Genomic DNA, 144179 nt, shown 5'->3' with positions numbered 1-144179 from the left:
ACTCACTTAAAGTTAATACTTACCAAGACCAAGTCATTACCATGTCATTTTGACATATTTATGTGAGTATTGGCCCACCATCACTCACCCCTAGTTACAGTGGCAGATACGTGCATAACAACATGTCGAGACAATAAATTAAATAGATTATGTTTTAGTTTCTGTTCATTAGGCTAGTTGTTTATAGCCTATTACATCTTAAATCTCGTGTTAATGTGTAGATTTATACCTGTTTCAAAATATTTTGTTTGTGTTTGGCAAGAATCATAAAAAATAATTAGAAGCAGCATTTAGCCTCAAGCCTCAGGGAAAGATTTTAAGGGACACGTCCCTTCAAAAATAATGTCCTCACTGACTGATCCAAGAGGGCAAACATGCTCTGTGTTTGAAGTCCTCTTTCGTTCTTCTTGCATCAATTTAATTCGATTTTTTTCATTTTCCTGATTGTTCAGGTATGGTTAACTCTAATGTACAGTGGCATCTTAACATCTTTCTCTGTGTTTTTTGCAGTCACAGTTTAGTTGAGTTTTGACACAGTTTTGTGCTCCGACACATGACAAACCCTAAACTTCAGTCAGATCCTTTATAGGCGATGAAAGGTTTTCTCTGAGTGCACTACTGTGGATAACCCAATGCAATTGCTGATTTATGATTAATTAAATCAAAGACCCGAAAGAAGCAATTAGCCTTGCTCATTTTTGTTTTGCTCATGCTAGTTTTATTGGCCAAAGGCTGTTTATTGTCTTTCTGTGTATATGGTGATTGGGACAGTGTATTTTCTGTTTAAAATAACCGTCACAGCTGTGCTCATGAAAAGAGGCAGTATTGGTTTCCACGGCGACCGTGTGGAATCTCATTACCCGAGGCTGATTGTAGAGCCATGAGGCAGACACACTATGATTGACAGGGTACGAGATCATGTCACATTTCCCATAGACACATAAACGCATATGTTCCCTGGAGGTCATGAGGTCTGGGATTTGTTCCATGCTACCTAATTAACCAGGTAGTTAGGTAAAATAGAGAGCACATAATGTGCATCATTATTAGTTTTTTTTTTAGCTGCAAATTATTGGCTTTGGATTAAATACATTCTCTGAGATGCATTAGGAAAGTTATAACACAAGCTAAAGGAAATCTGTTTCTTTTGTTTGTTTAACTGCAAGAAGCAATACTATGAGCTTATTGCAGATCACTGGATAGCACATCTTGTAGGATTAACACGTTCATTTCACATGTTTAAAATCATTACCTTATACTAGGGGTGCTCCAATTGATCGGCTATACCGATCACTAACGGCCGATAACTGCCTTGCGATGTTTGATGGGTTGTCTCTAAAAAGGCCAATCTCAAAAATCCGATCTCAAGCTGCCGTGAGAGGATTGACAGGACATGCAGCGGCACCGTCTCAGGCCTGTTTCACACATGCTCCGTCTGCAAGTCCATGTGCGTTACGTATGCAGTGCAGAAGCAACATATTGTGGACTCATTGTGCTTTCACACAGGACGCGTTTGCAATCCGCAACATTTATCCAATATTTTGATTTCAAATCCAAACGTTGTTAGCCTATACTGAAAGTGTTTTTTCAGCATTGTGATCCTCTTTTATCACAGTACAGTATACAATTCTTTCATAGACATATTCACGTTTAAACTCAATTAATATAAACAACGTATTAAATGCATTTGGCTATAGATTTGTATATTATGTTAGCTTAAGCAATTGGAAACACATTTTAACACAGCATATAGCCTACTTTTCTTGTGTTAGGCTTTCACAAATATTTTAAATTAAAACTTACCACAGACAGAAACAGTCGGCTCTTGTGCCTTTTACATTTAAATCTTTATTACAAACAGTCCCGCGGGTCTTAAAAAAAACTTTTTGTACTTTTGTAGGACAAGAGTTTAATTCAGTGCGTGCAGCACAAAAATACTCGGTGCGGAAACCGCTGCAGGCGCACCGCTCCTGGAACGCACTGCCGGACCGCAACCGCATGCAGTGTGAGCGCTTTAATCCGTTAACATGGGTGCGGGAAAAAATACACGCCGCAAACGCATTGCAAACGGAGTATGTGTGAAACAGGCGTCAGTCTCTGTCCGGTGCGGGTGAAATAATTATAATGCTGGACAATTCATATTTCTTCATTAAATAACTTATAAAAGTAATTTGAAAAGTTTCTGTGAGGCATAATTTCACAAACAGCGTGAGAGAATCACTGCGCGCACTCTTTCTCTATCTCTCTCTCTCAAAATGCGTAAATGGCTTCAAATGACATCGCTTCTGCACTAGCCTATAAGCGAGCTGCACAGTTGACACAGGACTTATCACTTGCACAATTAAGGCAGTGTCGCATCATCACTAAAGTTTATAATTTGCATTTCTTTTTAATTTTTGCCAGTGTTTCAACCATTCAGTGCTCCTGGAGACTGCGCTCATGCACACTCGCAGCGCACACACATAATGCCATGCAGGTACACACACACACCGTTTGCATTGCGTATGCGGTGCGTATTTTTTCTGCGCTCATGTTAACGGATTAGAGCATTCATACTGCACATGGTTGCGGTCCGGCAGTGCGTCAGCAGTTTCCGTTGCACTTGCTGAATTAAAGTGACAGCGCATTGTTCTTTATGAAAGCCTCCATACCATAACGTGAGGTAAACAGCAAAGATAACATGCTTTTCAAAACTAAAACAAAAAAAAAAGTAAAACTAAACGGACAGGACTTGCATGTTTTTTTCCACAAGAATACCAACACGTTCACCTTCTCTGGTTTAAGAAGCGGTCTTTCATTTTAGTTTGAAAACCAAATCCTCTGTTGCGCTCAGTCCGGTGCGCACACCTTCGCGCAAGTGTTCCCAAAAAGACAACTCACTGTCTGGGCAACAGCTGACTCTTTTGCGGGTTAATGATCAACCCGAGGTGCTCTAAGTGGCTGAATTACAACACTTTGTAAGCAGCCAACTCCCGTTCTTACCTGGCTAGAACAGTCAGTCATCGAGGTAGTTCAAAATACGGATTCCCATCTGTATCAGAGGGGAAAGAGGATCTTTGTGAAAGTGCGCGGGGCCAGAGACCGTCCAACCGAAAGGACTGTATATTGATAGGCCACTCCCTTGGTGAATCTCAAGAAAGGTCTGTGATGGGGGGGCTATGTGGATGTGAAAGTATGCATCTTTCAGATCCACTGTCAAAAACCAGTCCTCGGGGCAAACGTGCATGAGGATCTGCTTGATAGTTAAAGGGGCGGTCTAATGGAATTTTTTCGAAGGCTTGATTGTGTTTATGGGGTGCACAGCAACATGTTCATGCTTCGTTTTTTAAAAATCGCATTATTTTTCACATATTTTACCTGTATTGTACACTGCTTTTCAGCTAGCATAAAAACGGCCGGTTGATTTCCTGGTTCTGTGAAGGCCCTCCCTCAGAAATACACAATGGGCTCTGATTGGTTAGCTGGCCCAGTGTGTTGTGATTGGCTAAACTGCCTCTAATGCACATCTAAACGTCCCACCCCTCACCTCAGCGGCATATGCTCCGGTTGTATTGTAAACAATGGCTTCAACTATATTCTGTCTGAGCCCGATTGAGACGCAGAGGATATTAGTGAAGAGGATCACGCAGAACCTGTGCAAGCGCGGCTTTTAATGATAGGCCTATGTTTTTTGTTTGTTGTTGTCTCATACTTTTATATACGCTGTTATTATGCTACTGCTTATGTTAGCTTTTAATATACGGTTTTATCATGATTTAAAGCTTTAATACAGTACAGCAACCGCATGTGCGTCCATGTTTAACGCTTGTCATAGCTATGTGAAAATAAGTGTGTAAATGGAACAGTTCATTGCTGGAGCTGAATGAGAGAGAGAGAGAGAAATGCAGAGCAGGGCGACGCAAGGAACAGGATTGAGAACCCCTGCTTCAAAGTTCTAAAGTGCTTTAGAACTTTGATTCTAAAACTTGTGAATCCATTAGAGCGCTTTGTTGTCCGGAACAGAAGTAATGCCTCTGAAGCGAGGTGGCCTGCGAGCGAACTGAAGCGAGTAACCTCGCTGAATTGTTTTTAAAACCCAACTCAACACTCCCGGAATGGCTGCCCAAGCCGTGAAACGGGAGGCGAGAGGGTTTATTTTTGCGAATGAGAGCTCGCCAAGAGAAGGCGGGGAACTTGCATTCACATGAGTGTGTGAGAGAGTGTGAAGAGGAAATTTGCTCTTTATTGTTTGTGGGTCCGCTATCACAGCGGTAAAACATTCGGGTACACACTGCACCTGCAGGATGTGACCCACTGGAAATGAAACTCCATGCTCAGAGGTGCTCCGTGGAGGGATGGAGGCTGAAAGCGAGCTGTTTTGTCGGGCGTTCCGGCCGAGGCGAGAACAGAGCCCCACCTCTTCCTTTCTAGCACATCAGGACGGCTTAGGCAGCTTGGGGTCCCGTGGGCGGGGACCTTGACGCTACGGAAAGGGGAAGCATTTTGCTGTCCGGGGGCGCTGCTGCAGCCCAGGCTCAGATTTCCGTTGAGGCTGAGGCTACGCCGGCTTTGCAGGCTGAGTAGCAGGGTTCTTCTCGCGGCCCGCAGCCACAGGGCCAGGGCGTTTGGGAAGGAAGCGTCTGCGACGTCTTCTGAGTCTCTGAAAACCTTTCAGCAAACCTGTCCACAGTGGGCCCGAACAGGCCCTTCGGCGACACCGGTGAGTCGAGGAAAATCCCTCAGCGTCTCAGCGACCCTGATCTCAGTGAGGTTTAACCAGAGGTGGCGCTCCAGCACCACCAAACTGGCCATGGTCTTGCCGATCACCTGCGCCATTTCTTACGGGCTCTCTGCTGGAACCTCCCCACTCTTCTGCATCAGACGCTGCCATGGACATGGAGTCGTCTGCGATAACGTCCTCGATGATGATGTCCTCTTGTGCCGAAAGCGACCAAGCCAGTCGCAGCCGAAGAGGGGCGCTGGTTTTCTTGTGTGAAACACACCAGCCAGACGAGAGGACGTGGAGAGGGTGGGGCACATGGGTGCTGATCCAACTTGACACCGCTCGAACCCGCTGAGAAGGACCCGCTGTTCCTTTCTCTTAGGAGAGAAAGGAAACGGGAGAGCTGAGCAAGGGGGACCACCTTCATGAAAAAAGGTGATCCGCGAGCAGTGACAGGAAAGACTCATACTCTCGCAATGGGAGAATGAGCCTTCAGTGAGCGCAGGCTCTGCGTTGGTGCTGCCGAAACAAACAACGCACTCCACTGTCCAGGGGTCCTTGCATGAGCCACACTCGCGGCGTGACATTTGCAACAACGCACGCTGAAATTTGCTGTTTAGGAAATTTGCTGTCTGGCTTGCTCTTCATGCGCCGAATGGCCGCAGGGAATCCTCGCTGCTTGGGCATCTTCGACGGCAGCGTGCAGAGCTGGAGCTTCTTCTTTTCGGCTTCTTCCAGAGTCAGTGAAGAGATGAACCTCGTTTCTGAAGGAGAATGATCTGATGAATGGCACTCTGAGCCGACTAATATAGGGGTCAGCTCCTCCCTTTCTGGCAGGCTAAAGCGCCATTGGTTTGTGCAGCTACACAAATCAGGCTTCAGTACAGAGTAAAACAGGAGTTTTCCCCATATGCATCTTCACGCAACGGGAGAGACCGTTCGAAAGGGAACCTGACACCTGCTTCCTGAAACGTGTTACCTGAAAATGTTAGTTTTGTTGGTTGACATTTGAATATATAGTAGTTGTATCTCTTAGCAAGGAAAGATATGTCCCAATGCCATTTACAGTGACGTGGTTGCCACTCTTGTGTAATTTGATTGTCTTTTTAGATTAATGAAAAGATTTCACAATGAGCTGCAAAAAAAAATACATTAATTTCTGAGAAGTGAAACATAATTTTTGCTATTGGAAATGTAATTGAGCAAGCGTATTCAGTTTTAGTATTCTGCTGGTAAAGTACAAAAGTCCTGAAATAAATAAAGTATAATTACTCGTGTACTTTACACCCCTGCCCCAATTTAAATGTCTGTTTTTAGGCATCCCATAGCTCCTAGAAGCTTCCGCTCCAAGTGCAAGTGATTCATGTTGGGTCAGTAGTGATTTAAGAAAAAAACAGCATGGAGGTCCTGGTGTCAAATGATCCGGGTGATGCTTAGAGAAAGAAACAGAGGCGTTATTGATGTCTTGGTCACAGACCACCCATCTTCTCACCTCCCTTCCACCACCTCTTCCTCTCTGAGCTGTTGAGAGTGATGGAGGAAGAGCAGAAAGTGCCACTCCAGCAGAAAGAGGAGGCTACTAATCACAGTGTGAACACTTCGGCTCCTCTCGCACTAGAGATTAATGCTTCCTTTCGGACAAAGCCAAACTTGCTGACTGGACTAGTCATTCAAAAGCAGTTTGAGTCAAGGTTCAAGATGAATATGTTTCTGTTCTTTCCAGAATTAAAATGTTCCAGAGGATCTGGCTGAGTGTAATAGACTTTGAGGAGCAGCATTTTTCTTCATGTTTTTAGGAATGTTCAATTAATTTTTAGGAATTAGGTTTGACAAGAATGTTAACTGAAGCCAGCCACAACAGTTTATTTAGTTAGTTTACAAGTCATGTTAGTTTTTTTGCACATTTGCTGAGTTGCATTGCAGAACACTTCTGACTCTCTCTCCGTCTTTCTTTTAATAAGCTGAAAATATATATTTAGCTTGGGTACATGTATCTTGACAAATTATCTACTATAGACTGAGCACCTGCTCAGTGTTGACCCTGATGAGATGCGGCTGAATGCAGAAGTCCTTGTTTTGTGATCCATATGCAGTTACATAATATTGCATAACACCATCTCAGCTCTGAAGAGTTCTGCTTTTAGGGCATATGAGTTTTATTTAAAGGGCACCTATTAGTGTTGTCACGATACTGGAATTTCTAACTTCGATACGATACCTGGAAAAATATCGATACTCGATACCATTTTCGATACCACGGTGAAAAAAACTGCCACAATATTAAGGGGGTAATTTTTTTAATTTAAAGATAAATGTAACAAGTCGAGAACATGCGGTATATTTTACATGAACAAAAAAATGTCTTGAGGTACTGCATTTGTTGATTTATTTATTAATCTTTTATTAATCTTAGTTAAATGTTAATTGAAACTAACGTTTACTAATACATGTACTAATTAAAATCCAAAGTTCTATTTGTTGATATTCTCATTTGCTTCATAACCAAAATATTTCCAGATATAGGGCCCTATGAAATCCGTTTTATTTTTCCCCAAATTCAGTTTTATTTTTTTCTACATTCTATTTTTTCCATTTAAATTTTTCTGGATTCCGTTTTTTTCCGTTTTAATTTTTCTGGACTCTTTTTTTTTTAATGGTCAAATTAAATGCTATTAATCTAAAAGCATGTCTAATTCATTAAAATCATGAAAATTATACAATTTAACATTTAATTTATTAAAAGTGTAACAAAAATGACACGTTTAGGGCCGTATGAAATGTTTTATTTTTTTCTCACCTTATGTTTTATTGTTACCAAATTCTGTGTTTTAGCATGTCTATTAGGCTATTTGAATGCATACAAACAATTTTTATTTATTCTTACAGTAGCCTTATGAAATGTGTTTTCCCCCTATTCTTACAGTAGTGTTTTCCCCCTATTCTTACAGTAGCCTTATGAAATTCTGTGTTGTGTATTTAAATTTTACTGGATATCAGATGAAGGCATAAAACAATTTTAATTCATTTATATTTGAATTAATGAAAATTAAACATTTACATTTTTGGCAAATGAAGGGGATTTACTATTAAAATTAAAATATTTTGTGATTATTTCTTTAAAAAAAATTAACAGTAGTAGTAAGTAGTAGTGTTATGTACATTCTACTAAATAATAGTAATATAGCCTATTTCTGGCACACGGTCTTGAATAAGTTAAGCCGAACTTTTATTTTGACGGGTTGCCGTGAATACTTCTAATGTTCTGTGTGTGTATGATATGATGCTAGTTTTACTCAAATTAAATGGTAAAATGCTCGTAAAGTGCATTTCAGATCAGTTCTGGAGATATTGTTGATGTATTTATGTCCTCATTGGGACGGCAGACGCTGAAATCACCGCGAGCGCCACATTAGTAAACAAAACCGCACGTGCAGCACATTCACACAGAGACACGCAGAACATGCAGGATTCATATTTAAATCCACTTTTGCAGCTTAATATTTACAGATACTAGTCCATATCGCGATTTGATTTAAGTGTAATGACCTACTTTTGATTAATTCATCCACACTTTGACAAATTCCGTGACATTCCGCGTTAAACTGTAAATTCCGTGTTTATGACTGGATTCCGTGCGCGTTCTCTGCATCGCGGAGATCATAGATCCCTACAGATAGCGCTCCTGCTGTGTTCTTTAACAACTAGAGCAGTCATCTTTCTATTCACTTCACTTTTGCTATTTAACCAGAGCGAAGGAGACGAGTGCGGTCACGTGTGGTGCTTGTCCACGCGCCTTTGGAGAGAAGGGAAAGTGACAGCTCGGCTAGTATCGGTGTATCGATACTTCGGGAAATTAATATTGGTACCGTTCAGATATTTCAGTATCGATATTTATCGAAATATCGATATTTTTGACAACACTAGCACCTATTATGCTTTTTAGGGCCCAAGCCAGTAAGGCGCAGGGCCCTATTGTTCCCCTAAGGATTATTAGGGCCCAAGCCAGTAAGGCGCAGGGCCCTATTGTTCCCCTAAGGATTATTATTTTTAGGGCCCAAGCCAGTAAGGCGCAGGGCCCTATTGTTCTTCTAAGGATTATTATTAGGGCCCAAGCCAGTAAGGCGCAGGGCCCTATTGTTCTTCTAAGGATTATTATTTTTTTTTTTTTTTTTTTTTTTTTTTTTTTTTTATTTCAATCATCCGGGCACTTTTGGGGGCCTTAACGTGCCCGAAAACTCTCGAAAATTGGCACGCACGTTGGAACCTGCGGCCATTAGGACGCCGCTGAGGCTGGGACCCGGGCGTGGCACAGGGGCTCTACGGCGCCCCCTGGAAAATTGTCAGAAAGCTTGATGTATAGCTCACACATACTTGCACGTATTCATATGAAACTCGGTACACATATAGAACTCATTGAGCCGAACAACTTCCGCGCAGCATGTCATAGGCTCCGCCCAACAGGAAGTCGGCTATTCAGGGCTGTTTAAAAAGCGCATGCTCTGGAATTTGATATACTCCTCTGAGGATTTCCATACGATTGCCACCAAACTCGGTGAACATGATCTCAAGACATTGGGGACGCTAAATTGCGAAGATATTTTTGATATGTCGAACGGTTTGCCCGTGGCGAGGCGATGAAGTTATGGCGAAAAATGAGACCCAGGAAATGCCTAATAACGTCCACATACATTGTATGATGTTGATCAAACTCCAGTGGTTTGTTCGTTGTATGATGCCGATCGGATAGATGTGACTATTATGACTGAAAGTTATAGCGCCACCAACTGGCTGCAGGAAGTGTGTCGTTTTCAAAATTATTTGAATTCAGCATCTTATTTTTACTCGATTTGCTTCAAACTTCACCAGAATAATGTCAAAACACGGCCGATGTAAAACTGTGAAGGGAATATTGATATCTAAAATTATGTTGCCATGGCAACGTGTCAAAGTTGAAAATTCGTTTCTGGTGATTTTGAGGCAGATAACATGTTTAGAATGTCATGAAACTCAACACACATATCCATTTTAATGATAGTTAGACACTGGAAAAACCTCATAAACGGGCGTGGAAGAGGCACTCTATAGCGCCACCTTTTGTCAAAAATGGGGGGGTTAGTTTTAGCTACAGACACCAAACTCGGTACATAAATTGTTCTTATTAATCCGGACAACTTTCTAATTTACAGTCATTAGCTACGACCAACAGGACGTCGGCTATATTTATTTTAATGTAGGTTTTTTTTTAAAACGGGCTGTAAACAAATTCATACTCCTCAAAGCAGAAACACGTAAATCACACCAAACATTTTTTCTCATGATGCCAAAATACTGAAGATGCTAAATTGCGGACGGATTTAGGATATCTTGAACGATGATTTAATGGCAATTTATTAAAGTTACAGTAAAAAAGAGATTTTTTTTTTTTTTTTATCTTTTAAGAGCAGCTTCCAAACACTTCATAAAAAATTACATACACAGAACAATACAGTCTGAGGATATGTGATTAATTTCATGAATTTACAATACACTATGCAGAGGAGAAAATTTAAAAACTATCAGACAGTTGTTACAATGCTTCTATGAGTGAGAGTTCCCTGTCAGCCTGCAGCTGAGTGAGGGGGTGGGGGTGGGGTGTGAGTGACTGTGTGAGTGACTGTGTGAGTGACTGTGTGGATTGAGGAGCTGGGTGAGAGAGAGAAAGAGAGAGAGGGTCTGTTTTTTTTAAATCTTTAAAAAATGCTTATAAAGCATTAAAGGTTTTCATAACACTTTATAATTAAGTCTCAATTGTTAACAGTAGGGAATGCATTAATTAACATGAACTAACAATGAAAAATATAATTTTTTACAGCATGTTAATTCTTCATTGATAGTATGAACTTACAATGAACTAACAATGAACAAAATATTTTTAATGTTAGAAAAATAGTCATGTTCAAAAGAGAAACTTTAAAATTTAATAATATATTAACACATTTTGGAATTAATATTGATCAACATTAAATGGAATATAATTATTAATGATTATATATATATAATGATAGCTACAGACACCAAACTTGGTACATAAATTGTCCACATTAAGCCGGACAACTTTCTAATTTACAGACATTAGCTACGACCAACAGGAAGTCGGCTTTTTTTTTTTTATGTGTTTTTTTTTTTCAAAACGGGCTGTAAACAAATTCATACACCTCCAAGCAGAAACCACAAATTCACACCAAACACAGAACAAGACAGTCTGAGGATATGTGATTAATTCCATGAATTTACAGTACACTATGGCGAGAAGAAAATTTTAAAACTTATCAGAGATATCCTGTCACTGTGCTTCTAATGTGTGCGGTGGGTGACTGGGTGGGTGACTGACTGTGTGAGTTCAGTGAGTGTGGAGGGGGAGAGAGAGAGAGAGAGAGAGAGAGAGAGAGAGAGAGAGAGAGTCTGTTTAAACTTCTCAATAAAATCCTTAAAAAATGCTTAAAGCATTAAAGGTTTTGATAACACTTTATAATTGAGTCTCATTTGTTAACAGTAGGGAATGCATTAATTAACATGAACTAACAATGAAAAATATATTTTTTAAAGCATGTTAATTCTTCATTGATAGTATGAACTTACAATGAGCTAACAATGAACATAATATTTTTAATATTAGAAAAATAGTCATGTTCAAAAGATAAAACTTTAAAATTTAATATATTAACACATTTTGGAATTGATTTTAAACATTAAAACATTGATTTCAACATTAAATGGTATATATTTATTAATGATGTAAATTAACAACAGTTAAATAATGTTGTTTTTTAACATTGGTTAATTCACAAATAACATTAAATATTAACAATATATTTTTTACTTTATTCATTTGTGTTAGAAAAAATTATTCATTTTAGTTAATGGAAAAATAAATCATTAAAAAATGCTTATAAATCATTAAAACCTTTGGTAACTATAATAATTTCTCATTTGTTAGCATTAGTAAATGCATTAACTAACATCAACTACCAATGAAAAATATATTTTCATAGAATTTAAAGTTTTATATGTTGTTCTGTGTGTGTGTGTTTCACAGAGTTGATGGTTTGGATTAACCCTTTAATTGCCGTATCCCTTAAAACCAAACTGCCAGAGGGTTACTGTGATGCTTGTGCTCGCTGGGCACCGTTTTATCGATGCCACCGGGGTGGCGTATGCTGACGGCTTGGGCCCGTCATCGCTGCTCGCAGCTATATTTTTTTTTTTTTTTTTTTTTTTTTTTTTTTTTTTTTTTTTTTTATTTCAATCATCCGGGCACTTTTGGGGGCCTTAACGTGCCCGAAAACTCTCGAAAATTGGCACGCACGTTGGAACCTGCGGCCATTAGGACGCCGCTGAGGCTGGGACCCGGGCGTGGCACAGGGGCTCTACGGCGCCCCCTGGAAAATTGTCAGAAAACACGATGTATAGCTCACACATACTTGCACGTATTCATATGAAACTCGGTACACATATAGAACTCATTGAGCCGAACAACTTCCGCGCAGCATGTCATAGGCTCCGCCCAACAGGAAGTCGGCTATTCTGGGCTGTTTAAAAAGCACATGCTCTGGAATTTGATATACTCCTCTGAGGATTTCCATACGATTGCCACCAAACTCGGTGAACATGATCTCAAGACATTGGGGACGCTAAATTGCGAAGATATTTTTGATATGTCGAACGGTTTGCCCGTGGCGAGGCGATGAAGTTATGGCGAAAAATGAGACCCAGGAAATGCCTAATAACGTCCACATACATTGTATGATGTAGATACAACTTCAGTGATTTGTTCGTTGTATGATGCCGATCGGATAGATGTGACTATTATGACTGAAAGTTATAGCGCCACCAACTGGCTGCAGGAAGTGTCATTTTCAAAATGCTTTGAATTCAGCATCTTATTTTTACTCGATTTGCTTCAAACTTCACCAGAATAATGTCAAAACACGGCCGACGTAAAACGGTGAAGGGAATATTGATATCTAAAATTATGTTGCCATGGCAACGTGTCAAAGTTGAAAATTCGTTTCTGGTGATTTTGAGGCAGATAACATGTTTAGAATGTCATGAAACTCAACACACATATCCATTTTAATGATAGTTAGACACTGGAAAAAGCTCATAAACGGGCGTGGAAGAGGCACTCTATAGCGCCACCTTTTGTCAAAAATGGGGGGGTTAGTTTTAGCTACAGACACCAAACTCGGTACATAAATTGTTCTTATTAATCCGGACAACTTTCTAATTTACAGTCATTAGCTACGACCAACAGGAAGTCGGCTATATTTATTTTAATGTGGGTTTTTTTTAAAAACAGGCTGTAAACAAATTCATACTCCTCCAAACAGAAACACGTAAATCACACCCAACATTTTTTCTCATGATGCCAAAATACTGAAGATGCTAAATTGCGGACAGATTTAGGATATCTTGAACGATGATTTAATGGCAATTTATTAAAGTTACAGTAAAAAATAGATTTTTTTTTTTTTTTTATCTTTTAAGAGCAGCTTCCAAACACTTCATAAAAAATTACATGCACATAACAATACAGTCTGAGGATATGTGATTAATTTCATGAATTTACAATACACTATGGAGAGCAGAAAATTAAAAAACTATCAGAGAGTTATTAAACTGCTGAGTGAGAGCTCCTGCCAGTCTGCCTCTGAGTGAGGGGTGGGGGTGGACTGTGAGTGACTGTGTGAGTGACTGTGTGAGTTGAGGAGCTGGGTGAGAGAGAGAAAGAGAGAGAGAGGGTCTGTTTTTTAAAATCTTTAAAAAATGCTTATAAATCATTAAAGATTTTGATAACACTTTATAATAAGGTCTCATTTCTTAACATTAGGAAATGCAATAATTAACGTGAACTAACAATGAAAAATATATTTTTACAGCATGTTAATTCTTCCATGATAGTATGAACTAACAAAGAACAATTTTTTTTAAAGCATTTATTAATCTTTTTAATGTTAGAAAAATAGTCATGTTCAAAAGATAAACTTTAAAATTTAATAATATATTAACACATTTTGGAATTAATATTGATCAACATTAAATGGTATATAATTATTAATGATTATATATATATAATGATAGCTACAGACACCAAACTCGGTACATAAATTGTTCTTATTAATCCGGACAACTTTCTAATTTGCAGTCATTAGCTACGACCAACAGGAAGTCGGCTATATTTATTTTAATGTGGGTTTTTTTTTTAAAACGAGCTGTAAACAAATTCATACTCCTCCAAACAGAAACACGTAAATCACACCAAACATTTTTTCTTATGATGCCAAAATACTGAAGATGCTAAATTGCGGACGGATTTAGGATATCTTGAATGATGATTTAATGGCAATTTATTAAAGTTACAGAAAAAAGAGAAAACTTTTTTTTTTATCTTTTAAGAGCAGCTTCCAAACACTTCATAAAAAATTACATACACAGAACAATACAGTCTGAGGATATGTGATTAATTTCATGAATTTACAATACACTATGCAGAGGAGAAAATTTTCAAACTTATCAGAGTTCTCCTGTCTCTGTGCTTCTAATGTGTGCGGTAGGTGACTGGATGAGTGACTGACTGTGTGAGTTCAGTGAATGTGGAGGGGGAGAGAGAGAGAGATAGATAGAGAGAGAGAGGGAGAGAGAGAGAGGGTCTGTTTAAACTTCTCAATAAAATCCTTAAAAAATGCTTATAAAGCATTAAAGATTTTGATAACACTTTATAATTAAGTCTCATTTGTTAACAGTAGGGAATGCATTAATTAACATGAACTAACAATGAAAAATATATTTTTTACAGCATGTTAATTCTTCATTGATAGTATGAACTTACAATGAACTAACAATGAACAAAATATTTTTAATGTTAGAAAAATAGTCATGTTCAAAAGATAAAACTTTAAAATTTAATAATATATTAACACATTTTGGAATTGATTTTGATAAACATTAAATTGTATATATTTATTAATGATGTAAATTAACAACAGTTAAATAATGTTCTTTTTTAACATTGGTTAATTCACAAATAACATTAAATATTAACAATATATTTTTTACTTTATTCATTTGTGTTAGAAAAAATTATTCATGTTAGTTAATGGAAGAATAAATCATTAAAAATGCTTATAAATCATTAAAATCTTTGGTAACTATAATAATTTCTCATTTGTTAGCATTAGTAAATGCATTAACTAACATGAACTACCAATGAAAATATATTTTCACAGAATTTAAAGTTTTATATGTTGTTCTGTGTGTGTGTGTTTCACAGAGTTGATGGTTTGGATTAACCCTTTAATTGCCGTATCCCTTAAAACCAAACTGCCAGAGGGTTACTGTAATGCGTGTGCTTGCTGGGCACCGTTTTATCGATGCCACCGGGGTGGCGTATGCTGACGGCTTGGGCCCGTCATCGCTGCTTGCAGCTATATTTTTTATTATTTTTTATTTCGACTATCCGGGTACTTTTGGGGGCCTTAACGTGCCCGAAAACTCTTGAAAATTGGCACACACATTGGAACCTGCGGCCATTAGGACGCCGCTGAGGCTGGGACCCGGGCGTGGCACAGGGGCTCTACGGCGCCCCCTGCAAAATTGTCAGAAAGCTTGATGTATAGCTCACACATACTTGCACGTATTCATATGAAACTCGGTACACATATAGAACTCATTGAGCTGAACAACTTTCACGCTGCATGTTTTAGGCTCCGCCCAACAGGAAGTCGGCTATTCAGGGCTGTTTAAAAAGCGCATGCTCTGGAATTTGATATACTCCTCTGAGGATTTCCATACGATTGCCACCAAACTCGGTGAACATGATCTCAAGACATTGGGGACGCTAAATTGCGAAGATATTTTTGATATGTCCAACGGTTTGCCCGTGGCGAGGCGATGAAGTTATGGCGAAAAATGAGACACAGGAAATGCCTAATAACGTCCACATACATTGTATGATGTAGATCAAACTTCATTGATTTGTTCGTTGTGTGATGCCGATCGGATAGATGTGACTATTATGACTGAAAGTTATAGCGCCACCAACTGGCTGCAGGAAGTGTGTCGTTTTCAAAATGCTTTGAATTCAGCATCTTCTTTTACCTCGATTTGCTTCAAACTTCACCAGAATAATGTCAAAACACGGCCGATGTAAAACTGTGAAGGGAATATTGATATCTAAAATTATGTTACCATGGCAACGTGTCAAAGTTGAAAATTCGTTTCTGGTGATTTTGAGGCAGATAACATGTTTAGAATGTCATGAAACTCAACACACATATCAGTATTAATGATAGTTAGACACTGGAAAAAGCTCATAAACGGGCGTGGAAGAGGCACTCTATAGCGCCACCTTTTGTCAAAAATGGGGGGGTTAGTTTTAGCTACAGACACCAAACTCGGTACATAAATTGTTCTTATTAATCCGGACAACTTTCTAATTTACAGTCATTAGCTACGACCAACAGGAAGTCGGCTATATTTATTTTAATGTGGGTTTTTTTAAAAAACGGGCTGTAAACAAATTAATACTCCTCCAAGCAAAAACACGGAAATCACACCAAACATTTTTTATCATGATGCCAAAATACTGAAGATGCTAAATTGCGGACGGATTTAGGATATCTTGAACGATGATTTAATGGCAATTTATTAAAGTTACAGTAAAAAAGATAATTTTTTTTTTTTTTTATCTTTTAAGAGCAGCTTCCAAACACTTCATAAAAAATTACATACACAGAACAATACAGTCTGAGGATATGTGATTAATTTCATGAATTTACAATACACTATGCTTAGGAGAAAATTTAAAAACTATCAGAGAGTTGATATAATGCTTCTGAGTGAGAGGTCCTGTCAGCCTGCAGCTGAGTGAGGGGTGGGGGTGGGGTGGGCTGTGAGTGACTGTGTGAGTGACTGTGTGGATTTAGGCAGTGGGTGAGAGAGAGAAAGAGAGAGAGGGTCTGTTTTTTAAAATCTTTAAAAAATGCTTATAAATCATTAAAGATTTTGATAACACTTTATAATAAGGTCTCAATTCTTAACATTAGGAAATGCATTAATTAACGTGAACTAACAATGAAAAATATATTTTTACAGCATGTTAATTCTTCCATGATAGTATGAACTAACAAAGAACAATTTTTTTTAAAGCATTTATTAATCTTTTTAATGTTAGAAAAATAATCATGTTCAAAAGATTAACTTTAAAATGTAATAATATATAAACACATTTTGGAATTAATATTGATCAACATTAAATGGTATATAATTATTAATGATTATATATATAATGATAGCTACAGACACCAAACTCGGTACATAAATTGTTCTTATTAATCCGGACAACTTTCTAATTTACAGTCATTAGCTACGACCAACAGGAAATCGGCTATTTTTTTTTTTATGTGTTTTTTTTTTTTTTAAACGGGCTGTAAACAAATTCATACTCCTCCCAAGCAGAAACCAAAAATTCACACCAAACATTTTTTCACATGATTCCAAGATACTGAAGATGCTACATTGCGGACCGATTTAGGATATCTTGAACGGTGATTTAATGGCAATTTATTAAAGTTACAGTAAAAAAGAACACTTTTTTTTTTTTTTTTCTTTTAAGAGCAGCTTCCAAACACTTCATAAAAAATTACATACACAGAACAAGACAGTCTGAGGATATGTGATTAATTCATGAATTTACAATACACTATGGCGAAAGGAACATTTTAAAACTTATCAGAGTTCTCCTGTCACTGCTTCTAATGTGTGCGGTGGGTGACTGACTGTGTGAGTTCAGTGAGTGTGGAGGGAGAGAGAGAGAGAGAGAAAGAGGGTCTGTTTAAACTTCTCAATAAAATCCTTAAAAAATGCTTATAAAGCATTAAAGGTTTTGATAACACTTTATAATTAAGTCTCATTTGTTAACAGTAGGGAATGCATTAATTAACATGAACTAACAATGAAAAATGTATTTTTTACAGCATGTTAATTCTTCATTGATAGTATGAACTTACAATGAACTAACAATGAACAAAATATTTTTAATATTAGAAAAATAGTCATGTTCAAAAGATAAAACTTTAAAATTTTATAATATATTAACACATTTTGGAATTAATTTTGATCAACATTAAATGGAATATAATTATTAATGATGTAAATTAACAACAGTTAAATAATGTTGTTTTTTTAACATTGGTTAATTCACAAATAACATTAAATATTAACAATATATTTTTTACTTTATTCATTTGTGTTAGTAAATTATTCATGTTAGTTAATGGAAAAATAAATAATTAAAAAATGCTTATAAATCATTAAAACCTTTGGTAACTATAATAATTTCTCATTTGTTAGCATTAGTAAATGCATTAACTAACATCAACTACCAATGAAAAATATATTTTCACAGAATTTAAAGTTTTATATGTTGCTCTGTGTGTGTGTGTTTCACAGAGTTGATGGTTTGGATTAACCCTTTAATTGCCGTATCCCTTAAAACCAAACTGCCAGAGGGTTACTGTGATGCTTGTGCTCGCTGGGCACCGTTTTATCGATGCCACCGGGGTGGCGTATGCACTGACGGCTTGGGCCCGTCATCGCTGCTTGCAGCTATATTTATTTTTTTTTTTTATTTTTTTTTTTTTTATTATTTTTTATTTCGACTATCCGGGTACTTTTGGGGGCCTTAACGTGCCCGAAAACTCTTGAAAATTGGCACACACATTGGAACCTGCGGCCATTAGGACGCCGCTGAGGCTGGGACCCGGGCGTGGCACAGGGGCTCTACGGCGCCCCCTGCAAAATTGTCAGAAAGCTTGATGTATAGCTCACACATACTTGCACGTATTCATATGAAACTCGGTACACATATAGAACTCATTGAGCTGAACAACTTTCACGCTGCATGTTTTAGGCTCCGCCCAACAGGAAGTCGGCTATTCAGGGCTGTTTAAAAAGCGCATGCTCTGGAATTTGATATACTCCTCTGAGGATTTCCATACGATTGCCACCAAACTCGGTGAACATGATCTCAAGACATTGGGGACGCTAAATTGCGAAGATATTTTTGATATGTCGAACGGTTTGCCCGTGGCGAGGCGATGAAGTTATGGCGAAAAATGAGACACAGGAAATGCCTAATAACGTCCACATACATTGTATGATGTAGATCAAACTTCATTGATTTGTTCGTTGTGTGATGCCGATCGGATAGATGTGACTATTATGACTGAAAGTTATAGCGCCACCAACTGGCTGCAGGAAGTGTGTCGTTTTCAAAATGCTTTGAATTCAGCATCTTATTTTTACTCGATTTGCTTCAAACTTCACCAGAATAATGTCAAAACACGGCCGATGTAAAACTGTGAAGGGAATATTGATATCTAAAATTATGTTACCATGGCAACGTGTCAAAGTTGAAAATTCGTTTCTGGTGATTTTGAGGCAGATAACATGTTTAGAATGTCATGAAACTCAACACACATATCAGTATTAATGATAGTTAGACACTGGAAAAAGCTCATAAACGGGCGTGGAAGAGGCACTCTATAGCGCCACCTTTTGTCAAAAATGGGGGGGTTAGTTTTAGCTACAGACACCAAACTCGGTACATAAATTGTTCTTATTAATCCGGACAACTTTCTAATTTACAGTCATTAGCTACGACCAACAGGAAGTCGGCTATATTTATTTTAATGTGGGTTTTTTTTAAAAACGGGCTGTAAACAAATTAATACTCCTCCAAGCAGAAACACGGAAATCACACCAAACATTTTTTATCATGATGCCAAAATACTGAAGATGCTAAATTGCGGACGGATTTAGGATATCTTGAACGATGATTTAATGGCAATTTATTAAAGTTACAGTAAAAAAGATAATTTTTTTTTTTTTTTTATCTTTTAAGAGCAGCTTCCAAACACTTCATAAAAAATTACATACACAGAACAATACAGTCTGAGGATATGTGATTAATTTCATGAATTTACAATACACTATGCTTAGGAGAAAATTTAAAAACTATCAGAGAGCTCTTAGACTGCTTCTGAGTGAGAGATCCCTGTCAGCCTGCAGCTGAGTGAGGGGTGGGGTGGGGTGGGGTGTGAGTGACTGTGTGAGTGACTGTGTGGATTGAGGAGCTGGGTGAGAGAGAGAAAGAGAGAGAGGGTCTGTTTTTTAAAATCTTTAAAAAATGCTTATAAATCATTAAATAAGGTCTCAATTCTTAACATTAGGAAATGCATTAATTAACGTGAACTAACAATGAAAAATATATTTTTACATCATGTTAATTCTTCCATGATAGTATGAACTAACAAAGAACAATTTTTTTAAAGCATTTATTAATCTTTTTAATGTTAGAAAAATAGTCATGTTCAAAAGATAAACTTTCAAATGTAATAATATATTAACACATTTTGGAATTAATATTGATCAACATTAAATGGTATATAATTATTAATGTTTATATATATATAATGATAGCTACAGACACCAAACTCGGTACATAAATTGTTCTTATTAATCCGGACAACTTTCTAATTTACAGTCATTAGCTACGACCAACAGGAAGTCGGCTATATTTATTTTAATGTGGGTTTTGTTTTTAAACAGGCTGTAAACAAATTCATGCTCCTCCAAACAGAAACACGGAAATCACACCAAACATTTTTTCTTATGATGCCAAAATACTGAAGATGCTAAATTGCGGACGGATTTAGGATATCTTGAACGATGATTTAATGGCAATTTATTAAAGTTACAGTAAAAAAGAGAAAACTTTTCTTTTCTTTTTTTCTTTTAAGAGCAGCTTCCAAACACTTCATAAAAAATTACATACACAGAACAATACAGTCTGAGGATATGTGATTAATTTCATGAATTTACAATACACTATGCGGAGGAGAAAATTTAAAAACTATCAGAGTTCTCCTGTCTCTGTGCTTCTAATGTTTGCGGTGGGTGACTGGGTGGGTGACTGACTGTGTGAGTTCAGTGAGTGTGGAGGGGGAGAGAGAGAGGGAGAGAGAGAGAGGGTCTGTTTAAACATCTCAATAAAATCCTTAAAAAATGCTTATAAAGCATTAAAGGTTTTGATAACACTTTATAATTAAGTCTCATTTGTTAACAGTAGGGAATGCATTAATTAACATGAACTAACAATGAAATATATTTTTTACAGCATGTTAATTCTTCATTGATAGTATGAACTTACAATGAACTAACAATGAACAAAATATTTTTTATATTAGAAAAATAGTCATGTTCAAAAGATAAAACTTTAAAATTTAATAATATATTAACACATTTTGGAATTGATTTTGATCAACATTAAATGGTATATATTTATTAATGATGTAAATTAACAACAGTTAAATAATGTTGTTTTTTAACATTGGTTAATTCACAAATAACATTAAATATTAACAATATATTTTTTACTTTATTAATTTGTGTTAGAAAAAATTATTCATGTTAGTTAATGGAAAAATAAATCATTAAAAAATGCTTATAAATCATTAAAAGCTTTGGTAACTATAATAATTTCTCATTTGTTAGCATTAGTAAATGCATTAACTAACATCAACTACCAATGAAAAATATATTTTCACAGAACTTAAAGTTTTATATGTTCTGTGTGTGTGTGTTTCACAGAGTTGATGGTTTGGATTAACCCTTTAATTGCCGTATCCCTTAAAACCAAACTGCCAGAGGGTTACTGTGATGCTTGTGCTCGCTGGGCACCGTTTTATCGATGCCACCGGGGTGGCATATGCTGACGGCTTGGGCCCGTCATCGCTGCTCGCAGCTATATTTTAAAATTTATTTTACCGTTTGTTCATGTAAACAGTCTGCTGAGTTACAAAACACAAAGTCCTTGCCAATAGGTGTTCATCTCTCCAGCAGAAACACTTGCCTGAAACACTTTGTTTGTAGTCCTGCCATTATTTACATGACTTAGCTGCATCACCCTGTTACACATTTGCATAATGCACCTACTGGTTGATCCATCCTCAAAGAACAACTTGGTCGAGGATACGCTGTTTTTTATGCTGTTTTTTTGTTTGGACTTCCAAGGCCAACACCTGGGTTATCGTAGATATAAACTGTTCACAGCTGCTAATGAAATATCAGTAGTTGAATTAGTCTGTTAAATAAGGTGCATTTTATAATCACAACATACTGGGGTCTGCGGACCAATCAGAGTAGGTTGGACTTTTCGCAAAGATGGGCGTTAAAGAGACAAGTACTAAAACAGAGCGTTTCAGTGACTAGAGGTGCTGCAACAATGTAAAATATGCACAAAAATATTTTTTTTTACTTGAATCATGTAAATTTATTCTAGCAGACGCCATAAAAAAATAATGAATTCGTAAATAAGTATAAATAGGCTTTTTTAATTCTGGGCTGTGATTTAAAGAAATTACCTCAGAATGAGTGGAAATTAAGCAGTCAGTCATGTTTACATTATTTAGGATATATAAGCATTTTTTTGTAGACGGTTTGATGTTGAATATTCATCCAAATTATGGTGAAAACCAAATTATTTGTGTGTTAAAATAACATTTGTGTGTTCAAAATGTAAAGAAATGCTTATATTACTACACTGGCCATCGGAGCGAGCCAACCCCATGACATCACACACTGTGGTACTGCAAGATGGCGGCGCCCTTGCTCCAAAAGCTAAAACAAAACAACCTTTTTTCTTTAAAATGGTTACATTAATCATGTTTGTTGTATATTTTTTAATCAAAGTGGAAATTACTTGACTAAATAATGTAAACTTAACTGACTGCTTCACTTCCACTTTAAGCTTCTGAAGCAAAGGTAATGCAGTTGTTTGTCAGATGTAGGGTGCAGGTGTCTGTCTGTGTGTTAGAGCATGATGGAAAACTCTCTGCAGTGCAGAGTATCCAGAACTTCAGATAAGCACTGACCCAGTTTTGGGTCAGTACAAAAAAAAACACAGACACTGCAGTGAGACAGAAGCAACTTCTTGTGAAAGGCCGTCTGGCTCTCACTTCATAGTTACTTTTCTGTTTACAGCCTTTCAAGACCGTATTTGCTTAGTTAACAGAATATATTCATCCAGAAATGTCTTGCTTGAGTAAGTTGCATTTTGATATAGATAATATATAAATTCTTCTAATCACAAACATCTAACAGGTTTACTGAACAGTCATGTTAGTTTAATTGATAGCATCCAAGACAATCTAGCTGGATAAAGGTGTGTTTTTCCTGTGTGAAATTTGAGCATGCTTTCGTTTGTATTTACATTGAGGTATGTGCTCATGCATATGAGTGCTAAAACATGAGGAACACAAATGGCAAATCTATGCGGTGAGGACACAGCTGGGCTCCAATCCCTTTAGCTTCGTTTATCAGAATGTGTGTGTGTTGTGTTTACATTTGAAGTTGAGCCTCCTGTCAAGATGTGTTAGTGAAGACTTCTGAAGCTTGGCTTGTACAGTGTGCTCTGTTTGACTGTAAAGATTACTGTCAGAAATATAGCAATCATACTCCAGTGGTATGCAGCTATAACTGAACGCTATGCTTCCTCCTCAGTGTTTAGTATGGACAGTATGCATTTAGTATGCAAAATGATTATCAATCCGATACTCATACAAGTAGCCAGGCACAAAATATTTTTGTAGCATTTCAAATATTTTGAAGTAGTGCTGCACCTTTTGACAAATATGTGACTTTTATATTATATGACTATATGACTTTAATTCATGACACCCTGAACAGCATAAAGAGTTAAATTACCTAATTACCCAAGTTTAATTTCCAAAACTTTGTTTCAGCTAAAAAATTTAACAGAAAAAGACTTAACTGCTAAATTAGACACACACCCTCCTTACAGAACTTCGCCCTTTGTGGATACCATTGTAATATTGCAAGTAGAAAAATAACAACTGAAAAATGCATATTGAGCTCCCCTGTGACATGCAAAGTGATTGATTGATTAATTGATAGTCAGAAATATTTCAGTGATACTGTCGGGAAATGGGGATTTTGAATGGCATTTCATACAAAAATCACTTGCAGCACCTTCAAGCTTTGCAGTAGTGCAGAAGGCTTCATTTCACTGCAGAGCACTTGCTTTGTGATGGATTACTTCTATAATGTTCGCTGTTACTCTTCAACAGGCCCCATTCCTGCACACCACAAACCACAATGATTGGCCGCTGCCTGCCTCAATCAGCCAACTCCTAGTTCTGCTGCACCTGATTGGACGACTGCCTGCCTGAGAGCTGATGGTTGCTACAGTTGCCATGACTTAGAGACACTCCTGATACAGAGATGGAGAAAAAGAAACCCTGTCCACGCCTCTTGGACTACCTGGTGGTAGTTGGAGCCAGGTAAGGGAGATTGTTGAATGGTATGTAGGCGTGCTTGTGTGTATATGGCTCAGACATAGGTTCTATAGGTGCTTAAGTAAATTGTTGACAGGAGAATTGAATCACAGGTGAAGTGATTGTGTGTTTTGTTTGTATGCGACCTGTGCAGGTGTATTCCAGGCATCCAGCCCCTGGTGTACTCTGTCAGTTAATGTTAAATGGGATTGTATGTTATCATGAGTAGTGTTGACAGCAGATGACAATATAATGAATAAGAAAAGGTGGAACTTGGGAAATATGTTTGTGTAGCAGCCCTTCTCAAACTTCCAGCCTTAATTAAGTCATTCCAGTTCCCTACTCCCATAATCCTGGGAGCTGCAAGGAGTTTGTGAGATTGTTATAGAAATATTAAATTAAACTATTCAATTAGTTAAATACTGAATTATAGACCATTTATAATTAAAATGAGGTCATTTAAAAAGTAAATAATAGTAATATTTCAGAAGTGAGAACACAAAGTTATAAAATTATTTTCATTTCATTGCAAAGCTGAATTTTCTACAGCGATTATTCCAGTCACATGATTCTTTTTATCAATGTTGAAAACTGTTGTGCTGCTTAATATTTTTGTAGGAACTGTTACTTTTTTTTCAGGATTCTGTGATGAATAAAAAGTTTAAAAGAACAGCATTTATTTGAAATAGAAATCTTTTGTAATAATATACTCTTAGTTTTGATTAATTTAATCCATTCTTAATAAAAGCATTAGTTTCTCTTAAAAAATACCAATCACCAAGCATTTGAACAGTAGTGTATACATAGCCATTGTGCAATACTTCACACAAAGAGCTGGGGCTGAGAAAAGCCCGAGATCTGTCTTCCTGTCTCTTACTTCAGTCTTTTTCCCTTAATCAGGCAACCCAGCAGCGACAGCGTGGCACAAACTCCTCAGCTGCTGAGGCGCTATCCACTGGAAGACCACAATGGCTTCCCACTGCCCCCTGACGTCGTCTTTTTCTGCCAGCCTGAGGGCTGCCTGAGCATCCGTCAGCGCCGGGTCAGCCTTCGTGATGACACCTCTTTCGTCTTCACTCTTACCGACAAAGACTCAGGTCTCACTCGCTATGGAATCTGCCTCAACTTTTACCGCTCCTTCCAGAAGGGCCACCACCGCTCTCGATCTGAAGGAAAAGGTAAGAGGTCATTTTAGAACAGTTTTATGAGGCAGAACCATTTTATCAACTGATTAGTGGCCTGGTGTTGACGTTCATAAACCATCTGAAGCATCAAATATGTAGAGTTATGTTTAATAAAGATAAAGAAGATTTTATATATATATATATATATATATATATATATATATATATATATATATTCATAGAGCACTAATAGATTATTTAAAAATTCAAGTTTTATTAATTAAATTGATTAAACATCCATTTTAATTATTAACATTTTATTAAAATGGATTAGTTAAAATGGAATCCATAAAATGTAAATCAGAAAACACCAAATTTGTGAACAAAATTAAACGGATTTCAAAGGGGCCTTACTTAATTTCTCCATAATATTGTTTTTTAAACAGGAGAAAAGGCCCCTCATACAGACTCTGCAGTGGAGGCAACAGAGAAATCTGACCCCTCCACATTGACTCTTCCAGGGGAATCTACACTGCCCCCTGCAGGAGATGGGACTTTTCCACCAGGCGAGCCGGGCAGCAGCGGAAAGTCTCCACGATCCAAACGCACTGGTCGACTGACACCACAGAACCGGAACAGCACGTTAACCTCTCTGTGCATTCTGAGCCACTACCCCTTCTTGTCTACATTCAGGGAGTGTCTATACATCCTCAAGCGCATGGTGGACTGCTGTAGCCAGCAGCTCAACCAGAGACCCGGTGCTGCCAAGTCCACACAGCGGTGAGAACAATCTTTTTTTTTTTTTTTTTTTTTTTGTGAAGTATGCCGATATGTAACGTTACTCTGAGATTCAGCCAGGTAATACTTGTGCACGGAAGTGATGTCTAATGACTGCAAAGTTTTGTAATATCTTACAGTAGATGTGTAATTGTCAAACACTGCGGTGCTGCTAGAAGATGCTATCACAGCTGACAACATTCTGCCTCTCTGTTTACAAATGCTCTTACTATCTCCATTTTTGTTTATTCCTTTGAGTTAATTCTTGTAGTGCAATGAAAAAAAATTATTGACAGAAACCCAACATTCTGCACTCACTGCGTCGAAATCCAAAAGCATTTGTTTGAAATTACTATCAATATTAAATAGGGTCCATAAATGGTTTAAATATTGTTACTGTTATTGTTAATATACACTGACACTGGGTAGTCAATGATAATCAATGTAATACTGATCAACGTATGTTTAATGCAAATGTAAATTATTTGCATTCGCATTTAAATTGAGTTTAATGTGTTTATTTCTCTAGTCATTAGTGAGATTGATGCATGGTCACATTTGCTGCCCATGTGGAGTGCTGTTTGTGCATCTCCTCACCCATCATGTGTATATTTCCAATATCAAGAGAACATCATATGGTGTTTACACTGAAACATAATAAGTCATAAATAAGTCACCAAAGAAAAAAAATATTCTCTGGTCTCACTCATCATACACACTTTTAAACCTGGCATGTCTTGATATACAAGATATACAATGGTGAGAGAACCAATTAATTTTTTTTTCAGTTTCTTCTCTTCCTTGTGTTGATATTACACTGAAACAAACAAATAGCTCTTGACTTGTTCATAATCTTGCAACATGAATATGAGTAGACAATGAGCGAATTCTGATTTTGGGGGTGTATTGCGTCTTTAAATATGTTACGCTGGGAATGCCAGAAGGGTTTGACATTGTTAGATCCTGTAGTGTCGTGGCAGTGATTTAATTGACAAGTAACATGGTGCTGATGATTTTATACAAGGAAGTCACAAGTGGAAGGATGTGTGATGATGCTTGTGACTTAGAGAGAGGGACGAGCGAAAAGGAAGTAGTGTGAAGAAGCAAGTACTTGTGACAGGGTCTGGGATTGTGTGAAGGAGAGAAGGGTTGTGCAAGAGGTCTTGCAGTGTGGTGCTCCACACAGGAGAGGTTTTAACTAGATCGTCTTCACATATCTCAGTGGTAATGGTAACTACATCCTTGAGTGTATATTGGTAAACAATCTGCACGATAACACTCTGCTGCAGATCAATAAGCATTGAGTAGAAGGGGTTTTTTATCTCTGTGATTTCCTCAGCTGAGTCTATTCTTGCGTAACCTAGCAACCACATCCACCATGAGCCACATTCGCATTTGCAGACCTCAATTTGTTTGCAGTTGAATTGCCCTGCCAAGCCCCTTTTATTTGTTCGCAAGTGCGGAGAATAATTTAACCAGAATAGCAGCCTGTGTTGAGTGTTAACACCGTAGACTGTAAAAAAAAGATGGACGACGCGTCTCTGCTTCCTTCCACTATAGAAAAGTGAAGCGAATACATCTCAATATGGCCGCTGCCATCTTGAGTAAATGACGTCATTTGGAGACCGAGCAGTAGTGTCGTGAGGTGGAGCCGCGGAATCAAACTCCCGCAGACCCAATCAACCATAACGACACGCCCCGTTTTTATAGCATCAAATTACTAGCTAAAATCAAACTTACCACAAAAACGAATAAGTGAACCTATATCAGCGTGATAACAACTATATTAAATGACCAAAACCATATTTCGGAAAATTGTATTGGAAGTGTAATTCATTTTTTTTATTTTGACTGAAGTCCCATTCGTTTATATGGAGAGGGCGGGGTTTATGACCTGTACTGCAGCCAGCCACCAGGGGGCGATCAAAGAGCCTGCAGCTTCACTTTTAGGGGCGAGTGAGACACACCCGGTTCAGACCTGAAGTAGTTCATATATTCCATGTAGATGCAATTTTTCCTCTTTTTCTGTTTTTTTTCTATTCAGTTGAATCTTTATCATCTCCATTTGAATAAAAATTGACTTTCTTTCTTCGATGGAGGCTTGAATGACATTTACAGTGATGAGATTCAGGATGTGTTCTTTTAAATGTTGTTCTTTTTATACTTAAAGGAATAGTTCACCCAAAAATGAACATTTTCAGGTCATCCAAGATGTAGATGCATTTGTTTCTTCATTGGAACAGATTTGGAGAAATGTAGCATTACTTTACTTGTTCACTATTGGATCCTCTGCAGTGAATGGGTGCCTTCAGAATGAGAGTCCAAACAGCTAAAAAAACCTCACCATAATCCTCAAGCAGTGCATGAGACTGTAGTCCATTAATTCATGTGTTGCAAAGCAAAAAGCTACATGTTTGTTAACGGTGCATGACCTGTGCAGATTTCTCTCTTGATTTAGACGAGATGACTTTTTTACTGGAGAAAGCTATTTTATGGATTATGGACTATATTTTAGCTAAATTTAAAAACATCTTGATTAGGGATTTAACGATTCACTCAACTCACGATTCGATTCATGATTTAGATTTCTCGATTCGATTCATGATTATTTTTTTATTTTATATTTACAAAATGAGATTTAAGACAAATTTTAAATGAAATGTGTCCTTTTATTATTTCTTGGACAAAAAGCTGCACGTTTCTTTGTAAAATTGAAATATAACACTATACTAATATAGCACTTGCACATTATTTTGATCGCTTCTATTCTCCTCATTTGTAAGTCCCTTTGGATAAAAGTGTCTGCTAAATAACAAAATGGAAATATAATATAAATAACAAAACTAAATTGAAATTTGAAAAACAAGCTCCAAATCAAATACGTAACACAAATAAAAGAAATCTCTTCATATAAACAAAATAAGGCTTTGTCTGTGCTCTTTCCATTTAAAATTAGAGGCAACCACTGCATTTTAATCATGATCCAAACAAAGATGCTTCATACATGCAACATGAGCAGTTTTTAATCTAAATTAGATTGTATAATTTCTAAATTTGAAGCAAAAACAGAATGGTCTGACAGACTTCAGTTTTGTGAAACTACTGTATACATAAATATCTGCATGAAATGAAAGATATTTATGTGATAGAGGGACATCTATCACTATTGCACTCGCTTTCTCGCAAAAGTGTAGTTTATTCTTGCTTAAGTACACCCTAACTTATTGTTTTAATTAGTGTGCCTACCTATTAGCAGCCTCAAACATATGACCTTATGTTACATTACAGTGAAAATTTCAAATAGAATTTACTGTGTGTATATGTGCCTTTGCAGTGAATGTGTCTTTAAAGGCCATTTCTGACTCAGTCATCATGTTCTCACAGTACTGCAGTGACCTTGGCTTTACCCACGTTTGTAGCCTTTCAGTATGCACGACTCAACCTTGTAATGACAAACCATCATGCGTCATACTGCTCTCATCTGGGCTATTCTGTGTGAGAATAACCATATGCCAGTCCACTGGCCTGATGACCAAACCAGAAATCAGTTTTCACTTTGCCAGCACACTCAAACCACTAAAGCAACTTAGTTTCACTTTTGATGTCCACATTTTATGAAATGCAGGACATCCATGGTCATGGAAATCCAGGAAGGTTTTTTTGTTGTTTTTTGTGATTTCCAGGAGTAATGAATATACACAGTAAATACATTCATACTACAAAACATTTCTATTGGAAGTGAATGCTGTACTTTTGAAATTTCTATTAATGAAAAAGAATCCTGAAAAAAAATTCTCACACAACAGCACAATGGTTTTTAATACTGATAATAATAATAAGAAATGTTTCTTGAGTACCAAATCAGCATATTAGACTGATTTGTTATCACAAGAATAAATTACATTTGAAAATAAATTCAAATAGATATAATTTATTTTTAATTGTAACAATATTTGACAATGTTACTGTATCGATTTGATTAAATGTTTTGATCAAGTAAATGCTGCCTTAGTGAAAGCAAAGACTTCTTTCCAAAACAAAAAATCTTACCAACCACAAACTTTTGAACCGTAGTACATGTTTCTGTTGATGCTCAGCTTAGGTAGATTTTGGCTATTTTATTTTTAAGTATATAAGTAATTTGAATGACAGGAAAGTCATGAAAAAGTATGAAACTTAAGATGCAGGAACCCTGAATATAATGATTAAACTATTTTGCACATAATGATATTAAATTAGCATCATCGTTTTTCAGTGCAGAACTGTGGTTGGCTAGAGAGTCGATATGCATTAGCATTTGTGTCCCTAAAGAGGCCTGTGTTCATTTGCAACAATTTAAATACGCAGCAACAACACAATTAATGAAGACGTCTCAGTGGTTTTGACGACACAATTTGACAGCAGAAGGAAAAAGACAGGTAGAGTGTCAGAGAACAAAACATGTTAAGAGATGGAACGAGTGTGTGGAGCTGGTGGAGACGGGCTGTATGACAGATTGAGACCACTGACTGTTCTCAGAGAGCAGCTGTGAGAAGTGGGAGTTCTCAGATGAACCAATTACTGCAGCACCTCTACTCAGCCCACACAACCATAGTCTGGCCTGTCTGGATCTTAGACGCTGTGCTTGTGTATTTGAGCTCCAGTGAATTGATATGAACTGTTTATGGCATTTATGGCAAGAAATCATAAAGATTTATGCTGATATTATCCAAAACCCCTTTTTGCTTTGGGCGCTTCTAATCTTTTGGGGAGCACTGTACTCATTTTTGTAGAACTGGTTTGGACATTGTCAGAAATAATACTTGATACCAGTGATTCTCTGTTGCTTTTGAGTTATACTGAGAGTATTATTGAGAAAATGTGACCCTGGACCACAAAACCAGTCTTAAGTGTCAATTTCTCAAAATTGAGTTTTATACATCATCTGAAAGCTGAATAAATAAGCTTTCCATTGATGTATGGTTTGTTAGGATCGGACAATATTTGGCCGAGATACAACTATTTGAATATCTGGAATCTGAGGGTGCAAAAAAATCCAAATATTGAGAAAATCGCCTTTAAAGTTGTCCAAATGAAGTTCTTAGTAATGCATATTACTAATCAAAAAATGAAGTTTTGATATTTATGGTAAGAAATTTACAAAAAATCCTCATGGAACATGATCTCTACTTAATATCCTAATGATTTTTGGCATAAAATAAAAATCGATAATTTTGGCTATTGCTACAAATATACCCCAGCGACCTAAGACTGGTTTTGTGGTCCAGGGTCACAAATATTTCCTAGACAATTACAGAACTACCACCAGCACCTTGAATGGTTGAAAAGGCAAGATGGATCCATGGATTTGTGTTGTTAATTTCTGACCTTACCAATCTTGTACTGTCCAATTTTCTAGACAAACTAGAGATTGCTGTATGTGAAATTCCCAGAAGATTAGCAGGTTATTGAGATACTCAGCCCATTCTCTTTTTTTAAATTAAAATCATGTTAAAGGTTAAAGTCATGTAGATAACATTCCTTCATAGAGTTGCACAGTGCATCATGATTTTGTTTTTTGATAAAAATTGTGATTGTAATTCAAAATGTGTAAAGAAAAAAAAGTTCCAGGTTTGCTGTGCTTGTTTGTATGAAAACAATGCCACATTTCACTGTAAGACACACAGCTTATATATTTATCAAATTAAAGCATAGTATTTGGATTTGATAGTTTTATTTTGATTAACCGTGCAACCCTATTTTCTTCCAAATTCTAATGTTTGGTTTGCATAATTCAACCAATTGAATATGATTTAATTATGCACTGATTTGCTGCTGCATGAATGGCCGATTAGATATTTGCATTAAGAATGAGAATATATGGTAATGCAAACAGTAAGTGACCACTGTTGTGTATTTTATGGTGTAGTCTAGTGCTTGTAGAGCTTTTGAACTGTGTGCCTGTTCACTGCTGTGCCATTTTACTTAAAGTGATTAGTAGTTTAATCCTGAACAGTAGAAGCCAGCTGCCACTGTTTTTGTGCTATTTCTGTTTTTTGTGTAGATCCTAGAAAAAAATCATTAAATCAAGACAATACCTGAATGAACTGGACAGTTCAAAAACTAGTTAACGAACAATTAAATAAATAAAAAAACTGAGCAGCGGTATGAACAAAGACAGAACAATGGAAAGAGAGCTTGTCATACTTGTTCGTGGTTGTACTTTTGAACCCGAACCCTGATACTAATCGAACGCTTTAAATGTGTATGTGTGGGTTTTTCTCCCTCAGGGACACAATGTGGCGTGTGTTCACAGGCTCTCTCTCCGTCGAGGAAAAGGAAAAGGGCAGTCAGGTGCTTCAGGACCTGAGGGAGATCGAGTCATGGGTGTATCGGCTGCTGCGCTCCCCGGTGCCTGTTGTTGGTCAGCGGCGTGTTGACGTGGAAGTGCTCCCCCATGAACTACAGCCTGCTCTGACCTTTGCCCTTCCAGACCCTTCCCGCTTCAGCATTGTAGACTTCCCTCTCCACCTGCCCCTGGAGCTTCTGGGAGTCGATTCTTGTCTGCAGGTCCTGGCCTGCATTCTGCTGGAACACAAGGTATGGATGGCCAGAGGAACACAACCACAACTCTATCAGATGGCAGAGACCCATAAGGGCTTTTCACACTTGAAATTGTTAACCCTGGGTCATGCTAAACCCTGGATAAATGTAAATCTGGGTTATCTGTAATCACGTTTCACACTACTCATACTATACTTGGGGTTAACTGTTAATCCTGGGTATTCATTAACAAACGTTTCACACTGTACATTCCTAAACCCCTAAAAAAGTGAAACTTTCATACATATTTTACATTCATAACATGTAAAGTAAGGTATTTCAAAAGTTTTTTTTGTTTTCATTTTGATGATTAGAGCTTACAGCTCATGAAAGTCAGCAGCATGACATGCATGCGTCATGGTACTCTCGTGAATGTGCATCAAAGACTGACACGGAAGAGAAGAAATTGTTGAATAAAGTATTCTCTTAGTTTCATAAAATTCAGGTTGAAAGAAAGATGTCACATGGACTATTTTAACAATGTCTATACTACCTTTCTGAGCCTTGAACATGGTAGTTGTGTTCAATTTTCATTTTTGGGTGAACTATCCCTTTAATCACTATTGGTCAATATTGGATGTGCAATTTATTACAATAAGATTACCTTTGCTGTCCTTTAAAGCTCACTTAAAGTTTTAAAAACACTAATCATTTAAAAACGGTTTAATGTAATCTTTTTGCAAATTATTTATATTAGCATTCATTTGTAATTTATTTAGGCAAAATATATCATATAACATTAATAATATTAGTATTTTAATAAAAAAAAAAAAGATTAAATTTAAATATAAAATTTACATTTTGATCATTTATCATATTATGTCCGGTGACATGAAAATGATTATCAGGCAAATATTTAATACTGGTATATGTGTGTGTGTATATATATATATATATATATATATATATATATATATATATATATATATATATATATATATATATATATATATATATATATATATATATATACATACATGCATACATACTGCATACATACTGTGTATATATATATATATATGGTTAATGAGGTTAATGGTTGTCCATAGATCTGTTGTTTCTAATGAAGCTAGTCTTCATCATTTTGCCAGTGCAGGTCACGCTGATAATGACAGGGAGTCTTACTCTCACCCTCTGCTGTCTGTAGGTGGTACTGCAGTCCCGAGATTATAACGCCCTCTCAATGAGTGTCATGGCATTTGTTGCAATGATTTACCCCCTTGAGTACATGTTTCCTGTCATTCCACTTTTGCCCACCTGCATGGCCTCTGCGGAACAGGTAACACAACTCAATCTTTTTTGAACAGTTTGTGTATAAACAATGAAGCTCTCTTTATTTGTCACACGCCTATCTTCTTTTTCTAGCTCTTGCTAGCACCCACTCCATATGTCATTGGTGTGCCTGCCAGTTTCTTCCTGTACAAGTCTGATTTTAAGATGCCTGATGATGTTTGGTTAGTGGATCTGGACTGCAACAAGGTACATATATCTGTAGCTACCTGTAATCCTACTTTGTGGATTCTACCATGTTGTAAAGCCTTTAACAATTAAAGCTGCAGTCCGTAACTTTTTGTTTTGGTTAAAAATTATCCAAAATCAATATTTGAGCAAGTACATAACCAGCCAGTGTTCAAAACTATCGCCTTACTTTAGCCAGATTCACAATGGTTAGCTTATAATAATGTTTTCTAATTTGAGTGGTACGGGTAGGATTTCGCGAGAAATTCGAGCATGCTGCTTGCGTGATTGTCTGTAAACATACCTCAGTTGGTCAGAACAAGCATGGCAGACTTGTTACTTGTTCAGATGACAATATACAGTGAAAATTCTTATTTGGGTCATATATTCCAAGACGTAGGCGAGAATCTGTAATTACTAAGTATAGGATTCACACCAGTGCGGTGACTGACAGCCACACATTCACCTCGAAACATTAGATTCATCCGTGCTGGAGCCGTGCCAACTCATAACCCCACACAATGAAGATAATTCTGCAAGTAACTGCAATTCTAGGTTTTCAAACAGAGATGGCGACAAAGAGGCAAAACTTACGGACTGCAGCTTTAATTATGTATGTACTATAGTGGTCTTATGTCGCTTCTACATCTTTATCAATGTAGGTCATTGTTCCAAGCAACGCAGAATTGCTCCCTCCCCTTCCTGAACCTGAGGCATCTGAGCTTAAGAAACACTTGAAGCAGGTAAGTGAACCAGATGTTCTCTTTTCTCTAAGGAGCCCTACCATTACCTCTGAATTGGAATTGGATACTAACTGGATTCTAGAAGAAAGGCATAGTAATTATACTGTCTTCTAACTGCTGCTGTAAACATGGCCAATTCTATTTGCATTTAAACCAAAGAGAAGGCTGATAATGTAAATATATTTTTTTAACCCTGTCATTTGAAGCCAAATGCAGACATAAAATTAGACATTTTCCAATGTTTCTAGGGTTTATTCTGACGGATTCATATTTATATGATTACTTATGTATTGTAATGACTGTATATTCTCCCCCTTTTTTTGTTCCAGCTCTTGGAGGTAATAAGTTTTGAGTTTCCCTATCTCTAGACTCAATAATGGTTCTAGTTCTCTCGCTTAACCCTTTAAAATCCCAAATAGACCCTTATCTAGAGCTTCTGACCTGATTCTGGCACCTCTGAGCTTAATCAAACCCCATTAATATCAGCTGTTTAAACATTTCACTGTGTTGTCATGAATCATTGTTATATACTGACCAACTCTGTTTTTCCTTGAGGTCCTTGCACACAGAGTCCAAAACTTTTCTATGCGTTTTTCTGGTGGTGTTGGTCTTTTTTTTGCAGAAGCGCATAAAATTGAACCTGTTCTGAACCTCCTCCTTTTTTTTATTTTTTTATGACTGACAAAAGTTTTGGAGGCAGTGTGTAAATGTGATTGACACAACTTGAGATTGTATTTCTTTTTTAACTTGCGAAAATTTCAGACAAGAATTTCGGACTCAGTGTGCAAAGACCTTTATGTCTTTTTAATAGAGATGCATTTAATTTGGTCACAATCTGTTGTTTTTATTTTCGCTGGTCTGCAACAGAATTTCTCAGCCAAATTGATTTACCATTTTGTTTCATCTTACATCAAACATAATTATTATACTGTCATTGTAATAACTCAAGCCAAAATAGTCAATACCCTGAATCATCAGTTGTGTCTCACAGACCATGAGTCATGACCCTTCATTCACCATTATAAATCATCATGAGTCAGGTCCTCATCTTCAGATCATTATTGTTCTAAAAGCTGATTTAGATTGAAGGTCATCTTTTTCAGTGGTCTGTAGATGTACAATATTGCCCTATCATTCATGAACCACACATAGTAGTTCAAGAGCTCCATGAGCCAATATGGAAATCATACTTTTCTTGTGATTGTCATTCAGTTCTGTTTCTCACTCAGTTTAGCTTTAGATTTTAAGAAAATGTTATGCAACATCCTTAACGTCAACATGAAATCAAAATTCACTCTGTTCCTTCCTTAATGCACATTCATAGGAACAAAATGTCATAATATTTCCACAAAATCTCACTCGAATGTCGCTTCGTTTTGGGTAACGTCACCAAAAAGAAGAACCTGTTTTACTTTTTGTTTGTTGAAAATCCTGTTTCACTCTGAAAAGCATCACATTGATGAAGTATAGCTAAAATAGGTTGAGAATGTAATTTTGTATTGACTAACACCTACCAAGTAATGTTTGCAGTCAAGTTTTGAGATTTGCACACATTCTCCAATGACAAGTTTGTGTGAGATCTGCTTCCCTTTCCACCTGATAACCCACTGGTTTTCTTGAGATTGGTGTGCTTTATATCCTGTGTGCACTCATACGGTCCAGTTCATGGTGTGTTGTGTCCTCGCTCAATTTATCTCTCTGTGGTTTCTCCCCATCCTTGAATTGTCTCCACTCATGTTTAGTCACATGATTTCCCAATCTTAATCTCAGTGACAGGCAGTCATGTGACATTTCCTCCATGTTTTCTTGTGTCCTTCAGTGTCTGGTAAGATTGACTTTGATCACCCAAAAGCAGATCTTCACCTCTGATTCCAAGGTTCACAAATCTTTGCATTTTGACTGTGCACGGAAAATCTTTCCCCCTTCATCAACCCCTGTAGCCCTACACTCTCTGCAAACTTAACAAATACTGAAGCCATACAGATACTTCTTTATTCCACACCCTTTGAATAAACAAATTCACAAATGCATACACTACTGACTCTGTTTGCCTCTATAGCCTCTAACTCTTTGCACTCTTCCCTCCCTTCTCTTTGTGCGATGAAGGTCCTACAGAAGCCCCCTGTATCTCATAGCACTATGTTTGGCTTGAGCATGTTTCAATGCAACATTTCACTTACATTATACTCATAACCCAAAGCAAAAAATCATAGTAAGCAGCAGAAGCAGATGATGCGATTGGTTTGGTAGCGTGCCGGCCAAATGGTGTGGCGAGAGCAGGGTCTGATGGAATGCCAGCTAAGAGGCATTGAGTGAGCAATGGCAGAATTCCCAGAGTGCTTTGTTAATGGCTCTATGTGATGACCGCACCCTTCCCGCTAACATGTTGACTATTAAAATGTTTGATGCAACACCGTCGGTTCAGGCAATAGCTTTCTCTCTTATCCCCATGTAACCTTTTCTGAATTTTAAAGGGATAGTTCACTCAAAAATGAAAGTTCTGTAATCAGTTACTCACCTATATGTTGCGCCAAATCCATAAGATGTTTGCTCATCTTCGAAATGGAAATGAACACAAATTATTTTGTTCCCTCCATTGAAAGTCCATTTGTGATCCTGGACCACAAAACCAGTCATAAAGGTCAATTTTTTTTAAATTGAGATTTATACATCATCTGAAAGCTGAATAAATAAGAACATTGATGTATGGTTTGGGCAATATTTGGCCGAGATACAACTATTTGAAAATCTGGAATCTGAGGATGCAAAAAATTTAAATGTTGAGAAAATCGCCTTTAAAGTTGTCCAAATGAAGTCCTTAGCAATGCATATTACTAATCAAAACATAAGTTTTTATATATTTATGGAAGGAAATTTACAAAATATCTTCTTGGAACATTATCTTTACTTAATATCCTAATGATTTTTGGCATAAAAGAAAAATCAATAATTTTGAGCCATACAATATATTGTTTGCTATTGCTACAAATATACCCGTGCTACTTAAGACTGGTTTTGTGGTCCAGTGTCACATTTGACCAAAACATTGACAATAAAGACATTGTAAAAGTAATTCATGTGAATCTTCAGAAGAGACATAATGGCTTTATATGATGAACAGATTTATATTAGATTTATTTATATGATTCATCTATCAACACTGACATAGAGCTCATCAAATATGGTGCTCAAATGTACTTGTTCAATTAGGGTTTGTTCACGTTTGAGCTTCTGCTTACCAGAAATCAAGGTGTGTAAATTATGACAGAATTTACATTTTTGGGTGAACTATCCCTTTAATCTAATCATGCGCAATCTTATTTAAAGAAAAGTAGTGACTATGATTTTATCTTTGCCATTCAGTAGATTTTTAGACAGAAGTTGGTAACCGTAGGCCTCCAATGTGAGACATGATTGCCTGAGGCGATAGTGTTCTTACATCAGTCTCCCCTGTCAGGATTCATTGTTAAATTGATCTCTCCTGTATCCATCTTCCTCCTCCACCTCTCTCTCTTTTTCTCTCTCACTCTGTGTCATCGACTCCTCTATGCAGGCTCTGACTAGCATGAGTCTGAACACGCAGCCTATTCTAAACCTGGAGAAGTTTCAGGATGGACAGGAGTTGTCTTTATTGCCCCCTGGTCGTGACAAAGCCTCCCCTTCCTCCACTGAGTTCAACCCACTCATCTATGGCAATGATGTGGACTCAGTTGATGTTGCCACAAGGTATGAAATATTGTATGCTGTATCAAATGTGACTTGAATTAGTGACATAGAAAATGATTTTGGTTTCATTTGAAGTAACAATTGGAGCTTTAACAAACAAATCATGATTCATTAATAACTTTCATACTAAAATAATTTTCTTTAACGAAAATGTATTTATGAAAAAAGAAACTTCCTAAATTGTTTGGGCATATAAAGTACATAATAGAAATGTTTTATTATTTCGATTTTGCCATTAGGGTGGCGATGGTGAGGTTCTTCAACTCTCCAAATGTGCTGCAAGGGTTCCAGATGCACACTCGCACTCTGCGTCTCTTCCCCCGTCCTGTGGTGGCATTCCAGGCCACATCTTTCCTGGCCTCTAGGCCACGCAGGAATGGATTCACTGAAAAGCTCTCACACACCCAGGCAGTGGAGTACTATGGAGAGTGGGCTCTCAACCCCACCAACCTGGCTTTCCAAAGGATTCATAACAGTGAGAGACATAGATATACCTCATCCTTTGACCTTAAGTTGCTATTTCTTTGACCCCCAGATTTGACTGTCACAGTTTGCTCCCCTAGTGGCAGTTGTGATGACCTCTCAATTAGTTGTCAATTTAAATTCGTGAAGACACTGACAGTAAGAGAATTTACCCTGTTTTTATTGACCATGGTGGAAAAAATGAATAATGGATGAATAGTTGCCCATATAAATGATCGCCAACACTTTTAAAAGGAACCTATCAAGTCCTGCATCTTCAGAGAGTTAGAACTCCACTCCGCTCCATCTTCAGTTGTGACTTCCAGTCTGTCTGCTGTTGTTTGTTGCATTCTTAATGCAATTTTACACTTACCTGCATGCAGTTTCACTATGAATACTGTCCATTGTTTTTCCCATTTTGTGTGTAGTTGGTAATTTATATTGTGTGTGTGTTTCAGATGTGTATGACCCCTCTCTAATAGGCGATAAGCCTAAGTGGTATGCCCACCAGTTACAGCCAGTGTTCTACCGTGTTTATGATGGGAACTCTCATCTGGCGGAGGCGCTGAGTGGACCCCTGCAGGATGAGACCAATGATTCAGACCCAACAGATGACAGGTTGAAAACACCCAATACACACTTATACTTGCAGTACTCATTAACACACATCTTTATACACATTCACAGAAACTCATGCACAAATGCTATTTATTCTTTTTTTACATATACATACACATTCAAAAGTCTGGATTTTTTTCAAGAATTGAGATGAAATAATTTTATTTAGCAAGCATATATTTTCAGTTGTTTAGAAATTAAAGACTATTATAGTGTTACAAAAAGTTTTCTATTTCAAATAAACGATGCTGTTGTGAAATTTCTATGTCAAAGAATCCTGAAATGTTTTTTACAGAAAATATTAATCAGCACAACTGTTTTCAACATTTATAATAATAAGAAATAAGCACCAAATCAGAATATTGGAATGATTTCTGAAGGATTATGTGACATTGAACACACTTGACTATTTTTGATCAAATAAATGCAGGCTTGGTCAGCATAAGACACTTCTTTCGAAAATATTACAAATTTTTTTACACCCATGCATTTTTGTTTAAACTGTTTTTGTCTATTAAACTCTATTATTTGTTGCTGTTTATTTCAGTGGCAGTGACAGTGAAGCATACGATGACTCAAGTTCTTCCTACTCGTCTCTTGGAGACTTTGTGAATGAGATGATCAAAGGGGACATACAAGGGGACACACCAAGTTAGCTTCTCCATTTTTAATAACTTTCCTGAAAATAGATTCTTCTTCTTACCTCTTCTTACCAATTATGGCTTCATAATTGTTGTGTTTACACTCTTTCTAGATGTTAACACCCTGACCCATGCTGCGCTGGGAGATGCGAATGAGGTAGAGATCCATGACTTCCAAGAGTATAAGGGTGACAACAGTGACCCAGATCCAGAAGGCCCCCCGGAAGCAGCAGACAACCAGCCACTGCGCTCCAGCTCCAGCACGACGGCCAGCTCCAGCCCCAGTACAGTCATACAGGGAGTCAACCATGTCAGTGCTCAAACTACATGTTATCTGAATCTAGAGGTAAGCATCATGTGCTGTGATCTCTAAAGTGTGTGTGTTTGTTTGTGTAGGAACAGAAGGAACCCATTGAAGTGGAGGCGACAGCAGGCATAACCCTCCCTAACTCTGTCCCAGGATTGGGTGCTCCACCTTTTACAAGACCCACTCCTGATCCGGTCCCTGTTGACCCAACCAATAAAAAGAGAGAGTATGATAATCCCTATTTTGAGCCACAGTATGGCTTCCCTTCAGAGGAGGATACTGAAGCAGATGAGCAGGAGGAGAGTTACACACCACGATTCAACCAGAATCTCAATGGCAACAAGTATGTACTTGGAGATAATCCTACACAACCACTCAGAATCTATATATCTGCTGCACAGACCAGCTCTCAACATCCTCTCCTTGAATTGTGTGTGTGTGTGTGTGTGTGTGTGTTTAGACCGTCTCGTCCATTGAGACCCAGCAGCCTGAAGCTTCCGGGTGAATCTGATGGGGAGGGAGACTCCAGAAATAGCTCTCCGAACTCCACCATCTCCAACAATAGCAGCGATGGCTTCGGGGGACTCATGTCCTTCGCCAGTGAGTGGCCAGCTTAACATAACCTCTATTCATTCCTTAGTAGCTCATGCTCACATTGCAAATTTGGACATAAAAATACTGAAATCGCAAATGAATATTTGAAGATGTTTGCTTGATTTTTTTTTTTTTGACACGTTTTCTGTCTAGACTTCTGTCTCTTTTAAATAAATTTTTAAATCATTTTAAACTTTTTTTTAAATTTCTGGTTTTATTGTTGTGATTATTTATTTATTTATTTTTTATGATTATTTTACTTCCTTTTATTTAAAGCATTTTGAATTACCATTGTGTATGAAATGTGCTATATAAATAAACTTGCCTTGCCTAGACAAAAGCTAGAAATAACGAAGAATTGAGAAATACTAGAAGGTTATATGGCATTCTTTCAACTTTAATATTTGTTAATACGCTACTGTTTAAAAGTTTTGGATCAGTAAATTTTTTTAAATGATTTGATAAAAAAAACAGTAAACAAAAGAAATGTTTCTTGAGCACCAAATCAGCATAATAGACTGATTTCTGAAGGATCATGTGACAATGAAGACTTGAGTAATTGCTGCTGAAAATTCTGCTCTGTCATAATAGCAATAAATTCAATTTTAGTAGATTCTTTTATATTGTAATATTATATTGTATGTATGAATTATTTCTTAATAATTTTTACATCATAATAATATTTCACAATTACATACTATGTGTGTGTATGTATATATATATATATATATATATAATATTTTTGATTAAAGGAATGCAGATTTGGTGAGCACCTTATTTCCAAAAAAAAAAGCTTTGAGTGGTAGTGTAAATTAATATTCAGAATATTAATAAATTAATAATCAGAATATCTTCAGTGCTATTTTAGTTTTGCTAAGGGTATGTTTCCTGCTGTACATCTCACCTTAATCGTGTGTGCGCAGGTAACCTGTATAAAAACCACGGCACCAGTTTCAGTCTGTCCAGTCTGGCTCTGCCTAATAAAGCTCGAGAGAAGAACACGCCATTCCCCAGCCTCAAAGGTACATACATCCCCTCGGATCTCTTCATGCAACCTTCCTGCTCATCCACCCATTCCGTCCTGTCTCATTTTTCCAGTCTAGTCCAGTTATCTTCTATTCTTCTTCTTCCTCTCCTTTTCTCCAAATCCTTTCCTTATCTTTCCTTTCCCTGCTGCTTTCTTTTTTTACCTCTGGCAATACGAAGGCAGTGTGACTAATGGTTGAATCACTCCAATTAGATTGAACTTGTTATATAACTTCCACTGAATTCAACTAATTTAAGGGTCAAATAAGTAGATGTTAATTATACTACAGTAATTCTGTAGTTTAAGGAAGAGTCACACCACATCTGTTTAGAACAGACATTAGGTTTAGAAAGACTCCAACCTCAGCTGTTTAAAAAGAATATTTCTTAGTTGACTAGTTTTCATTGTTCTACTTTTTCTCTTCTTCCTTTATGATTTGTTGTATTTCTTTTAAAGAATATTTTAATTTTGATTTAACAGAGGATACAGATCAAGGTTTGTGGGAATGTTGCCTGATTTCTTTGCCCCACATGTCTTTTATCCAGTGTTGCTGCCCTGAAAGTGACGAATATCTTGCCTCCTTTTTGCACTGTGAAGAAACTGATTTAGTGGAAAATGGTGGCATAGACATATAGTCACTTTCTAAGCTAGCAACCACAGTTCTTATAGCTGTTGTTGTTATTGTTGACTTTATTTTCTGTTTGTTTATGATTTTGGATGATTGTATTGCTCAGACGATGCTGATGACAGTCCTGAGAGTCCTGGTATGTTTCATATCTGTAGCCTGCCCTAATGATAAAACCAGTTGCTGTTTATAGTAATATAGACCCTTTGAGTCCTGAGAGAATGAGAAACTCTGCCCACTTTTCTCTCGTTGAACCTGACTGACAGACTAGCATTGGTTCCTAACTCCTGTCCTTGATGCTTCCTTTTACACCCCTGAATCTCAACTATAGCGCCAAACAGCACCTGTCATGAACTGATAATCTGTGCTATTTCAGAGTTGGAAAGTAAAATCTTGTGGGACAGCAGTTCGGAACCTCTAAGATAGAGGATATATCTGTACTCACATATATCCACTATGGCTTTCCTCCTCCTTGTTCCTACTGTGTGATTGTTAGTAATGAACATAATAATGGTGGCGCCTTAATAGATAACTGCCAGTTGTGGTTGCATTTCAAAACCTTTTTCTCTCTGTACAGAAAGGATGTTTCTGTAGGAATGGAATGATGTGATTTTTGACTGCTCTTCGTGTTGTGTGCGGTGTTTTTGAAGTGATTTTTCCTTTATTTGTGGGTCATCTCAGTTGGAGACTGAGTTGAGGTCTGTTCCATTTCAATTCCACCTGAACTCTTTGGGTGAATTGAAGATAACAAAACCACGCTGGGGGAAGTGCAGCCACTCAGTTCATTTCAAGCTCTGACAGCTTCAGAACTGAAATGTGTTTTCCACTAAACTTGCTAGATGGGTTTCCACTTTGAAGTCTGGTGGTTGTGTAGGTGTTGTAGGGGGGATGGGGCTTGGTTCTGTTCATTGATTGTTAGTTGGATTTTAAGAATAATGCAACTTGCAGTCGATTTTGTTATGTTTAACTGGACTAAATGATTAGAGAAGTCTTGCTTGGTCACCTAAGAGAAGGTTTTTTCACCGAAAAATTTAGTTAAGACATTTGATTAAAACTATTTAAAAATGTAGAAATTAAAACATCCACAAATGAATTGTTCAAGTTAAGATGTATAACATACATTTACAAAATAGAGTGAAATTTTTATTTTCATGGCAACTTTAAAAATAAAACAAATATTTCAATTAATTTATAAATTATTTTTAAAAGCATAATTTACTTATTTAGAGCTGAAACATTTTTTAAATAATATTTCTGTTTATTATATGCCATGGTGTCTGTTTAGTTGTTGTTCTTTTTAAGAATGGAGTTTTGTAGAATGGCTTCATTCTATGATTAATCGCATGTAATCACAATTAATCAAGACTTCCCAAATCACAAGCTATTCTGACCAAGTGGAAGTCTGAAATGCTTATATATTTCTGATTTCAGTCTTTCTCTCTATTTTTCTCTCTCTTTTTCATATTCCATGCTCTCTGCTGGTTTTCTCTGTTGTATATGTACATGTGGTTGTGGGTTGATGTTTGGACTGGTTCTGTCTGGGCCGGTGTTGTTCTCTGTCCCCTCTTTGACCCCCTGCACTAATTCTGGCTTCTGTGTCCAGTATTTGGGCTAAATTCTCTTATGGAGATTGTAACAGAGATCGGCCCGGGGAGCGGAGAAGGTGGGTTCCGCCCTTTGCTGCGTGAGCTGCATGCTTCTCCAAAGCCAGTCAGCTACATCTCCCAGCATCCTGTTCCACCATTGCTTCCTCATTCCTAATGTCAGATGTCAGTCACTGTGATTGTAAACGTTTGACTCTTTTGTTTCACATGTCATGTGTTTTGTTGATGGACTGGGATATGTTAAATTGAAAGTTTGGGAAAAGTGCAGGTTAGAGAGATTGATGATCTTTGACGAGAAATTGGGGCAGTCGTGGCCTAATGGATAGAGAGTCTGACTTGCAGGTCAGAGTCTCAGGTCCAGCAGGAATTGTCGATACCACGACTGAGGTGAGACCCTTGAGCAAGGCACCGAACCCCCAACACGCACAAACGGGCGCCGCAGCATTGGCTGCCCACTTCTCCGGGTGTGTGTTTACGGTGTTCACTGCTGTGTGTGTGCACTTGGATGGGTGCAGAGCACAAATTCCGAGTATGGGTCACATACTTGGCCACACGTCACTTCACTTCTAAATGTCCAGAATGTGCATTTCTATGCAGAAAGTGGCTACTTACTAATTTGAAAATAAATGTGTTAATTTTGCGGGAAAAAAAGCGACAATTAGTCGTTATCGCAAAATAAACAGACTCATGGTTATTGAAGATTGTTCTGAGGCACACTTGGGTCCTGATCATCCCGTCTGTGTTTTTCCTATTGACCTTCTGACTGTACATTATAGTTTAAGGATAGTAAGATTTTTTTATTGGTTACAAAGTCTCTATTTATTTGAAAAAAATAAATACACTATATTTAAATATAGTAAATTATGGTAATGTTAAAATTTGAATTAACTGTTTTAATATATTTTAAAATGTAGTTTATTATCAATTCTCAGCAGCCGTTACTCCAGTTTTCAGGGCATGAGTCTTCAGAAATTATTCTAAAATGCTGACTTGGTGCTCAAGAAACATTTCTTCTTATTATTATCACTGTTGAAAACCGTTGCACTGGTAAATATTTGTTTATTTTTTATATTTTTTGGAAACCGAGGTGCATTTTTAATTAATTCTTTGATGAATAGAAAGTTTGGTAAAAAAGAAAATAGAAATCTTTTGTAACATTATAAATGTCTTTACTTTGATCAATTTATTCCATCCTTGCTGAATAACATTATTGATTTCCTTAAAAAAAAAAATCCAAATTTTTGAACTTTTTTACCCTATGCAGCTAATTACAGAAGAGTCACATAACTGATGGGGCTCTGAACAGCAGCTGTCTGCTGGATTTTATAGCTGGAGAGTGCATTGTTATTTAAATGTCTTAATCTTCCTAGCAGCCTTGAATTCATAATTCATGTATTTGCTCTTTATTCTTGTGAGATGATTCAAAATAACCTCTTTGGCAAGTTTGTAATGACATATAGTTATTCAGGCATGTAAGTCTTGTCTGAAAATATTCCCTGGCCAAATTTAACGTGCAGCCTAACCACACAGAGTGACGTGTGTGAAGATGTCCATCTGTTAAAGCCCTTGTATCCATGCACTGGTTGTGCTTCACGCATGTAGATGTTCAGATGAATTCACAGAGGCTGTATAGACACACACACACTGTGTTAGTGTATGTGCTGTTACACTCACAGCTAAGTGCGTGTAGTATGATCATCTGAACCGAGAGGGCATTTTTCATGTTGTTTCTTGTTGCCATGCAGTCTGTTTCTCGCTCATCCATTCTTCCATTCATCTTTCTCACTCTGTTCTTTGCCTGTGTGTGTGTGTGTTTGCTCCAACCAGCGTCATTGCTCCTGTAGCTCTCCTTTTTGCTCCAGTCCTTCAGTTGCACCTCTAACTGTCAGCGTTAGCATCATGTAATACCCCCTAACTGCAGTGTCCAAAAAACTGAGGTGCAAAGGAATATTTGCAGGTTGCTTGAGTGCGTGTGTGTGAGTCTGTTAAAAGCTGTATGTGTGTTGCCCTTTACTTCTTTTGATTCTATACTATTACCAGACACAGAGTTAAAACATCTGTGTAGAGGCCTTAGACTGCACTGTGTTTTAATGCTGTCGTCTTTGTGTTTCAGCTGTGGTGTTTATTAGATGTGGATTTTTTACTAAAGAATTTTAAAGAAATGTATGCTTTATTTGTGACTGTGTTTGTGTATGTAGAGGTGGGTTGGTTGGTGGATGGGTGGGTGTTGACACATGGAAGCAGGTTTCATGTGACACACATACGTACATATAAGGTCTATATCCAGTCTTACGAAGTGAATGGTCTGTTGTAGGTGCTCGAGCCCCCAGAGCGCTGGTAGATCAGAAATCCTCTGTTATTAAGCACAGTCCCACCGTCAAGAGAGAGTCTCCGTCTCCTCAGGGCAGAGCCAACAACACCAGGTACTGCAATGACCCTCATATTTATTCATTTAGGTGCCTTTATCTCAAGGATCTTACAAATTAGAAAAATACAAGCAGATGTGATTACTCCAAGCATGAAAACACTACAAGTAGTGCTATCCTGCACAAGAGTACAATAGTGTATGTATATATGTGCATGTTTATGTGGTTTATGAGGACACAAATTTGTATAATGACATGGGTATGACAGAGGTATTACAATATGAAGGTGGTTTATGAGGACACTGCCTATGTCCCCGTAATTCAAAAGGTTTTAAAAACAGACTAAATGGTGTTTTTTGAAAATCTAAAAGTGCAGAAAGTCTCCTGTGAGGGCTAAGTTTAGGTGTAGGGTTGGTGTAGGGCAATAGCACACACAGTTTGTTCAGTATAAAAACCATTACGCCTATGGAGAGTCCCCATAAACCACAAAAACCAACATGTGTGTGTATATATGTGTATATATGTGTATATATACAAGTATATTTATATGTGTATATATAAGTGTATATGTGTATATATATGTATATATGTATATGTATATATATATGTATGTATGTATATATATATATCAGGGGCGTTTTCTCGGTAGGGGGTAGGTAGTGGAGGTAGTGTCACCACAATCGATATTACAAACATAAATCGCAAATATTACTAAATATGGCATTAAAAGTGTAAAAGTCACTCGTTTGAAATGGTCTGAATACGTGATGACTGTGTCAGTTTTGAGTGAGCATTCAGTGTGAAGAAATGTAAGATATATCTTCGTGTCTGTGGCAGTGTTTACATTGCTTTTATGACGACGATGACCCGAAAATAATATTAAAAAGAACAGCTGAACATCAGTTCACAAATAAAAAATATTGGTAACATTTTACAATAAGGTGTCATTTACTAACATGAACAAACAATGAACATTTATTACAGTATTTAGCCTATTAATCTTTGTTTACATTAGTTAATACAAATACATTGTTAGTTCACAGTGCATAAACTAATGTTAACAAACACAACTTTTGATTTTAATAATGCATTAGTAAATGTTGAAATTCATATTAACTAAGATTAATAAATGCTGTTGAAGTAGACTATTGTTTATTCTTAGTTCATGTTAACTAAAGTAGTTAACTAATGAAACCTTATTGTTTCCAGAATATTGTTCAAATTGTTACTGCCTTTAGTTATTTTGTAATAAATATAAAAATGCATAAAAACACTATGAAGTGTATAATTAGTATTAAAATTATTAAATAAAATAAAAAATAATATTAATAAAATACAAAATAGAATTATAATTTTTCTCTTTTATGTAATATTTATTTACTCAGGAAAATGTGACAAAATTAAGTGTAACACGGACACACGCGCATACATATAGCTATATAAAACTGCCTCCTCCTTAAAACACCAACGCATGCCACTGATATATATATATTTCTAAATATCATGTGTGTCTGTGTGTGTGTGTATGTATATATATATATATATATATATATATATATATGTATATATGTGTGTGTGTATATATGTATATATATGTGTATATATATATATGTACACACACATACACACATATATATTATATCAAAATATGGATCCCATGTCTGCAAAACTAACATTTTAAATGAAATATTGATAGCTAATCGATATCGAATCGAAACGAAACCATAAAAATAAGAATCGAATCGAATCGCAGAATTGGTCACAATACCCAGCCCTAATATATATATATACACTTTAGTAATATTATTTATCCTTGCTAAATAAAAAGAAATCTTACTGACTTTCCTGACTAGTGTTAAAAATTGTTGGGATTTTTTTACTTTTGATTTTTATTTATTTTTTATCCCTCTTCTTTTCACTTCTGTTGTGCTCTATTGAGTGCCTATGAAGTGAATATGTAGCTCTTCCTCGGTTAAACCTGGTCTTCTTTCTGTGCAGTGAGAACCAGCAGTTTCTCAAGGAGGTGGTCCAGAGCGTGCATGATGGGCAGGGTGTGGGCTGGCTCAACATGAAGAAAGTACGCCGCCTGCTAGAGAACGAACAGCTCCGAGTCTTTGTGCTCAGCAAACTCAACCGCGCGGTCCAATCAGAGGAGGATGCTCAGCAGGAAGTTATAAGAGATGTGGTGAGTTAGAAGTGATGAGAAACAACTGAACAGAAGCAAGACTCTAATATTTGATTTATGTTTTATTCATTATATGGTTTTGCGTGCCTGTGTATATAGGAGATAAACAGGAAGGTGTACAAAGGCATGTTGGACCTATTGAAGTGCACAGTGTCGAGTTTGGAGCACTCTTACACTAATGCTGGCCTGGGAGGCATGGCCAGTGTCTTCAATCTGCTAGAGATAGCACGCACCCACTACCAAACCAAAGGTAACCTTCATTCAAATGTCTCTATTAAATCTTTTGTGAATATTTAGCATCAAACATGGTTTCTGCATTCAGAGCAATAGATATGTGTATATATACCAACTCAAAGAGGTTTTGCTTTCGAGAGAGTCTTGTTCCTCTTCACAGCCGTGTCTATCTTGGTGACAGTCACTTTTACATATCCTTGGGTTTCAGCCTTTCTTTCTGTACCTTTTTAGAGAAAAATCACCTGTAGTCTGCCTTCAAATTTAACTTCTATCCCTTGTGTCTCCACGTGTCTTTGTTATTTCCTCTTCTTCCTTTTTCCTGTGCTCTGTTTCCTTGGTGCCCACTTGTGGCTCACAGACCTAGAGAAGCGGAAACGGAGCCCCACTGAGGGGATTAGCAGCCCGGGCAGTAAGGAGAGCCCATCGGCCCGAATGGAGAGCGCCAGGGCAGCTGGTGTGCTCCTGGTACCCCCGTATCCAATTGCCACCACCCTCCTCTGGAAAACCTTCACAGCACTTTGATACCCGGAGTCTGAACGAGGAGAATTTTATTGCCTCCATTGGTGTGTAAACCGCAGTCCCCATTGCATGCCCCCCCTTCTCGCTGCTTGTTACGTTCCCTGAGCTATCTGGGGGCAATGTGTCCCTTCGGGTTGCATCCTCTATTTCATTAACTGTCTACACCGACTTTGTGCCAGAAGTTAAGAACTAAGTTGGCTGAAGAGTTCCTTTACCCGAAATTGAAAATTCTGCCATAATTTGCTCATCCTTATGTTGTTTCAAACTTGTATGACTTTCTTACCTCTGTGGAACACACAAAAAAGATGTTTTGAAAGTCTAAAACATCACTAGACCCTTAATTTTTTTTCTTTTCTTTTTTTAATCTGCTTTTGTGTTCCAGAGAAGAAATAAAGTCATACAGGTTTGGAGTGGCATGAGGCTGAGAAAATGACAGAAATGTCTTTTTTGGGTGAACTGTTGGTTTAAACATTGTAGTATGAGTGATCCTTCCAAAAACAGCTCCAAATTCTCCAGGTCAGTAGCTTTTGGAGCCAACAAATATTTTAAGGTGGCACTGGTTGGTGTAGACACATTAGTGGAATATTGTGATGGTTATGAACCCAATTTATGTAGACTTCTTCTGGAATGTTCAACATGTGTTTTTTTCAAATCCTGTATGCCAGTCCCAACTCCCCTTAAATCCATTGGATGCATGTTAGTGAAAGACCTGCAGCTCTATGTAGCTAAGAGTGATATAGTGGGGTGGTGAAGGTCTTGGACTGTACCACTACTCTCTTTAAAAGGGTCCTGAGCTGTTTCCTCCCCTGTTAACAGTCCTATGATGAGCCCTAAATCTAACCACAGATGTCTGGCTTGTGGATTTTTAGGCCCAGGCCTCTGATTGGCGGTGATATCTGGGTCTGTGTACAGGGGACCGTTCACCCTCTCCAAAGCCTAACCCTCATAACCTTGCCTTGTCTGTCCTTTGGTAATAATGCACCTGCAATTCTACGGAATGTCTTTGAGACTGCACCCCCTGCTTTTGCAACACCTCATTTCACCCACCAGGCTGATTTGTCGTCCTCATCTCACAACTTTTGCATCTCCCAGGCCATCCACCCTCGCCTTGGAGAGCCATTGCCCATTATGGATGACAAGAATGGGGAAAGAAAACCAAGGCATGAGGCTGATTTTGTGAAATTCATCATTTTGGCTCTTCAGGAACAGGGTCGCAGAGCTTAGGATGTTTTGTAATGGGACCCCATTAGCTTTAAACGATTAGATGGTTTTACATGATGTCAGATCCTTCATTTAGCTTGCATATGGCTGTGTGATCATTGCAAAACATCCTTGTTTTGGAAAATGAGATTTTGCACTTGTTCAGTTTTATTTATTGATTTTTTTTTATTATTATTTTTCTTTCTCTTTATAAAAAAAAAAGAAAAGAAGCTCATCCTCCATATCTGACAATTCAACCGGCTCTCTGATTCTCTCTCTGTCTTTCTCTCCTTGCTTGCAATGCATCTTGGGTAGAATTGTGGAGCAAGAACCAGGATAACAGAAAGCAAAAAGCTTTGGAAAAAGAACAGCGTAAGATCACTTCCCTAAGCACCCAATTAGACTTTCCTTTGCAGAACTGCAAAACAGGGACTTTCTACCTGCACCTGTCCTCTTCCCTTAAACCACTTTCTATTGTGGGGAGAAGCAGAATTTGCCCCCAAATATTCAAATACTTTTCAAAAAGCCCATTTAGACATGTGGCCCAAACATTATTCCAAGGAATAAATTGCATTTATTTAAAAGGAGCAAGGCATATAGATGCAAAGTTAAAAATTGCAATCCATCCAAAGTCAATATTGAGGTATAAAATAAGCCCTGTACACATACAGATTTAAATCCTATTGAAATGAAATCAGTATTTGGGCCATTATTTCTAAGTGTGCAAATCTGACTCTTGACTAGGGATGTGCATTTTGGTCATTTTGACAGCTTGAGTACTTGACACATATCAGCTTGGGCTACTTGAGAACTCTGGGTGGGCAATGAGCAGAATGTCAGAAGGCCTTCTTTTGCCATTGTATCACATCATTGTTTTTTAGCGTGTCACACCATGAGCAGAGTGTTTTTTATGATTTGTCGTCATTTTTTTTTTTTGTCTAGTTTAGCTCCTGTAAAAAATACATTGCAAGACCCCTGCGCTAGAATGTGTCCCAGTGTATACACTCAGTGTGATGAGAGCCGTTTCTCATGTGGACTGAAAGTCAGCCTCCATGTGTAGGTGGCATCCAATCATAGCAATCACAAAATGGATAATTTATTAACCAGTGCTATCTCTTCATAGTACTCAGGTACTAATGCCCATCCCTACTCTTGACTGGTTTGCTCTGTTTTTAACTTGGCAACTTTTCTTGAAAGCATTCACATTTGTTTGACCACGATGAAATAGATTTCTCAAATGAACCTGTTTTTTTTTTTTTTTACTTTCTACATTTATTTAATTTTTCATTTCTGTCAGGTCATGTAAATAAATGTAAATTTGTAGCACAGCTCTATTTACAGTTATGTCTTAACTGAACACAGGCATGTGTCGTCTTTGGTTTCCTACCTCCTTTTAATTAATTATCTTACTTTTTGATGCAAGTATGACATATGAGATAAACTACATCATCCCACATTTCAGTTACTTCTTTCAGTTGAGTAGTGAAAGAATTTCAAAGAATCTTGTTAGACCACATGCATCTCTGAAGAAAATGCTGTTGTTAAGCTTTAGTAGCTTTAGATTTTTTTTTTTGTTGTTGTTGTCGTTTTATTATTTTTTGGTTCTTGATGCCTCATACATTGCAGCGTAATCAATTTTAACCAAGTTAGGGTTTGCAATCACAATATTAGTTTCTTCATTTAAGAAGCAGTGAGTGCGCTAGTTGTAGCTGAAGCTTCCTCCTGTCTGATTGATTGACTGTGTTTGCCTGCATGTGTGACTGCTTCTGTCTGTGTGTCTGTGATACCTAGTGCTACTGTGAACTGATCTGGTCCACTGTCAGCTGATCTGCTTCTGTGAGTTTCCCCGATATGACCGCAAGCATCATTCGTTTCTCTCTACCTGACCTGCGTAGTCTAATGAGTGGCAGCCAGCTGAATGGCATTATTCCCCTCGGTGATATCGATAACTGTCACTCTCCAGAACAGAGATGGCTTCAGCTTGCTGTTAGTCATGTGACGTCCCAGAATGCTTTGCAGAGAGTTAATGGATGGAAGAGCTGATTATGTGTTTTCTACAGGGGCTGATGGAGCAAAACAGCGTCTGGAAGGTGGAGACATTGAGGAAAAGAAATCACAGATCAGTGCTGACAGTGGCCTCAGTGTAACGTCTGGCTCACAGGTGGGTTTTAACCTAATATCACGAAATAAATCTTAAAACTTTGACTATTTTATTTTGAAATTTATTGTATGTAAAAATACCTGTACATATTGTTTTTTTCATCTTTGTTCTCCTTGCTTGTCCCTTCTGCAGAAGAGTGATACAGAGTCCCTGGCGAGCTCCGAGCCTCCTGCTCTGACGAGAAGCACCAGCCAGGACTCAGAGGCTAGCACAGTGGTAGGGCATGGCCATTACAGAGACACTGCTATCCTTTCCCTAAAATACCATACAGATCATATGTAGTTCCCCCAGACAGTTTTGTTTCACAGGTTTTACAGACTTTATTTATTTCTATTTTGTATTATAGACAAGTGTGTTACTTTCTGTTTGTGTTTATGTATAGTTTACTAAAAAATAAAAATTCTCTTCTATAGACCACAAAATTAGATTTTAGGCAGAATGTTCTCACTGACCATAACAGTAGTCCATACGACTCGTGAATGCAATATTCCAAGAGTTCTAAATGTAATATCTAATATCCTGTGAATAAATTATGTAGGAATTTAGGATTCAGTCTGTCCACAAAAGACTTGGAATACAGCTCAAGCTTGGAGGTTTTAGTCATTTGAGTCACTTTCAATTTAAACACTACCGTTAAAAAGTTTGGGGTCAATAAATTTGGTGGAGTTTGTTTTTTGTGAAAGAAATTCATACTTTTATTAAAAAAGGATGCATTTAATTGGTCTATAATGAAAGTAAATAAATGTATAAGTTACTTAAGATTTAAGTTTCAAATATGTGCTGTTCTTTTGAACATTATTCTTATCAAAGAACAATAATAAGAAATGATTCTTGAGCACCCAATCAGCATATTAGAATGATTTCTGAAGAATGGAGTGACACTGAAGACTGGAGTAATGGCTGCTGAAAATTCAGCTTTGCCATCACAGGAATAAATTACATTTTAAAATATATTAAATTAGAAGTCTGTTATTTTAAATTGTAATAATATTTCACAGTATTGCTGTTGTTATTATATTTTGATCAAATAATTGCAGCCTTGAGTACCAGACTTTTCTCAAAGAGTATTAAAAATATCTTAACAATTCCAAACTTTTAAATATTAGTGTGAAACAATTCTGCTTAATTTCATCTTGCAGAAAAATCTAAAATCATGCAGATTTTAAACAACATTTAGAGTTTTCATTTTACAGTGAACTATCCCATTAAGTAGCTGCATAACCCCTCTTGTTTGTTGTGCTGTTGCTGATCTCTGACATTGGATCTGAAGGTGAGTAACAGCTCAGGTGAGACGCTGGGTGCAGACAGTGACCTGAGCAGCACTGCTGGAGACGGCCTGACAGGAAGACACGCTCAACATCTCAATCTGTCCCGTGGCACACTGTCTGACAGCGAGATTGAGACCAACCCTGCGACCAGCTCTGTGTTTGTGGGTATTTCTCTCTGTTTTAGTCATCGGATTCGCCGCAACCAATCAAATGAAAGATAATAAAATAATGAATATGGACAATTGTCAATGTCACACATATAGGGCAAGACTCATAAGCTGAAGCCAGGAGTGAAGGAACCTGTTGGTGTTAATAAGGGAGCACCAGCTCCACCCCTCGAGGATGTTAGCATGAGGATCTATCTGTGTGAGGGGCTGCTGGGTAAGAGTTGATCCTCTTCCTTAATCCATTCAACATTCCTTTCCTTCCATTCATTTTGTTTCCTTTTTTCTTCTCTTCCTTCATGTCCGTTCTCACTGCTTTAGTAATAAACTCTGGCATATTTTTTAATGTCTGTGTTCATTAAAATGATGAGGTATTTCCAAAAGTTGTCTCTGTTGGTCTTCCATAACCTCAGCATTTTCAAATTGTAATAACATGTCTGCCGCTCAAAACAATGATTGCAACAGTTTATTCTGTAAACCCTGATTATATTCTGACCATTAGAGCTTTGTAAAGTGTTCTGCTAATTTGCTGTTTTTCTGTTTGGCTCCAAATATGTCCTCATATTAACCAGCGTGTGATGAATTATTGGTTTGCATACCTCTGACAGCACACTGCTTTGCTTCTAACACTAACACTTTCTTTGCCTTTTGCTCTGCGGCCACCTCCTTTTCCCTCTCTCTCCTTTTTCTTTTTCTCCTTCCGTTTAATGCAACGAAGGGCGAGATAAGAGCTCAGTTTGGGACCAACTGGAGGATGCTGCCATGGAAACCTTTTCTCTGAGTATGGCTGAACTCTGCCTTTGACCTTTGGGATGTGTGTATTTTGGGATTGTGAAGTTGTGGTATTAGACACTACATGCCTTCCCTCACATCCATACTTTGACTGTGTTTAAGTCTTGTATGGAGCATGTAGGGTGTTTTTTTCTAAGAAATGAAATATATTTGAATGTATAGGTGTGTGCATGATACTGTTTTGCATGAAGAGAGAATTCAAATACACAAGCCAGACAGATCAGATAAGCCAACTTTATTTTGTAATTGAATGTGTTTGTGTGAAATCGAGGGTTGACAAAAGCTGCTTGAATGGGAATGCTGAAAAAATAAGCAGATGTATGGAGGCGTGTGTTATCTTTGTGTTAAAATTAATTTCATAAGGTTTGATAGCAAGCTCTATTTATTACAGCATGCTGTGCAGTTACTTTGGGTGCTTGATGTCTCTTTCTGTTAACGTATGGAGGACGTTTTATTTTAATACTCATTTATTCTAATAAATAATAATAATAAGTGTTTTATGCTGGTGTGTTGAGTAGAAATACTGTTTTACTCAAGTTAAGAGTGAAAATGTGTGCATGTGTGTAGGTAAGGAGCGTTCTACTCTGTGGGATCAAGTGCAGTTCTGGGAGGATGCCTTCCTGGATGCCGTTATGTTGGAAAGGGAAGGTATGGGGATGGATCAGGGACCACAAGAAATGATTGACAGGTTAGTATGTTCTTTTAGTGCCTTCATAAGTGTTCATACCGAACCGAAACCAACACCGAATGAAATGGAAAAACATCCGCATAATTAGTCGAGGATGAATGTCTTTAATGCATAATCCTCTGATTTCAAAAGTTTACATACTTTACTGATTGCATATTAGTTGTTCACATGCTTGTATACAAATTGCACCCATCAGACCGTGCTGAAATGCCTTTCCAGGAGATCATATTGGAATGGTTTAAGCTAGAAGCTATTTAGTCATGCTAGGATTCAGATGTAAACTTTGCTGTTGTGTTTGTATTATGTTGTCCAAATACGACTGTGCTGTGGTCTCTCAGGTATCTGTCTCTGGGAGAGCATGACCGCAAGAGACTGGAGGACGATGAGGACAGACTACTGGCCACTCTCCTGCATAACATGATCGCCTACATGCTGATGATAAAGGTAGACGCATATATATTTAAGTGAATATTGAGATTTTTAAAGTGTAGTTGTGACATATATTCAGCCGTTCAGTGTTACTAAATTATATTTATGTAAGTATACATGCACTAGCATTCGACAGTTTGGTGTCAGCAATATTTTTTTAAAGAAATCAATACTTTTATTTGGCAAGGATGCATCAATTAGATCAAAAGTGACAGTAAAGGCATTTCTAATGTTATAAAAGTTTATGGTTCAAATAAATAATGTTCTTTTGAACTTTCTGTTCATTAAAGACTACTGGGAAAAAAGTAGTACTGTACGCCCTCCACAAAAATATTAACTAAAATTAATATTAAATCTTACTCTTCTCTAGGTCAATAAAAATGACATCAGGAAGAAGGTACGGCGTCTTATGGGGAAATCTCACATTGGCCTCACACACAGTCAAGAGGTCAATGAAGTCCTGGACCGCCTCGCACATTTGGTGAGAGCCGGTTAAATGAAGAGTTACAGCTATTGCGTGAAAACCAGTAGCCAAATCAGGTGATGAGTGAATGATTAATCATTTGTTTTGTTGCAGAGTGGCCGGGAGCTTCCCATCAGGCCAAGTGGCAGCCGGCACATTAAGAAGCAGACATTCGTCGTGCATGCTGGGACTGATACAACTGGTGATATATTTTTCATGGAGGTATGGGTTTTGTGAGTCTGTGTGCCTTCTCTTTATTCCATATAACAAGTCTGCATGAAATCCAAATTGTATAAATGAGCATTCATTCCTTCTTTCCTCATCCTTGTGTGTGTTTAGGTGTGTGACGACTGCATAGTCTTGCGCAGTAACATCGGCACAGTCTATGAGCGCTGGTGGTATGAGAAGCTCATAAATATGACCTACTGTCCCAAGACCAAAGTGTTGTGTCTGTGGAGGAGGAACGGTCAAGAAACACAGCTTAACAAGTTCTACACCAAGAAGGTAGGACACACATCGATGTAAAGGCATACTGTAGTACACACACCACATACTTAAAAAATGTGACAGTCTCATTCTCAATTCACAAATTTTATATTGTTTCAGTACAGTCAGTGGAAATTGGAATCAGTCACTGTACTTCTCTTTCTCTGTTCCTGTGTGTTTGCTTGTCAAGTGTCGGGAACTGTACTACTGTGTTAAAGACAGCATGGAGCGTGCTGCCGCACGACAACAGAGCATCAAACCAGGTAAATTGTGCATCGTTGCACACAACCATTCAAGAGTTTTAGGTTTGTAGTTTTTTAGTTTTTTATAATTTTGGGGGAAAAAAGCCTCTTAGGCGCGCTTATTTGATCAGTAAACTGTTTTCTATTTGAATCCATTTTAAAATGTAATTTATTCCTTGATGCATGGCAAAGCTAAATTTTCAGCAGTCATTACTCCAGTCTTCAGTGTCACATGATCCTTCAGAAATCATTCTAATATGCTGATTTAGTACTCAAGAAATATTTATTATCATTCTTATTATTATCACGGCTGAAAAACAGTTGTGCTGCTTAATATTTTTGTTGAAACCATGAGACATTTTTAGAATTTTTGAAGAAATCTTTACAATCGCTTGTAAACAATTTATTGTGTCCTTTCTGAATAAAAACTATCAATTCGTACTGACCCCAAACTGTTGAACTGTAGTGCATGGGTTTGTAGGGTTAAATTAAGCTACAATGGACTGCTTTTGGCAGTCATCTAAATGAAAGTGGCCCAATTTACTCCTTGTATTATTTTATATATAATATCCCGCTTCTTGTTGTTGGAATAAACTAAGTTTTTTTTTTTTTTTCATTTCTCACTGCTATTTGCATTTTGTCATGTGTGTAGGTCCAGAGCTGGGAGGCGAGTTTCCAGTACAGGACATGAAAACAGGGGAGGGTGGTCTCCTTCAGGTCACGCTGGAAGGCATCAACCTCAAATTTATGCATAGCCAGGTAGGAGGTGTTGGCTTTATCACAACCATGACGAAGTGCTTGCCAGATTCAATACCACCCTTCCTCTCATTCTCATTCCATCCAATCCTGTTTCTCTTTTCTGCCACTTCTCGTCTGTATTCATCTCATCATCTCTCCAAGTCTCTTTTCCTTCCTCTCACTCTTTCTTTCTATTTGTGCCTGTCTTCCTTTGAGAATTTTTTTGGAACAACTGACAAAATAACAAGAAAATGCGCTAAAAAGTTACATAATCAATGTATGAAGCATTTGTTTTGATATTAGAATTTAAAATAAATTAAAATATGGAAAAAGTCTAAGTGTTGTTCCTAAAGAATCTCAAAGAGGAATAGCTGTTTTCTTTTTTCGTTGTTGTCCTTTGTTGTTTGGCTGGATGTTTATTTTTGGGTTGCATAATCACAAGCAGAGATTTACTTTTTCAAATGTCAGAACATTCCACCTGCTGTGTGTGTTAGTATGACGTGTTAATGGTCACGACGCCCAGCTCTGGTCCTTACGGTTTGTGAGTGTTGGTGTGATGTCGGTTTGTTGTGGTGTGCCAGAGGTAAGATGTAGATCCTTGTGCAAAACATATTCAAAATGTACAAAATACATTGTTGGGGAGATTGAAATAATACATTTTCTATTTAAAACCCATTTTAAAACCACTTTAGTGAGTTTTCATTCTAATACATTTAATTAACCAACTATATAAACATATGCTTTAAACTGACTCTAATGGGAGACAATCAGGTAATAGTTTTTAATAATACATATTTTATATATTCTACTTGAAGTGATTAAGACTGGAAAAGATCTGGAAAAGACTGGACCAATTATGCAAACCTTAACGAAGTAATTTTTTTATTTTTTTATTTCCAACATATGTCTTTTTCCTTGGTTATCTTAGGTTAGTCAAATGGTCACCGAAACTGTTCCGCAGAAGAAAGAGCTGGAATGACAGGCTTGGAACTAGATGAGCTTGACTAAATAATAACAAAATATTGCGATAAATTGAGGACATGGGTGCCTCGCTGTGGTCACTAGTCAATTACTTGATCTTTTAAAGAGTGCTAACGAGTAAAATGTCAGCAGAAGTTAAGTGCTACTGAAACTGTAAAAACTCATGTAGTGTAGTTGTGTGTGTTGTAATGGTTTTGGCACTGTTCTGTTTTGGCTGTAGGCATGTGTGAGGGAGCTGGTCCTCATTGCTGGTGGAGGAGGCATGGAGGGTAATGGGGTGGGAACACATCAGGGATTCAAAACTAATGTAAACATAATGGAAGATATTAACAGCTTATGTGCAAAGACTTTGTTCCTTCTGGATGGAATCAGCGGTTGTAGTTTAATACCGTAAGGGTGGGCTCGTAGCACCAGAGGGTGTTTTGTGCTCTTTTTGTCCAATAATAATCCAAACCGTTTCTCTCCCATGCTCTCTCCCCCTGCAAGGAGCGGAAGGTACACAACCTCTGCAGTCTTTGCTTTTTAGTGTACCATTTTTCATTTACTTTTTCTTTCTTTTCCTTGTACTATAGCTTTTCTGGCAGACGCCACTTTTTGTGTGCTTATTTTTTGATGTCTTTTGTATTATTTTCTTGTATTGTTTGGTTTCTTTTTGGTTTGTGTGTCTGTCTTTTTTTCTGATGATGGAATTTTCCATGGATGTCTTTGCATGGGCCCTTTCACCACGTAGGGGATCAGTGCCATGATTTCGTTCCCACTTTTGGTGCAAATGGTCACAGCTGAAGGGTTTATATTAGCTCTTTAGTCTTAAGTTCTTCAAAAATACATCTGTTATGCAAGTCTCCAAGTGCCTCAAGAACACGTCATAATCGAATAGTGTTGAACGAAGGCAGTTCTCCTTTTGGCTGGATAAGTATTGTATAGTGATTCTTTTGAAAGCGAGACTCTCCTAAGAGCTATGGTGTTGACTTGATTAATTTAATACAGTTTAAAAATGACAAAAAAATATAGATCTGATGTTATTTTTACTCTCAAGAAGATGAAGACCCTTAATGCTGCTCAGGTGTTGAAACTTTCACGGCTCTCCATTTGCGTCACTGGCCCATGTAATCCTGTCAACATGGAAACTTCTCTTTCTGTGCAGTCATATTTTAGTTCTGATAGCTTTTCAAAAGCTTGCTTATCATGTTCTTTCTTCGTTTCTCCCTAGTTTACAGTTACTAACTGTCCAGATTGTCATCTCTTCAAAAAATACTTTTTTTGTTTTCCCACAAGTGTGTGATTGAGTTGGTAACAGTGTGTCCTGTTGTTTTTTTGTTTGTTTTTGTTTGTTTTTAGGTTTTCATAGAGCTGAGTCACATTAAAAAGTGCAATACAGTGAAAGGAGTCTTTGTCCTGGAGGAGTTTGGTAATTACCCCCATTTTGATTCTAGGCCTGTACGTGACACAGCAATAACCCAGTCACATGAAGAGCAGAGAAGTTATCATGTTGAGTACTGTTAGATGTGGCGATCTGAACAACTGTTAGAGCTTTAGGAGCAAAGGCTATATATAAGCCAGCAGGACCGTTGTTTTTAGCTGTTGTTCCTGTAATGCACAGTCTATGAATGATGTTACATGAAACATAACGCCCAAAATGAACCAGATCTGCCTGCAGAATCCTGTTCCCCTTGGACCCAAAGCCATTCTATTGGCTGAGACAGTGGAGTAGTAATTATTAATATTATATTAATGTTAGAGTTAGAGTATTAACACCAAAGATTATATATTTAAGTATTAATGCTCATTACCTCCATTTGTACTTTGCCATCTAGAAATGCTCGCTTAACATTAATCTGTAAAAAAAACTAATTGTAATATAAATTTAATAAAATATTAAATGTGATCTTTAAACATAAATACATTCACTATCAATTGAATCAGCTCCATTTGAGATTATAGTTGTTTCCTTTGATACATCTTTTGGAGGAGGAGTCATAGGTTTTCATCAAGAATACTGCTTTAAGTGATGCTTCAACTAAAATTGTCAGTCTCCAGAATAGAAGTCTTTATAGAGTTAGAGAATACAAACCCGATTCCAAAAAGGTTGGGGCACTGTACAAATTACAAATAAAAAAGCAATGCAATAATTTACAAATCTCATAAACTTATATTTTATTCACAATAGAATATAGATAACATATCAAATGTTGAAAGTGAGACATTTTTGAAATGTCATGCCAAATACTGGCTCATTTTGGATTTCATGAGAGCTACACATTCCAAAAAAGTTGGGACAGGTAGCAATAAGAGGCAGGAAAAGTTAAATGTACATATAAGGAACAGCTGGAGGACCAATTTGCAACTTATTAGGTCAATTGGCAACATGATTGGGTATAAAAAGAGCCTCTCAGAGTGGCAGTGTCTCTCAGAAGTCAAGATGGCAAGAGGATCACCAATTCCCCCAATGCTGTGGCGAAAAATAGTGGAGCAATATCAGAAAGGAGTTTCTCAGAGAAAAATTTGAAGAGTTTGAAGCTATCATCATCTACAGTGCATAATATCATCCAAAGATTCAGAGAATCTGGAACAATCTCTGTGCGTAAGGGTCAAGGCCAGAAAACCATACTGGATGCCCGTGATCTTCAGGCCCTTAGACGGCACTGCATCACATACAGGAATGCTACTGTAATGGAAATCACAACATGGGCTCAGGAATACTTCTAGAAAACATTGTCGGTGAACACAATCCACCATGCCATTCGCTGTTGCCGGCTAAAACTCTATAGGTCAAAAAAGAAGCCATATCTAAACATGATCCAGAAGCGAAGGCGTTTTCTCTGGGCCAAGGCTTATTTAAAATGGACTGTGGCAAAGTGGAAAACTGTTCTGTGGTCAGACGAATCAAAATTTGAAGTTCTTTTTGGAAAATTGGGACGCCATGTCATCCGGACTAAAGAGGACAAGGACAACCCAAGTTGTTATCAGCGCTCAGTTCAGAAGCCTGCATCTCTGATGGTATGGGGTTGCATGAGTGCGTGTGGCATGGGCAGCTTACACATCTGGAAAGGCACCATCAGTGCTGAAAGGTATATCCAAGTTCTAGAACAACATATGCTCCCATCCAGACGTTGTCTCTTTCAGGGAAGACCTTGCATTTTCCAACATGACAATGCCAGACCACATACTGCATCAATTACAACATCATGGCTGCGTAGGAGGATCCGGGTACTGAAATGGCCAGCCTGCAGTCCAGATATTTCACCCATAGAAAACATTTGGCGCATCATAAAGAGGAAGTCTTTATGTCTAAGACAGTCTTTAAGTCTAAGACAGTTGAGCAACTAGAAGCCTGTATCAGACAAGAATGGGACAACATTCCTATTCCTAAACTTGAGCAACTTGTCTCCTCAGTCCCCAGACGTTTGCAGACTGTCATAAAAATAGGAGGGGATGCCACACAGTGGTAAACATGACCTTGTCCCAACTTTTTTGAGATGCGTTGATGCCATGAAATTTAAAATAAACATATTTTTCCCTTAAAATTATACATTTTCTCAGTTTAAACATTTGATATGTCATCTATGTCGTATTCTGAATAAAATATTGAAATTTGAAACTTCCACATCATTGCATTCTGTTTTTATTCACAATTTGTACAGTGTCCCAACTTTTTTGGAATCGGGTTTGTAACTAAACCATGAAGAGATTTTAGAGACCGGTGCTTTTGGAGATATGTACAATGAAGGGTGGTGCAGTGTACTGTATGAAGTCTCTTCTGTAGTCATAGAGTCGGCTCTAGACTGGGTTAGTGCTGTGTCTTTGTGCTTCCTTTTTGTAATCCGCCCCTCATCTTTGCTGCTATGAAAACCTTCATTCTCCAGCAGGTAAAGTGCTGTCACCTTTATCTTCTTCTCTTTCTTAACCTGTCCTCCTCATTTAACTCTACATCTGCCATCATCTCTCATACATCCCTTTTCACCACTAATGGCTGTCGACTGCTCATCTGCACTGCACTGCCAGATGATGTCAGATGTCGCTTCTCCTACACTCGAGTTTATACACTCATGCCTGTAGTAAAAGTCATTCCATAAGTGATGCAAAAACCCAGCAGACCCAGGATTTCCTTTCAAATTTAACTTTCAATGATATTCCCTTTCTTGCTTTCTCTCTCTCTCTCTCTCTCTCTCTCTCTCTCTGATTTCTCCTTCTATCCCCCACCACTTTGTATCTTTTTTCCTCTGGCTTTCTTTCTGCTCCTTGAGCCTGCCTTGATTCAGTTCCCCATTGCATAAGAGTTTCTCAGTCTTGTGGGAAACGTCTACTGATGATAAATCCTGTTCAGTCATATGATCTTTGAGTGCTGCTCCTCTGCTGCAAGATTCAGTGCTCTGTAGCTCTGTCTGAAATGTGCAGGGGTCAGATATAGATTATTAATATTCATTTGTCATGGGCCGTATGTATGCCTCCCCTCTTGTCTCTCTCTCTCTCTGTCTCTATCACTCTTTCTTTCTCGCGGTTTCTGCCCCTTGCCCTTGAATATTTTATATTTGTTATTCCACTTCTGTTTAACTTTTTATTTTGTGTTTTGCACTGGGATTTGCAGTTCCTGAAACTAAAGAAGTGGTGATCCATAAGTACAAGACTCCTATGGTAAGATTTCAGTATTCATAAAGTACAACACAGTAGAGCTGGGTATCAATACAGATGTCCAGATTCAATTAACAGGCTCTTAACTTGTTGCAGTATCTGATTTCAATGTTTTTAAATATTCCAATAGTCAATATGTTTAAATATCATTAAAGTAATTGTTTTATGAGTAAGGCTACACTACGAGCGAAGTCACATCTTGTAAGATTGACACTGTTATTGAACAGAACTGAATCAATACTGAACTGATTCAAGTTGAATAACAGACAACTTTTTTCCCTTTTGGGGAATTGCTTATAGCAGAATTGAATTGATGATCTTCATTTATTTATCTGACCTGAACAAACGCTGAACTGACTTGAGCTAAATAATTAGACTATTGTCTTTTGCTGCTGCTGCTTTACAGCAGAACCTGGATTTTTGCCATAGTTGAGTTTGCATAATTGATTTTCCTGTTCATCACTATAAAGCTGCTATGATCCAATCTGTATTTTACAAAGCGTTGACTTGATTTGACTATACTAATCCAGCTTTATGTTTCTGATTAAAAAGTAGGGATGCACCGAGACCACTTTTTCCAGACCTGGCCGATACCGATACTTTTCTTTTTGGTACCTGCCGATACCGAGTACCGTATTCATTGCATGTATAATTTTTTTTAAATACTGGGTATACAGAAACCCAAAAGAATATGTATAATGTTCGTTGGCTTAGTTCATTTAGCAAATAGATATTTCCTTCAGATATTTTCGCACTTAATTATTCCAATTAAAATATATTCTACAAGCTTTTGTTTCTTTCACTATTTTTTTTTTTTGCCCTATGGCACTTTATATTTAAGTTAATAGCACATTAGGCTCAGTACTGTAATCACAAGACTTTTTCCTGTTATAATGCAAGGAATCACTTTTTATGTATAAATCTTGTAAAAGCGATGAACATATTTTCTGAAACATAAGTCGCATTTTTTATCATCTCGACAAGCTTGCGCATTTGTGCCGACACACCCTCAATCAACTCAGCATGCTTTGCTTATCAGCTCACGCACATCAGCTATACAGGTGTGAATATTGAATGTTTAACATTATATTAATTACATGTACTTCATAGATATCGTTAATCTCTATTAACTCTATTAATCTCTATTAAGGATCGGATCAATACCGATACCAGTATTGGAGAGACTTGGTGTTGTTTCAAAACTAAGGGAAATATATATCGGCATTGGCTATCAGCCAAAATTATTTGAAAAATATCGGAAATCGGCAAAAATCTAATATCGTGCATCCCTAATTTTACAGTGTGACACTAATGAAAAGTAGTACAGAAAATACCGATATAGAAGAAGAAAAAACATGCTTGGGATTTTAAGAATGACGTTCAAATAACGATTGCAGTTAACCAGGAAATCAATCTTTTTACCCAGCCCTACAATATGGTATAGAGCGATGTGTTTTTTTATGTTAACTGTTCTGTCTTGAACAGGCACACCAGATCTGTTACTCGGTGCTCTGCCTCTTCTCCTACATGGCAGCGGTCAAGGGGAAAGAGTCAGAGGGCAAGCCCAAGATGCTGTCCCCACGTCCACTACCAAGCTAGCACACTTCTCTCCTATGTTTACTTCAACCCTTCAGCTCCTGAACTCCTTGCAATACTACTCCTGTTCAATACAAGCTGACACTCCTGCCAAGCTCCTTTTAAAGACCTCTGCTCTTGTACCGATTCAAATGTAGATGCATTCACATATTCAACACATTCGTCCTAAAAGAAACAACCTGTTCATATAATGTATCTGATATAATATTCCAGTCCTTGGACACTAAATTGCTGGCATTTCACTCTCATAATATGGACCAACCAGAAGAACAGACTTTGACTACTATCGGTTGACGTCCTCACATTTGTACACTTTTATTTATTTCAATAAGAGGCATTTTGTTGCATGCAGGTCCCATGCGCAGCTCTTGCGAGTTGGTGCTGGCATGCAGACATGAGGCAAACGTCTTTCCCCTCTTCAACCCCCTCTGATATCAGTCAACAGGCTGTGTATTTAATATTTATGTGCTAAGTTGTACTGTAAATTCCAGTCTGTTCTGTGTGTGGTGGGTGAAATGTTCAAGTCTTTGCAATCTAGACCTGCCACGTATGAGGGGTTTGCCTTAACTGTCCATGACGGAGCAGCTGTCCCATTCGTAAATGTTCCATTCGCCCTCCTCCACCTGCTGTAAGTGGTCTAAGGTCTGTGTATCTCTTTAGCTCAAAAGGCTCAAACTGCTGTACTAGTTCTGCTGTAAAGTTCCCTGTCTGTGAACTGCTGTGTTAAATTTGCATGTCACTGGAAAAAAAAAATGAATATTTAAAAAAGGAATCTGTACATCTCTGAAGCAATGCTGAAAAAGCAACTAAAATGTTTAGGAAAAACTGTAGTTTGTTTTCTAGACGTGCAATACTGTCACTAGTGGGTACCAAGAACAAGTCCAGTCATGTCCTCAGAGTTCATCCACTGTCCTCCTGTGTTCATAATGAGGAGACCAGAGAGCAGATCAGGCATCATGTTTTCTGTTCATTTGTTGTCATTATTTTGACACAGCAATGAAAAAAGGCATTATTAATCTATAAGGTATAATTAATATATTAAGGCATTATTAATCCATAAGACAGCTGCATTTGTTTAAATAGTGATGGAAAAGTCTCATGTCCAAAATGTCCTGTTTGAAGTGTCCTCTTCCTGTTTGTTGTGTGTGTGTGTGTGTGTGTGTGTGTGTGTGTGTGTGTGTGTGTGTGTCTATGGGATTGTGTGTATTTGTGTTAGAAACACAGATGGCAAGAGATTGTGTCTGTTCATAGAGGTGCAGATTTTCTCTTTCATCTTTTTGACTACTAGATTTGGCAGTACAGCTGTCACATTTACATATTTTAATGTTATTTTATGTTTTGCTCACATTTTTAATAATTTAAATGTATGAAGTGTTATTTTGCATCTCCAATAAATTCAGTTGTTGAAAGCAGACTGTAAATTGACTTGAGCCCACTCAATATTGGTTTAGAGATGTAAATAGCACAAAACTGATTTCCCAGAGTCCAAGTCTCCCAAAACGGATGTTTTGAGTTGGACAGTGGATCAGGTCTGTTGTTTGAAAGTGTGAGAGAGATACAGTTGCACATTATTTGGGCTTTCATTTTAGTCTGTATTGTTTAGAACAAGAGGGAAAGGAAAAAATAGAGACATGGATGTAAATATTTCAGCATTTAAAAATATTTATAGAACCTGTACAGCTTTGGCAATATGAAAATAAAAGATGTCCAACCCGATTCTGTGACTGTGCATATTGTTACTGCATGAATTACAATTGTTATTCAGTGGTCACATAATTTTTTTTATTATTAAGGAATTATATTTGCCTCTTGAATTTTTTTCTGAAAAAATTAAACTGTTTATTTAGCTTTTAAAAAGCCATTTGTCAAATACTTTAATTGGATAACTTACTTTAAAATCATCAAATATAAATTCAAAAACTGTCCCAGCAGATGTATAACCACAGCACGTTAGTTTTTGTGTAAGTGCATGAATGAAAAAGAAATGTGACAACTCTGTATATTACAAATGTATTTTATTGGCATTTTTGAAAAAAAAAAAGAATCCCTGTCAGAGTCCTCCTAAATCATTGCAACACTTCAGCTCAAGCATATATATATATATTTCTTTTTTTATAAACATTGCATTGTTACGTGGAGGCCCATCCAAAAAAGCTCACTGGAGGTGTTCAAAATTTTTAAATATCATTGTGTATTTACAAAAATAAATGAGGCTATAGCATGTTTGCAACTAATTTACTAATTAGAGTCATTAGCCACATGAGCTATATTTGCATTGTTGCTGCATTAGGACAAATTGGCCAGTATTTCTTTCTTTAAAAATGTCATATTTGAGGCCTTTCAAGTATCAAAGAGCTTAATGTCTACTGCACGTGACAATCAGTATTCAAGTACTGATGAACTATCCAATCTCCATACAGTATATCAAAACAGAGACCCTTTGTTTTGGACATCAGCTTATAAAAAATGTTGTACCACTAGAAACATTTTTCTCTTTAAGAGTCAATATCTCATCATTGGCCGAACTACTATTTACAATAGAAGCAACTATAAATTGAATGGTTCATTAGAGAATAAAAGGGGAAACTACTAACTACCATTAATCATGATTGGTCTTACAAGAATGTTTATGTGAAGGAGAGGGAAAAGTACTGACTGTTAAAACAATAATCCCTGTTAGACAAACGAAGGTTGGCAAAATTTTTTAGTTCTGTTGACACCATATGTGAAATACACAAAAGCTAAAAGGGAAAATTCTATACATCACAAACTAAATCTCAAACTGTGCCAGAGATGTCACTTTTGTTACAACACGGACTAACTAATGAAAACATTAGTGCTTCAGAATAAACCCATTGTATTAGTTCAAACTAGTACCATATTTTGAGCAGTTGTCCATACATATGCTAAACATTTAGTTTTAAACAAAATTTCACAATCACTTGTGATCGTCATTAACATTAACATAGTAAGACTAAACCCGAATTGTCTCTGGCAAACTGTCCCTTATACCAAAGAACAAATAATACATCAAGACAGAAAATGACTGTACTTTGTAAGTGCAAGAAAGAGCTGTAGACTCCCAAGAGACCTTCAGTAAAAGCTGCAATTATAGTATTATATTAACTACAGAAGAACAAATATCCACTTGCCAAAACTGAAATGCCCAACAGAAATATCCCTAGGCCCTGAAGCTTTCTAGAGCAAAGAGATGTTTTTAAAGTTGTCAAGAAGCAACACTAGCCCAAAACCAGAGGAAAGATTAGACATCAACTTTGCTTCCTATCATAACTGTCACTGTAGTGTGGAGGATGAAGAGAGGTGTCTAGCTATCTCCACGGACAGCTTTCCGAAGGATCCTGAGACGGGACATGACCTCATCCCAGTCCAGATATGCTCCTTCAAGATGTCTTGAGTTCTGACCTCGTGACAGGTAGCTCTTTCGGCCATGCAACAGACGCCAGTTATCGAAGGTCACCAAGTCACCTGCACAGAGATGAAATGAACAACCAGCATCAGTCCCATATTTATACATGCAATGTCATATGTGACCGTGGACCACAAAACCAGTCTTAGGTCGCTGGGGTATATTTGTAGCAATAGCCAAAAATACATTGTGTGGGTCAAAATTATCGATTTTTCTTTTATGCCAAAAATCATTAGGATATTAAGTAAAGATCATGTTCCATGAAGATATTTTGTAAATTTCCTACTAATATATTAAAACTTCCTTTTTGATTAATATGCATTGTTTGTTTTTTTTGCACCCTCAGATTCCAGATATTCAAATAGCTGTATCTCAGCCAAATATTGTGCTATCCTAACAAGCCATACATCAATGGAAAGCTTATTTATTTATTTGGAAAAATTTACCTTTCTGACTGGTTTTGTGGTCAAGGGTCACATATTTGTATATTTAGTAAGAAGGCTAGCAGCAAAGGGAAAGCTTTTGGTAATCAAAATACTTTAAATATAGGATAATTCTAGTGAACATTTTTGAAAATCCTGGCACTAGATTTAAAATGGAAAAGTTTCCAAAGCCTGAGTCTAATCCCAAATTCATAAACCTAAAACCCTTCATCTTTGCCTATTATGCAATTATGACTGTCAGCTATAATACAAATGTCAGCTATAACAACCGTAATCTGACTAGGTGAACTGTGTGGCTGTTTCTGACCACACTGACCTGGTTCCATTCTGTATGTGAACATGTTTTCAGGCCTGCTGAGCAGCTCCACAAAGGCCTTTAGAGACGAGTAGAAAGGCTGAACCTGACGCACAGGCATATCCAGCACCGAGTCTCGTGTGGCATTGTTATAGTTGATCCTCGTCACCCGACCCTCAGAGTCCACACTGCACATTACATACAAGCTTGTATTGAAAGTTACCAGGATTTATGAGAACTACTACAGTGTATTGCTGTTGTTTAGAATTGCATGGGAAAGAGCAACCACAGTACAAAACAGTACAGCTTAAGCTGGTTTGCTGGTTTTAGCTGGTCACAGCTGGTCAGCAGACTGGTTTTAGAAGGATTTTGGCCTCTTCTTTAGCTGGTCAAGCTGGTCTTACCTGGTCAGGCTGGGAAACCAGCTAAAACCACCTGCTTCCAGTTTAAACCAGCTAAGACCAGTCAACCATCTTAGGCTGGTTTTAGCTGGGGGTTTTTCAGCAGGGTTGTGTTACACTGAAGGTGGGGGGAAAAACTGATGACAAATGTATAGCCTAATAAACGCATTAATTTGTAGAAATGTTCTATAACTGACCAAGAGATGGTGCTGTTTTACATTAGTTTCGTATAGTCAGTGTTGCTGACGATGAGAACTAATCCATTGCATTAGTTATGCGTGATTATGCGAGTATGTATGCGTCTGCTGGAGCCACAGTCTGTCTTACTCTATAATGTGGTTTTTGGACTGCACACTGAAGTCACAGTAGTCAGCACCGCTGTCTGTGAAATCCACCCTGAGAGAGGAGAGGATGTTAAACGCCTCAGGATCCTCTCTACGGAGCTGCTCCGCCATGTGAAACCCATCAACCACTTCACTCTCTCCGCCCTGATCAGCCTGACGGACACAATGCAGGAACTGCACCTACAACCAGAGGAATTACAACAGCAGTCCTCTCGTGAAATTAATCATTTATTCGATTATTTATTTAGGGTGTAGTAATTCTAATTAGCTTAATCTATTAAAAAAACACACACAGTGAATGCAAGTCCCCTCATGATCTAAAGAATGCATATATTCACCTTAATGAGTAACACAGCACAGTATGGTTGGTATGTATATATATATATATGTGTGTGTGTGTGTGTGTCAGTCCTTGTCTTGTGTTTCCCCTCCTCCCGTGCCCATATTTGGCCTTCCTGTTCCTGTCCTCGTTTGTTTTCATTAGTTTAATTAGTCCCTAGCCCTGTGTTTGATTAGTCCACACCTGTTCCTTGTTTTCCTAGTGTTCTTAAACCCTGTGTTTCCCTGCCTCTGTGTCCAGTCTGACCGTCAAACCCCTCTCTTCAGTTGATGTCTCCACGGTTCCTGTGATTCCTAAGTTTGCTTCATTAAAGTCTGTGTTGAAGAGAAGTTGCTCGCCTCTGCCTTTCCCTGCTCCCAGAGGGAGCGTGACAGAAGACTGGACCTATACAACGTAACTATGGCTGAAGACAGGCTTTGGTGTCTGCGGCAGGATGGTCGGGATTTGGTAAGGTATGTTGAGGAGTTTCTTGAGCTTTCCAACGAGGTGAGCTGGATTGACGCCTCGCTCGGTGTGTGTTTTCGGTTTGGGTTGGACAAAGATGTCATCAGCTGCGATATCCCCACGTCCAGTTTTTCCCTTATCGGGCTGATAAATTATGTCCTCAATGTACATGGCATTGATTTCGAAGTCGAAGAATGTCAAACCGATCTTCGTCCAACCCGAGAACAACCCGGCCTCACCAGCTCACCGCTCGCCAGGACCCTCCACATGCCCTGCCAAATGTTCCGGCCACCCAACTCTTCCCAGCACTGCTGCTGTCCTCAGCCCAGAGCACCCCCGCAACCCCGCGCTTCAAGAGCGCCCTCCTGAGTTCCCGCTGGTTCCGTCCAGCCCTCCTGAGTTCCCGCTGGTTCCGTCCAGCCCTCCTGAGTTCCCGCTGGTTCCGTCCAGCCCTCCTGAGTTCCCGCTGGTTCCGTCCGGCTCTCCTTCGTCTCCGCTGGTTCCATCCAGCCCCGCGCCTCCCGAGCGCCCCCAAGTGTCCGCGCTTCCAGAGCGCCCCCAAGTGTCCGCGCTTCCAGAGCGCCCCCAAGTGTCCGCCCTCCCGTGCCGGCTCCACGCACGCGCCCTCCCGTGCCGGCTCCACGCACGCGCCCTCCCGTGCCGGCTCCACGCACGCGCCCTCCCGTGCCGGCTCCACGCACGCGCCCTCCCGTGCCGGCTCCACGCACGTTCCCGCTGGTTCCGTCCAGCCCTCCTGAGTTCCCGCTGGTTCCGTCCAGCCCCGCGCTGCAAGAGCGCCCCCAAGTGTCCGCGCCTCCCGAGCGCCCCCAAGTGTCCGCGCCTCCCGAGCGCCCCCAAGTGTCCGCGCCTCCCGAGCGCCCCCAAGTGTCCGCGCCTCCCGAGCGCCCCCAAGTGTCCGCGCCTCCCGAGCGCCCCCAAGTGTCCGCGCCTCCCGAGCGCCCCCCAGTGCCGGCTCCACGCACGTGCCCTCCAGTGCCGGCTCCACGCACGTGCCCTCCTGAGTTCCCGCTGGTTTCGTCCAGCCCTCCTGAGTTCCCGCTGGTTCCGTCCAGCCCCGCGCTGCAAGAGCGCCCGTCAGAGTCCGCGCTGCAAGAGCGCCCGTCAGAGTCCGCGCTGCAAGAGCGCCCGTCAGAGTCCGCGCTGCAAGAGCGCCCGTCAGAGTCCGCGCTGCAAGAGCGCCCGTCAGAGTCCGCTCCTCTGTGGCTCCCAGGGGGGAGCCTCCCCAAGAAAATTTTGGGGGGGGGTAAGAGGGTCACAGCCTGTGTGGCCGGGCCAAGGGCCAAGGCCACAGAACCCCTCAGGCCTGAAAAAAATAGGCCGTGGCCTCCCGAGTCCCCTGACCCGCCGTGGCCTCCCGAGTCCCCTGACCCGCCCTGGCCTCCCGAGTCCCCTGACCCGCCCTGGCCTCCCGAGTCCCCTGACCCGCCCTGGCCTCCCGAGTCCCCTGACCCGCCATGGCCCCTGGAACGGGCACCGCCCTGGAGGCCTCCAGAGCGCCCACCCCCCCCTCCCCATTGGATGGTGTTAGGCGTGAGGACACGCCTTCCGGAGGGGGGCGTAATGTCAGTCCTTGTCTTGTGTTTCCCCTCCTCCCGTGCCCATATTTGGCCTTCCTGTTCCTGTCCTCGTTTGTTTTCATTAGTTTAATTAGTCCCTAGCCCTGTGTTTGATTAGTCCACACCTGTTCCTTGTTTTCCTAGTGTTCTTAAACCCTGTGTTTCCCTGCCTCTGTGTCCAGTCTGACCGTCAAACCCCTCTCTTCAGTTGATGTCTCCACGGTTCCTGTGATTCCTAAGTTTGCTTCATTAAAGTCTGTGTTGAAGAGAAGTTGCTCGCCTCTGCCTTTCCCTGCTCCCAGAGGGAGCGTGACTGTGTGTGTGTGTGTGTGTGTGTGTGTGTGTGTGTGTGTGTGTGTGTGTGAACTCACTCCAGGTGGATGGTGCAGAGCAGGGTAATCTGTGTGCAGGCTCAACTCTCCAGAAGTGTAGGCAACATTGTTAGCCATGGGCTTGTCCTGCACTTGCCATGTGTGTCTGTGAAATCACAGAGGGGGGCGATGGATCAGAACAGGTGACTATGGGCTTGTAAAGTTTTACTGCATTTCTCCATTTATTTATTGTAGGAAACCACAGCAGTAAAATGTTTACTTGATTTAGTATGGTCTTGAGAGTAAATTTAAAGACTAAGGAACCTCTTCAATGAACAAAGCAGACATTTTTGTTATGGCAGTGCAAGAAATAGTGATTGTTTTTTTTTTGGTAGTGAATTCTTGAAACTACTCACTGCAAAGCAAAAATGACTACTTGTAATTACTAATTTGGTCTTTTATTTTTGAAGTAAATCTGTGTAAATTAAGCTTGTTTTCAAAAAATATATCATTATATTTATTCATATATAGATTATATAATCCATATTTGCTTTTTTATTGTTTCTTGAAGTCTTTAACAAACAATTAAAAAAAGCAAATATGGATTATATAATGTTACAGAAATCACTGTTTTCTTATCCATAACCAGCCTTTTTGATTCAGTTAAGTTCTTCAGACACTTAAAAAAAAACTTCTTTACTCTGTGCTCACAAAAAAGCAGGTTTGGTAACCTAGACTAATTTTAGATTTCTATAAAAAAATTAAAATATTTTTTTTTCTTATCAAGTTGAAAACAAAGGAAAGAGGAGTGTTTGTGGCTTTTCAAAAGGAAATGAGGCAGATTAGTGGTATCAATAAGACTACATTAGACACCAGAATCCTCCTCCTTCAGTCTGAAGATCCCTAGCCAGTGAAATCTTAATTTGGCAAATGCAGTGCTTTTTGTTCCAGTCTGGGTCAGATGAAGCTGCTTTTTGGCCCGTTTGAACGAGCTCCAGGGGCTAGTGCAGTGTTAAATCATTCAGCCTGTCACTTAACTGTTGTCAGCTGAGAGGGAGTTCACATGCATGGATTTGTGATTAGAGCCAGAAGCTCACAGTGTGTCTGTCTCTGTTCTGTCTCTTCTCTCCAGCTCCTCTATCTGTCTGTCCTAGGCTGTGGTTTCCATTCACTCATCCTTACTTATTAAAAATGTTCTCTGCATGATCTTGTGAGAGGCTTTGGTGTTTGGCAAGAAAATGAATCAGAATCTCAATGGTTTTTGACTAATAAAATGGACTCAGTGAGTCTAGAGCAATGGAACAAGTTTAACTGAGCGTAAAAGCAAAGCTCTTTCACATCATTTCCTATTCATTCAGATGCCGTCAGAGGCAGTTTTTTTTTTTCTTTGAAAACAGAACCAAAAGTAAAAGTAAACAAAATACCTAACAACATACCAATGCCAAGTATAAAGACAGGTTAAGGTCATTTATTGAAATTTATTGAAAACGCAAGTTTTGGCGTTTTGGCGTTTGAGAAACTAGCTATGTATAGTTTGGGGTCAGTAAAATTTTATTTTTTTGGAAGAAATTAATACTTTTGTTCAGCAAGAAAGCATAAAGTGAATCAAAAGTGACAGTACAGACAATAACAGAAAACATGCTTTTAAAAAATACTATTCTTTTTGAACTTCACAATATTACTGTTTTTGCTGTATTTCTGATTAAATATTGCAGCCTTGGTGAGCATAAGAGACTTTCAAAAACATTATCTAAAAATTCTTACTGACCCCAAACTTGCAACACCAAAAAAAAATCTCATGAAAAAAAATGTGGTTATAAGATGCACCTGGTCCTTTAAAATGACCTTGTATTCGTTGGCTGTTGGAGAGAATCCCCAGACCTAACAAGACGGGTGCCCTGACTACTACACATCTCCTACCACTTTTTCAGTAGGTTGAGGGACTTTTTATTTCCTTCAATTATAAACCTGTCCAGATGTAATGCATTAGGGTGGAAGATCAGACCACATTACTCATCACACCATATTTCGTTTTCCATGAATGATGGGTTTGTGCCCTTTGCAGCAAGTTATTTGTCTGTCTTTGTAGATGTTGGAGTGAGAATGGCAGTTCTGACATAAATGGTAGTTTTGCACAATTTTGGTGTAAACGCAGTTACAGATGTTCAAAATCAGTTTGACAATTTCTGAAATGGTATTTGAGAAACTTACAGTACTACCACGGAGTTTGTAAATGCAGTTTGACCAGGTTTGAAAAGTACATAATTATTTTTCATATAGTTTCCAGTGACAGACTACATATTTTAACATATATTTTGCACTACGCAAATAGGCAGTCCATCTAGAACTTATTGATCATTGGGTAAATAGTAATACTAGTTTTCAGTATGATAATGACTCCTATTACTCCACTGTTTCCAAGTCGGCAGTATTAAAATGGCAGTTTTTTTTGCTACTTCTGTTTATGTCTTTGCTCACTAAATGGTTGAATCATTATGATTATCTAAAAATAGACATTTCATTGCTTTAATTAGAGTGCTGCCAAAGCTATCGTCCATACCCGTAAAAGGTGAGGCGCAGATAGCCAATCCTCTGACTCAGTCTGGCCACCTGGCCCTGCTCTGTCGGCGCCCCCCTCAGGTAAACAATGCCAATGCGTCTAAGAGCCTCTAGCCAGGCCAGGGCAGCCTTATCATCATGTAGAACTTCCTGAAAGTCAGCTGTGGGGATCTGCAGACTTGAATCCCAATATTCACGCTCTGAAACACAGATACACATATAAATAAACATTACAATGCACAACAGATAAATATCACAGAGCAATAACACAACTTAGTGTTGCGTCATGAAGTGTAAAGAAACAGAAACCTAATTTTCAATATTTTATATTTTTTAATGATTTGATCAATTATTTGGTTTTTGTTTTTAGCAACTCATAAACCTCTTGAAGTTACACCACAAAAAAACCTAGCTCAGGAAACTCTGCATTAGAAGGTCCAGTTTTAAAATAAAAAGCAGCGGTGGCTCAGGTCTATATAATTATGACGGAATGATGTCAGCATTACTCAAAAAGTAGCTAAAATCATTTCCGAGCTAAACATGTTTCTCTCTGAACTGATTGGTCAGAACACTGTGTGAGGGCCTGCATGTTTGGAAAAGTACTGTTGGAAAACTCTGGTTCTTATGTCTACTTTCACAGACGGGGCCTCTAGAGAAGTGAGCATTTGAGAGCAAGCGTTCTGCACTTAAGTCTGTAATTCACTGCTTGGACCTCACCCCGCACCTCTTTCTCAGCTTCTCTCAATTTAGAAAACTGTTCCCACTGGAGAATTTGTCACAGTTGAGAGTCCAGAGACAAATATAGTACAGGACCAGCAAGTGAAAGAAAAGAACTCCTAACCGATTATTTCCCGATTTAAGTCATCTACACTACCATTCATTAGTCTGGGGTCAGAAAGAAAAAAAAATGAAATGAACACTTTTATTCTGTGAGGATGTATTAATTTAATTAAGAGTGACAGTAAAGACATTTATAATGCTATAAAGTGTGATTAATTGAAACTTATCCTGAAAAACACAAAAGCACAACTGTTTTTAACATTAAGGCAATTTGAGCTCCAAATCAGCATATTAGAATGATTTCTGAAGGATCGTTTGACATTGAAGACTGGAGTAATTGCCATCAATAAATTACATTTTAAAATGTATTTCAGAGGTATAGACATACCTCAACAGGATAAATAAAGTTTGTAGATTCCAGACCTCAACTATAGATAGAAGTCACAATGCCAACACAGCAGACACACATGCAGGATATCCATGGTGATGAGCACAGATATAAGAGCTGTCTCATTGTGGCTCATAACAAACATACTCATAAAAATACAAATAAAGGTAAAAGGCTTGAAATTTGAACGATGAAAGATGTTTAAGAAACCTGTTAGAAAACAGTTATTGATGCATTTCTGTTTGGCATCACTAGAGGCACTGCAATGAAACATGGCCATTTGTTTACTACTGAATGCATTTGCTGGACTCGCCAGACTACAAAAATGGTATTTTGTTGATACCAACCATAGTTAATAAAATGTGTAGTTTCAAGTTGACAAAATACATTGAAAACAAATTAGTCATGATATACACGGACATGCAGTATGAATATGCAATCATATAAACGTGCAAATCAAGTTAATGCAAACAAGACCAAAATTGACTGACACATAAGGCAAAGAAAACACCCACAATCTCACAGCAATATTGAGGTTCTGGTATGAATTTGATCAAAAAAAGAGAGGGAAAGCGAGTGAGCTGGGCACTGGTCCCAGGGTGAAGTAGTTCAGTCAGTCCAGGTCAGTAATGTTCAGCTCTTATAAGCGTGTAATGTGTAATATTCTCTGTCTCACTGACATACTAGGGTTTCCTGGCAGTGCTAATGTCGACTTCAGAGCCAGAGATTAATATCATGCTATCATTCTGTCCAGCTGCGGCTTCTGAGACACTTTAATAAAAATTGACATTATGTTTCAATGACCCTTTCAGTCTCTAAAACAGATGGAAACACGTACATTTATGCACACAAAGGCATGCCGGAAAAGAAAGGTGTCGGCTTATGTGTGCTTGAACAGTTTCCTTCAGCATTGCCTCTGTGATTTTTCCAGCTATGGTAATGTGAAGCCGTGGCTGCTGTAGCTGGCAGGCAGCTACATCCAGTCAAGCTCTGTCAACAGAGTCCCTACTGAGAGCTCAGCACAGAGCAGAGTTCACGAAGAACAGGACAGACAGAAGCTCACAACCAGAGTACAAACCACTTACAGAGATAATTTCCAAATGAGATATGGAAAATAGATTTATATGATTTGAGTAACTCAATTTGCATGTGCGCAGCATCTTATATTCAGTTAATGTCCCAGGCGCTTCTCAAGAAAATGAAGTAAGACACCTCTTTTGAGTCAAGCCATTAGTTTTCCATAAGCCATTTGGAAAAATAAGGTTTTAAAAGTACCCCTTCAACTGTTATTTAAGTAATCTTAATCTTTGGCCTGTGCCAGTGAGGTCTTTTTCAGTGTGGGAAGAGTGAACTGTTTTTCATCTAATGCAGCAATGTGACTGTTTTGCTGTTTTTGAACTTAGACAGGAACAATGTGGTCTTGGTGCTCTGAAGGATCATGATGTCATTGTACGCATGATGTCAGCTGAACCAGGACATGGTGTGACCGCAGTAAAGCACACTTGTGCCCTCTTGTAAATGAGACACTACAGCCACACTAGAAAAACTCCTTTAAGTGAATCAGTTCACTGGGTCATAAAAATCCTAGTGTGAGATATACCTAGTGTGACCTAATTCAACCTAACTACCTGTTCGCTCAAACGTCATAATATATACTGTATATGTTAAGCAAAAGAGACATGACAATCATTTCAATTTAAAATAACTTTCTATTGTAATCTTACTGTATATTTTAAAATGCTTTTTATTTTTGGGATAAAAAAGCTGAATTCAGCCAACACTCCAGCCAGTGGCGCATGATCCTTTAGAAACCTCACATTTCTTATTCTAATCAATGCTAAAACAGTTCTGTTGCTTTCAACAGTTCAACAGAAAAGCACTTATGTAAAATAAAAATGTCCTCTAAGATTATAAATGTCTTTACTGTCATTTTTGATCAAGGATCAATGCATCCTTATCTTTTAAAAACGTTTAAATTGCAATACTTCTACACAGCAATTTTGCTTCACCTCTAAAGAAATACCACAAAAATAAGCCACTTGCACTGCATTATATAAAACTTGGAGTTAAAAATGGACACAAAACGGTCCTTCTCATTTGTAGAGAGATTGAGTAACACCATGAAGGTCACGTCAGTTGTCTACAAATGGTGCTAACCTGCCAGGAAATGGCAAATGTCATATTACTGCCCAAGACAGACGTGTTATAGCAAGGTGAGAGCTTTACAGGCCTCTTTCAAGCAGCTTGAAGACAGTTTATATGGGAGGTCTTAAAACAAGGGGCAGAACTGTCAAATTATGTGCCAGTTAAGGAGCTTTGTTAAACACATGCAAGCTTTGTGTGTTTTACACCTCAGCTAGAAACAGACACTTGTGATGTGTAGTCGCTTTAAACCGTGGAAATTTATTGGTTGTCTTTCACTGATTTAAGGGGCACAAGGGGATGCCTTTTGTGCCTTTAAGCAAAGCAACAGCATAATTTCCTAAACTTCAAAGAGAAAATCACAAAGTTAAAAACAACAGTAAACTAAAGAACATTTGTGGCTAACAAAATCTCTTACAAAGCCCCAGTGACGTACATTAATTTTGAAAACTTAATATTAAAATCTCAGGACACACAAATATGCGCAGGATGCTTGTTCTGGGAGACATATTGTTCAGTCTGCTCCAACCACAGCATCCCGCAAGAGTGGTGTAAGCACAACAGCTCACTCTTCTCAAATCTCCTTAAATCTCTATTCCATGTGGCAGGAAGTGGAAAAAGTCTTTCCATTCAGGGGCGATTCTGGGGAGAAGTGCCTGCACTACAAATGTAACTGCTGTCCAGACCACACATTAATTCAACTATTACGCAAATGTTAGCCAACATGAGTGCATTTCAACTATACATGAAGCTGTCCTAAAAATTGTCTCAAACAAAAACCAAAACCCATCCGGTCTTTTTATTAAAAAAAAATTAAACTGAAAGAATCGGGCAAATTTATTATTTCAATTCAAAGTGTGCCTTAATAGGGACAGTGTTATAGAAGGATATCAACAAATATAAGGCCAGATTCACCCCATACACTCAAGCAGCACATCGAGAGAATAATGACAGCAGCAGGCTGTGTTTTGGCTGCGTAACTGAACTGCAGCTTTATACAGTACAGAAAATAAAATCTCCAGGTTGCTATATAAAATACATTCTTTTATAATAGCCATATAAATCATAGAAAGATTAGAGATGTATATAGCTAAAAAAAATGACATGGCTAACACAAATATTATGGAAATGAAGACTAACAGCTCACAATTAACTCACCATTAAGAAAGAGCACCTCTTGCAGAGCCTGTCTTGCCTCAGAGGAAAAACACCGTTTCTTCAGCCAATCAGGATCAAACTCACTACTGTGCTGATCAGGCCAAGTAATGGACACCTACAATGAGTTTCAGAAAAACGGGTTTAAGGACTATTAGACAATGACTTGGTGTAAAAAGACCAGGGGTGCGTTTCCCAAACCATCGTTAACTAACTTCCACTGAACCCTATTCGTAACGACAGCACTTGCGACCATAGTTGCTTTTGGGAAATATCTGTTCACTAGCATAGTACTGCATGCTGGAGCCCCTACCAAACTTCCTAAATGTCTTAACCAGCAATAGTACAGCAGATATACAGTGTTTAGGTGCAGTCACAATAGCAAAAAAAAGGTCCACTGACCATTATCCTTATTTTAGCAATGTGTGAAGCACAGCTCACACAGAAATCAGTTTCAAGCAGCTTTCTGTTGGTCAACGCAGTGAATTTGTGTGATGTGAAATTTGCATGGAGAAATCTTTCACCCTCACAAGAAAACCCTGCTCATATAGATTCAAAATTTTGCCAAACAACAGTAAATGTGTCCGGCAGCTTTAGTTTCAGGATCTTTTAATACAGAGTCAGGTTTAAAGGAATAGTTCATCCAAAAATTCTAATCTAAACAATCTGAATCCACAATGCATTTAAAGTGGCAGATGACAAAACAGCAGCACGCTCTTACAATAAAAAAACGTTACTGTGTGTTGGTGTGGACGATAATAAAATATAGTTATATTTTATAGTTATTATTCTTGGTGTGAACAGGTCTGTTCTTTGCCATACAATAAAAATTAATGGGGCCATCAAAAATGACAAAAAAAAGCACCACAGTGGATGGGAATAAAGTGAATAAACCTGGAATACAGCATAATGGAATATTTATGGAAAGCAACAGCTCCCCTTCCACTTTTATAGTACCGAAAAGAGCAGCATGGACATTCTGCAAAACATCTTCTTTTGTGTTTCACTAAAGAAAGTCATATCCATTTGGAATGACATGATAATGCATAAATGACAGATTTCTATTTAGCATGAACTATCCCTTTAAGCTTTGCTTACCAAGACCAACCTTATTGTCCATCAGCTGTACTTGGTCCATTCCGGTGTGCACGTCCAGATTTGAGAACAGCAGGCAGCGTGCTTGTGCTGACTGCAGCGTGCAGTGAGGACACTGGCAGTTATCCCTTAACCAGGTGAATGGATAAAAACTACAACTCCCATCATCCCAATCAATCTGCAGTAGTCTCTCCTGGTCCAGTGCCCGGGCCTGCCTTACTCCTGGACTCCCCCCAGTGAAGGGCAGAGGAGCCGCCGCCAGTGTCTGATTCCCAATATGAGGTGTCTTGACCAGTTGAGGATGACTGCTTGCCCCCTTCAGTGCCTGGAAAGCACCTCTGGACATCCAGCGAGTAAGATAGGATAGCATGCTGATTTGTGAGTAGCTGCTGGTAGTCTGAGGACACAGAAAGTAAGAGGTTATTGCGTTCATATAACAGCCACACCTCTTCATATCACCTTTTACCCAGTAATTAGATGAGTAACCGCAGTGAAATGTGCTGCTGTAAACGGTGCATATGACTGACGTGAGCAGCACACAGGTGTCAAGTTAACATAGTACAGCAAACTGCTATCACACAACTCCATTTTTCCAATTTTTCAGTCTTTAGTAATGTAACATTTTGTGACAGATATTTTTTTTAATAAATAACTATTGATAACCATAAAACTGAACTGTTATGTGTTATATTTTCAGTTAATAAATCACTGAATACCTGTAAAAGTAACCTTTTGACATAATAAAGAGTTCCAAGAGTTTAGGGTTGGTCCGATTTTGCTCACCATGGCTGCATTTATTTGATCAAAATATAGTAAAAACAGGAATATTGTGAAATATTACCACAATTAAAAACAACTGTTTTTTATTTCAATATATTTAAAAATGTAATTTATTCCTGTGATGGTAAATCTGAATTTTCAGCAGCCATTACTGCAGTCACATGATCCTTCAGAAACCATTCTTTCTAATATGCTGATTTAGTGATCAAGTTACTTCTTCTTTATATAAATGTTGTAATCATTTGTGCTACTTAATATTTTTGTGGAAATCATGATACATCTTTTTTAGGATTTCTTTGATTAATAAAAAATATATAATATAAATCTTTTGTGAAATGTACTTTGCTGTCACTTGATTAATTTAATGCATCCTTGCCGAATAAATGTATTAATTTCTTCAAAAAATAAAAAAATAAAAATCTTAGTGACTCCAAACTTTTGAACGGTAGTGTATTACAACCATAAATTAAAATTTCTAAGTGTGTGTTCTCTTCATATTAGGCTTGTTCCAAACTAAATCAGAAGCTAATCTAGAGGTTTTTTATTGTTATTATTTTATTTTGCTCTTCTACAGAAGGCAGGTCACTGATTTGTTGACTGTCAAAGTTTGTCTGACAGCCCAAAAGATGAGATAACTCGACAAATGATTAATGCAATGACGTCAACCAGAACTGAATTATCTGAATGACTGTAAGGGTGCATGACTGACAACACTTATACAAACAGTTTTACATCATAGTAACCAAGATAAAAGCTAATCTGGGGCTAAGGTGACCTTATGACTTTAGCACTGCCATACTAATCAAACTGTGACTTAACGAACTCTGTGGTTCAATTCTACTCGCACTAGTAGGGAAAATTTTGAATTTGAGTTTCACACCTCATGCGTACAGTAATCTTAATGCAGTCTTTGTGTTGTATCTCTTAACCTAAACAATAAAACATGAACAGTTTGTTTATTACAATTCCAAATAGGCTACACCGCAAAACCCAAATTGATATGAATCAGTATCCACTGCTCAAAGTCTCATGATCATCATAATAACAATATTGATAATGTCATAAATTGTTTTTAGTACATTTGGTACGTCAACTATCAGTGTTATTGATCCATTAATCCCAGTTATTTTATTCTGTTGACAGCCATATTTCTTGTGAGAAGTATATACTATACTATCTAACATTATTGTATTATTCTAATAATTTCTAGAATACACTGTCAGCTTCATACAAAGATAGACTTTTTTGGCTTTACTATACCAATTATTCATTTTTGCAAACAACATGTTATCTTTATAATATAACGCTAACTATTTTTCTCACACATTACAAACAGGGCTTAATACTTGAAAATATATACTTTGTCTATCAGGATATAATCCCTGTACCCTAAACAGACCTTTGAGCATTGGTTATGTAATGTGCAAACACCTCAGCTCATGTGTCTCAGGGAACACGGAAGTAGGTGAAAGGTCACCACTTCATTCCCCCTGCAAACAAACACATTACCGCCTCCGGCGATAAGACAGCACGTACACACACACACACACACACACTGCAGCTGACATGAAATATGAACCAATTCAGCTACAACATTTATTGTTTTTATTTTGACTTGATAGCTAAATATGCATATGCCTTGTTGTTTCCGGGTATTTTTAGCACTCGCCCTCTTTGTACTGCGCTTTAGTAAATGATCTATGGAGCAGCTGACTGATTAAAGGAGGTCTACGCTAGAGGTTTCCATTCATAAAATATTACATGAGGGAATCACGAGTATGAAGCTTACAACAAACACAACAACACCAAGCTATCACGCGAATGTCCCGTTTACTAAATGCAGCCCAGCCACTGAATTTCTTTTTCGTTATGTACATGTGATGAGAAATGAGGAAAGTAGAAACGGCATGTGGTACTTACCGTGAAGCCGTGGGTAAGGTAGGCTCGGTTATTTCAGCCTTATATAGCGCTGAGAAGCGTTTGAACTCACAGTGCTGGAAGTGGGTGAAGGGTCAGATGCACTGTAGCGCTGCTTGCTGCCACACACACACACACATGTTGGTTTTTGTGGTTTATGGGGACTCTCCATAGGCGTAATGGTTTTTATACTGAACAAACTGTGTGTGCTATTGCCCTACACCAACCCTACACCTAAACTTAGCCCTCACAGGAGACTTTCTGCACTTTTAGATTTCCAAAAAAACACCATTTAGTATGTTTTTAAGCCTTTTCAATTACGGGGACATAGGCAGTGTCCTCATAAACCACCTTCATATTGTAATACCTCTGTCATACCCATGTCATTATACAAATTTTTGTCCTCATAAACCACATAAACATGCACACACACACACACACACACACACACAGTAATCATCTTGATGTGTGCGCCACTGACAAAATTACTTCTGTTTCAGGCTTGTTTTTGTAACTACATTTTATTGCAGTTGCTATGTGGACATACTACACTGTTTCCAAGGCCTACCATACTGCATTCGATTTAAATATATAGGATTTATTAATTACATAATAATTAAAATAATTATATACAGTACAGTATGAAGTCCATGACAGACAGACAGACAGACAGACAGACAGACAGACAGATAGACAGACAGATAGATAGATAGATAGATAGATAGATAGATAGATAGATAGATAGATAGATAGATAGATAGATAGATAGATAGATAGATAGATAGATAGATAGATAGATTACATAATAATGCCAATATTTAGGTCACAGATAGACATGTCCATGATGATTGTGATTATCAGGTTAGCACATCACTGACTGCCAAATACAGCAAGTACCAAATAAAACACAGTCTAGAGTGTATTTATAAATAACTAGTATTTTTATGTTCAGAATTTATTAACTTATTGTTTAATAAAATATTTGTTAAAATAATATTTAGTTTTGGGTTTCCCCTTATCAATTTAAAATTATCTCTCTCTCTCTCTCTCTCTCTCTCTCTCTCTCACACACACACACACACACACACACAAATTAAGAGATCACCCTCTACCGCGACAGTTACACTGGCTGTCTTGTAATGCATGTTTATGAGGAAGACTCCCACTAGGGAGGTTGGTGTCCTGCAACAGCTGTTGCAGTGTTTTAACATGAAACAACGTGACACCTGCATATGCTTAGAGTAACTATCATATTGCTCTAATAACTGCATACATACCTTAATAGCTCTGCATCAACGTGTATGACTTTAATTCATAATATGTCATCTCAATATAATTTTTTTAATAGACAAATGGTAAATTCAAAGTTTTGAGGCCTCTGAATAGTTTTGGAAAGCTTTAAAATAAACTAAAAAACACCATAAATGTATCATATGATCCAGACAACGTGTACTAATTTAAATACATATTTGTGAAACAATCCAAAATACATAATTCATTGACAATCTTCCCTCTCAGTGAGCTGTTATCATCGAGTTGATCTCAGGATCCAGGTCAGTCCAGTTTGTGAATGAATCAATTAGTGAATCAGAGCAACCAACTCAAAGGACAATTTGTTAATGATTTGTTCATAGATATTATGAGAGAAGTCATACAGCTTTTTTGAACAACATAAGCCTGAGTTAAGGATGAATGAGTTTACATTTTTCGGTCAGTTATCTTTTCTGGAATGTTTTAGAACAGTTCTTGCACTCACACAGATACTATCTTGAAGATTTTTATTACAAAAAGGAATATACACAACATATACTGTATCTCAGGAATGGAACTACACAAGCTAGAACGCTTCAAGTCCAATAATCCTGCCTGCAGTCATCTTGGTTTGTCTGGAATATGTCATCCCAGATTATCCTTTTCCCATTACTTCTCAGAGGATTACAAGAATACTTAATGCAGCACATACAGTTTCATAAAATGAATACAGTTATGCTTTTTCATAAATATAAACACTCACAGTTTAATATTTTAAAAGCTCACAATAATATATATAGATTTGGGCTCACAAAACGTAATTACATGTACAAAGAAGAGCAAATGTGTTTTTATTCCTCCAACTGTATCATAGAATATAATAATAATAACAAATTATGTTTTTAATATGTTCATGCCAGTATCTTTGGGAGGATTGTCAGACTGAATGCTTAAAAACTATTCCAAGTACATGCTCTTATATAAACTAAATATTAATATGACAGCTAACATTTGTACAATGAAAACTATATTCCTTCTGTTTAACCAACATGAATTTTCTCTGAAACATTCAAGTAATGCCAATGCAAATGAAAAAATGCAAATACACCCTATATCATTATCTGAGAAACTCAACACTGACACTAACTCAGTGTTTTGTATGTCTCCTCTGAGAGGTAAAGCCTCTATATTGGTTAGACTGAAATTCCAGTTGTATTATCATCTGCAAATGTCATTATAATGACTACAACTTAAAGGCAGTATTGCCAAGTTTAAAGCATTTAATGGCTGTCCATCATGTATGATTGCCGCTATTAAGTGAATACTGGCTTTCATTTATTGCACAGAATAGCTGCATCACTTTTGCCAAGTTACAGAGAAAAAAAGCAATTATTCCTTCAAAATAAAAAGTATATTGTTATGTTATGAGTACTTATTTTAGTAAGCAATCCAATAGATATTATTACATTTTACATCTAATAGGTTATTAATTATTTTCTGGCACTCGCTATGGTGATAGTGAAAAGAAACAATTCCAGTGAATTCTGTAGGGATCTGTGGTTCAGACATTAACAATTCACTTCTGAATAGTATGTGTTCCAATTTTTTTCATAGTAACTATTAACTATTTACTCTAGTTCTTATAACTATTCAAATGTGACCCTGGACCACAAAACCAGTCATAAGTAGCACGGGTGTTTTTGCAGCAATAGCCAACAATACATTGTATGGGTCCAAATTATTTTCTTTTTTCAGCTTTCAGATAATGTATACATATCAATTTCCAAAAATTGACCCTTATGACTGGTTTTGTGGTCCAGGGTCACAAATGTATAGGCTATATTTCAGCTTCGTAGTACTAACTGAATAGCCTACATACAAACTACATATTTATTAGACCAGTGTGTGTTCTGTTATAGTGTGATAATAACAGCTAGGATCGATCCTAATGTCTCATAGAAATGAATCTGAACCGAGTAATTAGGCTACGTGCAGTTTACAGGATAACTGGGACAATTTTATTGGGAAAATTAAAACAAGTAGCCTACGAAGTAAATTAGCTACTAGCCTACTTAATTTGAAGGAATAATGTTAAAATGCCTTGCCATAGAGTCAGACTGAGATTTGCTTGGGTAGGCTCCAGAAGGCAGACAGCAGTCCTCTACACCTTCATGTACTCGTTCTTCAGACGGCTCAACCGGGTCCCGTGACTCCGGATGATGAGGGACAGCAGCTCGTGCTTGTCCCTCAGTCCCAGCGAGATGTCCACAGTCTCCTTCAAGACGTCGCGCGTGTGCACGATCATGTTGAGGAAGTCGTCGCTGATCTTGTGATCCTCTTTCAGCTCGTTTTCCTGGCTCTGTTTGAATTTCACCTCCAGCTCCAGAAGAGACTTCTCGGAGTTAGAAAACGCCTCGCTGATCTGGGTCGTCTCCCGTCTCAGGTATTTCCCATAGCTGTCCTCTCCTTCCAGGTCGAAGGAGATGCTCTTGCCGATGCCCTCCAGCACCCTCGCCGCGTCCTCGATGTGCCGCTTCATGATGATAAAATCGTCCCGGATCACCGAGTCCTGGTCCTCGTCCAGGGTGCATTTGCGATTGTCGGTCATTTTGAACAGCATTTGACATTTCTCGGGATCGTCGTTATCTTCGTAGTTGCCATCCGGCACGAAATAATGATGAAAGGTGCCGTTGGACATCTCTGGTTGCAGGGGTCCCGAAAAGAAAGCCTCTCCGACACGCAATGAGAGCAGACCGGCTATCAGTAGGAACAGAGGGGAAGCCATCATAGCCACCTCTGCCTTATCACAGTCAACAGTACCTTCGGCTCTGCAGTTCAAACTTTAGACAAGCCCTCCTGCTCCAGCCCCACGCATGTCCAGAGCGTCAAATGCCGAGCATTCCCGACGCAGAAACAGCTAAATCGCACAGAATCGTCCGCAGTTTGATATTGCAATTTTCCTGTCCGCTTCCCTGCCTGTGTTTTTGGCTAAATCAACAGGCGTGAGCCACACAGACCCTCGCCGTGTTCTTCCTTGTGTCTGTTTGAACATCTGGACTGTTCAGACTCTGTGCTAGGTTTAGATAATAATACCCCCGGTCATACTCTCAAATTACAAGCCCGTCACTCCTTCACTTTTAAGGCAGCACACATTACAGGGCTTGTCATTAAAAGACCTGGTCTCCTGAAAGCTTCTGTCTATCTGTCTTGGCTGGATGTTAGACTAAACTAAATCAAAATCAAAGAGGTGCCAAAATTACTGTGATGAGATCATTGCACTTATTTAGAACACTTTAAATTTAATTTTAAACTTAATTTATAATTAAATTAAATTTATCTAACCCTAACTCAAGAAAATCTTTTAAAAATGACAGTAGATGATTGTGGGGTGATATAATGTTATACAATATTAAATAAAGACAAATAAATGATACTTGTTATTTAAACAATGAGTAAATAATTTTATATATTGTGGAGAATTTACATTTTTGTATGTAGGCTGCTCTATTTTTATTAAAAACAACTGCTTTAGAAGTACTATTCATTGTAGGGTAAAGGCAGAAACAGGAGAAAAAATAAAGTGCAACACTGCCACAAAAATGCTGAAAAATTTATAGATGGAAATCTAATCCTTTTCACTGCAAACAAAAAATAAAAAAAATCAATCCAATACATTACTAAAAACACACTTGCTCAGTTGAAATCTGCATAACCAATAAGACTGTGAAATTATCGAGAATAACAATTATTATTGTGAAAAATGGATATGGATATAAATACACACATTATTGTATTACATTACAGTGTGCATTTATCATTCACTTCCCAGGAGTTTCTATAAATGTTTATATCTTTATATTTTTCTCTCTTTTGCAATGACAAATGCTTGTCTCAGTTTAATACTAAAAATATAAACAGCAATGTGTCATAAACTTATATGTAAGCGCTGAAAGCCAAGAATGTGAGCACCCTCATTTGAGACAATAGCAGACACTGCAGATGGCCACCCTGCATGCTTCCCTCTTCAATTAGTCTAGGTCTAGGAGGTGTGTCTGACAGGCCTCTGAAAAGAGGGAGCTCTCTTTATACAGGAGGTCTTCATTCTCAGAGACAGGTCTCCCGGCTCCATATATGCCGATTACCTAAAGACGATGTCTGAGTGATGACGAAAGGTCGTGACAGAGCGTGAGACTGAGCAGAAACTGTTCTGCTTCGGCATCAGGATGTGCTACTTTCCTGCAAGGGCCCCTGTAGAGAGCCTCAGAGGGTGAACAGCAGTGAGCTCACACTTATACTCTGTTCACTTTTAAAAAGCCCAAGGCATTAATGAACCACACATTCCAAGAAAACCAAAAGACAAACATTTTGTGGAAACTGTCACAAAAATGGTGATGTCATATATGATGTATGAAGATGGATTCTCAAATACACTCCAAGACTTGGATCACGGAGGATCACATCAGATGTTGGCCATGGAAAGCCTCGTTTGGTCAGCCTTGTTGGATTTACAACCGTCTTTCATCATTTTTACAGACACTGTACAGACACTGCCAGCATTCTTTCATTTCACCATATGGCCCTTAAGCAAACACATATACCCACACACCAACAGACACACCCCACACAACACAAACTTTTCAAGACACTCACATGTGCTTTTTTACAACATTAAATCCTGGCAAATAGTCCCTCAGTCTGGTATGTGTCTGTGAGCATGAGGTAATAGGGAATACCGCAGTGATGTATCTTCATTATGCTACGGATGCGTGCCCTACTATCTCATTGATACAGAGACGAAGTTCCTGCAAAATAATAGCTTTCCTTCAAACTCCCGTAAAAGAAAATCTGCACAGATGCAGAGCAGAACATGCAGAGATGCAGAGTGGAGAAACACCGGGAGAAAATCAGAAAGAAAAGGAGTCTTGTTTTCCACTACACTGGAATTCGTTCCACTAGAATCTATTCTTTATGAGTACTTTAATTTTATGGTCTTCAGTACTTCTTCTCAGACGCCCTGTACCCCTTTGAACCTGGTTCCCCCAATGTTCCTCCTACAGATATCCACTACAAGGGGGCCGACTCTCTCTCTCTCTCCATACTTAGCTCGTCTCTTAAACCCCAGTGGATGGAACGATGCCAGCTCCTGGAGAACTTCCCCTACTGTTGCCCTGCTAATGATCTTAATAACAGGAGTCTATAAGTAATGTTAGCTGTCTAGTATTTTTCATAGAACATATTAACTTTAACATCAGTTTAAGCTTGCATGAAATGATCATACTTCCCAAACTATGACTGAGACTTATGTTGTGAGTTGCACACCTCTGCCAGACTTTTCACATTTACATTTTACATTTATTCATTTAGCTGACGCTTTTATCCAAAGCGACTTACAATTGCTATATATGTCAGAGGTCGCACGCCTCTGGAGCAACTAGGGGGTTAAGTGTCTTGCTCAGGGACACATTGGTGTCTCACAGTGGATTCGAACCCGGGTCTCTCACACCAAAGGCATGTGTCTTATCCACTGCGCCATCACCACCCCAGGATGCATCATTTCACTCACAGGATGCATCATAAATACTACTGAAGTCATCATGTCGCCCTAGGATGGGCCTCTTAAGTAAATGAAAGCTGCACACAGTTCCTTTGTGGTTAGACTGTATTCATGCCATCAGCTTGGCAAGGGTAAAATGGGCACTGACTTAAACGCCCTGAACCTTGCGTGAACTGGAACTCCAGGCCAGTTCTAATCTTTTGAGGAAAGAATTATGGGAGAACAGTTGTTTCATCATTAATCCATGGAATTTTTCTGCAGGGCAATACGATTCAATTAATGAAGCTTTTGAGCAAGACGCTCATAAAATATACAGATGCTGGAGGAACATGGCCAGTGGGGCCATGAAACAGAGTACACCGACATCATGTTCTATAGGGCCTATTAGAAGACCACTGAGAGGAGAGGCACATGCATGCACTCTTCATAAAAAAGCATCATATTAAAATAATAGTTCACCCAAACATTTATATTCTGCCATCTACCCACCATCATGTCATTCCAAAACTGACTTTCATTCTCAAATGGAGAATTATGATGATGACTGAAACTTTTAAGCTTCAAAAAGACCACAAAAGCACAGTAAAGATGCCATAAAAGCAGTTAATATAACCTATGTTCTTTTTTAGTCATACAATGCTGAGTGTGAAGAACAGATTGCAATTTGGGTTGTTATTCATTGATAATCTTCCTCTCTTGGAAGCTGTGTTCACATCCACAGCTTGAATTTTGGTATGTTTCTCACACAACCCTATCTTGTGGCTTCAGAAGTCTAGGAATACAGCACATATGGACCACTTTTATAATAACTTTTTGAAGTTTGGAAAAGATCTTAATTGTTACTGGGGTGGAAATGCCAATGATGAGGACCAGATGACAATATGTGAGGCTACCAAACGTTACAAAGCTATCACTGTCCCAATCTGAGTTGAATGTAGCAATCAACAGGTGCACTCATACGCAAGGGATACAACTGATTAGGTTAGACAAGCATGAAAACTTACAAATCTCATCTGGTTACGAGCTCCCTGATGCGTCAGAAGGTTAATGAAGACTTTGGTTCCTTAGAGTTTTCCTTTATCACACACACATGTTCCAGGAAATCAGCCCAATGGTGACCTAACACCAGCTTTTTTCTGATATATGCTCTACTGCCCAGTTCTATAAACCTCTGGATTTACAAGTCCATTAAGGTAAAAAAAAAAAGCCTTGTGACGCAATTCTAGGAGCCATGTTGATCCCTGGAAGAAAGCATATAGTTAAACAGCCACACATTCAAATGAATCAGTTAATCAACCTAAATAATCCACTCAAAAGACCAAAAACCAGATCCATTTGTAAATAAAAATGCTGTAACTGTGACAACAACATGGGACAACTAGCTACAACAAAGTTTTAAAACCGAGTTAGAGAATTATGAATGCACAAAATGTGTTGCGAGAAGAATGTTAATGAAACCTAGAGACAGAAAACAGGCCCACTTGCTACTGAATCACACTCAGCAGAAATGATATATCCGTATCTATAACCTGCCATTATGGATAAAGATCTGCCTCACCATGCATAAAGGTCCACAGCAATCAGGCAGAGGGAGGGATGGAATACGGGGTAAATCTCCGCAGGGAGAATCGAAGGAATTGGAGTTGTTTGTTGAAGAAGTGCTGAGGAGATTTTTCCAGCTGTTTTGTGGTCAACTGCTTCCCTCACAACCCCTTTATTCATTTATACATTTTCCATATGGAAATGTTCTGAGACGAATGTACATACACGCACATTACAGTCCTGCAGTTACCCTCTTTTCTGAAGAATCTTACAAGAAAGAGAGAATATATCTAATTGACCCAATATTTACTCAGGTATGGTCATCTAGGTCATATGATAAATGTATTCAGTGTATGCAAAAGAATGTGAAATGTCAGATCAGAATTTAAATTTACATTTAAATGAGTCCAGTGGCAGTTGTAATATAGGCGCTTCTTTATGTGTAGAGCTGCCTCATCTTCCACTCGTCAGTCTTTCCTGGCATAACTTCAGCATGAGTCTCTTCTCCTGTTGTCTGCTAACGGTATCCACATAGCACAAAACAGCCTACATAGTGGGGGGCATTTTGTTCTCTATTACTAAGAGTCTGTGTGCATCAGCCTCCATTAAAGCTATGCCAAAATGATTATGCTATGATTAATCCCCACTGATCACAAATGGAAACAAAACCTCTGCAGTGAGCAAGAATGGCTCAAAATGCCTGATTTCCAAACAAGAAATGAGTAAACAATAAAATGAAGAAATAAACAAATGCACCCCTTCCATGTTGTATAATTTAGTAAATTCCCAAAGGACTAGTACGTATTAGAGAGATCAGAGGATGTTTATGTTTAGAAAGAACCACCGGTTCTAATGAGCTACACATGTGGATTTGGACAAATGACTGTGCGGGTGCTTTTTTCCCCCATTCATTATCCACAATGATTTATTGGATTGCTTGTAAGAAGTCATCGAAACTTCCAAAACACATGTTCCTTTTGTATGCTCCTCTCTGTCTGAAATGTTGTGCAGGGCATTTGAGACCTGAGACACAAGTAGGCCTAAAATAAACTCTGACATACAGTACACAGTCAAGGCTGCTCTGTGGCGGATCAACCTTTGCCTGCTCCAAATTCTGTGTAAAGACTCAATGCTGCATACAAGCATATGCCTTTATTAATTGTGTATTTATAATCATTTATATTTGTGTACTGCGTATTTATGTGTGCATTAAGTTCTAACGCAAAATTCTGTAAAGCTCACAACAGACGCATAGACACATCCCATTGTTTTTACCTCCGTTCAATGAGAATCTGGTTTATTCTAAATTAGGGCGCATGTGCCCGCCACTACTAATTTTGTCATGTCATTTTTGTTTTATTTATGGTTATTCCTTATAAATAAGTAACACTTTTGTATGTAACATAGTTATTTAATTAATTAATAATAAAAGGTAGTATGTCAGTTGGTTCCAAATTATGTCTTAAATGTATTATAAATAGATGACTGAAATAGATCATTAAAAATACCTGTATCAGTGTTTCCTTAGTTTATTTATTTATATTTTTGGTCAGTGTAAGAGTTCTTTCCCTCTGATGCATTGCATTACCAGTGTTGCACCTTATGTTAAGTCAACCTAAGTATTAAATGGGTTGTTCTGGTTTATATTTCTTTTTAAAGCTTCCCTGTAAATACTTCAGTGTTTGTGTAAGATTAAACTAAGTGGCTGTGCAGGTTTTTGAGTTATTAGTCAGTGAGGAGCACAGCAGGAGTAGCAGCCAAATGCTGCAGTCATTCTTACACCGACTCTGCAGGCAGACGCAGGAGGATTCGGTAAGTATACTGCTCTGTCATAATGAGTGGAAAAAATGAGTACTCAAGAACTGAGATACGCCTTGTTCCCTGTCGACCAGTCTAAAATGTGCCATCTCAAAAAATGAGAAAATAACAAGCAATAAAGGTGAAACTGACAGAGAGAAGAGGGAGAAAAATGAGAGAGACAGAGCAACAGCTACCAAAACAAATATGGATAAGACTGTAAATGATGATCTGTCTAGCAGGAAGGACATTGTCCGTGTTTTTGCACACATGCGGGTTCTCTGTGCTTAATTCATCATCCTGGACTACAAAAAATAAGGAAATAAAAAAATTGAGCAATTCACAGCAAATGCTCTTCTTTAATCTACTGAACTATTATACATTTCTATTTAATACCATTTGTGCTTGTGTAGTACTCTCTTGATAGTGAATGAGAGAGACAGAGACAAGAGTTAGTGGCTGCCCAAGCGGTCCTCGTTTGTTGTCTTTAAGAAACATTGTATTTCATTAGAACACTTTGAATCACAGTAGTCATTAACACATATAAATACTCAAATCACAGCAAACAAATAAATAGATAATCATATATACAGAAATGCTGTAGATCTTCCACACATCTGGATCCACTCATAAGCTCAACCACTCAGGTAAGTATTTCATGCAAGCAAAACAACACAAACGACTTGGATAAACTTCTCTATGAAACAGGTATTAAAATTACACAACCACACAAATGATCAAACCAAACAAATCACCAAAACATTAAAGCATGTAAATGAATGAGTGAATGAGAGAGACTCACCCAACTGTCACCCGGAATCCGGAAAGCGCAGCTGGACTGCCCAGTGCAAACTCATTACAACACATTAAAGTAATTTAAATAGAAACAGACATACATAAATACATAAAATATATACAAATAATTTCATATTTTTATGACAAAAAAAAAAGGGTGGTCACACTTGTTTTACTATAATGTTGCTAATTGGAAGTGTATTTAAGTGTAAGTGTATTTAGAACATTATGTAAGTGTTAAGTGTATTTATTTATTTATCCATCCCACAAAGGTTAACTAAAATTGTGATGTTTAGCAACTGGTAGTACTAATCTCATAACATCATAAATTTTACATGGATTTTGCCCTGTTTATATAACATTATTTTACACATATTTAAGTCTTATATAGTATAAATAAAAGATTCTGTGCCAGGAGACATTTGTATTTAATTCAATGGCCACATTTGTAAAAATGGCTTCAAAAGTTTGTAACAATTTATCCCATTGACTCCTATGTAACAATTAATATTGATAAATGTTACATTGGTACATTATAAGTATAACAAAATCATTTCAACATATTAATAAATTATTAAATGTATGATAACTTTTTACAACTTAATTTCCCCATTCATAAATGCTGTGTCTAAAAGTTTAAGATGGCATTTAGAGACCGCAGGGATTTGCACTCTGTCCATGTATGTTGCGTGTTGGTCTCCTAGAAGTAATACATATTCAGTATTTCAACATTTTACCAATATGATCATGTTTTTTTGTGATTCTGTGCCTGTATATGTGTAAAAGGGAGAATGCATAATTCTAGAAAAATCATTAAATCATCAACTTGTATTTTACTCTAATAAAATTCATAAATTGCAAATACAATTTAAATACATTCTTGCCTCAAATACTCAGAAAGAGAGAACAAGCACCAAAGGCAAATGTGTGAAAAGGAACAAGGAAGTTAAAAAAACAGAGTAAGATAAATTAGACAAAATTCCAAAACACTTTCTTTCAATGATAACAATGGATTGCTGTAGTGAATTTACTAAAAAAAGAAAAAGGAAAAAAAAGGTGTTGAAGCCATGATATGTTTTGGTTTTGCCAGGAAACTAATGTGTTATATAAAAAAGATTCCTAACAGATAAACATTGGGTAAATATTATGTAGCCGGGGCTTTGAAGTATGGTCTTGGTGATATGCGGGGGCCAGTTCCGAAAAGTGTTGTAACAGATAGCATAAATCACTCCGATATCATGACACTTTGAAAATGTTCTCTTGGATGCTTGTTCTATGCTCTAACTGACAATATATCCAGAATATATCAGCTCAGCGCTTTGAAGCAGTTTTATGTTGGTGAAAGGCCATTAAATGTATCACACTGTTAGGAGGATTGTAAGAGTCACTCTGGATCCATTCAAAGATCTCCTGCTGACCAGAACAGTGATGTCAGCATTACAAAGTGTTTAAATGAGTCAAATAATGACGAGTCCAATGTAACTGGCATGGGCACACAGAGCGGTTGGTCTTTCCAAGGCCTGTTAAACACCATCATACATAAAAGCAGAATGAGGGCTAGAGAAGGAGAGTGAAAGAGCACATACATAAACACGCTTCAGTTTTCATTATAACTGAGTGTTGCTGCAAACTCCTAAGGTGTGCAAAATATTCAAACAGTGGAAATGTTTAGAGCATCTTGGTCTAACGCAGGGAGGAGGATCACACATGCTTTCCATATGCAGTAAGTGTTGGGAGCACTGAAGTAGTTGGAAGAGACCCACGCTGGGCCAACGGTGGACCTACACTGGGCTTTCTCTGGTGCAGTAATGGTTGGAGCATGCTCAACGGGAATAGCTGCGGTAGTGTTAAACCTCCGTGCATCTGCCAGGAACGCTGCCGCAGAAGCAGTTCTGTCTCACTTCGTCTGAGATTCATAAATGCCTTCATTGTGCCCAAGACACTGTCAGAGTCAGGCAGATCACGCCACACCATGTCCTACCACACTGTGACTGAAAATAGACATATTCCCAGCATAAGAAGCTAATGAAAAAACAGCAAATGTTTATACAATGTAAGTCCGGGGCTAGTCAATTAACTTCTCAGGAAAATTAGGCCCAGTGTCTAGTGCAATGATCATTTTGAGATGTCAGTGTGAGATTGTTGCAGCAAAAATGAGAAAGACTGAGAAAGAGAAACTGCCTTATATATAATATGTAATATGAAATTTGCCTCAATTAACCCCTAATTTGCTGCTTATTAATAGTTCGTAAGGTAGCTGTTAAGTTTAGGTATTGGGTAGGATTAGGGATGTAGAACATGGTCTTGCAGAGTGTGCACTTTATAAGTACTAATAAACAGCCAATATGTTACTAATAGGCATGCTAGTTAGTTAATAGTGAGAACTGATCCCTATACTAAAGCGTTAACATATCGTCGCCTTGGAATTATAAGGTTATATCTGACATTTTTGTCAAAATTAGTCACATATTCTTTTACATTAAGATTAAACATTAAACAACAATAATTACGTATCTGCAGAATCAATAAGTGCAATTCAACTTTATTTCACAATGTGGCACTGTTTAAAACATAATGATGATGTGATTGTTCACTCATAAGCGCATATGCATAAAACAAATAATCATCTGCAAAAATTGAACTGGCTCAAATGGCTTTACTGCAGAGCAATTAGGCTACTGTACATAATGAAATATAAGTGTCACTGTTGTTTGATGGTAGATGTGGTGTTTTTGAAGATGCTGAAAACGATAGTTTTGAGAATATATTGAGATCGTGAATATGAGCCAGATGCTGAATACTGGGGAAATGCGCTCTCACGATGGCAGTGATGGTAAAATCATCTGCTCAAATCGAACCCATCTAAGTTTCAAAAGGAAGTATGCTTATTTTATTCTTTTTTATATCATTTTATGGTCTTAAAATATCAGGAGAATATGCTATTACAGCAATTAGAGATCCATCCGTGCTGGATATAAGTCTGGATCGCTAAAGACCCGAATATGTAATGATTGGCGAAATATTCATGCAGTTTAAATTCTTAAAATTTCTTAAATTTTAAAACATTAAGCCTGAAATATCAAATCAAGTACCCTAGCAACCGCATAGCAACACCTTAGCAACACCCTAGCAACCACCCCGTATACCTTAGCAACCGCATAGTAACACCCTAGCAACCAGCCCAAGTACCCTAGCAACTGCATAGCAACACCTTAGCAACCACCCCGGGAACCTTAGCAACCGCATAGCAACACCTTAGCAACTGCCCCGGGTACATTAGAAACCGCATAGCAACACCTTAGCAACCACCCCAGGTACCCTAGCAACCACATAGCAACACCCTAGCATCTATCAAACTTTAAGCTTTTAAAACTACTTTAAACTTCAAACTATTTCAGACTGAAAACCGTCAAACTTAAAACTTTTCAAACTTAAACTTTTTTGAACTAATCGAACCATTAAACTTTTCAAACTTTTTAAAAACTTTCTGGCCCGGCTTTCTCAAGCCAACTTAAAGTTTGTCTCGATAAACTTTTTTTTTATCTAGTTACCCACTATAATCCTAGCTAAAATAAACATTAGCACTGAACAAAATATTTAGTATTGCCCTTTGTGCCTAACCAAACCAAGAAAAAATTATTTCTCCTAAAATATGGAATAAATGTGATAAAGAAAGCATTAAATTGACCTTTCTCATACATGGTGACACATTGTTACAACACTAATTTTGTGTTTTAAAACAAATTATTAAAAAAACTATTTGTTTTTCTTGAAAATTGTTGCTTCAATGAATGTTTTGCAAGATAGAACCTTATAATTCCAAGGCGATGATATATAGGCAGCTTAGTTATACTGTATGCACTTAAATGTTATCTACAGAGATCATTACTTACAGACATATTCATTATTCACAGACATATTCATCACTGGTTTCATGACTCAATGCTTATTCATTATGGTGTGTCAAAAAATGCACAGTATTAAAGTGGTGGCCCCCTGTGAGCTCTGATTACATCTGTTCTGTGGATGATAATGCTGGACTCAACCAAGCTGAGTTCTTCCTAATTAAACCCCACATTCCTCTCAAATGGATTGAGAGAGAAAGTGCCAAGGTCATTCTGGGCTTTTAAAAATATCTGTCACATTTAATAAAATACAGCTGACAGTGAGTTTGTTTTCTTTTCGTTGTAGCCTTGTATTTTTTGCCACTGTGTTTTATTTAAAAACACTTCAAAGTAGATTGCACATGATGGCATGTTACCAAGAATGATGTAGCTAGCAAATTTTTTATTAATTCTATTAGATTTTTTTTCATTATTTAAAAAATAAAAGAAAGAACAAGAACAAGTCACCACTGTTGTGCTCTCTGGTCAATAACATTTAGTATTTATTGAGAACAGTGATAAAGGTGTGAAAGAAACTCTGACCACAGATGGCTGTCATATTGCCATAAACTAAAAAATTAAATTCTCTCAGGGATCACACTTTTTCACTATTTTATTGTTTATAGGAACAATCCATGGTTACTGGAACAGACCTTAAGTGTTTTGTTAGTGCAGTGTTACAAAAGCCAACTGTTTTTTTTTATAGCACTGCCAAACCATTTGCAAACAATGCAAAAGTACGGACTGAAATGAGGTGACAGTCCCAGATGTGAATCTACAATGAGAGAATGACATCTTCCTAATGACATTTGCATAGTCATCATACTCATTCTGCACTAAAATTATGCAATTTAACATATACATGCATTCAGGCAGTGAGACAGAATGATGGATGAAGGATTGAATGAAATTTAGATGGAAAAGACGCAATCATTTTTCGGCCCATTGTGAATCGCAAAATACGCAGGTATTCCAAGCCTCCAGAGGCATCGTTTCATTTTCTCACATACATCTGTGCCCGTTTGTGTGTATATGAGCGTTTTGATAAATCACCATCATTTTAAATAATTGTCATGGATTAGTGTAATATGAATTTATGTAACTATGGTTTGTGTGTATCATTATTTGTGTGTGTGTGTGAGTGTGTGTGTGCAGTCTGGATTCTGTAATTGATAGAATCCAGCTGAACACAAAAAATGTGTCCAAGTGACCTAGTTTTTTTAGATGTGTTTTAAGGATAAAGGGTTAGATCGTCAGTCAAAAAATCTCACAAAGGAATGTTTTATCTCACATTCCCTAAATTTAAGCTGCAGCGGTACTCCCAGTTTTTATTCTCTAGTCTTCAAACAGGCCACTCTCTGGCCTCCTCAGGGCATCAATCAGTAGTGAAACATAAGTGAAGCAGGACGCTGAGCTCATGTCTGAGGAAAGTCTCTGTCTTATTATCTCTCTTTGTTTTTCCTCCAAATCTGGAAGTGTTCTAGGTCTGGATTCTCTCTCTCTCTTTTCTTTGTCTATTTCTATTCTGCCTATCTCTGTGCTGGTCTGCAGTCACAGGAGGTGAACAATTCTTAGGGAAAGAGTAGCTCTAAGCCCTGATCTTATTCTGATTCACTCACCAGATGCCCTTAAGGGTTTGCACAATTTGTTTTCTTCTAGCAAAGACTTTTCTGAAACCATCTCCATGTGTTCACCATCTAAGGTCAATATCGTTGCCAGAACTGTAAATCAAAAGTTGTTGTTGAATTGTTTGTACCTGGTGGTTATGTTATGTAGGTCAGTACTTTATCTGTTCAGTTTGACTGTGAAAATAGCCTTCAATAGTTCATTAGACCAGATGTGGAAGCATTAATGTCACAAAAGTGATCTGGGCCCGTATTCACAAAACATTTTATCTTAAGAGTTCACCTAAATAGCAGTAAACGTTTTTAGCTAATAGTTTTCTCTTAAAACCTATTCACAAAGCTGCTGAGACAAACTTTTACTAAGGAATAGATTGAAGTCTTAAACTGAGAGTAAGGCGGGGTTGACCTTCTTGCTACGGATGATGTCAGCTTGCTTAGTAACTATGCACACGGTGATTGGCCGATAGTCTCTATCAGATATTTATTCATAGAAATATTGTAGAGCGCAATATAATGTTGCCATAATCAAATAAAGGTTTAAAAATAAAAATGTTAATTGCCACATTCAAATAAAGTTTTTAAAATGCAGGATAAGTGTCACTAATTAAACAAATATATGTTCAGCTTATTGTCAGCCTCTTACATGTATGCTTCTCAAAAACAATAAGCCTAGTGGATATGCATATAAACAGCCTTATAAAGGGGTCCTATTATGCTTTTTTAGAAAATCTTAATTTTGTTTGGGGATGTAATAGAACATACTCTCATGCTTGTCGGTTCGAAAAACGCATTATTTTTTACATAATTTACATTATTACAATACCTCTCTCCCCAGCCTGACACAAACGAATCAGCCAATAGTGAGCCTGCTCATGTGAAGTCACAGCAGCACAACACCAATCATTTAATATAGCTACAATAAAATCATTTAATTACACTGAAATATTTAAATATTTATATGTATTTTTTTAAATGATTTGCATTATGCAAAATTATCACAAATTATTATTGATGCTTTTCTATTTTCTATTGGTATGTCTCCTCGTTTACAGTTGGAGCAATGATGTGCACATGAGTTCCATCAATGGCTCCAACAACTCCAGGAAAGACCACAATCCTTATAAAAGTGGCTTGTTTTTGCAATATGGTTTGGCGGCCAGTTGGAAAGTCAATAAACTGCCATACTGTAGTTGTCAAAGCGATATCCGGCCTAGGAAATTTGACATCTTCACCCTTAATTAAAAAAAAAAAAAAAAAAAAAGTGCAAGATTTTGTAAGCATATTGAAGAGATTTACCTCTTATATTGCATAGTTGCTTAGAGTCAGCTGTTTTATTTGTGATAATAATGCAATGAAACATGCCAAATTGTGCGGTCATTATTTTTGGCCATGCTGTCATACAAAGAAATTATGAACACATGCAAAAAAAAAAGAGGACCAATGAAATGTTTATAACTTGTGTTGTAGTCAATGTTGCCAATTTAGTGATTTTGTCACTAGATTTAGTGACAACCTCATCCGTTTAGATAATTTTTTTCAAAAGCCTAGCAACAAAATCAATTTCTTGGACAAACCTTATCTACATTCTGAGACTCTCCCATAACGTCATAAAGGTGATATTTATATAGATCAGTGAACTCACCTTTATGAGGTCATCTAGTAACACAAAGTGACCAGTTTTAGCTGCAGTTGGCAACATTGGTCAGTGTTTTTTCTTTCTTTTGTATTTTAATGGTTTAAGTGAAATGTGGGGTCAAAAAAAAAAAAAAACCCACACATCACTGTTGTCCACTATTGAGTTTGGTGGGATTAGTGCCACAATATGTAAGACCCTGCCTTCTGTTACGGAGCCGACGAGACGAGAGGCGAGCGGATCCATTTGCAAGGCTTTTATTCAGGGATGTGGTCACAAAACAAGCAAGGTTCATGCAATGGCAAAAAGGTACAACACAGGCAAGACAAAGAGTAATCATAGGGCAAGGGTGGGTCTACGATCGGCGAACAATATCCAACAGGGCAAGGCAGAGAGATAATCCAGGTACACACGAGCAATAGTCCAAGAGAGGTGCAAACAGAGTCCGAAGGGCAAGGCAAAGGGTTAATCCAGGAACCACGGGCAAGAATCAAAACACTAGAAAACAGACAAGGCAAGACTATGACAACTAAGTGGGCTCCGTAGCTATTGCTAGGAGAGTGATATACGCTCAGGGCCAGATTTACCTCTTATCGTGACATAGGCAAAACAATTTTTTGGGCCCCCCTTCCCTATTAATATATATATATATATATATATGTATATATAGCCACCCCTGCAAATTAAAATATTTCGGAATCAGTGGAAACCGTTACAGTGTTTTCTATCGCAATAAGCTCTTATGTTCAGTCAATAAAGATCGAATGCAATTCTTTCTTTGAGAACGGAGAACCGTTCCATTAATAGGCTCCGGCATCGTGGTCATATTACCACTTTGGGAGTGCATTATTTCTCTAATAGGCCTAATTTTAACGGACTGGAGTCACAACCACCTCAAGACATTGTTCAAATGATTTATTTCTGTCATGTTTTCGTCCTGAAATCTCGTGCCTAGAATGCCTATGCATAAATCCGGCCCTGATACGCTAGACCAGTGGTTCCCAAGATGGGGGGCGCTAGAGTTCACAGCGGGGGCGTGGGAGCAGAGGTAGGGCTGGGCGATAAAATGGATTTACTGTAGTAACACTAACTGCACCATGGTATTGTGGTAGAAATGTGGGGCTAGCATTTGTGCATTTATACACTGAACAAAATTTTTAAAAACTTTTGTTTTTGCCCCCATTTTTCATGAGCTGAACTCAAAGATCTAAGACTTTTTACACAAAAGGCCTATTTCTCTCAAATATTGTTCACAAATCTGTCTAAATCTGTGTTAGTGAGCACTTCTCCTTTGCCGAGATAATCCATCCACTTCACAGGTGTGGCATATCAACATGCTGATTAGACAGCATGATTATTGCACAGGTGTGCCTTAGGCTGGCCACAATAAAAGGCCACTCTAAAATGTGCAGTGTAATAAATGTATTTAGACTACTATTTTACATATAAATAGGCTACCTAGAAACCATATAGTTGCATTTTTCCCACAGTATTGAGGTGCTATATGTGTGGTTTTAACTCTGGTAATCAGATGTAAATGTAGGCTATGCCACTATGGAAGAACAACGGTTAATTTTAATAAAACTCAAACAGTCTTTCACCATATAAAAAAGGAGGTTGTTGCAATTTTTACAGATGTTACTGATTTTTGATAATGCACATAAATTTACATCTGCAACCTAACTCAAATTACTACTGTCAACTCAATGTCAAATGTGCATTTCTAAGAGACAAAAAAATAAGATTATTATTGCATTTATATACAGTATATATATTATATGTATATATATTTTCAGATTACCATATGTGTATGTAGGGGGGGCCTATGAAAAAAAGGTTGGGAACCACTATTCGGCGATCTGACTGAGGGAGTCCATGGTTTAAGTAAGTTGTGTGATGGGAATCAGCTGTGTGATTAGTGCAATCAGCTGTGTGTGTGTGTGTGTGTGTGTGTGTGTGTTGTCACTGCAATGGAGGATGGGAATTGTAGGCCGGGGATGACGTGCAGCAGTTAGTGTAGTGCAGGAGTCAATGTGGTGAGCGAGTGACCTCTGGTGGTGAGTGAACAGTTCATAGACCAGATTTGTGACACTTGTCATCAACCGGTGCATTGCTGCATTTGTCCAATTTTCCAACCAAAAAATATGTAATTACTACTTTCATTTTTGCAGTTAGAGCATTGACTTGTTGAGTGGAAGAGGTTATTAAAGTATTTTTACTTTGTCAGTTACAAAAAAAACTAAAAAAAACTTTTTCTTGTCAATCAAGTTTGTATCGTTTTATTTCATTTCATCATATAGGCTAACTCCAATATTTTATATCTTCGCTTTTATATCCAGCTTTCTTAAATAATTTAGGAGCTGAGCTTAACACTTAGAAACCTTTACGAATCACTCTTATTCTTAAGGAAGTCATTCTTAGAATTTTGACACACTTAGGACTAAAATTTTACTTTGAGTGGCTTTATACATATGGCCCCAGATCTCTAAACATCTGTGATGTTCTTTGGCGAACAAAATGTCTATGGGAAGAGTAAACCTCTCACTGTGAACAATATACTATTACTGATAATCCTGCATCTAAGATGGTCTTTGACTGGGAAGTTTTGCTCCACTCCCACATTTTTCCAGGGTTTATGTAATAGTGTGATAAACGGAAAAGCAGCTGCTGAAAAGGTTGAAAAAAGTGGGGTGAAAAAACCTGTCGAAGAGAGAGGGGAGGGGAAAGGAAAAGTCTGTGGTCAAGGAGTTTGGGTTCTGCTGGTTGAACAGTTAGCAGTTCTAACACACCTTTATATATCATTGTATGGCTGTTCACTAGGTTGGGCAGCAGAAAGTGTCTTTTGTTCCGTTTGAGAGTTTGCAGGTTAACTGAGGTTATTGAAAATGTCTCAATACTATAAACACTGTAGCCATTTTGTAGCTTTTCAAACTTTCCACATAAGTAGGTCTATTGTAGTTCATGGATTCATACATGGTGCACAAACAGGTTCCCATAACTTCATGCAGATGAAGAATTTCCAGTCTTTTTAATTTTGTGATTTGCTCATGGTTTGAGCATACCACAAAATACATTTATAGCCTACTATACATGTAAGCAATGGCCTACATTTACATCTTAAAGAGATTCACCCAAAAAAAGGACATCATTTTTTTTTCCTGTCACAACGTTTTTCAAAAGTGAAAAATAACACTTGCACCACATCGTTAGGCCAGTAGTGACTGTTAGTGAGCAAGTCATTCACTCCAACACGGGTTCATTCAGAAAAGATTTAGTGACACGAGTGAGTGAAATAATTCAGTAAACAGATTTGTTCACAATTTGTTTCACATGGATGTATTTAGGAAGGAAACTGTGTGTTGCTTGGATTTATTGTTTTCATTGTTGGAGCAAAAAAAACCAAATAGCTGCCATTGTGTTTAAAAGGGAAGTTACTCAATATTACCATCTTTTTCATTGAACAGTTGTATAAAAGCAACATCACTCTTGTAATCATGCTTATATTTGAAATATTAAGCTGCAGTACAATGGACATGATTTGTACCATGGCTGCCCAGATAGCATGCGGATGTGGGCCACTTAAGGCAATGAAACGGCACTGCTGGCCTTCTTATGGCCCATACAAAATGGATGTAAGCCTGAAGTGGCCCACATATAAAATAGCAAAAATGGCCCAAATGTAACAGTTGTAACACTTCAAAGAGAAAGGAAACTTGAAATTGACCCCTTTAAATCCCATTGATTAAAAACCTGCAAACAGATGCTTCACTCTACTGGTCATCTTCCGCTTGTGCAGCTCAAATGCAGAACATTAACTACTGTCATAACGTTATAATGAGAGCACTATTGTAAAAAGTGTTGTGAATTCTTAGGGTTTCGCTGACGTTTAATGTTAATTATCTTTTAATCAAAACATAAAACATTCTTTTTGTATCTCTGAGGCGTCTGTAACACATTTTCCCTGTGTGTTAACGTCAGTAATTATGACTGTTGAATGTTTGACTTGACTCTTGGTGATGTATTTTGTCCCGCCCCCAAACATATGATTCGACTATCAGTCAACTATTGGCAAGATTAGAAAATTCAGATTCGACTATGAAAATCCTTAGTCGGGGACACCCCTAATACTAACATTAAATATTCCCTTCACTGTGTGAATCCAAGACAGTATCACAGATACACTAACATCAACATACACACTCATCTAAAGACAGAAATATATTAAAACACATTCTGGCCCTCAATTCGGAAAACTGTAAGATATCCCAGAGGCCAATCAACCATTAACTCAGAATATCCCAATAGAACAAAACATTCCTCTGATGCTTAAAAAATATTGCTTTATCTATAAATATTATTTATAAGCGGGTGGTGATGGCGCAGTGGATAAGACACATGCCGTTGGTGTGAGAGACCCGGGTTCGAATCCGCTGTGAGACACCAATGTGTCCCTGAGCAAGACACTTAACCCCTAGTTGCTCCAGAGGCGTGCGACCTCTGACATATATAGCAATTGTAAGTCGCTTTTAAGCGTCAGCTAAATGAATAAATGTAAATGTTATCTAAAGGCCTCATTTAAAACATTTTCCTTTGGCTTCTATGAATACCATTAAAATGTTTGAGCAAAACTCCTGCTGAACTATTATAAACCTTAAAGGAATGAACTGGCTTTGTTGTGATCAAAATTATTGGGCTTGCTTCTCCCTATATAATAAATCATCACTCAAGGATATGATGTTCATGCTCTTTTGGTGTCCAGCTGCTAATCATATTTCATGTAGCATTGTAATCATTCATATTTGACGCAATCACTGCATAAGTCTGTTACTTCACCATTCCCCCAGTCAAATGCAGTTCACAGCTCTCCATGAGGTCTTAAATTGCAGGAGGCCCCAAATGAATTATTAAATAAACAAACATCTACTATATGCTTTCGTTGGTATTACACTTTCCTTGTTTAAGTAGTTGACCTTGTCTTCTAGTATGCTGTAATGCTATGATCACTTCATATTTTATTCAGTTTTGTTCAGCTTTCCATAAATACAGTGTGTGTTTTCTGTAAAGTTGGAGCTTGACAGCTACTGTGTGCTGCAGCTTTATAATGTGAAGCCCTGCAGTTTAATAGTCTGGCCTGTGGGCACATGGCTTTTGTTCTCCAGGGGCAGTTTATGCCTCAATTTAATTTTATTTATTTGAATAGGAACCTTCTGCAAACAAAATTTTCCTATGCCCATATAAAGTGTGAACTGAAAACGCTTGGACAGAAGTTGGCTAATTTAAAGGGTCAAGAAAGCAAATAAAGTAAATGTGATGTTGGTTGCTCCCTATAAAGAAAATTTTCCAACAGAAAACAGCCCACATTGAGAAACACTGCCAGGCTTTCTTCTTTTGTCGTGACTGTTACCAGTGGAAGTTTATTTAGTAATAATTATTTCTAATTGTGTGATAATTATGCAAAATATTTTACTTTAACAACAACATTTAACATTTTACTTTAACATTTCCGATGAAAAATCTAATTCATCTACATCTTGGATGACCTGAAGGTGAGTAGATTTTCAACTTTTCCTGAATTTTAAACTACTTCTTAAAACATTTAATAGAATGTCGACTGATTTGTTTCTTATTTTAAACAAAGGTGTAAGAATAAATGATAAGGACATTGAAGGTCTTGATGAAGATGTTTATTGTAGCACAGCAGTGAAAAAGTAGTACCTTGGATTCAATGGAGTCAGAATGAACCCGGAACATCCTAAACGTAAACCTTTTATACAGTTACAGTTTATTACCTGTAATGTAAATGACGTTGCTCCTGTCAGAACAGCTGTGGTCTGTATGTTACTGAAGTTGAGACACCCCATTGTCTAAGTTGGTTCAATATGTCCCACACCCATTCTGCAATCAAACCATTTGCTCAAGATGTGATCATCACAAATAGTGCAAACAGAACAATTAACAGAATAACTGCTCACTTTCTTCTTCTCTATAATAAATAAGCCATTTTGGGAAATGAGCTTGATCAAACATCTATTGTGGAGTGGAATCTGGGTCAGGACAGTCTGTAGTCTAAGGGATAGTTACTAATAATCATTTAAAGGTGGACAAAAATGCTTTTAATGATTCAACTCCTCAAAAAAAAAGAAAAAGCCAAAGCTGGTTTGGTGGTTTTAGCTGGTCTGTGTGTGATTTGGGAAGGGCTTGCGGCCATTTCTGCAGGCCCAGCTTGGCCTGGCTTGGAGACAAGATTAAACTATGATTAAGCCAGCTTGAAACAGTGTAAGATTTTTTTACTTTCAACAAGGCCTGTGGGTAATTCTTATGAGCAAACTGCATTTTGAATGTCAGAGCTTAACGTTGTTTTTTTTTTTTTTCATCCTTACAGTAGGCTATCACTATTTTTGATACTTGGTATGTTAACATTTTGGAATTGAGAATAAATATGATAATCGTAAAAACAACAACAACAAAAAAACTACCTTTGGTAGTAACTTTAATATGCTGTACCTGCCATTTTGCTGGTCTGATAAGTGCATTAACTTACCACAAAAGCAACTGAAATATGTGTTACTTTTAATGTAAGAACAATCATGTAACTGCTCCCTACAGAACAGAAAGAAATTATAATACATTCTGCCCTCTGCTGGGCCATTACTGGAAGAGCAAGTCTTCTGGCCAGTGTGTCCACTCTACCAGTAAATGACATTTCACAGGTTGTTCACAAATATTTTAAATTCAGGCCCATGATTAACCATTAGAAACATAAACTATTCCTCATAAAGAAGTACAAAAGTTTCACCACCCCAGTATGACATTGTTAAAATGCAACCTATGACCGCACTACGACAAAAGACAGCCTTATGACGCACATGGTCATTGGTCATGTAAAAACAGCATGTGTCTTTTGTTACTGGCTAACGCTGAAAAGATATGGGGTGGAAGAAAGCAGATCTGAGCAACCTGTGTGTTTCCATGGACACAGAGCATGGGAGGAATGCTCGGAGGCCCAGTTTGTCAGGTGCTCCTCCCTTCAGGGAATTTTAGTTGTTCAAAGGCTTCAAAAATCTACCTCCAGGATAAACCTGTGTACACTGATGAAATGACTGACGTATGAATTGAGATTGACGCACATGAGTGCTTATTTGCATCCAGGAAGTTTGATACAGAGGTGTGGCTTGCAGGTGCAAATTCAGGAAAGGCCAGTTCCCAGGTAGCCACAAGCGAGACAGGTCCCTCCCCTTGCCTCTTGTCTCTGGATGCACACTCTCTGAACTCTCAAACGATTTTACTTCAACCTGCCTCGATCATCTCACCCGAGTCCAACAGGCAGCACTCAGGTAGGTACACAGTTTTCATTTTTAATACATAGAAACCTATTGAGGAATGTTATTCTGCATTAAAATTCATCTGGCCTAGTTTGGTGTAAAATGGAGAGTAGGTATTAGATGTCAGTGGTATGAAGGCTATTGAAATTGTGATCCATTGAAGGAAATCACGATTACAAATAACTTCAAAATAAATTACCTTTGGGATGTTTGACGAATGGTGCCACATACCTATAAGAGTTTTAATTCCTGAAAGTTATTAATAAAATTATGCATATAAGTATGAGTTTTTCTGGAGACACTGATGACCTATCTAATAAACAATGAACCAAAAAGGTATCCCTTAAACAAAAGTTTGAAAAACATGTTATATTATAGCTTAATCAGACACATATCTTCTCAGTGTATTGTAATATTGACTGCTGTATCACACATCCTCATAAGAGATACCACAAACTCATTACTGAGAAACCTGTTCTGGCACATTCTAAGATTATTAGTAGAATATTTTCCTCCAGGAGTTAGAGAGAACTGTCTAAAATGGTGTTATTTTACATTTCTAATTTAATAGACATGTACTTTAAATTTAGAATTTTACATTTTCATATAGACTTCACGTTCGCTCAGAATAATGCCAGAAAACATAATAAACTATAATACAAACTATAATAATAGTGAAATAATATTAATAATAACTGACAAATGTATCATTCATAAACTGTCTGTAAAATAAAGAACAGCAATGCAATAAATTTATATTTATTGTAAATAAAAAAAATTATGACATAAAATGTGGTTCAGATATGACATGCCAGATTAAATGCTCTATGCTAAATACACACAAAAACAGGACACAAATGTGGAGCCCAAGGACTTTTGATTCCTTCAAACCCTTTAATTTCTGTAACATTATTACTGTTTATTTGTACTTTTGTTGGTGGCTGGCAATAATAGATGATGGCAGATGAACTGGACAAACAGGAATAACTGAAGTGACATTGTAATGGAAATAGTTACTCTGTTAGTCACATTAAGTGTCACATTGTTAAGTGTGGGTGCGTCTGTTCAACAGCACATCAAAATACAATATAGATACCAATTACTGACATTATTATGCTACGTCTATGTCTCATCAAAGCATATTATTTAGATATTTATACAAATATTTTTATGAGCATCGCTTTGTTCTTTGTGTTTTGTTTTGTCATAATGTCCCTCAAAATGTGCATCTAAATATAGTTTGGGTGTGTACATTGAACACCATACAAAGAACACAGAATATTGTATGCTCACCTCCTGTTATTGCAATGTACTGACATGGTTGAATGGTATACATTACACTTGCATCAAGAGGGCTTAGATACACTTCAGTGAAAAGGATTCATGGGAGTGGAACAAAGGGTTGCTAGAGGTTTCTGAGAAAGAACACTTTCATTTTGTATAGAGAGACATCATAGGTTTTGCTTTTCCCAAATGTTGATTAATTTTGGGCAGCATTTATCTTTTTATTGATGCCAGCATGTTGTCTACATACAGTATATGCAATATAACTTATGTTGCATTTAAAATAGTGGAATATTTTCGGGATTGCTTATGTCTGTTTTTTTTTTTTTTTTTTTGTGATATACACATTCACTCCACACAGTAACATGTCTTATTTTGGCAGGGAGAGGAACCAAATATGAAATTGCCACTAGGCATCACACTTGCACTCCTCTTGATACTTCAGACGTTTCAACAAGTGACCACCCAGATACCTGACAGCTGGAAAAGAAGTAATGATACTACAGACAACAATGGAGAACAAACATTTAGTGAGAAAATAACTCAACCAAGTAAGGAAGACCTACAAAGCAATGAGGATGCCAAACCAGAGAGCAGTTCAGAAACTGAAGGACAAATATTTGGCTCAATTTATGATAGTCAAGGAGGAGAGCAGAATTACACAAAATTGGATCAGAGCCCTGAGCAGTCTTCTGAGGAATATAGTTCTGATAGTCTCGTTGCTACAACACTACCTCCAATGATTGCACTTAATTCAAGTTCTGAGCTCTCAGATACATCGGCAGAATCCACTGAAACACTGACACAGGACACAGCCACAAACACCTCCACACCAGAGCCAGAAGACACAAATGAATCTGCTCTTAATGACACATATACCACTCCCCAACCTGAGACTACCGCGACAGAGAGCAGCCATGATGAATCGGGCTCTGGATATTTGCCCTCAGATGATGTACCCACCAACAGCACTACTAAAAGTCCGACCACCACAACAAAAGATGAAAGTGTCCAGAACCAAACTACAGTGAGTCCAACTGAACCACCGGTATACAGTACTACAACGGCAGCAATTCCACCTGCCTTCTCTGAAAACGTCCCGGCTCCTGCCACAGAGGATACAGAAGTAAACCAGACCGAACCTATTGGCATCGGAGAGAATTCTGAAAGAGGTGAGACTCACAAATCAGCATTAATCAAGCACTAATAATCATTGTTTATAAAAAAGACTAAGCTTAATTTGATGGCTGAGAAGTTTTATCATTTGATACATCAGTACTTTTTTTTTTAATGAAGCAGCAAAGCTTTGATAGTTATAAGAAATGTTTCTTGAACACCAAATCAGCATATTAGAATGATTTCTGAAGGATCATGTGACTCTGAAGACTGAAGCAATGGCTGCTGAAAATTCAGCTTTGCCATGACAGGAATACATTTCAAATATATTAAAATAGAAAACAGTTATTACAAATAATACAAATATTTGACTGTATTATTGTTTAAATACTGCAGCCTTGGTGAGTATAAGAGATTTCTTTTAAAAACATAAACAATCTTGCAGACGCCAAACTTTTGAACAGTAAATGTTAAAATGATATGATGATAGACAAAAAGATTTAGCTGAAATAGAATTCCCACTCCAAATCTGGGTCACTGGTAGTGTTTTGACCTTTTATAGAAGCATTATTTCACTCTCCAGTTCCAGAGCACAAAGATCACACAAATCTTTTTATTTCATCCCCCAAGCTAGCCCTCATTCTTAGCTTCTCTCAATTCAGTCATAAAAGACATATTTGCTGCTGTTCCTCCGAGTTGGATTGGATTTCAGGCTTTGTTTGTCCTCTGCTCTTGGCCAAAGTGTCTAGTTACTGACACCTCACTTTCCTCACAATAAGAGTGGTGTTCACCCTGCAGATATTGGGAGGGGCACCTTTTGGAGGTCAGGTGTGGACCAATGTGACAAAGAACACCTGACATTGCTGGAGAACAAATTCCATGACCATTTGAGTGAACGTGACTCTAAACAATCTGTGTCCAAACAGTATTCTGAACTGAAAAGAACAGTTAAATCTACATGTTCAGAATTAGTTTTATATATTCAGATTTTATGGTTTTGGCCTGATGAAATATACTAATAAATTTCAGGAAAATAAAGAGCTTTTTGAAAGTCGTCATTTTCCTGAAATGTATTAGTATATTTCATCAGGCCAAAACCATAAAATCTGAATTCTTCTTTTGAACTGATGGTGTCGGTCCGAATTGACAAAAGTTTTAAGCAAGAAACTCCATGATAAAGGCAACCACAATATTACTGTCCAAAATGTTTTTTGTTTTTTATAAATCGCTAATGTAGTCAAGGGTTGTTTCGTTGTTACAATAAACATGAAATATGTCTTTTCAGGTTTATCTTCAGATGTTTCAGATGGTACCGAAAGCAAGAACGGGCAGGCATGGACCATCGTCCTAGTCATTGGGATTGTAGTGGGGGTCCTGGCCTTGGGAGCATTTATCTTCCTGAATCGAAGGAACAGAAGAGATTTCTCGCACAGAAAACTGGAGGAAGAGATGTCACCTGATCCAGGTAATATAAAACTCACCTGTCATTATTTGCATCACTTTGAACCAAGATCCATGTGAATATATGTGAGGGCTTCTATGAACATACGGAATCATTTTTTCACTCTGATGAACTCGTTTTTTCTCTCTTTTCAAAGTTCTCCGACTGGATAACAGTGAACCACTAGACCTGAAGTTTGATGGATTTGGTTACTACAACCCAGGACTACAAGGAGACAACATCCAGATGTCCAATTTTCCACAGGGACGTTCCAAATGAGAACAAATCTGTGATGCCAAATACATTTTATTTAATGTTGCACCCATATGAAAACAAAAGGATGTTATTAAGAAATCATTGTAATTTTTCATGTGATTTGCCAAAACAATCACAAGGCAATTTTACACAACTGAACAATCAAAACATTTTTTAATGTTAAGTAGTGTCTTTTGTTTGAGTGTTTTATTTGGACTATCTGAAGGAACCAAATCTGAATATTTCTATACTGGGTACTTTTTTATTGTAACTGCAAAGTATTGGATTGTATGTCTGCTTCTAATTGATCAAGAAGGTTGTTTACTTGACACAGTTATTGTATAATGTCAAAACCTGTATATGCAAGATGGAGGAAATTATCAGCATTATGACACAGCTTCTCTATGCACAGTAGTTTTGGTCTAGAAGATCGAGATTATGTCAGTGAAATGGGAGAACATCTATTGGCTTTTTCCCATATTGAATTTTCAGACACAAGCCTAATACCTTTCTTCTGAGCCTATAATATTTGATGATTTCTTAGTTTACAAAAGCTCTGAACTAAATAGAGAATAAACATGACAGTAGGTTCTCAGATTATTATAAATAATAACATAATACTTGTCTCCGTGTCTGATTATTGTATAATCAAAATATTATTATTAAGAGAAGGCCTACTTGAAGCTGTGTGTGAGCTTGTCCAGTCCTGTAGATGGCGCTGATTCCTTTCAAACATAACAAACACATTTTGATAAACATGGCAAAGAAGACTGGAGGAACCCCGGCAGTTGTTGAATGTTATGAATAGTAGTTTATAGCGGAAGGTCCGGTCATGATTAAAACCGAGAAAGTGTTATATTTGAACAGCTCAAAGGGTAGAAAGGTCCGCGTTGTTCGGGAGCACTATGTGAGGGAACAGCTGCCTTGTGGAAGCGCCCTCTGTCAAGCGGACTGTCATAACGGTAGGGAGAACACGAGCCAAAACAACAAAAATCACATGAAATGCGTGTTTATTATTATTATTATTCATTTTTATTATAGTGAATGGATCGGTATACCAACAGAGCTAGGTAGCTAACAACAGGCAATCTTAAATTACGTGGTCTTTAAATTCTAATGTGAACTATAGCTTTACGAATTGTTAACTTACGACGCAGAAATCTTTGTTATTTGGCTTATTATAGTATGTATATGTGCATGTTTATGTGGTTTATGAGGACACAAATTTGTATAATGACATGGGTATGACAGAGGTATTACAATATGAAGGTGGTTTATGAGGACACTGCCTATGTCCCCGTAATTCAAAAGGTTTAAAAAACATACTAAATGGTGTTTTTTTGAAAATCTAAAAATGCACAAAGTCTCCTGTGAGGGCTAAGTTTAGGTGTAGGGTTGGTGTAGGGCAATAGCACACACAGTTTGTTCAGTATAAAAACCATTACGCCTATGGAGAGTCCCCATAAACCACAAAAACCAACGTGTGTGTGCGTGTGTGTTCAGTAATGGAACAAACGCAAGTTTACAGGTTGTTCTACTTAACCCTTTATTCACCTTACTAAACTGTTAATGATCAGTGATTTACCTGAGTGAATTCAATGCAAACATTAATTGCAGGGTAAAAAAAAAAAAAAAAAATATTAATTGCAGGGTGAGCTACCTAACAAAATTATTTATTGTCACTAAAACATTAGACAGTAAATCTTGGTAGTTTGGTAGTTCATCTTGCAAATATTGTTTTTGTGTGTGAGGTGTTATTTTATCGTGTTTTCCGAATTTAGCTAAAAAGATAATAATGCTTTGCAATATAATATTGACAATTTGCGCTTCAATAGATGGCAAAGTGCTGTCTGGAGATGTGACCCACTATGTGGTTCCCGATGTGGGAGTGGTTCGGGATTTCCTGGAGATCCTGGAGTTCGGGGAGCTGCAGGGGATCGTGTTGACCCAGACAGCCTACCAGACTGTTCAGCACACCCGTGGACGCAGGTCAACCCCTCAAATATCATTTTTGACATCAGATTTTAATTTACTTATTATTAACTAAACCAAGTATTGTAAATACTAGCAGTCTGTGTCAATAAAATAGGAAAATTCCCTAAGGAAATTTGGAAGGGTAAGTTTTAAGTACAGGTTACTTTCATAGTTGCATTTTGTTTTGTCTTGTACAGGCACTATAACAGACTGCGTGCTTTACTGAAGGATCCTCGACATGATTGTGTGCTGTTTGCCAATGAGTTTCAGCAATACTGCTACTGCCCCAGAGACAAGGGCGAGTCTCAGGACAAATGGCATACAAGGCGAGTCCTGACTATAGAGTATTATGCTCTCTTTGTTTACTTTGAGAAAAGCTTATTGAGAGTATTAATAGACTATAGAGCAGGCCTTTTCAAAGTCATAGACAGTGGGCCTCTCTTTTGGCACAACATACACAATGGCTCCTCCCCACACTCTAATTTTGTACAAATTATCAATAGTATAAAAAATGATTTTTCATTTTCATAGTTCAAAATGTATGTATATAGTGCAACAACAAAAACCATGCAAGGAAAAAATATATATTTATTTAAAGCATTTATAATACAAATAAGTGCAAGCCCTGAGATAGGTGCGCCCCACACTTTGAAAACACTGGCTATAGTATAATAAAGTATTCTTTTTGAATCAACCTCAAGTGTAAAGAATGTCATGCACTTTGAGTTTCAATATACAATAGAAGTGTGCAAGTGTAATTTATTTATTTTTAAAAGCAAGTAAAGCAAATTCAACCTTTTTGAAAAGTGAGCACATAGACACTTCATTGACCTGAGCTGCAGAAAAAAAATCCCTATGTACATTCTGTTCCAGAAATGTGTACAATGCAGCAGTTTGGTACTATAATCATCTAGCTGGACTCCAGCCGGTGGTCATGATTACAGAAGATAATGATGCTATTTCAGAATTCAGTGCCTTAAACAGTGGCGTGTATGTCATCTCAACTCAGGTATACTTTTTTTTATTTTATGTCCTGTGAAATCTGTGATGTTTAATTGTCAGTATCTTTTTGGAGTCAGATATGTTTAATAACCACTAAATTGTAGAACCGATGTGGGTTTTTTTTTTTTTTTCCACATAAAAAATATTTAGTTTCAATAATCTATTTTTCATGTTCATTTATTCATTTAAGAAAATGTATGATCAATCTTTCAGGGTTTATTTTGTGAAAGTGACAGGCTGATTATACTTTATCCATACATATGTTTAACTTGTAAAAAAAAAAAAAAAGTCAAGAACTGAGATTACTGTTTTGCATTTCACAAATGTGACTAAATGAGTGCAATATATGAGACCACCATTGGTAAAACCAGTGAACTCTATTGTAGGAGTACCTGTTAAGTTTCTGGCCAGACCTGCAGGGAGTCCATGATCTGTACAACTCCATTGCTCAGACTCTGCAAGAGCGAGAGAGTGAGGGAGTAGAGAAAGTGTACGCTGAACACCTGCCTGCAGAGGTGCTGGAGGCTGGTATAAAATCTGGCAGGTACATTCAGGTAAGTGCCTCTCACTCCTGTTATTTAAACCAGATCTCTTTCTTTGGTAGTAGTTTATGGAAACTACATTCCAACCCACTCCTTTCCCTTAAAGGGCATCCTCAGTGTGAACAAACATCGAGCTCAGAATGAGGCTTTTGTCCGTTATGAGGGTTCAGCCAGCAAAAATACAGGTTGTTACCAACATACTTGTATCAGTCCTTAAAATGTTATTTATTACAAAGGCTCTTATTGATGCTGACGGTATTATGGTCTTTTACCTTTGATCCTGCCTGTATGATCACTTGTTTTTAGAGCTAAATAGTGATGTGCTGATCAATGGAGCAAAGCATCGTAACCGGGCGGTGCATGGAGACGTGGTTGTCATAGAGCTGTTGCCCCGTAATGAGTGGAAAGGCAGGACTATGACATTAACAGAGGGTCAAGGGGAGGAGCAGCCACTGGAGGAAACACAGAGTCAGCCTATGCCCACAGGTAATCATGAGTATGTGATGATTACAATTGGTCTAGAACATTCTGAGTAGAATGTGAAGATTGACTGATACACATGCAGACAGTTGAATGTATTTCCACATACGCTGGTGTCCAAAAGTCTGAGAACCACTGGTGAAAATGTTTTTATGGTAACACTTTTTATGAAGCCTGTATTTATAATACATTATAAGGGTATTCTTAAGGCATTATAATGAATGCATTATAAAAACCCTTATAATGAGTTATAAAATCTCATGAATAATCATAACAACCATTATAATACATTATAGTACTTAAAATATTTGTGGTTATAACTTTTAAGAGTATGATTATTTATAACACACAATGAACACCTAAATCTACTTCATTTATAATGGGCTATATCATAGCTTGATATTGTTTATTTAAGATCTGCACAGTACCTTACTACATCTCTTGAGTGCATGAATGTTTATATAAAACTAATTGTATTAGTAGACTTAGGTAAAGTAGGTAGAATGTTCACATACTTGCAAAGTATCCTATACTCAGTTTGTCTGTTGAGGAACCATCAAAATAAAGTGTTAGCATACAGTATATTCAGCAGACACACTACTAATACTCTCATGAGTGCTAGTTGACATGTAGTTGCAGAGTTACTTATCAACAGCTGTCTAAAGCAGTGGTTCCCAACCTTTTTTTCAGGGGACCCCTATTTTAACATACAGTTTTTTCACCGACCCCCATAGCATGTATGACATATATAAAAAAAAACATTTTATACTTAAAACCATTTATAAGAAAAGAGATGAGTCAAAATTATGAATGATTATAGGTGATTATATTATTTTATCAAATTTTTAGAACATTTTTATCAACCGGTTAAAATTTACAACAAATTTGGTCTGATTTTTGCGTTGATTTGAACAATAACGGGAAACAGGCCAAAGTGGGCGAAGATAAAAATCTTTTGTCTTATTAAAAAATAAGAACAAAGATACACATTACAAATACACATAATATACAAATAAAACAAACAGTGCTTTATTTTCAGGTACAATAGGTGTATTTAGCAGAGCATTCAATGAAATTGAATGAACAAATATAAAAATAAAAGCAACTGTATTAAAGTTTTTCAGTCAAGAATAGTGAGTGATTTTTCTCTTTGCGTTTTGTTGTTTTGTTAATGTTAAATGAATAGTTCCCCCAAAAATAAATATTCTGTCATCTGTCTGTCAATTCTGTCATAATGTTTTATTTTTATACCATCATTTACTCAAAAGTTGTTTTAAACCTGAATTAGTTTATTTCTTCTGCTGAACATAGATGCTATTTTGAAGAAGGTGGAAAACCAAACAGTTGCTGGTCCTCAGTGACTTCCATAGGATTTTTCTTTCCTGCTATCAAATTCAATGTAGACCAGCAACTGTTTTGTTACCCTCATTCTTCAAAATATCTTATTTTGGTTTCAGCACAATAGATTAATAGAGGTTTGGGACAACATGTGAGAGAGTAAATAATGACAGAAATTATAAGGTGAACTATCCCTTTAATGACAGTGGCAGCATGTTCAGTACTGTCCCTTTAAGACCTGCACGCATCTACAGACACGTATCCATTTTTCTCTCAATGGTTTACTTTCATGTTAGACATAACCAACTGAGTCTATATGTAAACCTTGTGTGTTTTGACAGTATTAGCGCAAAAGATTTCAATGCGCGTTCTTCTACCAGACCAGCGCGCGAATGAAACATTTAACCTTGTATGCAAATAATGTACTTTTGCGATCAGTGTCCTGTCAGAGTAACTCTACTGTTGAATGTCGTGTTGTACAGTAAATAGAGATGGAGGCGACAGAGCTGTATTTGACGATGTGCGCTGTAGCACGATACTACCATATTTCTTCAAAAGCAGATCGTGGAGTGATTTTTATCGTCCACGATCAAAAATCGTCATATTGCACACCCCTAATTCATTCATATTTTAATTCATATAATTTCCCTCTAAAACCTTTCACTGCTTTCCGCCATATTTTCACAAAACGAAACCTACGCTGCATGCTGCGACTGTGTGAGATTGTTACTACCTTTGCTTAATGTTGGACAGTATTTAGGTGAGTTTTTATAATCCTGGTAAACAAATGGTTTTAATGATAATACAGAATATTAAACGGTAGGCACTAACTGTCGGGATTTTCATTTTGTGGTCAAACTAGAGTGAGCTTGGCGACACCTTGTAAATCTTTAGCGACCCCTAGTGGGGGTTGCGACCCCCAGGTTGGGAACCACTGGTCTAAAGAGTGCCATCAAAATAATCCAACTGATATTATATATATAAAAAAAAAGTTCAAAGCGAATGTGTCATATTACACATTCATCTGATCTGATATCTGATCTCATGGCTGTTTGAGAAAAAAATATATATTGTAATTATTATTACTTATAAGTGGTATTTGTCTGCTTTAAGTAACATAAGTAACATGGCAAGATATGAGACTTATAATACATTATAAATATGAGAAATATAATCCATTGTAATTTAAGCTGATGGATCGTGTTCACTGTGTTATAAATCATCATACTCTTAAAAGCTATAACCACAAATAAGTAACTATTATAATACATTAAAACTGTTCTTATGAATATTCATGAGATGATACAACATATTATAAAGTTATTTATAATGCATTATGCATTCATTATAATGCCTTAAGAATACCTTTGTAATGTATTATAAATACGGGCTTCATAGAAAGTGTTACCGTTTTTATTGTTACTTACAAATGGTATTATGTGTTTGAGTGAAAGTTGTATTGAGAAAATTCAATACAATTTCAGATAACTTTCAGGTTCAAAAACAACATTTCCAAAGTTAGATTTTTGGACCTCGCTGTTGATGGATCGTTGTATAAGTTGTTTTTTTGACTCTCTCCTCTCTTTCCTGTAGGCAGGGTTGTGGGTATTCTGCAGAGGAACTGGAGAGACTACGTTGTGACTTTTCCTCCTCTTGAGGAGGTGCAGTCACAGAGTCGAAATTCAAAGAAGATTCTGGTTATTCCATGGGACTACCGCATCCCTAAAATCCGGATCAGCACACAGCAGGCTGAGGCTTTGCAGGTGGAGATATAATTTAGCAAAATATTTTTTAAATGAATGCATTTCTTTTGAACTTTTTATTCATCAGTGAAAAAATGTATCACATATTCCTCAAAATGTAACACAACTGTTGTTAATGGTTTATTATATTATCATATGATAAATTGCATTTTAAAAAACACTAAAATACAAAACAGTTCATCATATTTCATAATATTACTCTTGTTTAACTGTATTTTTGTTCAAATAAATGCAGCCTTTGGTGAGCATGAGATGCTTAATTAAAATATTAAATCTTTAATATTTCTTCTATGTGTAGGATCAAAGAGTGATTGTGCGTCTGGATTCGTGGGAAAGTACTTCTGTTTACCCCAGTGGCCACTGTGTGAGGGTGCTGGGGAAAGCAGGCGAGCTGGAGACTGAGATTCAGACCATCCTGTTGGAGAACTGCATTCATGTTCCACCATTCTCAGAGGCACAGGTGGGGTCATAATGTCTGCATATGATTTTAAATAATTTCAAATGTCTGTACTGTGATTTTTGCCTTAACAAAAGAGTGAATCATAAATAGTAAAGCCTTTAATAAGGTACATGGTGTATTTGAATGTTTCTTTAGTTGCGAGAGATGCCAGTTAACACTGAGGAGAACCAGTGGCAGATGGACAGCAGTGAAGTGTCCTCTCGACGGGACCTGAGAGACACACACCTGGTTTTCAGTATCGATCCCAAGGGCTGTGAGGATGTGGATGATACCTTGTCTGTGCGGACTCTGCCTGGGGGGAAGCGGTTAGAGCTGGGTGTCCATATTGCCGATGTCACTTACTTTGTCAGGGAGGACTCTCTTACAGATCTAGAGGCACGGTCAAGGTATGGAAATTTACCAGTTATCAAAATATAGTGGTAGATTAATAAGAGTATATTATTGTTGAGTGTATTTATCATGATGTGTTTATATAATAGTTTAATATTATATTTTGTACACTTACTAATGAAGAATAATGATTGTTCATACACTAAAGTTCAAAATTTCAGGGTTTCAAAATTTCAAGTTTTTGAAAGTTATCTCTTATGTTCACTAAGACTGCTTATTTAATCAGTAATACAGGAAAAACAAGAAATATTGTGAAATGTTATTACAATGTAAAGTAATTATTTTGTGTTTTAATACATTTGAAAATGTCATTTTATTTTTGGGATGGCAAAGCTGAATTTTCAGCCATTACTCCAGTTTTCTGATTTTTATTCTGCTTGATATTTTTGTGGAAATCGTGATACTTTTTTAGGACATTTTTGGGAATAGAAAGTTCAAAAGAACAACGTTTATTTGAAAAATGAATCTTTTGTAACATTATAAATGTTTTTACTGTCACTTTTTTATCAAATTGTGTCCTTGCTTAATAAAAGTATCAATGTAAAAAAAATGGTAAGACTTATTTACACCAAGAATGATAATATTTTGTTTATTATAAATGCATGCTGCAGTTTCTGGTGTCAGCTGCTTTAAATGCTCGAGCTCAAGTCGGATGGGTTCTGATTGGCTGACTATGTCTTCGTCATTAATCAGCTGGAAGAAAATTGTTCAGAAAGAAATTGAATTGATATCTTTCCTCTGTGTCATTGTAGTTCTTGTGTGGACTTCCCTATTTTCATAGAATTTGAATTAGAAATATTAAAACTTTATAGTTATCGTTATCGTTAGTTATTGTTCTTGGTGTGAACGGGCCTTTACTGACCCCAAACGTTTGAATGGTAGTTTGTTTATCATCAAATTTCTGTGATGAATGTGCATTTGTAAATACTACAGTAACTAAAGTATACATTAAATAAGTTGCATCTTTCTTTTCTAAACCCAGGGCAACCACTTCCTACTTGGCTGACCGCAGGTATGACATGCTGCCAGCAGTGCTGAGTGCTGATCTGTGCTCCCTCCTAGGAGGAGTGGACCGGTGAGTAACACACAAACCTATCCCTGCTTTTTGAGACTTGACCTAATATGCTGCTGGAATCTGTGGATTTTCTCTCTGTATTCTTTAATAGAAAATAACAGGGAATCACTTTGTGATATGTTCCAGATATGCCATGAGTGTGCTGTGGGAGCTGGATGCTGAGACTCTGGATGCGTGTACGGTTTGGTACGGTCGCACTCTTATCCGCTCCTCCTATCAGCTTCACTATGAGCTGGCCCAGAGTTTGCTGAATGGCGAGGAGCTTGAAGTACCTGAGCTAAGCCAGCTCAAGGGTTCACAGCGAGACCAGAAACTGGCTGAACTCTTGCAAGCCTTAAAGACCCTGACTAGGGTGGCCAGACACCTCCGTGCACAGAGGAATAAGGGTGGTGCTCTGGAGTTGGAGGGGGTGGAGGTGAGGGCTCAGCTGGATGAGGAGAAGAACATTACAGCCCTTGTGCCCAAACAGCCTCTGGAAGTTCATGAGACTGTGGCAGAGTGTATGATCTATGCCAACCACTGGGTGGCACGCAAGATACAGGAGAGCTTTCCACATCAAGCTCTTCTGCGTCATCACCCACCACCCAAACAGGAGTTCTTTAATCACCTCATCGACTGTGCCAAGGCCCGTGGCTTTAGTATTGATACAAGGTAAAAATTATTTTCTTGAAGTAAATCACCAAGGCTGTATGTATTTGATCAAAAATAGAGTACAAACTGTAATATTGTAAAATAACTGTCTGAGTTTTCAGCAGCCATAACTTCAATCTTCAGTGTCACTTGGTCCTTCAGAAATCATTCTAATATGCTTATTTGGTGTTCAAGAAACCTTTATTATCAGTGTTGAAAACAGTTGTTCTGCTTAATATTTTTTTGAAAACCTGATGCTTTAAAAAAAGAAAAGAAAACATATTTTGTAAAAATTTAAATGCCTTTACTGTTGCTTTCGATTAATTTAAATAATTCTTGCTGAATAAAAGTATTTTTTTTTATCTTACGGACTCCAAACATTTGAACAGTATTACATATCTAAATAAAGATATAGCCAAATAAATAAATAGAATAGAATAATAATGTAATCAATATGGTGAGAAATAGATTGCATACATTCATGTAGATTTACGTGTCTGCATTGCTGCATCTAGGTCAAACAGAGCTCTTGCTGATTCTCTGGAACAAGCTGTGGATCCTCAGGACCCCCTGGTGAACAAGTTATTGAGAATGATGGCCACCCAGGCAATGTCTAATGCCCTTTACTTCTCTACAGGAGCCTGCCCAGAAGAACAGTACTATCACTACGGTACATGTTTTTAATTTTGTCAAAATTACAGATCATATGTAATCTCATTGTTCATTTAAGCAGAGTAGCTGGTTGCTCATTGTAGTAGCAGTATGAATAAACATTCTACCATGCTTTAAAGGAATAGTTCACCAAAAATTTTAATTTCGTCGTCATTTACTCACGCTCATATCGTTCCAAACCTGTATAAATTTCTTCTTATCTTGAGAGGCACAAGAAGATATTTTGAAGACCCAAACAGTTATTCGTCCCCATTGACTTCCACAGTAGGGAAAGAAATACTATAAAAGTAAATGGGGACCATCAACTTTACCAGCATTCTTCAAAATATCTTCTTTTATGTTCAACATAAGAAAGAAACTTGTATAGGCTTGGAACGACATGAGGGTGAGTAAATGAAGACAAAATTTTCTATTTTGGGTGAACTATCCCTTTAAAACCTTAATTGACATAGAGGCATATTGGTAAATTTGCTTGCTAGAACTAAGAAAAAGATGAAAGCTTACATTTGGTCTTGCTTTTTATGTCATTTTCAGGTCTTGCTCTGGATCGATACACTCACTTTACCTCTCCAATCAGACGCTATGCCGATGTATTAGTTCACCGGCTGCTCATGGCTGCTATTCAGCTGGAGAAGGAAGGATCACTAAGCAAACCCTTGGCCAGTAACAAAGAACTTGAGGAACTAGCTCAACATATCAACAATAAAAACAGAGTAAGTGGGGGTCATTAGCTTTTGTATCAGTACTTTATTGTAGTAAAACTGCAGTAATATAATTCTCGGGAAATTACCTCAACACTTTCCGCACTCTCTGTTTGTGTGACAGGCAGCACAGCACGCACAGAAGCAGTCCACAGAGCTCTTCCAGTGCCTCTACTTCAGAGACAAAGACTCCAACACAGATGAGCGCTGTGTGGCTGATGCTGTGATCTATGCTGTCCGAGCTAATGGCTTTCTTGCCTTCGTACCACAGTAATGACCTGCTTATGGAATATTGCTTAGTGATTGTACCAAAGAAAATGTTACACACAAAAAATTAAGACAAGTGTACACTACTATGCATACTCTGATATTTGATCAAAAATGCATTAAAACAGTAATATAATGAGATATAAATTTAAAATAATTTATTTTAATACATGTGGAAAGTTGAATATTCAGCAGCCATTACTGAATATTCATACAATGAATATGCATATAATGTGGACATGCTGTTTGATTTCAAGCTGCTGTAACACTGCTGTATCTATTCACACAGGTATGGTGTGAAGGGAGCTGTGTATCTTAAGGATCGAGAGGGTCAGGTGGTCAGTATTGATGGAAATGGAAGGTGTGAGTGGAAGGCTGGGACATTGCAGAGATACCCTGACAGGATTAGCACCTGCACCAGCACTGGAACTCATACATTTTACCTCTTTGACCACGTTACAGTAAGTATATTCTCAGAAAACAGCAAAAATCACCTTGTTTGTGGCACCTTTATTTGGACTGTCATAGATATGTCTGTTACATCCTCTAACATCATGTTTTCCTTCTTCCTTTTGTGCCTGTATTCCTCCGCAGGTTCGTATCTCTGTAGAACCGTCCCGTTGCCATGCTGACAGCTTGTGTCTGGAGCTTATCAGCAACAAGTCCCATTGCCCTGTGCAACCTGAGTCACATACAGCTGGTCGTGGTCGGTCTGAGCTGGTTCAGGAAGTGGTGCGCTGGGCAGAAGAAGCCTCCCTCCAGGCAGAGGAAGAGAGGGCGAGGAAGCCCAAACTAAGCAGGGAGGAGAAGCAGTTCAGACAGAGCAAAACACCAAACCTCTATGTCCTGTTACAGGAGATCAGTGAACTTGCCCTGCTGGATCTGTCCGTCTGTCAAATCAGAAATACAGAGGAACAGACTTGCACTGCTTCTTCTTAGCCCTTTACTGCTATTTCTACAATTGATTAGAAAGCTTTAGGGATTTTGTAATATTTGTCATGAACTTCCATTGAAGTGTCCAGATGTGAACTGACAAAAATGAGTTCCACTTACTCAGGATTTATGAACACTGGTTTCTTTGCGTTGTCCGATACATGAATTCTAAAGGGAAAGTTGGTCAGGTTCTTCGCCTTAGTTTCCTGTGAAGTCAATGGCTTTATATTTGAAGACCAGCTTTTGGACGGTAGATACACTCTAGGCATCATCTTCCAGTGTGGTGTAAAGTTTTCATTTCAATGAGGCAAAGGAAATTAAAAACATTTAAGAGAAACCAGTATCAGTATGCGTGATCTTTGGTTGTTTAGTGTATGACGCCTAGTGTTTTAAAATCTGCTGATTGTAAATCATATACTTCAAAATCAGTGCTGTCAAAACGATTAATCGCATCCAAAATAAAAGATTTTGTTAACTTAATGTGTGTGTACTGTGTATATTTACAGACACATGTATATAATTAAGAAAAATATGTTTACATATTAAATATATTAGTATATAAATTATATGAATAAATATATACATGTAAATATTTTCTAAAAATATACTGTATGTGTATTTATATATGCATAATAAATACAGTACAAACGTATAACAAAAAGCTTATTTTGGATGCGATTAATCGTTTGACAGCACTATTCTAAATATAGGTCTACACAAATTGCAACAAACAAATGGTTTTCTACATTAACATTTTTATTCAGAAAATAAAAAATGTACACTGAAATAACAGGGATAAACATAACTGACAGCAACATTACAAGGTGATGACAAACTGACATCATTTTCAAAAAAAACAAAAAGGTAGGTGATATGGGTCAACCTCAAAAGCTCACTTTGTCTAGCAGTATTGTGTGCTGGACATTATAATAAACTTAAGCCAAGTGGTGATTTTATTTTCAGGTTCACAGAGTTTATTGTAAAAATTCGGGGAAATGTTTTTAATCTGAGCAAATATATACCAAAATCCTCACAGAGGATGAAAGATATGACAAAATGCAAGGAAACTGAACTAGATTAATGTGTGTATAAGATCATTGTAGTGAACAAGCCCTGGGTTGGCATTACAAAACATGCCAACGAGCTGCAAAAGATGTTTGCATTTCACTGGGAAGATTTTTACAAGGGAAAACATGAAAAAGCCCATCTGTTTGGAGTTGCCCTTTCCAAAACACCCAATTTAGTCACAGTCCTCTTGGTACAAACGGGGAGGATTGGTTCAATTGCTGCTATCATCAACTATGCCATTTGGAACTGGACTAGCACACTCATTATCATATAAAGGGGAATTCTGAAGCGCAGCTGACTTTTGTTTGAGTGGCGTTTGGGCTGAGGTGCTTTGTTCGAAAGTGCCCTGATTCTCTTGACTGAGGTACTGTCCTGAAGAACTGGTTGATGGTTCATCTGCATCTGCCTGGATGGAAATCTGAGAGGATTCTGGAGGGGATCAAATAATGATACAAAAATTAGACTCGAGCAGCTGAATCTATATGCATAACAGTGGACCCAGATTTTTTCCAGGACCATACTGCCCTACAAAGGCAAAAGACCGTAACTCGCTAGAGTATGAAACAGAGAAAAATGTTTTTTATTTGTCCAGCCAAATTAATTATAGGAAGGACACTGGAAATTTGACAATTAGATGTTTTAGTAATGAAAAGACAGTAACTTCCACATTATCAATATTTGGTTGCTGATCACCATTTACAAAATCGTTACAGTAACACTTTTTATACAGTATAAAATCTAGTGATCACGGGCTCTCATATATAGGCTATTGTATATAGAAATGTGACTGTATTAATTGTTTTTTTTGAACAAGTAACAAGCAGACTAAAAGTTAAACGTGAGTGGATACCATTTTGCAGCCAAGTTATTTGCTATGCTCAGTAACATAAAAGAATGCTAGACATCGAGTAATTGCTTTTATATTGACTTGAATGAAAATAGCCAAACCTAAAAGAACGACTTGTGGACTGATGTGAACGTCAGCATGCAGGAATTCTCAGAATGCTTGTGGATTAAACATCTCCAGCGATGTTTGTCACCATGGATTGATTTTAATCGGGTTACAAGGTAGGATAAGGATTTAATTGCGAACTGTTAGTACTAATTTTATGATTGATCATGCTATGGCATTCTAGTGTACACACGTATAACTAGAAGCAACAGCCTGGTCAATGATCTGCATTATATAAAGGAAAAAAATCTTTAAAGGTTATTCACGATTATGTTTTGCTGGTATCTAGTCTTTACAGTGCTTTGTTATATGGAGCTGTTTGGTAGATCGCAATCTAATTCGTTTGCCTAATAATCTGACAGATCAGATGTATGAAAGTATCCAAGTTACACCATAATTAAAACACGGCAATCTTTAATGGACAGTAAAACAAAGGCAGAACACCGTATAACTCCAAGCCGTAACCGTAACTTCATTTTGACGCGCAGTTAAACAAAGGCAGAACTCAATTTGAGCGTTCCAAACAAAGTGAAAGAGCCGTAACTGGTGTTATATGGTGTTCTGCCTTGGTTTCTCTGGGGCTTTTTGAAGTTATGGTTAAGGCGACCCATTATTTTCTTGGAAAAACAATGAAATCGTCTGTTATGCTTATGCACATGATAAAGGATGTCTTGAATGTCCCAAAAATATCAATAACTCATTTTCAACCAAAATCGAAGTTACGGTCTTTTGCCTTTGCACGGCAATATAGGCAAATGAGAGAACTTTCATTCTAATCTTAACACACCAAACAAACACCCACAAGATGATGACATTAATGACTCCACACACCTAACTGTTTCTGCTTCGCAAGTCTCCTCTCCAGAGCCAGCCGTTTGTTGAGCTCTATGCGCCGCTGCTGTTCCTCCGTGAGAGAGGCTGGAACAGGAGTAGAATGGACAAACGGATCTTCAGGGAAACCTTCTTCTCCAACTGGATCAGACTCTTCCGGTACTAGAACCTCAGCCTCTTCTGAAGGAGAGTAGAAAGTCAATGAATTTATACCTGCTACTTTCAAATGTTGTGCAAGACAGCCAAAAGTTAAAGTATCATTACCAACATAGTCCTCGTGTGTTATTGGCATGTCCAATCGAATTCGTTTCAGACATGTCTAATGGAGAAACAAAGTAAAGCATTAACAAAGGATGCAGACAACTTCCATTAAGGATGTACAATATCACACATTGAGGGTTTTTAAATGAGGTCCACGCTTCCTAGATTAAATATCGAATTCAAACAGGATTCATTCTTGCGTTGATTAAACAGAATTTATATGTGCTTTAAGTCCCATGCACAGTTGTTAATGTTAAAGCACACATTTAACATTAAAAACATGGCAATCATGGGGTGGCATCAAGAAAAAACAGCCTTAGACAATAATGTCAAGTAACATTTAAAATAGACGGGTTGGACAGGACCCGAGTACCACACATGGCCTTTTCCTCCCCTCTCTTATCACTTCCTGTCCCCACTTCTACTGTCCTACATTAATAAAGGCATAAATGCCAAAAATATTACTTTTTCCAAATATATAAACAAAAAAAGCAGACATAAAAAATAAAATTACATGAAAAAATAGCACAGAGTTCACACAGTTTCCTGTGTGAACTGCCCCTAGTTAAGCTTGAATTTGCCTCATAATAAAGTGTTCTTTTTCATTAGTGCCTGACATCTTACCTGAACTTCTTTTTTACCGCCCAGACTCTCCACTTTATCAATGAACTCCTCAAACTGCATTTTAGGATATAGGCGATGGGCCCAGTTCTCCATTTTCTGCAAGAGGAGCTTCAGATTCTCTGCCTGAATCAGAAATAAACCAAGAGGGTGCACAATGACAACTGCATTCACATATCACATTGACTCATATACATAAATGTTGGAATAACCAATAACCGCACCTGAGTTCAGGAGTATTTCAATATTTCACACACAAATGGTGAGGATGAAGTGAAAAATGAGCAATTACCTCATGCCCTTTGCCTCTGAACTTAACATCTTCAAATAATGTACGCAAAGCTGGAAGACCCTTCTCAGAAATCAACCTAAAAGAGAGAAGAGATGAACTGTAAACACTAGAGAAACTAAAGTCAAGTCATATTTATTTATAGCACCTTTCATAATAAATAGTTTTAAAGCAGTAATAGAGAAAATCATGATGCTAATGAAAGTAACATCTTAATTTTGTAATATATTTTACATTTTGTGATGATACAAGCAATAAAGTTTTAAAAATGCTACATAGTATATTAGAGCTATATAAAGAGCTGGGTAATAATATAGTTACATTTTACAAAAAAAAAAAATCAGGTTGCTGAGTTTTTTATACATTATACACTTCATGTATGCAGAAGTAATTATAAATTAACTGGCATCTGGTTCAGTACCTGTTTGCATCCAGTTTAGGCCGAGGCCTCTTCACTGTTCGTCTTTTTGCCACTGGCACTTCTGCTAGTTTTGACACTTCTCCGTCCTCCTCATCTAGACACAAAAAGATTTGGGTTTCATCCTAATGTGAGAATAAACTCCACAGAAGACAGTATGAACAGGAGGGATTATGTAGCGTGGGAACAGCTCACATTGCTATAGCATCAATTGGACAAAAAAAAATCCCCTTACTAAAGATTCTGAGCACTTATATGAGCACCATTATTCCCTTTAGATCTAATTTTTTAAAATGATTAAGAATGAAAAACAGACCCTCTCCATTGCCAAAAGGATCCTCCTCAATGTCTCCCTGACCAGGCGATGATGGAGGAGGGAGACGAGGGAATCGCTCATCCTCTATGTGCTCATAATCTGGTATGTCAAACAGGCCATTTTCTAACGGATCGAGCATGGTGCACGGTTCCTGCAGACAGAGAGTCAGGAGCATATGATCAATTCTAGAACATAAATACAATTTAATTCTACTTTCAGTGGTGTTCAAGTAAATTATTGGCAGCTTTTTCTCTTTTGTGTGTTTCTGAACAGGATGACATGGTAATGAACCTACAGTTTAACAATAAATCTACAACACTATTAAAGTGACCAAATACACAAACAGCAGTTATTATCACCCTCTGAAGTCTAGGTTATCTGGGGGTCTGTGGTCAAATATTAATATAATATAACATTTCATACTATATTATAATTAAACTATTATTTTAAATAATTAAATTAAATGTATTTATACAGTTTCAAATAAATACTATATGCCATCAGTAAATTATTTAGCATTAGTAATATTTTTATGTACATCACCACAATATTGCTTCTGTAAAGCGGTTCCAGTAACGTTATATAACAGCAAGTTGTTTACAAACAGAAAGCCAAGCATAAACTGCCTCAGCATTTTTAGTATTAAATATTCATGTCTTTGTACTAGGGGTGTGCGATATTGAAAAAAAATGATATCTCGATATTTATTTTTGGATTTTTTTCGATTAGACAATATTTTGCCGAGTGTGTTATTGTGCTGATATCTGTCTGCCGTGGACAGCTGCAGTTTTTGATATTCTTCATATTCTGAAGACAATCAAATTCATTCTTCATATTCATTTTTACCTTTTATGGGCAATTTTACCTTTATTTTAAGTCATTTTTCTATAAGTGTGCATCTTTTGAATCAAATTGTTACATTTAATCAGTCAATTAGAATAATATTATATAATAATATTGCTATATGTACGCCTTTTCTGCCCCCATATCTTGAATTTTGTGATCATTCTTAATGCATTTTATTATCATGCAGTAAAAGAACACTCAATCTAGTGCTCATAGAACTAATGTCTAGACTTCATAGAACTAATCCTTATATTAGCACACAATCATTGAACGGAACAGATTACTGTAACGTTACGCGTAACGTTAGAGGAGAGCTGTTTGTTACTGTCACAGCATTTTGGCGCCAGACATCGCCCTCGGTTTCGCCCATGTCTAGATATCAAGCCCAACCGATGTAATTTCAGTGATAACCTGAATATCAGTGCGGTCTGTCGAACTTACTGAATATGTGCTGTCAAAGGACGAAACTTCAACACCGACCGCAGCAAGAGATCTTCAACACGGATCACAGCCACAGCTTCTGCCGGCGGCTTTTTCCTCAGCCAATCGCATGTCTGCTGCGGCGCGCGTCAGCTGCTCTCTAGAACTGCGACATCTACCGGCGCGGAGAACTGAAGACATACTTTCACAACAAACAAAACGGACGAAGTTTAAACCGAGTTAAAACGAGTTTACCGACGTAGACACATCTAATAATAATAATAATTAATTAATTAATTAATTAGTTAAATTCTACCTTCCAATCCTGTTATTTTGAGATAACGTTAATTGATTACTTCTCTCTGTACTCTTGACTGTTCTGAAACACAATTTAATAGATTTGATAAACTAAAATTGGTTATAGCCTACCTAGAGCTTTCCATTTTTAATTAAACAGTTCTCTTTCTTTATTAAATACTGTACAATATAGAAGTACATGCTTAATAGTCTCCACTGCACTACAGGATCAATCCAGTTTGATGTTTCCCTATTATGAATAATGAGTGATTTAAACCAGAATGTCATGTAATAATAATATCTTCTCTCCTATTGTGGAGGCATATACACATCAAAATAGCAAAACAGGTATAATGCAGGTTTTCAAACTTTATTGAAAGCACAGATCGCATACACATGGGTCTTATACTGCTATGTATTAGTAGGTTGCAGTCCCACTGAATATTTTAAAAGGTTTCACAAACACATTTATTATGGTATTTATTTTATTGTCTGTTTGTTTGCCACATATACAAACGCCATTGTTAATAGGGTTACATAACTGCTTTCAGAAAGTTTCAGAAACTTCCATCTAAGTTTTCTCACCTCATAATCAAATACCCAAACCTCAACTTATATTCAGAGTAATTTGTTGAGAGTTCTTTGTATGGTCCAACAATTCATGAACACAGATGTACATTCGTGGACCATTGCATTTGATCAATTATCAATTCACATGTAAACAAGTCTCGGCATGTCATCGTTATTAATAATAATCAATAAAAACGAGAAATGTACGGACACATGCAATGTGAAAAATATAGTTGTGTAAATGTGAAGCAGTCTGTTTTATATTCGTGTTCTAAGCAGAAACATGAGAAAAACTGCACTGAGGAGAATGCAGAGAGTGCACACGGTGGGGACGACAATCTCTGTGACCATCTCCATGTGGCTGATCAGTGGATCTGGAGAAAAACAAGTCAGTGACAATTAATAAAAAAATACATTGTGAAAACATGAATGTATCTGAAAATAACACTAGAACTGAACAAAAAACATATATGACATCCTCAGCCCTGTACCTAAACTTCATCATGCACAGGCCAAACCTTTGGCATATCTGCATGTTCCTTATTTTCCTTGGATTTTCTTCTAGCTGAAAGGGCAAACAAAAGAAAATTCCTGTTAGAAAGTTACCATATAATTTCCCTCTCTATATATTGTGCTTGGTTATAAATAGAAAATGTAATTTGTGACAGAATTTTCTTTTATTTGCCCCAGCTAGATCACTGCTGGCTGTGCCGCCCAGTGGGGAGAGAAGTCAGCAACAGTTACACTAACCTGCCGCAAGGAGCTGGTTACTTGAGGTGCATGTTTCTAGTGCCTTTCTTTTCCAGCTTTCAATCTGTGGTAAACATTATCCAACTTAAATGCATAAGATGCAAACTGAGACATAATATAAAGACAAACTATTTATTTATCTCACAGATTGCCCAAAAAATGCTTAGACTATTATACTCTTTGACTCAAAAGATGAAATAAAAAATTAATTTAGCATACAATTTAATGCTAAACTCATTGAAGTCATACCTCTCTCTGATTAGGGAAACCGTTCGAGCTGATGATGCGCTTGTAGTACTGAACTGATGCTTTTGGGTAGCGTGGTTTATTTTTGCTGCCAAAGTCCACGTAGTACAGGCCAAATCTTTCAGAGTAGCCCTCGTCCCACTCAAACTTGTCAAGCAACGACCAAGCTGTGTAGCCTTTCAAATTCACTCCATCTTTAACCGCTGAATGAAAAACACCCCAAAAAGGTTCCTCTGAGTGGTTGTATAGAGTTTATTTATCAACGAATGAAGAGAATTATGATTTGGAGCTCTGTAGAACTCTTGTGTTTGAAAGAAAGCATTTTTAATTTTTATAATGCTCAGTCTGTAATCAAGTTTCCGTAATTTAAAAAAGTGTTGTGCTGCATCATATTGTTTTTTGGAACATGTGATACTTTTTTCTTTGATGAATACAAAGTTAAAAAGAGCAGCATTTGTGCAAAATAGAAATCTTTTCTAACAATATAAGTCTTTACTATGATTCTTTTTCATCCCTCCTGAATAAAAGTATTAATTTCTTTAAAAAAATAAAAATAAAGAAAGAACAAATGTACTGACCACAAACTTTTGAATAGCATTGTATATTGTGACAAAAGTTATTTTTTAAATAAATGCTGTTCTTTTAAACTTTTTATTAATCAGAGAATCCAAAAAACAAAAAAACAATGGTTTCCAACATTGATTATAAATCAGCATATTAGAATGATTTCTGAAGAATCATGTGACACTGAAGACTGGAGTAATGATGCTGAAAATTCAGCTTTGATCAAAGAAATAAATTATATTTTAAAGTATATGAAAATATAAAACTTTTATTTTAAATTGCAATAATGTTTCAGAAAATAACATTTTTTTTTTGTATTTTTGATCAAATAGATTCAGCCTTGATGAGCAGAAGAAACTTCTTTAAAAAACATTAAAATCTTACTGATATATATATATATATATTGGTTTGTTCTGGCCTACACTGTTAAGAGAATTTAAAAATAGAAGGCATAGATTTCTATATTGATTCTGACCTTTGAGCATTTCATTGATGTAATCCCTCAAGTACTGCATTCTCCAGTCATCACACAGTTCTGTGCACATCATCTTCTCTGATACACCATTTCCTGTCACGTATATAACGGGGTCTCCATACTGTGTCTAAGAATAAAAGGATTTGAGTCACAAAAGGCCAGTGTGCCATTTCTAGTCAGACAACTGGCCACAGGCTGCAAGTAGTTGTTGCATAGTTGTTTACAGAGATGTGTCAATGTACCTTTACAAAGCTAAGCAGACGCCGGAAGCCCCATGGCACAGAGTAGAGCCACTCTGATCCAGGATCAGGCCACTGTGGGTCTACCAGCTCAGCCAGGTCACGGTCAGTGAAGTAGCTGTTTGCATGGTTGGAAGGAAAGTTCTTTTGTGTGATGTAGCGCGTAGTGAAATGACTGATGCCCAGGAAGTCACAAGTCCCTCTGACATAACTTTTCTCTTGAGGGCTGAAAGTAGGCAGGCGAGAGCTACTTAGGCCCTGCTGGGCACTCTTCCTACCTGCAGAAATGAAACACAGATATACTTATGTAATAATTATAAATTATCATCAGCCCCAACTAAATAAGCCTATCATTTATTTATGGTTTGCTTGCCTATGTAGTCTTTCATTATTTGAGGATAGTCTCCATGGAAGAGTGGTGTGGCAAACCAGCCCAAGTAGAACTGGACATATCTTTCAGCGGCTTCTATATCAAGCTGATTGGTGATGTCCACTGGTTCTCCCCAGTCAGCTGACAGGGAGATGCCCACCATACCTAAAATGGCAGAAACACTTGTACCTGTTTGGACTTTTGTGCCTTGACAGGGTTAAAGCTAATTTCAATATCTAAAATTTGTCTACCTTTCTGTTTGTTTCGCCACTGGGCATCGTATGTGTGCCAGACCTTGGCATGAGCCTGTCAGTGCAGCAGAGGATAAAAATGACCTTCATTTCATGGCATTTGAATTTTTATCTGAAACGTCGATTTTAAAAGTTGAAAGTATTTTCATAATAGTTTGCTATCCCTAAATGCATGCATATTTGGTGTTTTTATTTAGATTTAGCTTTTTTCTCTGCTGTTCATAATCAGAGCATTGCATTGCTAACTTAGCATATAAATGATTTCTGTTGATCATTTATTATAGACTATAGTGGACTGCAGTGGATTTTGATCACCTTAATGATGTTGTGGGCAGCATTATAGGCACCAGTACCCCTCATCTTCAGACCAGGAGCATGTTCTCCAGTCTCATAACCCTCCACTGCAACTGACTGGAAATATGGAAGGATATAAAAGTGGACTTTAAAACAGATAATACCAGACAATAACTACTTTTAAAATTCTTACCCAAGGATTGTTGAAGGTGATCCAGTATTTGACTCGATTACCAAATCTCTCAAAGCACAGATTGGCAAAATCGTTGAAGAAATTGACCATACTGGCATTTTGCCAACCTCCATATTTCTCCTCCAGAACCTAGAAAAACCACAGATATGATTTGAAAAGTTAAATCAAAACTGATGTATACGCTGTTTAAATATGTGTACTCTGACATACTTATCATACATATTTTTTGAAAGAGAATTCAGAAACATTCCCTGCTTTAATATTCTATGATGCCACGGGAGAGGAGCGAAGCAACTGACATTGGTAGGTCACATGACAATGACAACATTGCGGATGTAGTATGTCCAAATTTTATTCACACTAGCCATATTCATACTATATAGAACATACTTTTTAATGGTCATTAAGTCATTTTCACACCAAATGTAGAAGCTACAAGACAGTATGTATAGTATGTGATTTCAGACGCAGACATTGTCTAGTCTGTGTGGGGATTTTGTTTTACCTGAGGTAAGTCCCAGTGGTACAGTGTCACAATCGGCGTGATTCTGTTCTCCAGAAGCATATTAATTAAGTTATCATAGTGCTCTATCCCTTTCTGATTGATGTAGTCATCTAAAAAACAATCAGAAAAAAACTTTTGGTAATGACTCTTGTGAAACATTTCAAGAAAACTTTTTTTATTTTTTTATTTGGCATAGTAATTGAATTACTCTTAGTGCCGCTGGGCAGAATCCTTGGCCAGGAGATGGAAAAGAGATAGTGGTTCAGCTTCATGTCTTTCATTAGTGCAATATCATCCTAAAACATACATTTAAAAGATTATCATCTACATACATCATTGCATATTTCTGATCAGGAAATCATTGCACCTTTATTTTATTATAGCCTTCACATGAAGAGTCACCAGTGTCATTTAGGTGAATTTTCCCTCTTTTGTGAGAAAACACATCCCAGATGCTCTTTCCTTTTCCGTCTTTATCCCATGCTCCTTCTGTTTGATATGCTGAGCTGCCAGCGCCCCAAGAGAATCCTGAAAATGTGTGCATACACACTCTATTTATATAAAAACAGTATGTATAATTCTTGTGAATATGTGTTTGTATATGCAATCATTATATAGAACCCTGAAAACGAATAATTTTGGTAAAATAATACCAAATGTTACTGACATTGTTCAAAATATCTTATACTGTGTTCAACAGAATAACGAAATTCATACAGGTTTGGAACCACTTGAGGGTGAGATGACAGTATTTTAATTTTTGAGTGAATTATTCTTTTAAGTAAGACAGGATTATTATTTACAGGGATATTTACTTGCTTTAATCACAGTTTATTGTAACTGTGCTGTGACCATTATGCAAAAGAACATATATTGCATATTTTGCATGATATATCACTTGATATATTACCGGACCTATTGTTCTTTATATTTTAATACTTGCTCTTAAAAACACACTTATATTTGCTGTTATTTGTAAGTGTTATTTGTTGTTATAAGTAAGGCTTTACCTGAAGGAAATGTGCCATATTGAAATGATCCCATTTCATTCTTGGTCCAGTCAAAGTCTTCACTTGCAAAAATGCACAGTGCCAACAGAAGAAAGTGGCATATCCTCAGCACACTGTGTTGTAGCATCCTCTTATTCTCATAAGTGTTTGTTTTTCACCAGTAGCACCTGCACAGGTTAAAACAGACTCGTTTTACTTCCAGGCACACCTTTGAAAATGTTTCATCCTTTCAGTTGTTTAAGAATTCCCCAGTCCTTAGATAGGTGTATATATAGAGACATTTGAAGTCAGTTATCCTCATTTCAGAAAAAAAGCATACTCAGAGCGGTCAGCTTCCAAAGCATTTGAAGCTGAGGCATATCAATGATGCATCCCAAACTACAAAGCTGTCACAATCCACTTGCAATCAGCCGAAAATGCCCCCCAAAATTTCCAAACCCAGATCAAATCAGATGAATTATCTCTCATTTCAGCCAGCTATAAGACAAACGGACACAAAAGGCTATCAGTGACAAAAAGTAAGTCAGTTTGTCAAGAGCTGCCAAAATGAAAGACATCTCAAAAGTATTTATCCAGCAGAGAGAAGATGCAAGTTTCTATCAGAAAGGAGAGAGGATGAGATGGTAATTAAAATGTTTCCTTCTGTTTGCAGGAACCAGCAGTTTTGTCCTGTCTCATGTCTCTCTCCCTGCTCTCACCCTCTCTCTCAAACTCTCCCTCAATCTAGATTTGCACTCAAGCACATATAGACATATACCTGCTCCAGGCCTCACATTCGTCTTGACTGGAATCCACTCCAAAGTTCCAGAAGGTCACCTAAGCTTCTGAACTTCATTCACCCTTACAAAGCTGCCCAGTGCCTGTGCGCCCGCGAGCACAAAACAGTAGTGAAGCATCTAGTAGATCCGAGCTCCATTCAGGAGCCACACGCAGGCTCAAATACCCACTATTCAAATTCAATGGGCTGAGAGGGGAAAAGTGCTGCTCCTAACATGTTTTATAGAATTGAACATTTGACTCTGTAAGCAAAGCTGATGTTGGTGTGGGTGATACATTTGCATTTTGGCCCCCAAGGGGGAAATACAAGTTTATGCCATAAAAAAGGTAAAAATGTTCAGATTTCAACCAGCATTTCTGAATCAATTCGGCATTCTTTTTTTTTTAATTAAAGGATGGATGTTATATTAAATAATTAAGCAAAAACAAAAACACAAAAATAAATAAAATAATAATGGATTGTTTAGCTTTTAGAGGATAAGTTAGTCATAAATTTATAATGTGTAATGTTATTTTATAAAGTTCAGAATATTACTATTGGAATCCAAAAATAATACTACTAGAATCCAATTCTGACTGAACTAGAATAATAATTATAGATAAATATAATATAAACTCATGGCTGGATTGATCTCTCTATATCTGTGTCTATCATTGTGACTTGCTGCCCCAGTTCAAATGTGAATACAGCTACAACATGCTTTGAAAAGAATGTTGAATTGTTTCAAAGTGTTGACACAGCACTCTTTTACTGTACGTGTTGAAGGAGAATTTGTTCAATGTATGTTGGTTTAACGTGTGTTCATGTGTTCTCTTGCATGTTCAATGAATGTGTGTGTGTTTAAGCTTTTGTATGTGTGCATTTGAGTTTTTGTATGCACATATAGCTAAAGGCTTTTACAAAACATTGCATGCTGTATGTGTTTAGCATATCAATACACAGACCGACTACAGAGAGAGCAGCAGAAAGAGTATGAGCATTCTAGCACTCCCTGTTTCTATGTACCTGCTGTATTTAAGGACCATCTTAGTGGCCACCACGAGCTGACATGAACATCTTTACTAAGGTCCCCGGACTAGCCAAACAAACCAGGTATGTTTGCGGTGCATTTGGACACCAAATTTTTGAGTTTAAATCTGCACCTCCCAAGAGGACTGTATTAATCATTGCAGAAAAAGACATATAAAAGACCAACACCCGTGACTTTGTGGAAGAGTGTGAATATATAGTTCTGATCACAACCATACCATTAAGACAACCCTGAAATAACATACTGCTGTGCTTTAATTGGCAAAGAGATTTGTTTCACATACATTTACACAAATATATATTTACCTTGTTATGGAACAAATAAAATTGAACTTTAATTTAAATGTTATATCATAAATATTTGGAAAGAAAAGACTTTTTAATCAAAGAGCTGGCTTCTTTCATATTGTCTAGACATTGTTTGGTTGTTGATTTTTGGAAATGTGCTCAGAGTGTTTGACTTTTTTCCCTAGCAAGCTGGGGTCTGTGCTCCAACGTGCCTTCTACGGGTCCAGTGGGAGGGTAAGAGTTTATTTTGATGGCAATAGCTTATAGTTTATCCCTGCATAGTGAATTAATAATTTATCAGTTGGGAATATTTGTCAGCTGTTTGCTACTCTTTTTATTTCTTCTCATGTAGTTAGTGGTGTTTTTAAAACAACATGAAAATTAGCTGAAAACGTTTTTAGTTCAGGGTATCTATGTTCTCCCAAATACTTTTAATCCTTTTGGGCTTATTAAATACTTAAATGAATGTACATGTTCAAGTGGGGTTTTTTAACATTAGTTTGTGTGTTTTCCAGGTGACCCTTTTCGAGCAGAGGAACTTTGCAGGTCGGCGACTGGACCTGACCTCTGACTGTCAGAAATTGAGCGAAAAAAACTTTTCCGACAGATGCAACTCTGTCCAGGTGGAGAGTGGAGCGTGAGTACATGATAGTTTTGTATCACAAGACCTTATTTTAACATTTATAACTGTAAAATGAATGATTACTCCACATTTTTATTCAATAAACATTGTTAGAGCTACATTAAATAATTTTTGCATTTCCTTTCCGTGTACATTTTGCCAGTTTAAGCCCATTCAGATATGTTTTGCATTTTTACTGTGATGTGTACTTGTGTAGATGGGTGGCATATGAACATGAGAACTTCCGTGGACGTCAGTACCTGTGGGACATGTTTGAGAGGGGGGAGTACAACTGCACTGATAGGTGGTGTGCTCAGGGTGACCACATCACCTCTGTTCGTGCTGTGAAACAAGTGAGACATTCCATAAAAAAATCAAAATATTAAAAGCAATATAATAAGTATCAATCTTTGCACTGGTTCCATTGAAACATGTGATGGTATGATCCAAAATCAGAAAAGTAAAAATAGTTTTATGGTCTAGGATAACAGCCCTCCCCGTGCACAGCTGTTTGAGAGGGCAGGTTTCTCAGGCAAGAAGACAGAGCTCCATGATGACATCCCCAACCTGATGAGCCGTTACAGCCTTAACAGAGTGTCCTCCATCAGAGTAATGGGCGGAACGTGAGTATAAATTCACTTATGTTAAAGGAGACATATCATGCCCCTTTTTACAATGTGTAATATAAGTCTCTGGTGTCCCCATAATGTGTCTGTGAAGTTTCAGCTCAAAATACCCCACAGATAATGTATTATATCATTTTGAAAATGCCTATTTTGAGTGGAAGCAGAAACACTCTGATTTTCGAGCCTGTTTCTTTAAATCCAAATGAGATGCAGCTCCCGCCCCCTCTCCAGAATAGAGCTGCTCCATTTCAGGACATACCTGCTAAAAAAACATCTGTTTTGGTTCTGATGATCATGTTTATCGTGCTGAAATCATGCGTATTAAACCATTTTAATTGAAACGTCTGATATACGGTTTTCTGAGCGCACACATCCAAAGCACGCGCACAGAAAGCGGCTGTCACAGCAGTAAACTAAGTTCTCATTCACACACAAGTTTATGTTAAAAACACACACGAGTTACAAAAACAGTCAGTTATGTCTGTGAAGGTAAAGAGCTGGGAAATAAATCGCATGATTATTTTAGATCTGTGTGGCAGCAGCATACAGTAAATAAATCAATAAATCCACTGCTCTGTCTCAGAGGCTGGGACTAAATAGTGTTCTGTGCTCGTCTGTGCAGCCAAAAGACAGAACAGTTAGCATGTTTTGCTCAAACTTTCACCATGGCATTAGAACTGTACACCGTTTTCACTTGCGAAATCAAAATGACAGCGCCTTGGGTGGAAACTTACAGATTAATGGACGGTAATATTATAATGAGATCCCTTTGCCACATCACCAAGGGAGCAAGAAGTGTGCAGAAAAAGGCTTACTAAAACAAAGCTACTGGGTTAATCTTTTTCACATTTCCTTGATTGGTAGATGCACTGGGGACCTGATTATAGCACTTAAAACCTGGAAAAGTCATATACACACAGACATTCCGGGCCGGAATGCACATTTTCAAATGAGAATAACTGACTGTAGCATTGTTTTTCAGATAAACAAGTATGTAAACTTAGCATGCTTCTTAAATATCTGCAAACATATTATGGTATTTTTATGCTTTAGTAGAGTCAAAATCCGACATACAGCACCTTTAAAATACTGTTCTGTGTATATATTCAGTGTTGTGTGCACATTTCTCATCTCTCTCTTCTGACCACAGCTGGGTGGCGTACCAGGAGCCTAACTACAGAGGAGCACATTACACCCTGGAGAAGAAGGACTACAACAACTTCTCTGACTGGGGTGCTCAAAACAGCACCATTGGCTCGATTCGCCGTGTCCGCTTCAGCTAAACAAAACCCCCTGAAAAACACCCACATCTGTCAGCTCTTTATAAAAACAATATGCCAGCTATAAGTGAAACAAACCCCACAGAAGACCTATTTTAGTAATAAATGATGGAAAAGACAAATATTGTTGTTTTTGCTTACGTTATCATTAGTTATCATAAAGATGAAAAGTTCTTCAACAGCTCAGGGGCTTTTCAGCTGCAAGAATAAGCGTTGTGTTGCCCTCTGGTGGTAAAAAACACTTGTACAATGTCAGCCTCTCTGGTCTACTGTTACCTGGTATGTCAGAGCAACCACCATCTTAAGATAGTCTTGTAGCACAGCTCCAGGATAGTTCCCAGGATGCTACAGTACTGTTTCGTCCTGCCCTGATGGGATGTGGGATGCTTATAGGAACTGTGAGCTCACGGCTTTGCCCTCTCTTCTATGATCCGAATCCTTTAAAGAGCAGCTGTGGAGCTCATCTGTGTATATTTGAGCATACGTTGAGGAATTCACACGGGCTTTAGCTCTGTGTTGGACTGACAGACACATGCTGCCGTGCTCTCTAAAGGCCGGTGAGGTATTTCTGTGGGTCGTGGGAGTAGCAGTTGCTGTGCCCCTGTCGTGCCGATGACATTGTGCTACATCTCTCTCACGGTCACCACAGCAGCCTGGAGGTACCCACCAGTGCAGACACAGCGGAGGGGTAGAAAGAACGCAAACTGGTTTAGAATGATGTCTTGAAGAGAAGGAAGTACAGGGAATGAGAGAGAGCCAAGAGTGAAATGAGATTTCTGTGATTATAAAAAAATGTTGGACACCACCATTATGTTAACCACTGACACTTTATTTATTCTAAAAAACTAGTGTTACAGCTAGTATTGTGTTACCACTGCTGCTGCTGCAGTTACTGTTGATCCTATGCTATAGTAATACATGATCATGGTTCCCTAGAATTTTTGAGTTTAAAAAATAAAATAAAATAAAATAAATCCAATTATGGTGAGACAGGAGTCTAGTGAAATTACAATAATATAATATAATATATAATATAATATTGTTACTTTTGTAATATATTATATAAGTTAACAGCTAAATCAACTTGATATTTCACAGAGATTCTGCTGATTTGAAACAATGCTGAGACATACAAATATGCCCTACCTTTCAAAATTTGGCGTCACAAAATATTTCTATTTTAATCAATGTTTTTCTTTTGAACTTTCTATTCATCAAAGAATCCTGAAAAAATGCACAATTGAATAAATTACAATTTAAAATATATTAAAACAAGACAGTTACTGTTTTTATTGTATTTCTGATCAAATAAATGTAGTCTTGGTGAGAATAGGAGAATTTAAACCTTAAAAATCTTACCAAATTCAAACCTTTGAACAGTGTATGTGTAAGCAATAGAAAAAGATTGGCAAACACAGCTGTTTTGCTTTTACATTTAAGGCCCATGATTTAAACTGGAAAAATAAGAATGCATACACTGTATGTTGTTGTTGTTTTTGGGTTGGGGCAGGAATTCCATCACAAAACTTTTTCCCTCTGTACCACACACACACACAAACAAACAAACAGAGTCTGACCTTGAAGGTGGCATGGCCTGTTGAATGGGAAGGATCCTATGTTTCTTTCCAGTAACTAATTGACCACCCATACACAGCATTCCTCTTGCTTGAGTTCAACAAACACATTGAGTCCCACAAACACATAGGCCTACACAAAAACATGTACATCCACACACGGCAACCCATAAGTCATGTTTTAACAATCAGAATTTGAATTCCTCTTTCTCTGAGCGTGTTTATATGGTATGGATGTTTACGCTTACAAACATACCACACACTGGTTGTACTGTAAAAGCTGTTTGCCCTCTTTTCCTATTCTCTCGGTGATTGCCTTTACTGTAATCCATAAGCCAAACTTCACAGTTCTCATGTTACATAATTACAGTACTACGTGACAGAGGGCCAAACAAGCACACACCTCACACTACAGCACACTTTAATGGCAGTTATTATCTCAGTCTGGTTTGGTTTCGTTCACACAGTATCACCGAGTCTTTAAATCCTTAGGTACTTCCCTATGAAACACTTTCTATCCAAGTGTGACCCTCGATCTTCAGCAGTG

General features: G+C 37.5%; 8 protein-coding genes across 9 annotated transcripts; 4 read left to right on the top strand and 4 right to left on the bottom strand.

Moving 5' to 3' along the window:
* The first annotated feature begins 23907 nt into the window (after positions 1–23907).
* Positions 23908–67240, top strand: LOC306871930 (MAP kinase-activating death domain protein-like). The gene is given in 34 exon segments (XM_079420198.1): positions 23908–24102; positions 24997–25274; positions 25667–26000; positions 32267–32576; positions 33727–33858; positions 33945–34058; positions 34700–34780; positions 38334–38506; positions 38746–38981; positions 39427–39586; positions 40134–40237; positions 40341–40537; positions 40624–40877; positions 40995–41134; positions 42052–42150; positions 46699–46807; positions 48749–48935; positions 49035–49185; positions 49528–49634; positions 49636–49732; positions 52949–53049; positions 53182–53265; positions 54320–54478; positions 54581–54698; positions 55841–55961; positions 56300–56405; positions 56761–56871; positions 56968–57075; positions 57193–57357; positions 57530–57602; positions 58234–58340; positions 60639–60708; positions 63886–63932; positions 65415–67240. Coding segments are annotated over 34 exon segments (4806 nt in total). The 5' UTR covers positions 23908–24043; the 3' UTR covers positions 65529–67240.
* Positions 67241–68212: 972 nt separating this feature from the next.
* On the bottom strand, positions 68213–84048 carry LOC306871939 (gamma-butyrobetaine dioxygenase-like). Of its 2 annotated transcripts, XM_079420210.1 has the most exons (8): positions 83927–84045; positions 81240–81623; positions 80135–80249; positions 75668–75866; positions 73168–73273; positions 70419–70615; positions 69712–69878; positions 68213–69011 (listed from the first exon to the last, which is right to left on the bottom strand). In XM_079420210.1, the coding sequence occupies exons 2-8, from the start codon at positions 81594–81596 to the stop codon at positions 68851–68853; spliced, it is 1302 nt and encodes a 433-aa protein (XP_079276336.1). In that variant the 5' UTR covers positions 81597–81623; positions 83927–84045; the 3' UTR covers positions 68213–68850. The 2 variants fall into 2 exon arrangements, with proteins under 2 accessions (XP_079276336.1, XP_079276337.1); XM_079420211.1 differs by lacking the exon at positions 80135–80249 and having other exon boundaries at positions 81230–81623; positions 83927–84048.
* Positions 84049–85685: 1637 nt separating this feature from the next.
* LOC306869072 (fin bud initiation factor-like) lies at positions 85686–88355 on the bottom strand. Its single transcript, XM_079415656.1, has 2 exons — positions 87074–88355; positions 85686–86836 (listed from the first exon to the last, which is right to left on the bottom strand). The coding sequence occupies exon 1, from the start codon at positions 87960–87962 to the stop codon at positions 87336–87338; it is 627 nt and encodes a 208-aa protein (XP_079271782.1). The 5' UTR covers positions 87963–88355; the 3' UTR covers positions 85686–86836; positions 87074–87335.
* A 20847-nt stretch (positions 88356–109202) lies between these two features.
* Positions 109203–114026, top strand: LOC306881464 (uncharacterized protein). Its single transcript, XM_079435579.1, has 4 exons — positions 109203–109338; positions 110993–111782; positions 113012–113191; positions 113325–114026. The coding sequence occupies exons 2-4, from the start codon at positions 111008–111010 to the stop codon at positions 113444–113446; spliced, it is 1077 nt and encodes a 358-aa protein (XP_079291705.1). The 5' UTR covers positions 109203–109338; positions 110993–111007; the 3' UTR covers positions 113447–114026.
* A 132-nt stretch (positions 114027–114158) lies between these two features.
* Positions 114159–126127, top strand: LOC306881380 (DIS3-like exonuclease 1). Its single transcript, XM_079435464.1, has 17 exons — positions 114159–114384; positions 115258–115411; positions 115594–115722; positions 116270–116405; positions 116785–116952; positions 117047–117125; positions 117247–117426; positions 120352–120521; positions 120820–120981; positions 121117–121367; positions 122354–122446; positions 122573–123097; positions 123592–123746; positions 124283–124461; positions 124574–124719; positions 125006–125177; positions 125311–126127. The coding sequence occupies exons 1-17, from the start codon at positions 114255–114257 to the stop codon at positions 125653–125655; spliced, it is 3174 nt and encodes a 1057-aa protein (XP_079291590.1). The 5' UTR covers positions 114159–114254; the 3' UTR covers positions 125656–126127.
* A 258-nt stretch (positions 126128–126385) lies between these two features.
* LOC306872874 (TIMELESS-interacting protein-like) lies at positions 126386–131809 on the bottom strand. Its single transcript, XM_079421765.1, has 8 exons — positions 131693–131809; positions 130406–130556; positions 130093–130186; positions 129675–129750; positions 129386–129508; positions 128765–128819; positions 128501–128680; positions 126386–127146 (listed from the first exon to the last, which is right to left on the bottom strand). Exons 2-8 carry the CDS (start codon positions 130542–130544, stop codon positions 126929–126931), a joined length of 885 nt encoding a protein of 294 aa, XP_079277891.1. The 5' UTR covers positions 130545–130556; positions 131693–131809; the 3' UTR covers positions 126386–126928.
* Positions 131810–132796: 987 nt separating this feature from the next.
* lctla (lactase-like a) lies at positions 132797–137571 on the bottom strand (the record flags this gene model as incomplete). The annotated part of the gene is made up of 13 exons (XM_079420992.1): positions 137436–137571; positions 136793–136953; positions 136634–136721; positions 136426–136535; positions 135921–136049; positions 135749–135844; positions 135434–135488; positions 135186–135347; positions 134816–135090; positions 134574–134700; positions 133538–133737; positions 133289–133352; positions 132797–132912 (listed from the first exon to the last, which is right to left on the bottom strand). The coding sequence occupies exons 1-13, from the start codon at positions 137560–137562 to the stop codon at positions 132797–132799; spliced, it is 1710 nt and encodes a 569-aa protein (XP_079277118.1). The 5' UTR covers positions 137563–137571.
* A 1690-nt stretch (positions 137572–139261) lies between these two features.
* crybgx (crystallin beta gamma X) lies at positions 139262–142061 on the top strand (the record flags this gene model as incomplete). The annotated part of the gene is made up of 6 exons (XM_079424639.1): positions 139262–139305; positions 139716–139764; positions 140046–140167; positions 140370–140505; positions 140636–140775; positions 141929–142061. 6 exons carry the CDS (start codon positions 139262–139264, stop codon positions 142059–142061), a joined length of 624 nt encoding a protein of 207 aa, XP_079280765.1.
* Positions 142062–144179: the final 2118 nt, after the last annotated feature.

This window comes from Barbus barbus (genome assembly GCF_936440315.1).
Source record: "Barbus barbus genome assembly, chromosome: 1".
Taxonomy (NCBI): Eukaryota; Metazoa; Chordata; class Actinopteri; order Cypriniformes; family Cyprinidae; genus Barbus; species Barbus barbus.
This window is presented reverse-complemented; position numbering and strand designations above follow the sequence as displayed.

Coding starts and splice junctions, on each gene's coding strand:
- LOC306871939 (XM_079420210.1), bottom strand. CDS start 81,596: ATGCTATCCTATCTTACTCGCTGGATGTCCAGAGGTGCTTTCCAGGCA. Junction 75,867..80,134: donor AGAGGTGCTCTTTCTTAATG/GTGAGTTAATTG, acceptor TCTGTGTTTCAG/AGCGTGAATATTGGGATTCA. Junction 70,616..73,167: donor CTCTGCACCATCCACCTGGA/GTGAGTTCACAC, acceptor CTCTGGTTGTAG/GTGCAGTTCCTGCATTGTGT.
- LOC306869072 (XM_079415656.1), bottom strand. CDS start 87,962: ATGATGGCTTCCCCTCTGTTCCTACTGATAGCCGGTCTGCTCTCATTG.
- LOC306881464 (XM_079435579.1), top strand. CDS start 111,008: ATGAAATTGCCACTAGGCATCACACTTGCACTCCTCTTGATACTTCAG. Junction 111,783..113,011: donor CGGAGAGAATTCTGAAAGAG/GTGAGACTCACA, acceptor ATGTCTTTTCAG/GTTTATCTTCAGATGTTTCA. Junction 113,192..113,324: donor AGAGATGTCACCTGATCCAG/GTAATATAAAAC, acceptor CTCTTTTCAAAG/TTCTCCGACTGGATAACAGT.
- LOC306881380 (XM_079435464.1), top strand. CDS start 114,255: ATGATTAAAACCGAGAAAGTGTTATATTTGAACAGCTCAAAGGGTAGA. Junction 120,522..120,819: donor AGCAGGCTGAGGCTTTGCAG/GTGGAGATATAA, acceptor TTCTATGTGTAG/GATCAAAGAGTGATTGTGCG. Junction 123,747..124,282: donor AGAACAGTACTATCACTACG/GTACATGTTTTT, acceptor TGTCATTTTCAG/GTCTTGCTCTGGATCGATAC.
- LOC306872874 (XM_079421765.1), bottom strand. CDS start 130,544: ATGCTCGATCCGTTAGAAAATGGCCTGTTTGACATACCAGATTATGAG. Junction 129,509..129,674: donor TCAGAGGCAAAGGGCATGAG/GTAATTGCTCAT, acceptor TTTCTGATTCAG/GCAGAGAATCTGAAGCTCCT. Junction 128,820..129,385: donor GCGGTAAAAAAGAAGTTCAG/GTAAGATGTCAG, acceptor TTTCTCCATTAG/ACATGTCTGAAACGAATTCG.